At 34.4% G+C, this 118,737-nt stretch overlaps 3 protein-coding genes and 1 non-coding gene across 4 annotated transcripts; 1 reads left to right on the top strand and 3 right to left on the bottom strand.

Moving 5' to 3' along the window:
• Window positions 1-670: 670 nt before the first annotated feature.
• Window positions 671-57,843, bottom strand: LOC128984706 (proton-coupled zinc antiporter SLC30A1). The gene is made up of 11 exons (XM_054404046.1): window positions 57,736-57,843; window positions 44,890-45,079; window positions 36,489-36,581; window positions 35,947-36,030; window positions 35,284-35,782; window positions 32,535-32,675; window positions 28,640-28,765; window positions 27,989-28,167; window positions 26,642-26,728; window positions 22,411-22,566; window positions 671-2,990 (listed from the first exon to the last, which is right to left on the bottom strand). The coding sequence occupies exons 2-11, from the start codon at window positions 45,076-45,078 to the stop codon at window positions 2,658-2,660; spliced, it is 1,887 nt and encodes a 628-aa protein (XP_054260021.1). The 5' UTR covers window position 45,079; window positions 57,736-57,843; the 3' UTR covers window positions 671-2,657.
• On the bottom strand, window positions 56,648-80,243 carry LOC128984705 (uncharacterized). Its single transcript, XM_054404045.1, has 6 exons — window positions 78,989-80,243; window positions 77,872-78,393; window positions 76,299-77,828; window positions 74,391-76,191; window positions 71,611-71,802; window positions 56,648-56,978 (listed from the first exon to the last, which is right to left on the bottom strand). Exons 1-6 carry the CDS (start codon window positions 80,241-80,243, stop codon window positions 56,648-56,650), a joined length of 5,631 nt encoding a protein of 1,876 aa, XP_054260020.1.
• A 14,162-nt stretch (window positions 80,244-94,405) lies between these two features.
• Window positions 94,406-95,749, top strand: LOC128984704 (uncharacterized). Its single transcript, XM_054404044.1, has one exon. The coding sequence runs from the start codon at window positions 94,406-94,408 to the stop codon at window positions 95,747-95,749; it is 1,344 nt and encodes a 447-aa protein (XP_054260019.1).
• Window positions 95,750-104,160: 8,411 nt separating this feature from the next.
• Trnag-ucc (transfer RNA glycine (anticodon UCC)) lies at window positions 104,161-104,232 on the bottom strand. Its single transcript has one exon. It is a non-coding gene; the product is annotated as a tRNA-Gly (tRNA).
• Between the last annotated feature and the right edge of the window lie 14,505 nt (window positions 104,233-118,737).

The following is a 118,737-nucleotide window of genomic DNA, read 5'->3' as shown; positions in this document are numbered from 1 at the left end:
GGCTTGGAAAAGTTTATGTACGTAGGTACTGTAACTTTTAAAATGTTCCCTATATGGAGCAAATGCTACTGTATCAGATGTTGGTAAAATGTTGACACCATAAAGAAATTTAAATTTCTACATCCAACTATTTCACCTTTAGGTGTATTGTTTCACTGATTCCGGAAAAATCTAGTAAATAAATTTTACTTTAGAGTAAAGTTCTAGTTAAGGTTACGGACGAGGCAGTTGACACTTAACAGGACACAATCTTTGGTGAGTTACAAAACTATGCGTTTTGCTGCATTTTGATTATTTTAAATCTGAGAGTGCAGGCCCGCAATTTGCATGTGATTTGGCGAGAGAGATAATTGTGCACTTCTCCACCAATCTTGTGGTGGTTTCTCTTCCTCATGCCCCAAACAAATTTAAAACCTCTTGCGCCTCCAGGCCCATTAATTTATTACAATGCCCCAGTGTGTGCATATCTATCTACCAATCATTTGTTTTAAAATAATATAAATTTTTGTTCAAAAGATGTAGGAAAACATCATAAAACATGCACAAAAATCACTGAATTATGCATGGAGTTCAATGCGTTAGAAACAAATTTACATAATTTTTAAACCTATATATAGAATACTAACACCATATAGAGGAATGAAAGGTACCAATGTGAATATTACTTAAATTATTTTTATTATCAAATGTGCAACTTTACATACGAAGTCACAAAATATCATAACTACAATACAAATATATTTACAAAATATCCTCTAAAATTACAACATACAAAATATACCCTGAATTGAAATTCAGTCACATATTTTTTTCAGACTAATCTTACTAGTAAAATCACAATAAGCTTTATGTTAAAATGCTGATAAAATAACACTGAAACACAGTACTCATATAAAGGAGTCATTTGCCTGTTGTGGCCGATTCAAACTTAGTTCATATATACCTTTTATAATAGATGGTATAAGTCTCTATGATACAGTAGATGGTTACTCTTTAATGCCTCAACATGAAGTATAGGCCAATCACTTAGCCGATTGCCAGGTGCAAGTTTTTTCTCTCTCAAAAGATTGCCATCAATATGTTTATAATTTAAAGCGTATATTTGAACTACGGAATATCAGTATCAATAATTTTGCATAGAAATTCATTTTATTACGATACACCTAAGGTTTAACTGGAAACTAGTATTGATTAGTTGTTTTTTTTTGTCTAAAATCTTTATGAATAAAGGAGTATAATTGGTTTTATCACATTCACTCATTATAGAACCTTGCTAATTCGAGGCTCGGTAATTCGAAAACCTCTAAATTTGTAATGTTTGTCCGTTCCCCTCAGAAAACCTCTAAAATAAAAAAAATAATACATCCATAATTCAAAATGGTTTTTATGCCTCTACAATTCTAATTTGCACATACTCGAGCCTCTACAATTCAAATTTTGTTGCCATAATTCGAACTGTTACCTCCAAAATTCAAAGTCAACCTCCTACAATTCGAACTGTGTACCTGCAAGCCTCTGTCATTTGAATTTAGGAGAAAAAATATGCCTCTTGAAACATGAAATGAGCTCTTATTGATGTTCCTACGATGTGTTCATTAGTATTCGTTCTCTCAAACTCTCTACACTTAAAACTGGGACCTCCATAATTTGAATTTTATTTATTCTGACCTCTATAATTCAGACTCTCTACATTACAAACTTATTATAGTTCTAAATGTATTGTCTTTCCTCTGAAATTCGAATCAGCAAGGTTCTACTGTAATTTTAGTGTCTTTTGTACAGTCCACATATACTTTTAACTCAAATTGATTAAAAGTGTAACTTAACTTAAGCCAAAACATTTACTACGGTATATTTGCATTAGGTTAAAAGCATGTTACTAACATTAATAGTCAAGCACAAAAACTTCAGATAGAAAACATAAAAAAATGTTTCTTGTTCCATGTTAGTTAACAATTTAATCAACACAACTCACATAGAAAATAACAAATGTTTTAATCTAAAAAACCTGAGCTATTGTAATACATAAACTTGAATGCAGTCTTTTCTTCAGTAAACATTACTTGAGTTGATATTTAATTTTAATTAGGGATATTTAATGTGTTACAAAATGCAAGCTGGACGCAAATAAAATATAATAGCCCTAGAGTACCTAATAAATTCAAATTCTGAATGCTAATCTATTTGAGCAATCAAATATTTTACCCTCTGTCTTTTAGGTAGTGAAAACTACTAAATTAAAATAACAGGATTTGAGGAAAATGTAGATTAGTAGAAATTACTAAAATTTATTCTTCAGCACAATTTCTTTCAACTGTTCAAGAAAGATAATTGATAAAATTATACTTTTAGGTTTGATAAATACATATAAAGTCTTAAATATAGCTATATCTTTTTTATATTAAATTAAATATTCTAATAGCATGAAACTGTTTGACTATTTTAATACCTTGCATTTAAATTTTGCATTTAAATTGAGTACCTACAAATTAACTTTTAATAAATAAGCTCAATTTTTTTCAATATACTTTTCATTACTTACTCTATAAATGCACAATTATTTTTTTCAAATACAGATTTCCTTATGCATTAATTTTATTTAACTTACAAAAACTTAACAAATATATTTGGTGAACACAACCACAAGACACTGGTACTTAAACATCACTAGTTTCCCTTTTAGTTTCTTTCTTCTGATCAACATCAGTTGGTTTTGGCGCTGGATGGTTTTCGCAAATGACAGTAGTTTGTCTGCTAGACTCAATGGGTTTTTTATTCGCAGCTATTTTAACATCTCGAGGTTCGGTTTTGACTAGATCTGCTTTCATATCCACTGAGGGTGACTCTTCCCCAGAGCTTTGTGTTTCTGTCTTCGAGGTGGGTTTGGACTGAGAAGAGCAGGGTTTCGCAGTCTCTTGATGTTTGCTGCGAGACGAGTTTGTACATGAACTTTCACACTTAGAGCTGGGACTTCTTGACTTTGTTGACCCCTGGAATACATAATAAAATACAAAGTCATAAATACATCCTTCGCTTTAAATGAGTGAATGTTAATAAAAAGTAAGCAAAAAAGATTTTATCGGACTTCAAAAAAGTCAGGCCTGTTAGTTGTTCGGTGTTATTCAAGATGCTACAGTAATTTGATGAGAAGACAAAACTCAGGACTTAAAGCTTTTAAAGTTGTTGGTATAATCCATAAATAAAATTTAAACACCAATACAAAAGCATTCAAACCAAAACCCAGCACCAAAGCGAAAGCACTTATCCACTTTTTCTTGTAAACAAAACACAAGACATGAATGAAGCAGTACTGTACCTCTATTTATTACATCATTTTGACTTTTTCTTCAATGATGTCTTTAAAATTTCGAGTTTGAAGATGTTGATGTAGCCTATGGTGATGATAATATTTTCCATAAACCAAATTGTCAAGGTATCAAACAAACGGTGTGTGATTCCCCAATATCAACACTGATAGAATCAAAATCATATGTGCTGATAAAACCGTGATTTAAAACGTGAAGTAAAATAAAAAACTTATAATTCTCTCACCTGATTCATTGAAGAATTTGATCATTGGTTAACTTAACAAAGGGCAGTTTTCTGAATCGTTATCCTGTTCATAATCCTAGAAGAGGCAGAAATCTATTTTGAGCTTTTGCAAATTGTTTCTAAGGTTGTTACTTAAGTGGTGTAATTTACAACAATTTATTCTAGACTGGTTTAAAAGAAACAAAGAAAAAGATATTTATATTCATCCTAGTTGTTTTTAAATAAAAGATTACAGGTATTACATTTTTAATTCAACAGTTTCTACTCTACTTATCATTTGTATTTACAAATTGACTTTCAATGTATCGTGTGTATGTACTTTTTAGTGTTCAAAATCTGTCTGTATTTTCGTGCTTAGCTATATTTCTGTATATTAATTCTGTGAATATTATGTAAAATGGTGCATGCTGTGTAAAGAATAAATAAATAAATGCAGTATATGATATATGGCTGAGATTAATTTTAAATTTGCTTGCACTATGAATTTAAATATAGCATAAATTTGTTAGGAGCTTATTTTTTTAAGCAAGTAAAATAAAATACATAAAAAATACAAAGAAAGGAGTCTTTTAACTCCTTTTTTTATATTGGTTCGCATCGTTATAGTAGGACACAACAGTTATAAGATTTTTGGTATATTTTTCTTGACTTTTATTTTTATTTTTTTATTTTAATAAAAATTATTTAATCACAAGGTAGAACGTATTCCTAACATTTATGCAAGTAATCACAGCCTCGTCTAATATACAGGAGGCTATGAAGTAAATGCGTTAGTGCAACCATGCAATCAAGATGCTAGATGCTAGGAAAAGATCATGCTAGACTCAACACAATCTAGCTTACACAGAGACATAACTAAAAATTAAGCTCACTATCTATAATGATCTACCCAGTGGCGGTCACAAGGGGGGAGAGGGGCTATAGGAGCCCCATTGAATCCTGGAAATAAAAGTTTTAACATATATTTTGTCATTGAAACGTAATGGAGGTTTTTGGAAAGTTGAAGACGTTAAAATGGCTTTCATAGTCATCAAACAGTTAAAAAAGCAAATTTTTCAAGGGAGGACCCCCGGACGGATCTTCTGGTGGGGAACATTCTTATCTCAACTTGTCAAGGTCCTAGAACCGCCACTAGTTCTACCCTCCACCAATGTACCGCTAAACTACACCAAAACACATGTCCACCAGAGCCCAAGTCTATTTGAAACTATTTATGGAAGTTCAAAATAATGTAAGCGTTTTGTTTCTGGAATTTGTAGAAGATCTCATATCGTATATCGGTTATGCGATAGGAAATTGCTGTATATGATATAATTTTAAGAATTCACTATGAATAAATCAATTTAATAAATATTGAATCACACACACAGAGCCGAAGAATTTGTTTTGCTGGTCACTTATTCTTTATTTTCAATTAATTATTGGTTAGGGTGAGTCATCTAAAAGACAATTGGAAATTGCAGATTTATATCTATGGTAAAAATATACCATCCATGCCATGTATTTTTTCACTGTCCTATAGTGATTTAAAATGTCCACAATATTTTTTTTAGATTATAGATCAAGAAATACATTAAACTTCACACTACAGGACAGGCAGCTATTAAATTACGTATCTATATCTAGGTACCTAATATAGTATACCTATATAGTATTTACCTACTAATAGTATGTATGTAAATTTAATACCGGTAACATAAACATGTGTGTGACTATAATGAATGAACACGAATGTTTCAGTTACAGAATACAGAAAAATATATTTTTTATCATGCAGCTATTTCACATAACGTAACGGTTATTGGAAAAAAAACATTTACTGCACCAAACTCTTAAATTCCAACTATAGGCCATCGGGTCCCGTTCCCGTATGACCAACATCTCAAATGACCGAAACTGGACTAACCACCTAACCCACCGTCTGTTAGTTAATTTAACCGACATCCTATACAACCGACAGTAACCCAACCCCTCTCCCAACTATCCTTTCATGGCCTTAGAATCCTACTAAATCCCATCTATTATCTGGAAAAAAACAAAAACAAAACCAAAATCAAATTTACCACCAAACTAAAACAATACCCTCAACAATTCCAAGTCAATACTAACAAAAACTCACCAAACTCTAATGAAAACCACAGAATCGTCAAATAAATTAGTGCACAACGAGGCTGCATATAATATAAGCCTGCTTTCAAGCAAATAAGATAAAAAATAAAAAAAAACCGACAGTATCGGCATTATGACATGTCGGTTATATGAGCCAAGAAAGAAATACAAAATGGTTAGGGTTCACTTACTCTACGAATCATTGACACAATGAGCCTCCAAATATGTAATACTTAAAACACATGGCTCACTTACTCTACAAATCATAGTCTATACGAGCTTCGTAAATAATATTGAAGGTTCACTTGCACTACAGGCTCGTATACTATACGAGCCGATCAAAAATATCAAATAAATGAAGAGGGTTCACTTACTCTACAGATCATTGTGCCTATGAGCCAAGCGTATGAATTCTTGAATAATTCAGGAATAAGCTCGTATAGTATACGAGCCAAAATACTGAATTTAAATAAATTACAGGAGTAGGCTCGTATACTATACGAGCCTATTTCATGATAACTATTACACAAATAGAAGACGGCTCACTTACTCTACAGTTCATTGGCACAATGATCTGTAGAGTAAGTGAACCCTCTACAAATATTAGAAGGCTCACTTACTCTACGGTTCATTTAGCTACTCGTCGCGCGGTTTGCAGCGCATCGTTGCAGGCGTGTATGGTAAACCAATACCGCAGTTCTGCCGTTCTGCCTTACTTCTGCCGTTTACTAGTCTTGCAACGTGAAAGAGAGCTTGTTATGTTAATGCATTGTTGAATTTTTAACTTGTGTACTCGTTGCTAGAAATCAAGCAATTATCAAGTACCGGTATTACAGGAGCTATTTTAAGAGTTATTACAGACTTAATTTTCAATTAATTAAAAAGACTCACGTAAAAGCTTGTGCAACTAATGGAATTACTTACTGTGTTATGAACATTTCTATATAATTAAAGTTGTAAATATTTTAAAATTGTTTAGAAGATTGCCTTTTTAGTGTTTTCTACAAACGTGTCTCAACTTAAACACATAGCCGCATTAATGTTAATGTGCATGTGCATTTTCGCCAATGATAATGTACCAATGTCTAAACTTTACTTTCAAATGGATTTGTTGTTAATTTTTTTTATATTTATATACATCATACATAATTTAAATGTTTTTACGTGACAAAATAACGAAATATAACAAGCTACATTACATACAATATAATTTAGGCTTGAGCTAATGGAAAACTGTAGATTTCGCATACTTGTCTTAACTTACATATTCAATTACATCCTTTGTTTACCAAACAAGATATTTACATTTATTGAAAAAATAACACTTAGACAGATCAATAATTGTAAATTACGATGACAACTGCATTTACATAACAATCATTACACAAAGAAGTATGTTTTTGTGACAAAGAGGTCAAATAGAAATTTCTTTTAGAACTATATAATTTATAAAGACCGGCCTTTTACAGTAATATGGTTTACAGTACTTATTAATTGCGCAGTTGTTAAATGCCCTTATAAACATATGGAAATTAAAAATTTAAATTATTAAATCATTTTCTTTACAAACTCATGAACAATACAAAACGTTCGCTGACCCCTCATAGGAATGAAAAGTAAAGATGATCGCAAGATCTCAAGTTCAAGTCACGTTCTCATGGGCAAAGACCTGGCTGAGAACAAGCCAGGCATAGATTGAATTTCGATTTTAATGATTAAAGTGTAAAAAGAATTGGCCTGATCTGTAGTTTTGCAAAGTGTTTTTAAATTTTTAAAATCTTTATTAGTTTGGGCAGGATTATTCATCAAAGTTAGGTTTTCTCCCATAAGATTAACATGGAGGAATCTAAATATTTAATTGGAAACTTTGTCTCCACGTTTACATGTTACAATGCATGTTAACGTCGATATTAACGTAACAGCCAATTTACAGTACTTATTTTTATTTTTGGAAATGTTAAATTGCTATGTTATTTGCATTATTTGTTGCCAATGAAGCTGCGCGACCATTTAAACAAGGAGGTCCCTAAAATTTCAAGAATAAAAGCCAACTCCACTTCAAGTACATTCCACTACACCTAACATTCCGTAGAGAGATTATATTGACAACTTTATGAAAATGATAAGGCTGAGACATCTAACTGCCATCCCCCATGTCACGCAATTCCAGCTTTAACAGTAACCTCACAACCAATTTTTCAAAACTATGCTGGAGGGTTATTTGTCGAACAGAAGTACGATAAGAACTGACGCGTTGTGACGAAGGAAAACTCCCTTTGAAGTTTCAGGTACCTATTTGACATGTCTCACATATCTAAGTTTTCGACCAATCTAGTGTAAACTAACTTTTTTTACTTCATTAATACTATCAATCCTTATTGCCTTGATATTTAAATCGGATATCTTCTAATCTGCAGTACAGCAATCATTTGCAAATTGCATTTCCATCCCGTAATCATTTTCATCTTGATTTGTATTAATTTATGTTATCACTTTAATTGTTATTTTACTGTACTATTGGCCTAACCTACGTGAAAAAGTGTACTTCATTTACATTATTACATTATTTCACTTTTTTGTATATCACGTATTTAAACAAATCGTTATATTACTTTATCACGTGCATTAGTTAAAATGTATTATTGACTTTCCTATTTTTTAGAGTAACTGAGCTCATTGTTAAGAAGCCTAAATTTGCCTTAAAATAAAAAAGTGGGAAATTTAATGTTTGCTATGTCTATTGTCTACATTGAAGGCGGGGGATATTCAATTTTTTTCATTTTTAAGCAATTTTTGGTACCTTTCTTGAGTATTTTCAAAAAAATGCATAATAGTAGATTGTAGGAAATTTTATTCTCTTTCGGAATATTACCCTCCACTTTGGTCGATTTCCTCACCATTTAAAAGTTATTTGCAAAAACGTCAAGTAACCTCCAAATTTCTAGTGCTAAAAAAAGTTGGAGATAACTTTTTAACTTTGTACAATTAAATCTACAGTTCTGCTGGATCGATTTTATTAAATAATGTGTCTTTGGTAGGCATAAACTCTTTGAGTTGCTTATTCGTTTGATGTGTATTTTATAGCGGTAAGTTTAATAGTATAAAAGTTATAAAGCGTTAAAACCGGGTGAGTCATTTTGAAACACCCGGTATATCGGCATTTCCTTACCTAAAAATTTCTTTTTTCTCAGATAGTTAGACTTAGCCGACTCAGATAATTATTAAACTATCGAAATAATTACATTCGAATACTATCAAATTCCCATTCGACTATTTATCAGAGTACAGTATTTGCATTATTTCTTGAAAATACTTTCCTTAACGTATGTAATCAGTATATTTAATAAAATATTTCTCATTTTACATTTCAAATTATTTCATTATTCTCTGGAATTCAGTTCATGATTTTATCTCGAATAGGCCTAGCTAAACAATTTTCTGAAATCTAGTATACGATTTTATATTCAAAATAGCTAAATAGTTCGGAATTTATTCCATAGTGTAGCGATGTAATAGTTGGATAGCAACAATTAATTTCGTCCTTGTTGACTTCCATCTATGTTCGGGACGCAAACATTCTATACATTCCCCATTGAACTTGACGAATACCGTTGACGGCACGCTGCGCCACTGGCTGGCAGTGGCAGAGCGAATATCTGTCCGATAATGAACATAGATTACGATGAATCTCCCTTTGTTATTTGTAAAGAAATTGTTAATCCGAATCACAAATTATTTAATGCGAATTTAGGTATATAATATGGAATAGTAATATACATAGATAACTCATGATCAACTTCCTGTAACCAGCTATTAATTGGCGGTGTCGCTTCCTTGACTTTTACGTGGGCAGGCGTGAATTGTAACTTAACTGCCATATATCGCAGCCCTGCTTCGTCTTTGCAAATTTTTATTGATAGCTTACATGATTATATAACAAATTCTGTAACAATTGATATACTCTATTGCCTCACTAATTATCATTTACTGAAGTTGGCCACTTCAAAAGATGAATTTACACATTTTTTAGTTGATGAGCGCGCAATCAGCTCAAATAAAAATTAGAGGATCATGTCAAACAATTACTCCAAACCCAACCAGACAATAGCCATTGTATCAGTTCACCAGCTCAACTGATAAGGATGTTTCAACTGATAAGAGAGTAGCCTGGAGCAGAGCGGTTCAAACCTTGGACAAGACCAGTTGTAGGGGAAGTTGGGGCACAACGGGATACCGGGGCACAACGGGATACCGGGGTACAACGGGATAGCTGTATTATTTTTGTTGTATGGTGCTGTAACTTACTAGTGAAGCGTTTTACTAACTATTCAACTCAAAAGGCAGCCTCGGAGGCCATCTTAGTTCTATTGGAAAAGTGTTACCATCTGAACTGTTGTGACATGGGTATTTCATCAACTTTTTACAACTTTTAGCAGTTTTCTGCGTAAGGTAAGTTATTTAATATCAAGTTTGTAGCTTTTACTGACATATATCCTTACAGTATGCTTGTTCAGCTCTAGCCTAGTAATATTCTAAGGTGAAATAGACGTCTTTTGAATCCAGCATAATTTGATAACCTAAACTGTGTTGTCGGGGTGGAACGGGATAGGGCAGAATGCATTGGTATCCCGTTCTACCCCAATATGTTTTTTTTTTTGCAAGCATATAAAGTAAGTGTTGTCTTAATATTCCAGAGTGTGAGAAATTATACCAGAAAAACTGATCAACAGAAATGAGATGAAGAATCAATGACAGAAGCAGTTGAAGCGGTTATTTCCGTTGAAGTGGGTCGTGAAAAGATGAAGATATGAATTTTGAATTGCTTTCATGTTGACGAATTTAATATTGTGATTTAAGTTAGTCTGTGGAAAATAATACAACAATGTGAATATTTTATTTATGTATTTAAATTAAATTGAAGAAATAATTATCGTTTGAAATTAGTCTACTGTTTCCTATAATAATTAATTCTTTGAAATTATAATTAACTAGCAGTTTGCCCGTTCTACGTACGGGAATCTTGTAGTAAGTTAAAACCTTCTTATATTCAGAACAGGAGTAGAGTAGGTTTGCATATGAATATTTCCTGATATGCTGGCAAAACTATTAGGTCTAATGTATAGGAATACATATAATCCTTAGCAAATACATGAAATGAAATGAAAGGAAAATGTGCTTTATTGTACAATTTAGAACATGAATACATTTTTACACAGACACATAAAAACAATGGTTAATAACCGTCTGTTTTGTTGGCAATAGAGTTGTTCAATTACGATTAGAATAGTAGGCCTATTGAGCACTAAACAGATTTATTAATAATTCTGAAATAAAGACATAAGAGAAAAGATATAAGAGAGAACGATTACTTTATTACAGAAGTGAAAAAAAACAACAAAAACATACTGACCCTAACTTATCTGTAGACGAGTTTCATATACAATTAATTTAGGTTCAAAAGTTAAATTCTGTCACTATCTCCCATCTATACTTTCAAGCGTTTTTTATATAACTAGCTAAAGCTCGCCAATTATATTATCCCATTTATAAATTGATGATATTCTATTTCATTTAACTCTTTCAATGCGGCCGTCATGTTTACTCTTGAAAATTCCACTTATCTCAATGATAAGGAATAAGTCGCCGGCGACTGACCCGCACGCAATGTGTTAAAAAAAGTTTTCCCAACCAAAAATGTCTTATGTGTTTTAAAATCGGACAAAGTGCAATAAAATGATAGACTGTTTCATTTTCATTTAGGTTACATAAGGAACATCTATAATTTTGATCGAGCCAAGGCTTGTAATTCAGGTTGATAAGCTCTAATCTTGCTTTAAGAATCCACGAAATGGTACGAGTATTGTTGAGTTTGAGGGGACTCTTATCTCCAAGTTCAAGGTCGAGCGTGAGTAACTGGCTGTGATGGACGGAGGTGCGCGCCCGACCAACACACTCCCCCCTCCACCTACAACGTAGCCCCTCCGCTACCGACCTCAACTGCTCGCTAAGCTCCGCTAAATCATCATTTTGAAAATTAATATTTATATTAAATTGTTGTCCCAGAAGCTTCCATTCTTTACTCCAAAATACATTCCTTGAAATAATTTTTTTAGTTAAAATTTTGGGCAATCTCCCCGCTTGTAACGTTAAATATTTCAATAAATAATTTAGGTTTACATTCAAAGTATAAAAGTATAACTTTTCACAGCATGTTTCCAAATATAATGCATATTTTGGTGTGTTAAAAGGTAAAGAAAATAATTTTTTGAGAAATATTTTTTGAACAGATTCTATTTGATCGCTTTCTATACATCCCCACACCTGAGCTCCGTAGCAGATTGTAGCTCGCACTACCGCTTCGAAACAACACATTTTAGAACATAGCGGTACTTTTGGGTTTTTAAATAAAGCACTCCAGACTGAATTAACAGCAAATTTACCTATTCTGGCTTTTTCTTGGAAATTATTACTCCAAGAAAGGGAACTTGTGAACGTGATTCCTAAATATTTGTACTCATTTACCACCTCAATAAGTTTACCCATATACCACCATTTGTCGCTCACCTTCAATTTCCCACCATTTCTAAAAACAATAATCTTTCATTTATTTAAATTTACAGTTAAATTCCATGTCCCACAGTAGGTTTCTAAATTTTTTATCATGTGCTGCAGCCCGGTACTAGTTGGGGACAGGAGAATAATGTCATCAGCGTAAAGCAACATATTATTTATTTTCGATCCACCAAAATCGCATCCTCCTCATACCGCCTCCGGCAGGTCATTGATAAATAAACTGAATAAAGTTGGTGAGAGATTGCAGCCTTGCCTCAGACCTGTGTTAGTTTCGAAACTGTCAGTTTCGAAACTAAGATTTCTAAGATTTTTCAATAAGATTTATGTCTCAAATTAAAGGGGATAGTGTGTAGATTTGCCGAACTTCCTTAGAATTTACGTTTTTTCTAAGGGCTACGACCTACAGCCCTTTAAAGGTCGAGTCAATACAATTCTTATTGAAGAATATAATACACAGTTTATAAATTATTCGTCAGCTGTTTAATGTTTGTAAGACATTTGTTATTATTTTTATAACCTCACTTTCAGAATGCAATTATTAAACTTGGAGTTACTGTTAATAAACACACGATTTTGATCAAGGAAAGTGTATTTGTTAACTTATTTTTGAAATGTTTTCGTTATCCTGCAAATTGATCTGAAGGAAAGTGGTAATTGAGTTTAAGTTTGAGTATGGAATGTGAAATAATACCCATAGTAGGGAACGGAAACTTATTGTTTTGATCAATATAATGTATTCTCTAGGGCCACCAGAATAATCATGGGGAAATCAGCTTGCAAGTTGTACATATAGTTGCTAATGAGTGGGAAACATACACACAAAGTACACAGGGAAGTTGCTTGAGAAACTGTGACTTACCATTCGGTTCTGGCGAAGAAGTATGTGACTTGATGTTTAATGGCAATGTTGACTCGGGTCATTATAGCGTTATAAAACTTTATCATTAACCCCAGGGTGTGAAAAGTACAAAAAGAAAAAGTAAAGGTAATCATTAACCGGGCGTAGAGAGGGGAGCGAGCTGACATAGTGGTTAGAGCGCCCGGGTTCGATCCCCGCCAAGTCACCAATGGATTTTATCTAAGTGATAATGCCGCAACCCCTAGGTCTAGCCTGAAGTAATGTAAAAAACAGTCCCAGGCTCGTGACAAAAAAAAACCGGGCGTAAAGAGACATAGGCTACCGAACGAAAAAAAATGTAGAGAACCATCGAACTAAAATGGTAAAGAGCAGTGTTGGTGTTAAATGTGCTCTGGAAGTCCCTACAAAAAAAATACCAACTCTTTTGAATTGGGGTCGTTAGATTGGATTTGTCACTACTTCAAATCTATGAATTTCGAGTCAGAACAGACTAACTGGGACACACAAATGTTTTAGTTTTCCTGCAAAGTGATCTGAAGGAAAGTGGTAATTGAGTTTAAGTTTGAGTATGGAATGTGAAATAATACCCATAGTAGGGGTGGAAACTTATTGTTTTGATCAATATAATTTATTCTCTATAGCCACCAGAACAATCATAGGGAAATCCGCTTGCAAGTTGTATAGATAATTGCTAATGATTGGTAAAAATACAAACATTTTATCGTAAGTGATTAATCTTACTCAAGATCAGTGTTCGACGGCCAAATTTTACCTTCTCGAGATGGCGAGTACGCTGGGATATTTGGAACTACAATTTATCAGTGAACTATACCCTACTTTTTTTTTAGTTACTATATTTGTTCGAGTAGGCCTACACAGGGAAGTTGCTTGAGAAACTGTGACTTACGATTTCGGTTCTGGCGAAGAAGTCTCTGACTTGATGTTTAATGGCAATGTTGACTCGGGTCATTATAGCGTTATAAAACTTTATCGTTAACCCCATTATGTGAAAAGTACAATTTTAAAGAAAAAGAAAAGGTAATCATTAACCGGGCGTAAAGAGACATACAGAACGAAAAAAACATGTAGAGAACCATTAAACTAAAAAGGTAAAGACCAGTGATGGTGTTAAATGTGCTCTGGAAGTCCCTTCTGAAAAATACCAATTTTTTTGAATTGTCGTCGTTAGATTGGATTTGTCAGTACTGCAAATCTATGAATTTTGAGTCAGAACAGACTAAATGGGACACAAATATTTTTTCCTTATGTTGTCACAAGGGGAAGGTAAAATGAACTCCTTATCAACATTTTGAGTTTATAGAAAATCTTATCAACAGCTACTATAAAAAAAAGTATTAAGGGTAAAAAGAGACCAAAAAAACTATTTGAGTAAAATATCATACAATTCTGCAGTTGAAATGGCCAGTTCTTCTTTCTGGTAGTGGTAGTCTACATAGTTTTAAAATCCACGACTCCTTTTCCATCAAATTGGACCGCTAATAGGGGGTATTAACGGTCCAATTTGATGGAAAAGGAGTCGTGGATTTTAAAACTATGTAGACTACCACTACCAGAAAGAAGAACTGGCCATTTCAAATGCAGATTTGTATTATATCTTACTTAATTTTAACATTGAACAAAGTATGCCCATCTTTATATATACGACGTAAACACAGCTTTTACTCACAGTATGGGTCAAAGATTCGTGAAATGCGACCAACTGCTGATGCGTGATTTACATGTAGGCTAAGTCACTATCTTTATTCCATACAACAAAGGTAATGAAAAAAACGACGAATATAGCAATATACTTGAGCAAATGATCTAATTATCATAAATAGCTGCTTATTAGGTTATCAGCATTGCCCAGTTCGTATACTATTTATTTTTCAAATGAAACTCGAATTAATATAAAACATTCATTTGGTTAAAATAATATATCGGTTTGATTAACATAAAATAGTTTATACAGGCAAACTATCAGTTCTATTTCATGTAAAAAATTAAACAACCCCTAAATAAAATACAAAGATAAACAGTATTTGTTAATTATTATTTCTTTTATTGCTGACAATATTCCCGTGGCGGAGCACGGGCGGTTAACTAGTGAAATTTAAAACAAAAGTTTTGAATAAATTTTCAACATATGTTTTGAAATAAAAACAAAACAGAAGTTTTCTAACTAATCTTGCATCGTTGATAATTTAGTCAATGGGGCTATTTCATGTTAAACATTCCTTCAGCACGCAGCACAACAATAACCTACTAATGTGAAGAAATGTAATCAAAGTAAAATAATTTTGTAAACTTCGTGAACATATGTTTAAAAAACCCAAAGCTTAAATATTTCAGCCATTCTACTTCCATTTACTTTGATTTTAACCATCTCCCACGATTCTACTAAATTTCATGCGCTTGGCTAATTTACATACAAATACACAAATTTGCAAATTGCACAGTAAAATTAATTTCAACATTCTAAGACATAACGACAAAAGTCTCAATTGTATGTAACGTCATCCCTGGTTTAATATAGTATACAGTACATTGCAGAATTTACTGGCAAACGAGTTAAATCCAAATGTAATATTGCTTACTGGCTTAATGATAAATCACGATCAGCTGTATTGAGGTAAACAAAAATCAACAGACAAATGGCTTCTAATGCTATTCTTATGGAGAACATTTTACGTTATATCATTGACTAAGTCAAAGGTTATGTCTAATTTTGTGTTAAAATTTGGGGAATTTCACTATTTTTCCGGGATCGAGACCTTTAATTTGAACCCTCTCCCGTCGTTCTACGACTACCCAGTCGCCCACAATTTTGACGCAAAGAATCGGCTTTCGTAATTAATCTTATCTTACTAATCTTACTAATATTATAAATGTGAAAGTTTGTGTGTTTATTTGTTTGTTTGTTTGTTTGTTTGAAGTTCAATCACGCATTAACTACTGGACGGATTGGGCTGAAATTTGGTATGATGATAGCTCACATTCCCGATTAACATATAGGCATATTCTTATCTCAAAAATACTTCCGGGCACCGCCCCAGTGGCTCTGTAGTTCCCCATGTTAACCTTATGAGTAATTATATTAAAAGGGAATTAAAGACTTTAGTCAGCTGTTTCAAATAAAAAAGCTGGTTCTATGATATGTAAAAGCATTAAAAAGTTATAAAATTTACCAACAGGGCGCAGCACAATATTTTTTTGCATTTATGAAAACAGCTAATTTGAACTAGGCAGCAATAAAAAACTGTGATACGCGATGATAACTGTCAAAGTAGGATTGTTTACGGTGAAGTGGTAGAACATTTATGACTATGGTAGATGTGTAATACTATAGGGTACTGTGAATTTAAAGAAGCAAATTTTATCAAACTGTGTCCTCTCCATTGAAAACTAAAGCTTGATCATAACTGCAATAAGCATTTTATACTTATATGCACACCCCGTACGAAGGACGGGTTCTCTGCTAGTATTATAAATGTGAAAGTTTGTGTGTTTGTTTGTTTGTTTGTTTGTTTGAAGTTCAATCACGCATTAACTACTGGATGGATTGGGCTGAAATTTGGCATGATGATAGCTCACATTCCCGATTAACATATAGGCATATTCTTATCTCAAAAATCCTTTCGGGCTCCGCCCCAGTGGCTCTGAAGTTCCCCATGTTAATCTTATGAGTATTCATATTTAAAGGGAATTAAAGAATTTAGTCAGCTGTTTCAACTGAAAAAGTTGGTTCTATGATTTGCAAAAGCATTAAAAGTTATAAGATTTACCAACAGGGTGCAGCACTATTATTTTTTATCATTTAAAAAACTGTGATACATAATGAGAACTGTCAAAGTAGGATTGTTTACAGTTATGTTTATTTTTTGATTTCATGAATATTTGTGATATTTAGCAATTTTTTTAAATTTGTTTTTCTCTATTGTTTAGGTGAAGTGGTAGAACATTATGACTATTGTAGATGTGTCATACTATAGTATACTGTAAATTTAAAGAAGCAAATTTTATCAAACTTTTTCTTCCCCCATTGCAAACGCAAAGCTTGAGTATAACTGGAATAATCATTTTATACTTATGTGCCAACCCCGTACGAAGGACGGGTATGACTGCTAGTATATAGATAGATATTTAATTTCCACAAAATCAGTTAATGTAACCAATGCGTTTCGTTGAATTGAAAAACAAAGAACACAATTAAATTAAACAGCTGATGTAAACAATATTATGTTCTTCGTAAGGATAACATGGGAACTTAATAAAAAGCAACTGTGGCAGAGGCCAAGGGACTTTTTCAAAAATTTTAGGCCAGTTTGCAAATCTACGCAACACGCTCTTTCCAATGAGACGTCAGTGGATAAAATCGGTTTAGAAATGGTGGAGGATTCAACCGACAAACTTCGTGTTCGCGTATTAATTATATAGATTTCATATGTGCATGAAATGTTGGTGTGAAACCAACTTGTATAACTTTAAGCTAAATGCTTTAAGTTACCTGGCTTAGTCAAGTGATCCTTCTTCAGTATTACACTACTATTGTTTCGGACTTGAAAATAAGTCCATCTTCAGAAAACGTCAATAGGTCATCTAACCAAATTGGTTAGATGACCTATTGACGTTTTTGTTAACTTGAAGATGGACTTCCAGAGGCTACCTCACCATGTATACCTTTGAAGTAGAGGCTATATTTATTCCCAAAAGGTATCAAACGCCAGCTCCTGATCAAATCTTTTCTATCCCTTTAAAGTTTGTTTCGTGTTTTTAGTCTTCACGTACAGAGACTTAAATCTTTGTATTAAATTGTTAGCAATCATAAATCGTGGACAGAATCTTCCACAAAAGATAAATACAATATAGTTTAACACCCTAGAACTCCTTAAAAAAATATATTTTGTTAAGGCTTCGTCATAATGTTAAAAATACTCAATACAACAAATTCATTAATTTTACATATGTAAACGTTGATAGTTGTGTGCGTATTGTATTTTAATATATCTTCTGTATACATCTAGTCCTCTATATTTTCTGTGAACACAAATGCTTCTGTATACACTTTTTTTGCAACTCACAGTAACTGAGAAATATTCTAAACTGGTGAACTGTTTTTATAAATTTTTGCCATTATTTCTCAACCCGTGCTTAAAAAATTAGTGACTCTTGGATGAATCCAGATACAAAATTTAATCTAAATCGGACCACAGGTTTTGTTTGTAGCTCTGTATCTGGATCATACAAGTGTGTATTATATAACATGATCAAATCACATAGTCAAAATATGTTTTATTCTATAACTTTTAATTTAATTAAACATAAAAGTCATGCTCCCTCCATTTTTAAAGTATTCAGTCCAAAAATGTAATAAATTTACTTGTGCATACATATTTATTTCGTTTTAATAAATAATTGAGGTGATGCAATACACTTATGTAGGCAGTCGCAGCAATCGAAGCCGGGCATAGCGCCTAGTTTCACGAACGCAAACCGCGCAACGAGTAGCTAAATGAGCCGTAGAGTAAGTGAACCATCTAATATTTCGAAGAGGGTTCACTTACTCTACGGATCATTGTGCCAATGATCTGTAGTGTAAGTGAGCCATCTAATATTTTTCTGCAGGCTCGTATAGTATACGAGCCTATTCCTATAATTTATATTATGCATTATTTTGGCTCGTATACTATACGAGCCGATTCCTGAATTATCAAATAATTCGTAAGCTTGGCTCATAGTCACTATGATCTGTAGAGTAAGCGAACCTTCCTACTGTAAATTTAAATATAATACACGAGGCTCATAGGCACAATGATTTGTAGAGTAAGTGAACCCTCTTCATTTACTTTTTATTTTCGATAGGCTCGTATAGTATACGAGCCTGTAGTGCAAGTGAACCTTCAATATTATTTAAAAAGCTCGTATAGTCTATGATCTGTAGAGTAAGTGAGCTGTCCCCATACAAAATTACTGACGATCAACCACTAAAAGCTCTCATCGAAGCTACATGAGGAACATTCTATGCCGCCAAAGAATAAAGATGTGGCAAAATAAAAAAATGTGTTCTGTTGATTGTTTTTGTTTGTTTGTTTTTGGGAGGGAGTGAGAGTTGAGAGTGTTCGTTTCGTTGCGTTCTGTTGCCTAGTGCTTCAAACTTTTTACTTTTAATTACTTTAGCTGAATATTATTTCGTGTATAAAAGGATATTTTAGCATTACACTATATCGTGAAGAATATGACTAGCCTTTTTTGGTATTGAAGTTCACGCTGATATGGAACAGATGAAGTTCTGCCCAGAATTCACAGTTTCATTACCTAGGCCTAGCCTACGTTTTTCTTGTTTCTAGATTTCTTAAAGTCTGCAATAGCTCACTATTAGCTCTAGCTGCGTCCATGACGTTTCTGTTTTGTAGTTTACAAGCAAAGTGTCCCACATGCACGGATAATTTCAAAATAGGCCTAAATGTGAAATGTTGTCATTGCCCTAGGCCTATCAGTTGTTGGTGTAAACCATAGGCTAGGCTACACAGACTTCACCCTAAATGCACCTCGTGAATTGTGAAACTGTGTTAAAAGTGTTTAATGAAGTTTTGGAGGATATCAACGGGGGGAAAAGTGTTGTTCCCCCATATATTAGGCCTACATTACTTAGCTGAACACTTTACCGGAACCCCGGTCTGACAGGCATACGGGAATTTTCGCGGCAAATATTTACCGTACCTACACTGGGTTATTATGTAATTTTATATGTCTACTTACAGTATTTTTCACGCTGATTCCTAAAATGCAATCAGTTTTTTTTTGTCGGAGGGATTCCTAAGTAGCCGTAGTGGCTGTAAACGAAGGTTAAGATTACGAACCTAAGGATAATTGAGCGGATAATGTTCGTTGGCAACACTGTTCACTTGGGGGATTCCATTCCCCGAAAACCTTCCCCTCTTTTCCTCCCCTACCTGTTGATATAAGTTTATTGGTTGTTCATTTTGCGTAGGTGCCGTGACCTTATCAGGTTGTCTGTTCATAACATGCCCGACTCAAAAGCCCGGCGTTAGTGTATTTTAAAGCGGGGTCTTACAGGCAAAGGGATTTTGTTTGTGTTTCTAAGGGTGGTGAATTATTTTCAAATAATGTAGTCTCACAGACCATAGGTTACGGTTAGCATCAGCCTGGGTAGGATTTCGGTACCGTAAGCTTATTAGTGTTAAGATCCCCCTTATCTCCAATATAGGCCTAGGCTACACAAATTTTCCCTGTTACACATCCCAGGAATATTGAATTCCTTCAGTTTCAAAATCCTATAAAAACAATAATGGTAAGTAGGACCACACGGTAGCTAAAATAGACCTTTCTGGTTGATAGATAGTTTACTGCGTTCCAAAAATTAATCGAACTAACTTAGCCCACGTTGAGACATTTAAGTTATATGAACTTCCTTGGTCTTCCTTAAGTCTTCCTTAGTTAGCGGTTTGCAACGCAGGGACAATGACGAAACAAAAGATTCCCTTTATCCAGCAAACACATGTTTGCACATTTAACAAACACAATCCCACAACTAAGTTAGGCCTATTGTAAAGCGGTTTTGTTAATTAACACAGACGTCCTAAATACAGTACACGTTAGGCCTAGGCCTATTACCTAAGATAAAACACTGCTTGAAATCATCTAGACCTGTCTTAGTTGACCAGTTCCTTGTAAGCTACTAGGGTCACATAAGCTGGCTGGTGCCAGCAAGATCACATGGACGTGATTTTCCATAAGTCTTGTAACAGTTTCGGATAAGGCATCATTTTAAACCATGTAGGCCTACCGATAGCCAATCTTCTAATCCTGTGTGCAATTTCATTGGCGAATTAAGAGGCCCGAGTACCCTATGTAATGCGCTCTGACCCTGAGAGGTAGTTACGCCCCCCGGCAACATTGATATTAACCTTAAAATGAAAATATGCATTTTACGATTTTCACGCGCATCTACAATATTACAACAAGGCTCTCGATAAATTGTGTTTGCTTTTGATTGTTAATGAAATTAGGCTTCAGCAGGGGTTTGAGGAGCATAGAAAGCCAAAAAATAAATCTGCTATCTTTTAGCAGTCGAGCCAAGGCGCTAGCTTTGATTATTGTTGGTTGCTTGGATGTCAATTGAATCTCTTCTTTGAATTCAATCAATTCCTTTCTATATTCAAAAACTGTGTTTACTGTCCTGCCCTTAAAATTCCATCTTGTAGCGGACGCCCGTGGTATTCCTTTGTCGACAACTTTATCCAGAACAGCCACTCTCTGAGGGGAGGTTGTAAAAACATTTGTGATATCGCTAAAATCTGGAATAGCCTAAAGATTATTACATATTGGTTTTGGCGTCTTGCTTGAGCAACAATCAAGTTAAGCTGATGAGCGTAGCAATGTACAAAAAAGTGTGGTTGTAGTGTTTTTGGACGAGTTTTTTTAACTTTGTGACACCAGTTTTGCGGGACTTTGTACAGCATCTTCTATACTGGCAATGATACATTTGGCTAATGATTCCATGTCGTGCCCCTCAGGATTGTCTAATTTACAAAATCTTTCAACAGACTGACCATTTGACAAAACATACCGAAACACTACTGTAAGACCAATGATATGTCTGAAGTTTGGTCTGCTATTACCGAAAAATACTGTGCAGATTAATCTCTGTTTTCTTGACCCACAGAAAGCATACTTTAATTTAACAGTTCATTTTGAATTTCTTTTGATGTGCCTTTGAAAATATCCCAGGGTTTTGGGATTCTTCATTTTCATGGTGGCCACAAAGTGCCAATTCAAACTCACCACAAAATTTCACCCAGTTATTAAACTCGGAATGTACATACCTGTTCTCAGTAACCTGTCCATTGTGGTTTTTTAAGTTTTCTATGTTAGCACTTTGCTGGTACACATCAACCTTACCCAACAAGTTAAAATAGCAACATAGCATTTATGTGGTTTAAAGATACCTATTTCATGCTTTTTAATTTTTCGGGTTAAAAGAGCCAAATCAGATACGCCAACTTTAACCCAAGCTTGATCAGCCTTTTCACGAGAGAACAACATACAGCGAAAACAAAATAGTTTGTTTCCTCACAACCACTAAGCAAAGCCGTTTTCTTGTAGATATCCTCCTTCAATTCTCTAATTAATGTCCTAGTTTTACGACAATTGAGGTTTGACAAAGCCTAAATTAAGTTTCGAAGTTGGCTTTAAGAACTGCAGAAGACCAGCAGACCCTGAAGGTAGCAACATAAGGGTGACAATTCAACAGTTGTCTCACATGTTACCTATGCAAGGGGTTAGATTTTTGATACCTTGTGCTTGTGACCATGACAGTCAACGTGGACGGACTCCAGGCTAGGTGTTCTACTGGCACAGCAATGTCTATCCATGCACATGTCCTCTGTACATGGGACCAGACAGTCTGAGGTGGAGGATACTTCGCCTCCCTTTGAGAGACCCTTTGGTTCCTGCAAAGAGAACACAATGATTTTTACTATTGTACATCTATTTATGAAAAACAAATTTCCCTTTGATGGTTCTATAATGCACTGCAAATTAAATGTTTCTTCTGGATAAATTCTGGATGTTTCATCCTGAATTGTTGATGAAAATGTTGAAATTGTAAGTTGTGTGAGAGATAAAATTAAATTCACTGTTTTGCTCTAAAACTATGATCAAGCAGGGTGATTAATTATTTGCAGAGGTGATTTGGCTGCCATTAAAAGTCTCCTCAACACTTTTTAGCAACAAAAAGGCTGGGAAATTCTCCCTTTTTGTGAAATGTAACTTCAAACTTATGTTAAGCAAATTATAAGGCACCCCAAAATTATTTTGATAGTTTGAAGTTCTCATGTAATTAGAAATGGGATTGTAGGCTAGTTATTTTTTCCTGATAGGTTTTTTGGACTTGACTGCCTATAAAGCTATGAAGCCTGTCAAATGGAACAATTTTGTAAAATAAATAAATAATATGAAAAAGATAGAAGAGAGATTTGTCAAAGTAAATACTTTTCCTGCCAATAATAGCAAATTTATGTAATAGCCAATGACTTGGTGTTTGGGAAATGATGTGAAAAACTAATATCAAACAAAATCATAATGTACAAATTTCATTTAGGTTTTGATAGCTTCTCTGATATTTAACCAAAATAATCCTTAAATATATGATATGGAATTAATACATTGTCATAATATGTATTGCTGTTTTACACTATGGTCTCTAGCTTTACCTATAGTTCCATGTCTTAATATTATCTGTGTTATGGATTACAGCTCAGCAACAGTCCTGAGGACTTGAGGCACTATGACATTGAAACGACTGGCACCTACTTCACACCATAGAAACCACACCTTATTCTATTTTGACTCAGAAACTCAAATGTCGTCTGTATGCATCTACTTTTCTTAGTAAAGACCTCCACAAAGAAAGTATCTTTTTTGATTCAATCACCACAAGTCAAGCTACAAACTTTATGGGTGGTACCAGATGAAAATCAAACATGAGATTTCAACAAACTGAATCTTGTGTCAAGAATGTGGGAGGTGTTGCATTTAATAGAATGCAGATGCCGAAGATCAAAGTTCATTGGGAGAAGTATGAGGTAAAGTGAAGATCAAAGTAAGAGAAGGGTGACATAAAAGTTTGAAAACAATGTTCTACCAGCAAAGAGGCAGGTCTCGACTCTGAAGAGAATGAAGATGTTGAGAAAAATAATGTCATACCAAAAATATATGGATTCAAATCGTAAAGGTATAGTCCAGTCAGCAGGTAGTTTTAGATGGAAAAAGGTTGGAAGTTAATGAAACTTGGGGATGTTGTTCAGGGATGATAAATCAACATTTTCCCAAGTTTTGGACCTCGAGAGCACTGTGAAAAAAAAGATGGTGGGGGAAAAACTTCAAAATTTTGGACCCTTTTTTGCTTTTTTCTCAATAACTTTTTCCCCTTACTTCCTACCGAAAAAGCATACGTTACACTTTTGTAGAGCGTTAAATTTCCTGCAATTCTACAGTTCAAACATGTTTGTACAATAATTTGTTACCGAGCAATAGTATTTTTATTTTAATGTATTAAAAAAAATCACCAAATCCAAAGAAAAGCAGATTTCCTACATATTTTTTCTGTTGCACGCAAATTATTACTAAATTTTGTAGTAATTATCATTCCAGGTTATAAGCACCATATCCGGATACTCCCATACCTCACCCACCCAGCACTCAGCTGATCAAGGTGGCTTTCTACACTCTGGTTTCACACTACCACAATATTACATTATCTTCTATGTATTATAGGATATTTCACAATTACAATTGATTAATATGTTGTTGAACACATATCATCAAAACATCTATCAGTCTGCAAAGTTGCTTTCCTGTCTTCACTAATCTTTGCTCACTAATTAGTAATTTTGCCTTATATACTCGTGTGTTATATATATCGTCGTGTTGCCGCACTGTGTTGCTTACAGTTTTATATTTGTTTTAGTCTCGTTTGGTTGGTAGTCTACCAGTTATGCTCCTCACACGGGCTATGAAGAGCTATGGAGGACTCACTCGTGGACGCGGAGTAAGTGATTCTGTGCTTTCTAGATGTGCATTAGGCACGCTGTGTCTTCAAAGCATTTGTGAACAAGTAGAATTGTTCGCTGATTTTCGCTCAGAGACATCATCTGAGCAACATTTAGACATGAGACCAACCCGTGTAGTGAGAGACAACATGGCCATTGATAAACTGCTCGCATGGTTCACTGAACATCCCCAATTCCCAGGAGATAGTTTCATTTAGCACAGGAATCATTGGTCATGTTGACGTTAACTGCCACTTCGCACGAGAGATAAGCATATCATGCATGAAGAAAATAATGAATGAAAATGTTGAAGAATTGAAACTCAAACGGATAGACAAGGTGGTGATTCTCACTTCTGTTTCATGCTCGTTGAAAATTTCTGGTAAAAAACTCACTGTCTGTCTATCCTCTCACTCTTTTCTAGTGTGTCTGCATTTCAAAAATATGTGAGTAATATATAAATAAGGTCTTTAAGTTTGAACTCGCCCCCTTACCCATATCAATCTTTATCGAAGAAGGAATGAGCAAGGGAATAAAGTCTGTAATGTACTGACTCTTCACTCCTATAGAGAAAGTAAACCTTGTCAACAGGAAATATAACGTAATTAGAGGTTACATAAAGTGGTGTGAAACAAAACTCCTACAAGCATATGAGGATGCCGACGTGATGATTGTCAACACCGCCATATCCAAGGCTAGCGAATTTGACAGCGTCGTCAATATTGTTCAAGATGTAGACACACTTATTCTCTTGAAATCATTAGGAACTAATACAAATAACGTCTATCTTCATAAAAAGTGGAAGAGGCACATATCCCAGTTTTCTCTACTCCAAGTTTCTGCTCCTTTCCTCCACACAGCAGATGGTTTCGATAACACCTCAGCTGCGAAGAGTAACTAATATCAATACCAACAAGATCTGAATATGGTTGGTTTTCATCGGAGAACAAAATTAGCATTTGAGAATTGGGGTTGGGTTTGGAAATGGTGGGTAGTATGGTGGGGGTAGGGTGTATCCAAATATGGTCCTTATAGCTTGGAACCATAATTACTACAAAATTTAGTGATAATTTGCGTGCAACAGAAAAAATATGTAGGAAATCTGCTTTTCTTTGTATTTGGTGATTTTTTTAATACATTAAAATAAAAATACTATTGCTCGGTAACAAATTAATGTACAAACATGTTTGAACTGTAGAATTGTAGGAAATTTAACGCTCTACAAAAGTGTAATGTATGCTTTTTCGGTAGGAAGTAAGGGGAAAAAATTATTGAGAAAAAAGCAAAAAAGTGCCCAAAATTTTGAAGTTTTCCCCCACCTTTTTTCCACAGGGTCCTCGAGGTCCAAAACTTGGGAAAATGTTGATTTATCATCCCTGAACAACATCCCCAAGTTTCATTAACTTCCGACCTTTTTCCATCTAACGCCTGTTTTTTCTACCTGCCGACTGGACTAGTAACAGAAGGAGTAAAGACGCTGAAGATCAAAGTTTGAAAAAAAATCCACCAGCAATCAGGCAGGTTGAGTCTCAGAAGAAAGAAAATGAAGATATTGAGAAAAGTAATGTCATACCTAATAGATATGGAGGGACAAACAAGCAGCAGGATGAAGATACTGAAAATCATTGTTTGACAAATACAATATCTTTTAAACAATTTTAAGGCACAAAAAAGATACATTGATGCAGAATGGTTGGGCAAAGAGATTCTCTGACACCGATATGACAGCTCCCAGAAGAATTAGAATAAAAATGCAGAAGGGCAAAGAGAATCTCCTACCAATAATATGGGAGGTCCCAAAAGTAATTTAAAAATATAGTCTCCCTTGATTACAATTTTCCATAGGATGATGCAGAAAATAGATGCAGGTTATGTATTATAAGGGTTTTATATATTAAGAAGATACGGATTTTAAGTTAAAGGAGTCCAAAAACATTCCTAGATATCTCTCTTTGCTATACAGAATAAATCTTACCTTGTAGAACTCAGGTTGTATTGTAACATGAGTTATTCCTTGACTGAGAAAGAACCTAGATATGTTGTCTGTGATTTTGGAGTACTCCTGAAAAGAAATATAAATATATAAGAACCAAGAGCGTAGGAAGCAATCAATTAAACACTACCTAAGTTAACTATTTCAATAACATACAGTTTTTAAATAAATACGAGTTCCTATGAGTCCTATGTAAGGGAATCGAGCTGTCAATTAAAACTGAATATAATACAGAACAGCTAGTTTACACGCATAAATACGTATTTTGGCAGTTAATGAGAAAAGTTATCTTGCAAACAAATGTCACGTGGCCATCTATTTCTTTCATTCGATTATAGGGCTATACGATATATGCATTCTAAATCCGATAATTTTACAATAAAACAGCAATTGTGTTGATTTTAAATAGTTATATAATTATGGTATGAATCAATTTTTGTTTTTACTGACACCCTGCAGCTTATTGGACAGTTTTCTAGAGACCCATTACACTGGTTGACATTTTCATTACTATCAAAAATTGTAGTATGCCGACATACACACAAACGAACATCCAGAAAATTAGGTATCATCACGTAAACCGATCTTAAACAATTTAAACGACTAAGTGATAGTTGCTGAAAAAATTTTTCCTAAACATGAGTAAAATTTTCATGGCATAAACTACACAGATTGCATTTTTTGACAAAACTTGATTGAGACGCAAGTGTTTGAGATGTATAGTTCAAAATTGAACATTTCCTGATAATGCAGATACTTTAAAGTAGAGGAAAAAATTAAGTTTTAATGTGAAATAGTATGTAGGCAAATACTGACGATCAATCCTTTTGTATTATGAAAATCCGTCAAGAGGTTGATTCAGAATCGTGGAATAAGAAAATCCCTGTCACGTTAATATATAAGATTACCCACGATTTAGTTTCTTCGTAAACTGGATGTAGGTCACCTTAAACTCTTCCGATAATTGATAACCTTCTTCGCAAGAATAAAATTCTCTATGAAGAAAACTTAATAATTTTCATTTAAGAGGCTCAACTCGTACTTATTTGGTGTTTTATTAGATCTAGTAATAATAGGTAAAGGATTCAGAAAGAGTAAAATTAACACCTCTGTATTTACTACTACAATTATTCATAAAAGTGTAATTTTTAAATAATTTAATTTTTTTACCGAACTTGTTTTTTATGTACCGGTAACACCGATCTTGAGTAAACAGAGTGAAGATTTAATAACTGAACTGAAAATCTTCATTGAGTTTTTACAGAGAGTGTACCAATAAGCAGATTATTATATATATTTAATAAATGACAAGTTGCTGACTTAACGTACTTTTGGATTTAGGAAGATTATGTGAGCTGTGCAGTAGGTCTTGTCTGCTGTCAGGGTCCACACATGGAGCTCGTGTACATTGACTATATCAGGGAACGCTGTGACAAGTTGGCTGCAGAGATTCCCGATGTTAATGTGCTCTGGGATTGTCTGCAGTAGAATTAGACACGAATCCTTCACTGCAAATGATTCCAATACTTGTTAGATATTACTTTACAACACTCTTGAATTTTTTTTACTTTTGTGAACAAAAGTTGAAGATTTTACTCCCATCACACAGCAAGACTATGAAAATAATAATAAAAATGATGAGTATTCTATGTATACCAAGTCCCAGATCTACATATTGGATTTCAACGAGGAAAAATCTGTACTGCAATGCAAATGTTCTTGTGCTTTCACCACTAGACCTCTGAGCTGGAGCAGGTTGAAGTCCTATTATAAGACTAAACGCTAGACTCGCTGTGTGATACCGAATCGTAGAAGTGACTCGTGTTATTGTAAGTGGTAACGCCAAGACTCGAACCTACCTTAGATGTGGGTCAACCTTCAGTTAAGCCTCTCAGGCGAAGAAAACTATCACTGCACTGGATAATTTGTTCTACCAAGAGCCATGCATAATATATGTTACAATCAAAGCTCAAAACTTACTGAAGGGGTAGCTGAGATACATCACCAGGATTGTTGAGAGGATGGAGAATGATGGATCCACAAATTTGGCCACAGATGGATCTGTGCTGTAGACTACAATGGCACAGATGATAACCACCAAGCAGCCTAGAAAAATTACATCACTATCATGGAAGGAAAAGTGTTTTTATAAAGAAACATTTATCTGGAATCTAAAACCTACTTAGGTGACCACACACAGTTTATTTGCCTCTATTTAAGCCTCTCTGGCATAATTTACTTCTTCTCTACTCATTGTTCCTCATGTCTTATCCACCTGGCCTCTCCATCGCAATCTCTGTCTCTTTAAGGTCTCTGCCTATAAAGGTCTTCTTCCTGTTATCACTTTTTTAATTACCAAGTTCTATCATATTTACATGCTTGCCAATTTAACACGTTCGCTACTGCAATAGTACGAAATTTTCCATTCACATGGACCAGCGACGCACATATGCGACGGCCGGTTTCCACCCATAAACTGCTGTCGCATATATGCGACGGCTAGTCACATTAAAATAGACTGCCGACGCATATTTGCGTCGGGGTTCTAATGTTATTAAAATGCTTTTATCTTTGTAGTGGTCTATTTGAAGGCACTGAATTCCCTGCAGTGGTCTACAGAGATGTCTGACGCACAACTGCGTCGCTTGGTCTGTGGATATGATGATTGGTGACGTCATATAATAGTTGGAAAAACTGGTCTTTACTTTTCCGCATCACTGTATGTATGTATGCAGTATGTATGCTGCATTATCCTATGTAGCTTTTATATTTGTTCAGTTATAAACTGTTCTTGAATCATCTGTTTATTTTTTTACTTACTTTCACCATAAAACACAAAAAAATGAACTGTCACATATATGCGACGTTTAGTCTATTTCAAGAAAACTATGATAATTTTCACTATTGTCTTCGCTGTAGACCGGGCGTCGCAAATATGCGACATTACTAAAGGTTATAAAAAATACAAAAAAACAAGAATAATTTATTTACAAACACGATTGTAGCGTATTACAATGTAAATGATCACTGTTTTACAGGTTTTCGCCCGTGGTCTGTGTGTACTGTTATCCAAGTAACAGCCGGTCTATGTGTAAGATTCAAATGTATACCTCGGTCTGTGGCAATGACCGCGGCGTCGCATATATGCGACGCTCAGTAGCGAACGTGTTAAATCGCTTTTATTTTCTCTTCTACCACATCTACTTTCATAAACAGCTCTCTTAGTTTTGGAACACGTTTCTTAAAGGATACAAATCCTTCACATTAAAAACGAACCGTACAAGGTAAACAAAAATTATCTATTGGAACCTTGTAAAGTTGTTGAATTATGAAAATCAAACAGAGAACCCGGTTGGTCCAACGGGGGTTTATGGGGGGTTTTATGGGGTAAAAATAGGTTTTTCCCATTTTTGACCCTAAAAACACAAAATTTCACAATTTCTTGTTAAACCATTTTGTAGAGCTTAAAAAAACAAATAATTTAGTATATTGAAGCGTTATTATGCACCTAATTGTTACGGAGAAAATTCAAAAAAATTGTAATTTTAAAATTCCCATGTTATTCTTATGGAGAATAAGTCAACTGTTGAAGTTTGCTTGTTTATGAACATATTTTGATCAAATTTGGAAAATACAATAATTTCTTACTAAACCACAGCACCTTTTAACATTTTACATAAAAAAAAACTTTTACCCTCCATGTTGTAGCAAACCTAAGTACTCACTAAACTAATTCTGTTTAAATAGGGAATAAATTTAAATTTAATTAAATTTAATTTAATTTTGTTAAGGAGACAATTTAGTTTGAATCCAATCAGGCAAATGGAAATTCGCTAAGTCTGCAGGTTTGCTGCGGCGGGGGTATTTATTTCTGACCTAGGTATTTGTTCTGTGATTTCGCCATGTTATGCATTTATCAAAACTAGTGGTCGTCCAGTGGTCGAAAACATGCAATATGTAATGTAATATATGCATTGAATATTGGATACAATAGTAGACATTCAATTCAGTTGTTGCCATTTTTTATTAAAAACATGTAGTTGTGTGAACCAGTCACATTATGCGTGTCAAAAATTATATATTCTATCTTATTTTTTGTTGCTGACAAAGTTTATGGGTCATAACAGTTAGTTGCTATAGCTCTTAATTAGTCATTCCATAAGTTTGACTTGGTAAAAATCATTATGTATTCGAGAGAAATTAGTCATTTAGATCACCGCAATCAACTACGACGAATTTAATTAAAACAACTGGCGACAACTTTAACATAGGGATGGAATGTCTAGTTGTAAGTCAAAGGTACAGGCTTCTCTATTTTCCCCCCTTGCTGTATAAAATAAAACATGTGATTGTATAATTTCTTCCATTTGTTTTAATTTTCTGTTTATATTTCGTTGTTATTTCGTCACCAGCATGGCAACTCATAAAGCCCATGTTAATTTTTTTAAAATTTAAAATTCATTTTTTGTGCTTATATGTATTTGAGCCTATTTTAATTTTTAAAATTCTGCACATCTACAGGAAAATATCTTTTTAACAGTATGCGTAGATTTTCCCTATGATGCACACAAGCTGAGAAAAAAAGGTTTTAAAGAAACGTGCTTGCCTATTAATATATAGATAAATAAAAGCAATACAAAATAAATTCAATATTCAAATGATAGGCAATGTCAGATATATAAACAATCAATCAAATAAGACTGGATCATTTTTTTTTTTTAAGAAATCAAATGTAAAATTTGAATGAAATATTATGAAAGCTTATTAACATAAGAATTATGAACGTCCAATAACATTAGCTAGAAATTTTATATAAAGAAGTAAATAACTGCTTAATTTATCAATCTGGAAATTAAACTAAGTGTCAACATTAACAACTGGATTTACAGAAAAGTGAAGCAAAGTTGTTCACTTTTAAATCTTTATGTTAAAGAGTAAGGATGACAGTAACAGTTGTAATTAAAATCTTAAGAGGTGGTTTGGGTCTGAAGTTAACGAGGGCAGTGACATGTTTATTGCCTTGAGTTAGTTGAAGATACAACCGGGGGTCATCAGGTAGACCAACAACCACATTGAGACTTTCCCAAGGTAAATCACTGGTGTGGTTACAAACTGAAGATTTATTTGATTCAGGATTCGTTCAGTTTTATAACCAGTGATGTTGGGTCGCAGATTTAAAATCCCCCATCATAGAATTGCCACCATAGAATTATTGTTTAGATAAGCTAAGGACAGTTTTAATGATAGTGTCAATCTGATATGTGGAGGTAGACTTGTTTATTATTTGTTTACTTTAATTTAAGTCAAGAAAATTAACACCAAGTTCTAAAAAAAGATAGTTAAATCTTTAACCAGGAATAGTTAATAATAAAAAAATATGGAATAATTTAACTTTGTTACCTAATATGTTAAGTAGTTTTCAAAATCCGTTTGTTTATTTATCGAGTGATTTAAAACATGTTAACTTATCTTTTTTTCAACTGGAAGAACTTTAAGTAAAGTACAAAAAATGTCACATTTTGCCTCAAATAACACATTATTGTGGGAAAGAAATCCACAACAAAGTAATCTAGTTTTACCATTCTTAAACCAAAAACCTAAACCTACAAGAGTATTCTTTCTTAACAAATTGAATGTGTTTATTTTTTTATAAAATCCACAAAAATAAGTTCAACATTATAGAACAATTCATCTTTACAATGACCATAATTGTTCAACTCCTAAGAAAGAACATTTTCCACTTCATAAAACTTAGATGTAATATACATATTGACCTTCAAAATCAAACATACCTCAGATGATTTTTAAATTCGATATAAATGTGGGTAACAGTTTGTTTTGATATTTTACAGTTCCTTGGTTTCTTTATACCTACCAACAGTATCTCGACAAAGTCCCCACAATCCCTGTCTCTTGGCAGACTTTACTGAAGGGTTCTTCCCCTGGCCATTCTGCAGACTCTCGACACTGGCTGCCTCCATGGCACTTAGGAAGCTTCCTTGATGGAACGTATATCCTAAGAACAACATTTAGTTGAAGCTTCTGATCACTGAGTAGTTTATCTGGCAAAAATCTACGCTTTCGATTTTTCAGTAATCCATCTTTGGGGCAAGTTAAAATTTAATAAGTACAGTGGAATTTTAGCTTGCTCCGAAAATGATTGTATCCGAATTGTCAGTCAGCATTTTTGTAAGTTTAACGATAATTTTTCAAGACCAAGATTCGATTGAGTAGAATTATTGGCTTTTGAATACTTCATACAGGGTACTTATTTACATATTTATTTACTTATTTATATGAGCCCATCACAGAATGCTGCTTTCCAAATTATATGAAAGGTCATATTGCAAAAAGTTATTACAGTTTACAATAAGTTGACCCTTCAATTTTACTTGGGTAAAATGTTTTTGTACACAACAGAAATCAAGAATTTACAGTAGCCCAATCTGATAAAGACTTAACTAAATTAAGTTATTTTTCTCCTGAAACTAATGCCAACGTGAAGACCTAAATAAATGCCTAGTCCTATCTATAGGGTAGGGGCCACGATTGTTGTGAATTTAATGTGAAGTTCCCATTCACCTCCTTTCTCCCCCTACCGTTAACTTAATATTTTTTAATTGCAAGGTACCCCTTTTGACATATCAAATGTGAGGACATGAAAAAGAAAAGGAATGACGCAAACTAGAGATCTCTACGTCAATCCTATCAAAAGTTATGGCAGTTCAAAAGTTGATTTTTCGCCCCTTTTTTTAAGAAATACCCCCCGCCGCAGCAAACCTGCAGACTAAGCGAATTTCCATTAACCTGATTGGATTTACACTAAAATGCCTCCATAAAAATAGCACATTTATTTCCTATTTAAATCAAATTAGTTTAACGAGTACTTAGGTTTGCTGCAAAAGGGAGGCTAAAAAAGATTTTTTTAAAAATTATAATAGTTTAGTAATAAATAAAAGTATTTTCCAAAATCGACCAAAATATGTTCATAAACAAGCAAACTACAACAGTTGACTTATTACTTATAATAACATAGGAATTTTAAAATTACAATTTTTTTGAATTTTCTCCGTAACAATTAGGCGCATAATAACGCTTCAATATACTAAATTATTTGTTTTTTTAAGCTCTACAAAATGGTTAAAAAAGAAATTGTGAAATTTTGTGTTTTTAGGGTCAAAAATGGGAAAAACCTATTTTTACCCCATAAAACCCCCCATAAACCCCCGTTCCCATAGTACGATCATGCTGGTTCGCGAACTCATTCAAGTTTATCGCCCCTTACACCTTCAAACCAAATTTTATCAAAATCGGACAAAAATTACTCAAGTTATTGTGCGGATGGACACATATATATATATATATATATTAAGAAAGAATATATATATATCTATATATATATCTCTATATATAGATATATAAAAATTTGAACGAATGGTGTTTTTGGCCTCTGGGGACATCAAAATGAAAAAATAAATCGGTCCCGGGCTTAGGTCTTACCATGAGACCTACGGTAATAGCTACTTCCCTATAGGGAAATTCGCTAAAACGCGTTTTTTTAATGGCTGTAGCTTGATAACGGTAAGAGCTAGCAAAGATTTGAAAAAATTTTCATGGTCAGGAATTAAACTTTCTACAAAACACTCTTAAGCGTTTTCCGAAAATCGCACTCATTCACCTTCAAAAATCGCCCTACTTTCTCGGATTTTGTATGGTTTTTAAATGAACAAGCATGCCATCAGCTAGTCTTTGACCTTTGAAAAATGCTTATTGTTCAATTAAAAAACCGGAAAAAATCCGAGAAATATTACAAACTTTAGAAAAGAATTTACAAGTTTAATAAAACGTATAGTCAAAGTAATAAACTTTATTATAATGTAAATCAAACTCGTCTTTGTTGTGTAATCCTTAGTTTCAAATTAGACAATTCAATTCTATTTCCTGTAATAAGTTTTGTAAAAAAATTTTGGAACTGTTTTTAATTTCATTAATACAGTAAGGAATTCCAAAAAAAGCATTACAGGTAAAAATATTTGAACAAAAACAAGGCAACGGTAGTGTGATTTAGGATGAAACAGGCTAGCAAAGATAAGTGGATAAAAGGAATCAAGCTTGTTGGAGAAATGTAGTTTCTGTTGTATGAGAGAAAACTCTCTGAGCTTAGGGAAAATGGGATAAAAGGTAAGCAGGACTTATGCTAGCGATGTAGAACACAAGGTAATAGTAGAACATAAATTTACACCTTCCAACCTGTTCTCTTAACTCTTGTAAATCTCTTCATCAGAGAACCCATTTTGTTATGTAAAGAAGGTTTACCTCGCAAAACTCTTTAGTTTTTAAATAGTAAATCTGCGGTAAAATTTGTACAATCTCAAAACTGTTTCCACAACTCATTGCTGTTATATATTTTAAGTTTATTTTCCTGATTTGCCAAATTCAAAAACTTAAATAATCAGTTTATTCCAAATGTATTTTAGAAAACCTTACAAAGAATTTATTGTTGTGGATATAACTTTTGCATTAAAAACGTTATTTCGGAGAACACCTTCAACAACATTCCAAAAGGTTTTAAATTGGTCAAAGGTCAAATGTTTGGTTTTTGTAATAAGAATAGTTAACTTTACCTCCGATCATGAGATAAGCCAACAAGTTGAGGAACATTGACAACACCCCGATGACTAGGACGGTGATGGGCGCATGCATCTCATCATGATGACTGATGTGTATCAGGGTCTGCAACGCTTCCACCAGCACGGAGAAACACAAGGAGGAGAGAAACACGCAGGCTATCAACATGACCAGCACGTCAACACGGGCCCAGCCAAAGGTGTTGCGCAGCTGCCGTTCTGGTCCGGGACTTGAAGCGCAACACTGTACACAACATACAACATGTGAGATGAGAAACACGCAGGCTATCAACATGACCAGCACGTCAACACGGGCCCAGCCAAAGGTGTTGCGCAGCTGCCGTTCTGGTCCGGGACTTGAAGCGCAACACTGTACACAACATACAACATGTGAGATGAGAAACACGCAGGCTATCAACATGACCAGCACGTTGACACGGGCCCAGCCAAAGGTGTTGCGCAGCTGCCGTTCTGGTCCGGGACTTGAAGCGCAACACTGTACACAACATACAACATGTGAGATGAGAAACACATGCTATCAACATGACCAGCATGTCAACACGGGCCCAGCCAAAGGTGGTGCGTAGCTGCCGTTCTGGTCCGGGACTTGAAGCGCAACACTGTACACAACATACAACATGTGAGATGAGAAACACTTGCTATCAACATGACCAGCACGTCAACACGGTCCCAGCCAAAAGTGTTGCACAGCTGCCGTTCTGGTCCGGGACTTGAAGCGCAACACTGTACACAACATACAACATGTAAGATGAGAAACACATGCTATCAACATGACCAGCACGTCAACACAAAGGTGTTTTGTATCTACTGTTCTGGTCCACAACTTGTGGTGCAACAACATACACAGTATAGCCTACATTTTATATGATAAACACAGGCTGTGAACTTGACTAGTACGTCAACACAAGCCCAGCTAAAGTGGTTGCGCAGCTGTTGTTCTTTTTAGTTTTTACTATATTATAAAAAATTTGATTTTTATAGATATAGGTAATTGTACTCTTATTACATATTTGGTATTGTTATCAAATCAAACAATAATATCATTACAATTTGTCATGATTTTACAAATTACACTGTGGAAGAAGGAAAGTGAAAAACGAAACCTACAGAAAACTGAAATGGGACCAGGTTTAATTGAAAATTAATTTGCATCAATGTTGCATAATTAATTCCAGCATTACCATTTGTGCTTTGTTGGGGAGCGACGCCAAAGACTTGAGTTCCTCGTGTGAGTTGGTTGCTACAGAATCATTGTCGGGTCTGCCACTCCCATGCTGAAACATTAACATTATTGTCATTACTTAACAAGTCTTTGTACAGTGTGTCAACATTATAGTTAATTATAGGCTTGTGACTTTTAAATGAGTTGGAGAGAGTAATGCTGCTTTCCCTAATTAAGTACGACTTGCCTCTAGTAATTAAATGAGAATAAAATTTTTGTCTGGAGCTCGTCACTGTCCTTAAAGTGAAGGGAAAGTTCAGGAAATCAAAGTAGTCACTAACAAAATATTTAGTTCTTCTTGTAAATTGAAAAGCATGGTACAAGAATATGCAATTTTTTATTATTATAAAAAGTTACAAAACAACTTATGTTGTGCAAAGAAAGAAAACAATGTAGGAAGAGTTGTAATTAAATTCCGAATTACAATATTTGATCAAAAGAATGAAACTGTGTTCAATAATTTTTATATATTTTCCTATGCGAAGAATAGTGTTAGGCTCTAAATTTAGTAACAACTATATAGTGTGCCAATTCGGAATATCTAAAAATATGATGGGGTGCATAAAGATAGTACACCCTAATTTGTAATAATGTCGCTCACCACAGACCATTTAATGATATTTGTAAAACTCTTAATGCATTGCCAGTGTTATCTCATAGTTGTTTTTATGAGACTCGAACCCTGAACCAACTGAACAAACATCTTCTGATTACAAAGTAAATTTTCGGCTGAAAAACAAGATCATTATAACCTTACTGCGTACAACAGGTTTTTAAGATAATCGATGGTTATACTAATTCATTGTTAGATTGTTTCTTTTCTCCGAACGTCAGTGGACTCTCGTCAGAGAAAAGTGAAACCGTTGAAAATATTTGTGAAACTTAACTTGATTGCTAGATGACATTGGCCCATATTGAATTCCTTAGCTGTACATTGATTATCTGTTGATTTTGGGACATTCTTAGGAGTTACAATTAGCAATTAAGAACCAATATAAAGTAAGATTTACAACTAAATATTCTCATCTGATAATGAAGTTTAATTGCCTAGTTGCAGCTTGCGAATCTTTTGGAAATCAGATGACTCTCGTCAGAAAAGAGTGAAAACCAAGCCGATTACTAGATTGTATGTGTTGGCCGTAACCCAGATAGTGAGAGCGAAAGCTGGACGACCTCCTGGCATTGACACAAACTTGAGTCCGATGCATTTTAATGAAGAATCGGTAGATGGGTGGACACAATAGCACAGTAATTTAATCATATGAATTACATCGAACTTCTAAAAACTATTTTTGGATGACATTTAACGATCAGATTTAATTTGTTTTGTCACTATAAAAGAAAGTAGCTCTGAAGAAATCTTTCAACTGGTTTAATTAGCAGCCAGCACTAGCAGTTTTTACTTTTCCCGTGTACAATGTGCTTCAGAGACATTCTACATCCATAATTAGGATTTTCTCTCATCGGTAGGTACTCTAATTACATCCTTGTACATCCTTATTTTTTGTCATTTGTCTAGTCAAAACTGTATAAAGACGTAAAAAATCAAATCATAAATTTCAAATAACAATCATCAGTTTTAATGCAGCAGAAAAACATGTTCTATAAATTATATTTGCTAAGCTTCTCTTCTTGCATTAATGAGACCTATAATTTTTGACCAATCAAAAACCAAAGTTGGTTTCCCCTCAAATTCTCTTCATCTGTTCAAATTTCTTGTGTTTTTTTCATCTTCTTCGATAGTTTTTTGAAGTTAAGAAAATTAGAAGACTTGAGAGCTATGACAAGGGTTACAAATCTTGATCACCTAACATGTATATTAAAGAAATTTTAGAAACATATTTGGATTTTCCTGCAGTTAAAAAAGAAAGTATAACCATAGACTTCGCAGCAAGTTAAACCAGCAGCTAGCACTCTTGCTGTTTCTACTTTCCCCATTTACAAATACTCACTGCTTCCATGATCTGGATCTTGATATATTGACAGGTTATACGTAAGCTTTAGTTTAAAATTCTTTTCTATTTAGTCTTTCCAGGCAAGAATCTCAAGATTTGTTTTAGCGATGTATGTACCAGTGAAATTTGAAAATCACAACTTGTAGCATCTTTAGGTTTACATTTTATTTTCAATCTTGAATCACTTATAAATGAGAGGTTTTAATTTACCTTGATTTTGTTTAGTGATTCTTATTCCTCCTTCAAAGGTATCTAGAATGATGGTCACCCTTGGAGGAGTTACTAGATAAGAATTACTAGATGAAATCAAGGTCAATTAACCTCATTTTATTTTTATTTTACTAATTTATACATATGAGAATTCATAACATTTATTGCTTTCAATTAGAGCCCATGATGTCCAGCCCTCCGGTCCCCCTGATCTCGAATCCAATGCCTTTCAAGATAAAACGACAACTAGATAGTTTCTTGCTGTTTTATTATCTTACAACGCAAATTAGGAACGATCATTAGGCAGACAGCCAGATGCACCTGACACGGATTTTCTTTGTTTATTTTGTCCTAGAAGAATATTATCTGCTTCATTGCATTTGAATCCTGGCTTCAAAACATATTTTAACTATTGCAATCTTGTGTATGCACAGACAATTTTGTTACCCTTACCACGCTGTATGTTTACCCAATGAGTAAATTTGTTCATCCTTACATAATCTTAATACACATGTATACACGAAAACACATCCAAAATACTCCCTTCACTACGTAGTCAAATTTCCATGTTTTTAACTGTACTATAAATTTTGCAGAAGAAACATTTTTTCAAAGGAAAACGAATTTTATATTCACACAAAATTGGAATCGAATAATTATATAAATAATAATGAATTTTCTTTAATAATGTTTAAAAAAGAAGGTTATCGATTTATAAACACAGTTTAACCCCAATTTCATGCTTAGTTGAGCATGTGAACATTGTCCTTGCGGATGGCCAAACAAGGAGAGTTGATGTAAACATTGGAACTGCTTTAAATGCATAGAACAATCTAGCGGCATGTCTCTGTAGGAATTACAACTTGTTGACAATCTTGCCCCCAGAGGGGAAGTAAATGCTCCGTGTTGGTATCGGCATTTTCAAGTTGGCCACAGACATGGACGACTGGGCATCGGGTCCCAGTGACATTCCTTTATCCAGGATGGAGGGGTGTTTAGCTCTAGGAGAGATGGAAGTACATCATAATCTCTAACCTACCTGTGTCTGTGGTTCTTTGGGCTTCGGCCTGCTTGTTGTGTGCGACCAGCATTCAGTGGGCAAATCCTCGACTTTGGAAGTAACCTTTCCTGGAGGTGAAAACGGGCAAGTACCCGCAGCTCACGGGGACACTCAAGGGCAACGTAACTTTCCGCAGTGTGAGGGCAACGGTTTGTAGGTACTTATGCAAACCAATCCCTGTCTCTGAGCACGGACGGTATGGTTATCTTGAGTGTGGGGGGTTCTTCCCGGAACCTCAATTGAGTCAAGGGTGTCGCCACCTCTGGTGGATAGGTTCATCCGGGTGGGTCCCACTTCTATACCTGCCTCCTTTTGGGAAACCCTGATGGCCTGGCAGTGATGTTGGGTCTGACGGGCAAACGAAGTAGATCGGGTGCTGGGTCCGAGCCCGCCAGGGGTATCTGGGGATCTATCGCTCTGGTTATCTCTGGTTTCCCAGCAATGGGTAAGGCCTCGATCGGGCAGCGGTGTAAATGGGAGGTTGGGGTTCCCCCCGTCAGCGTGCTGATGGTCCCCTTCCTCCTGGCTATCGATGGCGGGTTCTGCCTGTCAGGGATTAGATAGGTCCCGAGTGTTGCTTGCACTAAATGCGTCGGGGCGCTCTACCATGGACCTCTAGGTCCCGACCTAGTGGAACCCAGGTGGAGTGACGCTTAAACAAGCAGCCGGAATCCCTGGTTAGGATTGAGGGGCAACCCTCTTTCCGAAGGGTCTGCTTCGGCAGCCGGCGAGCCTGATGACCTTAAGTCATCCGCCCATGGTGTGCTAAAGGTTGATGCGTAAGCTTCGGCCTACATCATGGGGCCCGGGTATGTCCTAAAGGATAGGTACCGGGTATGCAGTCAGGGGGCTTCAGCTCTCATGACAACAATAAATGTATAATAATGTATAATGTTGACAATCTTAATGTAACTGCAAGACAAATGGTAGTTGAAATTGAAGCTCTGTAATTTGTGTTCTGCTGATTCGTGTTCTCGCACTGTTAAGCAGCATTTAAAACTACGTTAGTCATTCGAGAGTTCTGAAAACCTAGCTCGTCTTCAAATGTGAGACTAGAACGTAGGTTGAGACTGTTGTGTCTACCACCTTAGGGAGGGAGGTGGTCTAATGGTAGAACGTGGAGCTTTGGAGGTCCTGGGCTCAAATCCTGCCAATTGCCAATGGATTTTATCAATGTTATAATGCAGTGACCCTCTGGGACTAGCCTGAAGTAATGTGTCAAACAGTTTCCGGGATTGAACTAGCGTCCTAGGATGTGAGGGTTGGACATAAGAAAAAAGTGTTTACCACCTTGTCCAGATGCACCAGATGCATGTTTACATAGTTTACTAATCTAGTAAAATCACAGATGAATTTAATCATCAAATAAATCAATGAGAAAATGCAGTTTACTACAACGCAATATCAACCCACTTAAAATATAATTTTATTTTTTAAGCAAATATAATATATGGTTATTAATTTAAATACATAATTGCCCAATCAAAGTTATTGCAAAAGGCTTATACCAACTTACTATTCATAGTGCTACGGTTTATTTACCTGTTCAAAATTTTTTTTCTATTTTGTATCCAAGATCTATTTTGAACACTTCTCAACCCGGGCTTCAAGTCATATCCAGGTTTGGTGCTACAATCATCTGCTGCTACTTTATTGGAGCTAGAGTTTGACGAGTTGAATTCATCGACGAGATTAAACAGCTTTTTAAGTTAAATTCCAATATGCAGTGCAAATGCGTTTTATTGTTCTGAACGAAACCAAATTCTACACTGACTCATCTGTGTTTCATTTTCTTCCGCGTGGCCATGGAGAACTCGTGGATCTAAAAATACTTGACAAACGCCTCACAAGTGAATCTGTTATTTTATGTGGCAGAAGTTGTGGGAGGGCCGGGAGGGGACAAGGAACACATTTTACTACAGTCTTTGGCATGGAACCGGTGTTAAATCTAATATTAGCTACATGACACGTCGTCGGCGCCTGCCTACAATATTGTACAACGTAGTAGGCTACATCAGTCTACTTACATGTCTCTGGGGAATTGTGGAGTCTTTGATAGGATATTATTACTGTGATCAATTAAAGATGTTTTTTTTTTGTCACGGCTATGACAAAAATATGGGACACATCACAACTAACTCATCTGTTACTGGGCTACAAGTAGCAAAATCCTGTGGTATCCTGGTGTAGAATCTATATCTATTTATATTCTTTAGTATTTATAAGTATTCTTTGTATCATTTTAGTTCAACGAGAAAAGATACTATTTTGGAACACACAGTACAGTTGATTTACTCTTTTTAAATGGGCAACTTTTTTTGTAATTACGGACCCAACGATAAAATAAATCGTAGCTGTGCAAAACAAATCATCCAATTGTTTTGGATTTAATTTTGGTCTTTATCCTACACCAAAAGTAATATAATCGGTTGAGAATTGTAGTGCAAGATCCCAATACGAATTCATTATGTTATTAAAACCACAAATAACTAAGTAAACTTTGAATTAAAGTGTTAAAGTGGGAAACTCGGAGATTTAATTATAGTTTGCTCTCTAAATTCTGAAACTTCTTTTAAAAAGTGAAGAGTCAAAGTAGAAAATATATAAACAATTTCATTATACAATCCATCGGACGTGTAAAAAGTTTTAATAAATAACCTGCAAAAAGGAATGTAACAGAGGAATCTCTCAAAATAAAATCTATTGGTGTAACTTTAGCAACATGTAAATGTTACACAGATAATACAAAGCTAACAAAAGTCCCAATTTTATTTTCTGATCAAAACCAACTTATACTTTGAATGCTCACGAAATTGAGGAGGAATCTGATAAAGTTAGCAACTGCTAGACACGTGAGCTGGCAACTTGGTTGTTTGTCCCTAGAGCGTTCAAAACACGAGTTGTGGCAACCGATGTGTCTACGGGCACACAACCGTGAACTACATGTATTGGAAAACTATGTATAGAAAATCGTGACATAATTTAACGAATTACAAGGTTACAAGGTTTGTATACTGCACCAGAATTAGGCAAATACTTTTACTAATGATTTTGGTAGTTTATACAACGCCACAGCAATATTTAAATACCAAATGAGTTGGTGTAATAGGAACCTTTAAAGTTGTATTTTTGATTTCTTAATTATTAACACCTTTTTACAAATTATTCGAGTTAGATCAATCGATTCGTTTACTGCACAGTTTAGCTTTTTATTTAGGCTGTCTTATAGGGGATATCTTAAAAATTGATTTAGAAGTTTCAGGATAGGAAGTTATAATCGAAAGAAACAACTTGATTCATAAACCGTAAAATTTTAATGAGTGTGATAATATCAATAAGGGTAAATTGTTGTCTTACTTGTACCCTGAAAATGTAGCTAAAGGCAATGATTTCTCAAAAGTAAAATGACAGTGAGCGTATGATTATTGGACTGGAATTGTTTTATTAGTTGAGTGCACATGACATGATGAACCGGTTAACTAAATTTATAAACCTTTTATTAAGATCATTAATAACATATACGTTGCAAAATCAGATCTTGTGTAGCACTTACAATATTTCTTTCGAAAATCAAATTATGTAGAAAATATAATACTATCTGTTTGAAATTGGACACTGAAATATAAAATACTTTATATTACTCACTAATAAAAACGTACTAAATAAAAATAACTATGGAGAGATTAACATAACTGAAACCTAACCATACATTTCACTTAAATGTATTTACATGTTTAGTTCGACTGAAGGCAATAATGAGACAATTAGCGCCACAGGGTAACCTTGATCAGTCAGTCGCTACAAAGGTAATTAGGGTGACTATTGCTGGAGTCAATTACTTCTCTCAGATCAATTACCTAGATACAACAAACAGAGATACGGATCCGACATCAGTCAGTTAATTGACTGTTGACTCTGAGGTGTTGATATCAGTAGCAAACACTCTGTTAAGATCTAAGCATCGTCAAGGGATGTGGGATTTGAGTTACAGTTCAAAGATGTGGTTGAAGTTATTGATTTGTTTGACGTTGAAATCAGTAATATTTTTGTATGAAAAAAGTGAATGTTTTGACGTGAGGTTGATTTACAGAATCATAGTTGCATACATTAACCGGAGTTATTAGAGTACACATGCACAGAGACAATGGCTAAAGTTTTTTTAAAAATTGCTTGACGTAAAAATAATCAATGTTAAGGCAAAAGTAAAATGTGCTATCTAAATCTGTTCCGAAGAACGAGTTGCATTCCTTGATCATGTTTAGGACGTTAATAGTGCCCATAAAATAAGTAATTGCTTCATTAGGAATGTATTGAAAGCAATTAGTCTGCTTAAAGTAAGTTTTGATTTCACTAAGAATGTTTTGGACTCTATTAGTCTGCACGAAGAAGAAAGACTTTACATAAAGTGTATTGGACGCTAATGATACCAGCGACCAAGATTACAAGGCGGGCACTAAACCTGCAGCCCCATTAGAAATGTGTGAATCGACTAACTCTTTGTAAAATGATGGGAAATGCAATTTGATTATCCAGATTATCTAATAATTGGATAACCGTAATTAAGAATTGCAATAGAAAATATAGTCAAGACAGCCTGATAGTTTTACGATAGACAAATCAAGTACTAATATTAGTCCTGAACTTAAGCCATTTTGTAGACATACTGAATTTGAAAACTCCGAAAAAATATAGTTCCATATAATTATTTCTATGGATATTGTTTAAAATACTTGTTGCAGAAGGATAAAAAGAAAGCACGAGGTTCGATGGAAAACGGAAAAAGGGTCAATTCAGCATAACTTAAAACATATACACTGAGAAAAATACAGATCGTGCAATAACAAATTCTGAAACCCCCGAAAAGTTAACATATTAATTACTCTAAAAGCCAAGTCTGGCAAACAATTATGCTAGCTATACAATAATACAGAACAGAGAATCTATTAAAGAATGATTTCAGTTCAACTTCACTTGGGGCAAAACAAAACGGGAAAATAATACATAAAAAAATTTAGAAAGAATGTTTTGACAATCTTGTAGTAGAAAATGAGGCGTTACAAAATAATCAAGCATGTTTTAAAACATACTAAAAGATATCTTAAACCATAGACAAATTGTCTATTGCTTAAACTTACCTTGATGGAAATAATAGAACCGACGAGAACGATGATGTTGCAGAGAGCGTGGTAGGCGTCTAGCAGTAGAGTGAGGGAATGTGTTGCATGAGCAATAACTAGCTCCAGGAAGCACAAGCACACAGTCAGACCCAGGATGAAGTACACAGGCATTGGTTGTAGACTCTGCGCTAGCTGCTTCATTGCCATCCTGGAACAACACAATTTACCAGTCAAGATTTTAGTAGTGGTTTCAGTTGCTTCTTCTTTATTCTCTTTCTCTTGTGTTTTATCCTCTTTAATAAAGCTAAAGGAACAGGCCTTGCCTTTTTAAACACTGCTGTAGCGCCCTCTTTTAAGTACAAATGAGCTTATGTCTTTGAACATTTATTTTCATTGGGTTGAAAAACGTCAGAAAACTCATCTACAAGTTTAGCAAGTTGTTGATCAGTATTTTCTACTTTTAAGGTTTGTTTATACGGTTCTAAACACATCCTTTGCAAATCGGAAAGTGATATTTTGTGGAGAAATAAAGGTAAAATCCAATCTCTTCCCAAAATATTTTGTTTGACACCCGAAGCGACAAAAGCTCTGAGTTTGGTTTTAACGTTTGCGAAAGCGGTCTCGCCTCATTCTTCGACAGCGTTGAGAAGGTTGGACTTCGAAAAACTTCTCCTGCGCTGCTTGTACAATGTCTGCACTCTATTAAGACGAATAAAAATATTCATCGCCAGTCAAAGTCTATCCTGATTTTTATTTTGCCATTTATTCTTATATTAGCAAATACTTTGTATCCATCAACTAATGACTAACTCCAAATTTGAACTAGGTTTTACAACGATTCCCAAAATATAGTGATACGTAACACAATTCACTCTGACTAGTGAAAAACCTTAATTTTTGTAAACCTAAATTTACCAAGACTAAGATAAATGAAGTTATTTAATTACATTTTTTTCTACATTTTGACGAAATATATAAACATAAGTTGGTTTATTGGAGAGAAAGACACTCGTAATTTAGACGAGGATAAGGTTCTACTTGAGATAACTGGGATCGTTGTACTAGTTCACGGTCAGTAGATTGTGTATAGCTAGAAGGCCACGCATAAGTTAAATTATAAACTAAGATGACGAGTTTGGCTCGCGGATATTTTTACGCACGCCTTCTCAAGTTGCTAAGAATAGCACACATGTTGTTGACGGATATAGTTCGCTTTTATTGTATTCATTCATAAAATTAGTGTTAAACTTAGTTTAATATTGGCAAAATATTATTTTAATTTTATTTTATGTTGAGGAAATGTCTAATCCAAGATCCTAGACACATTTCGGAATCGTCGTGGTTATTAATTTCTTTATCGATTCGTTTATCATATTCCACTTTGGTTCCGCAACTTCTTTTGACTTGATTCTTAAATCGCGATAGAGCTATCAGCTGCTTCAACACCTTCAAGAGAGTAACCTTACACAAAGATAATTTGGAGTTAGACTAAGGTAGAGTAGCGTTTCAAACATAACCTCAGTAAAGCAATAGCATACCACTCTTAGCTTACTGTGACAGTTGGTTTGGTTTCTTACACTGTTGTAAGAGACCTTTCTTTGTAAATAGATACTCTTTGTGGGTAAATTGGATCAAACCCTTATAAATATTGCCTTGTGAATAAAATTCATTGACATTAGAGCGTAGTTCTTGAATTAGTTTTCCTCAGATCAATTAGATGTACAATCAATCGAAAATCTTACTTCATGTGCAAAACTATTTAAATTTGTACATCAAAAAGGAAAGGGCAAATTTATACAGTACTAAAACGAATCCCCCAATATATTTTAAATATATTTAATTCAGTTAACAATAGCAGACAACCAGGCCGTTTTCGAATTTTGTCAAGAATGAACAAAACCACCATGACCAGTTTTACACACTGTTTGCAACAAGAAACAGATAGGCTGTTTTTTTGACGAAATTTTACTTGTATAAAAAATCAACTGACTATATGACGATTCGTGGTCTTATTTAAAAGCACTTGCTTTCTTGGTTATGCAACGATTATGTTATGTGTATAGTATAGTATAGTGTATAGTACTATGTGTATAGTATGCAACGATAGTATATGTGATGCGACGATTATTTTTATATCTACCGTTAGATTCTAATGCAACAAAAATCCCCAGTCTTGCTACATTCATCCATAGTTCCACTAGAAGCTGTTGTCGCCTTGGTACTTAACTCGGTCGAAACCCTAGCAGGAAGTCGCAATCTTTCAATCAGCTTCTTGTCGTCACGGATCTACCCCGTCTGCGTTACGCTGATTTGATTTGGTTCAATTATTGATCTCATTGATCTTGATATCTAATCAACCCAGCAAGAACATAACCAGATTTGATTCAGTTGATCTCGTTGATTATATTACCCAATCAACCCAGTAATAACAGAAGCTAATAATGTTGGATGATTCCTATTGGCCTTAATGTACTCATAGAGAATTTATTTATTTGGCTGAATCAAACTCGTTGATATTGTTGACAAATTAACTCAGTAAGGACAAAAGTTTGTTTATTGTGACCAAACGTCTTTAGTTCTGTTGAACCAATTGATCCGATGGCTAATAAACCCAGTGACTTCAGGAGTTGATTAGGATTTGTTGAACTCTATGGTCTTGTGGCTAATCAACCAATTAAAAAACCCTAGACCAACTAGAGAGAACAGGAACTGAACAGTATCGATTGAATTCGTCATCAATGTGTCAACTGTATAATAAATTGAATGTGTTATAGTATATTTAAACATTATGGCAAGATTTTAAAATTTTTGTTTTTACTAATTAATGTGATTTTCCACAATTAATTCGACCATCAGTGATATTTCCCTCCCTCTCTACTCCAGCTGTGAAGTTATCTAAGTTAAAACACTATCATAACCAACACGGTTGAGTATTCACTCCTGTCTCTTAATCAGTTAATAAACTTTGAGGGGCTGCTATTTTCAAACGAATAGGTCTTTTCAGTCGGGTTTGCGGCAATGTCCACAAAACGAAAAAAAATACTGTTTAAATGACCAAAAAGTCAGTAACTACATTGAGGACGTAATTCTACAGTTACTTTGTTCTGCGTAAATTAATAAGATAAATATTTATGCATTGCCAGACTGTTTGAACACCCGGTCTATATCAATCAGAGGAACTGGACCCGGCTGTTATTTATAATTGGGATTTTAGTAGTATATCTCACCCTACCCACTTTCATAATTTAATCATATTTGCGTAAAAATATGTTAGTAAGTATTAGTATCCCCATTCTAAATAATAATTTATTTTTGCGAATTTTCTATTTCATATCAAATATAACTTTTTTCCTAGGACTCCCTTTTTTTGTGTACAGACTTCCTTATTACTTGTACATTTTCCTTAGCTACAAATCTAAGAAGTTTCGTGTCCAATTTTATTTTTTAGAATAATTTTTAAAATACTACAATTTGATTTCCATTAACTTAAAACGTTGTTAGAAATTAACAACCATGTAACGATTAACATTGCTTGACGTGTTTACAGTAAAGATTAATTTTAGTTACTATGTAAGTCTTATCTACCGTGAAAATAAGTTATTCAGAACTATGAGCTCGTTATCTGCTTTAAGTGTTAATAATGCGTTATCTACTTGTAAATATTTGGCAGATTATGTCTCGTTAAACGGCAGGAAAACATGATATTCTTGGGGATAAGGTATTAATTGGAAATATTTTATCCCTATTTTCATCCACCTTACCCTTGTAAATTGATTAAATAAACAAAAAATATTTGTCAAATTATAAAATAAGTTTTTTAAATGGATTTTTTTTAAATATACTAGTAAAGATAGTGGATTATTATTTAGGACATCTATAATTATAACATCATTCCCGCAATATGGTCAAAATCGTAAAAGCTTCTTAATGAAATAAAAATCTTTACTTTCTATATGTATACACATTATTTAAATACTTATTGTTAACACATAAAACACATTAACACTTTGATTTTTTAGGCGTTCAGTTTAACAATATGGAGTGTTTTAAAGTTAAAACTAAACAGCAAAGTTGAAAATGTGCATGAATAATCTATTTTGCGTGTTACAATCAGTACCTTAAATATGCTTTCAAGGCATTCGTAAAGCCTTTTGTAGACCATAATTGGAATATACTATTAAATTATATTTATTACTACTTGTTACTGATTCCTTATGGTGTAATAATATTTAATATAGGATATTTTGTATGACAACAGTTAATTGCATATACAGGGTGGCTGAAAAGTAACTTGCACCCCACTTAACTTTTCAACCATTTGAGATATTTGAAATCGGTTTGCGGCAACCTTCTTAGATATGAGGGGCTACAATAATTATGGTCAATTTTGAAAATTTTGCCCTTAGGGGTAGCGGGTGTAGCTCAACATTTTCAAATTACAAGTATAGTCGAGTTTGGTATCATTTTACAGGTCTTGACGAAACATGAACATTGACATAAAGAAAACCAAAATCGGCACACTAATAACAAAATGACGCCCTAAAACGTTTCAAATCCAAATAACCATGAGGGTGGCAAAAAAAATAATAACTTGCACCCTCTTTAACTTTTTAACTATTTGAGATATTTGAAATCGGCTTGCAGCAACTTCTTTGGAAATGAAGGGCTACAATAATTATGGTCAGTTTTGAAAATTTTGCCCTTATGGTTATTGGTGGTAGGGGGTAGCTCAAGATTTTCAAATAGCAACTACCATTGAGTTTGGTATCATTTTGTTGGTCTTGACGAACATAACAATTAACATAAAGAAAATAGAAATCGGACCATTAATAACAAAATGGCAGCTAAAAATGATTTGAGACAATGGTTATTTAAAGTAATTTTGAGCTGCCATTTTGTTATTAATGGTCCGATTTCTATGTTCTTTATGTTAATTGTTATGTTCCGTCAAGACCAACAAAATGATACCAAACTCGACTATACTTGTTATTCGAAAATTTTGAGCTACCCTCTACCCCTGCTACCCCTTAGGGCAAAGATTTTCAAAACTGACCATAATTATTGTAGCCCTTCATTTCCAAATTAGTTTCTGCAAACCGATTTCAAATATCTCAAATAGTTAAAAAGTTAAAGAGGGTGCAAGTTAATCTTTTGCCACCCTCATGGTTATTTGGATTTGAAACGTTTTAGGGAGCCATTTTTTATTAGTGTGCCGATTTTGGGTTTCTTTATGTCAATGTTCATGTTTCGTCAAGACCTGTAAAATGATACCAAACTTGACTATACTTGTCATTTGAAAATTTTGAGCCACCCCCTACCCCCGCTACCCCTAAGGGCAAAATTTTCAAAATTGACCATAATTATTGTAGCCCTTCATTTCCAAATTAGTTTCTGCAAACCGATTTCAAATATCTCAAATAGTTAAAAAGTTAAAGAGGGTGCAAGTTAATCTTTTGCCACCCTCATGGTTATTTGGATTTGAAACGTTTTAGGGAGCCATTTTTTTATTAGTGTGCCGATTTTGAGTTTCTTTATGTCAATGTTCATGTTTCGTCAAGACCTGTAAAATGATACCAAACTTGACTATACTTGTCATTTGAAAATTTTGAGCTACCCCCTACCCCCGCTACCCCTAAGGGCAAAATTTTCAAAATTGACCATAAATATTATGGCCCCTCATATTTAAGAAGTTTGCCGCAAACCGATTTCAAATATCTCAAATGGTTGAAAAGTAAATGAGGGGTGCAAGTTACTTTTCAGCCACCCTGTATACATGTGTGTTTCAGTCCACAAATATAAGTATTCCACGTATTCTTTATTTTAGCTAATCTGGCTGCAAATGTCAAGTAATGTACTTTTAGTAGATTAAAGTAAGGTGGGTCACCCCACCTAGATTACAATGTTAATGACAGAAACGTTCCAGCAGAGATTTCGCTGATGACAGCGTTTCCTTATCTTGACGACTAGTGATAATGATACATCCACTTGCAAATTCATAACGAGATTCATTTAAAATTCTCATGCACCATTTGTTTACTGTATGGTTCCAGACTACCTTAACGTGTATTAATTATAGAACGAATGAATGAAGTGGAAGAATATTTCTTTCCATAAAATTCCAGCAAACAAATATGTCATTAAACTTATTATCAAATTTTCCACTCAAAATGTTCATAGACTTTATTTCTACATGAACCTATAAAATAAACATTTGGTCAGACTTTATGAACTGTGTTTCATCATTTTGTCTAAAATGGGTGTAATTGTGTATTTTATTCGTATATGCTAAGAAATAATTGTAATTTGTTTTATTTCTATTATAGAATTGTGTTCTATGTTAACATTCAGGTGTACCAACGAAACAGATGGTCGTAGACAAATGTGTAATTAATTGTATTTATATTGTTCTGAGTTAATTCATTCATTTATTTATTGACTACTTCTTTGTACTCAAATCAAAATTTTTGCAAATTAAATTAAATCATTATCATGACGATTGTATAAAATGTATGACGATTGTATATATTATTAAAAGAATTTGTTGTATTTTCGTGTGCAGCAAATCGACTCCTAGATATTTATTTTTATAGGCATATTGGATATAAATTTAAAGCTCTTATTCTCCAGATTTGCCTTTTGCTTGGTTTGGATGACATCCCGTGAAAGCCCTTCGTCCTATAGGCTTTTAAAATTTCAAAGTTTGTGTTGAATTCTGTTTTCAATCATCTGCACTTTTCAAGTTTACATTTTGTTTACATCAAACAGATGAACATGAAACAATTTTGTTGACATCCATACGAAAATGGTATTATCTTACAGCTGGTGAGTGAATTAAAGTAAACTATTGTAATGTTAAGAAAAGAATCGTTGTCACAAGCCATTTTGAAACTACAGTAATACGATTTTGTTTACATCATATTTCTATCTGATGTCATTGGTGAGCGTAAAAGTCGAACCACGGGTTCAATGACTAGAGGGGAGAAAAGTTCTGTGCAAGTAGCACTTAAACTTAAAATCATAAAAGTGTATGGGTCTATTTTTGTTTACTTGCATACTTTAACATTACTGAGTTGTTATTATTTCAGTGACCAAATGTCTATGGTTTGTATTATAAATGTTTTTGTAAATTATAAAATGCCTGTTTACGATATTGTTTTAACGATTAAACCCAATCAAATGCAACCGAGCAAGGCTCGGTCCCCCGCTACTTTGTATAAAATGTAACGTTAGATTTTATGTTGTGATGTGATTTTGAGTATTCATAGTAGTTTTGTTAATGTTTTAATGAATTCAAGTAAAATGTTGTAATAATATGTGTTTAAAATGTAAATAAGAACATGTACGTTAGATTTTGTGTTTTTATATAATAATTTTTCTAAGATGCATCGAAGAGATCATGCACGCAATGAAAAAAATAATGCACGCAATGCAAATAATAGAGATATGATGAGAAAAAATCGTTTTCACGCTTTTCAACTATATGTCAAATATATTCATGATTTTGAAGCCACGAAGTGTCGCTAATTGCTAGTATTTAATAATAATTTTTATCAATACAATGGAAAAAAGCTGGTTTAGTCGTAGATTGAGACTTCGGTTCCCGAGGTTTCGGGTTGATATCCTACCAATCGGTAACGACCTAAACCAAATATGATAATGCTGCACTTTATATGTAGCCTGAAGCAATTATTTAAACGGTTCCGAGCTATAGCTGAATATATAAACGTAGTACGTTAAAAAGCTCTAACAGTAAATTTCAAGTCATTGTAATCAGGACATATTGCTGATTATTTCAACCTGTAAGTAAGTAATGGATGAATGTATACACGCGTGAATTGTCTTTTTTAGTTTTGTTAAATACTAAGGCAACATGATCATAAGCCCAGACCATTTATCAAAGGCCAAGAAATGAAGGGGCCCATGATTCAGTTTCGTATTTCGAAATGTCTAACCCAATTATTATCAAATTAAATTAAGAACATAAATCCTAACAATAAGTTTTTTTTTTTTACGGAAACGTGTTTTTCCAAAACAACGAATTACACTTTTTTAAAACGCATAAATCTTCGTCAATTAAAGAAATGATATAAAAACTACAATGCATGTTCCTTTAAACTAAACTGGTAAAGGTTTGAATTGAATTACAAAAAAGCCAATTCGCCTGATATAAATGCATTTTACAAAAACGTGAAAGCCACGTTTAGCCTAAAAGGTATCATTACAGTCGGTTTTCAAAGATTCGTTGTAAAGAAACAGCCAGAGCTTTCAAGCGAGGCGAAACTGTCAGCGTCCTTTAAATTAAATTCTTTCTTCCGAGAAAACCACTCTTTTCTGTCTGTTTATGGTAGACTTCGTTCTTATTTAATTGGATAAATTGGAAAGAAAGTGAATCCCAATAATTGGTTTAAGTAGATTTTCCGTGACGTTATTACCTTAAGATTGAGTTTTATCAACTTAAATATAAATATGGATCGGCAAGCAAAGTTTAATGTTTTGGTTCGCCAGTAAATAAATTTACATTTTTAATTTACAATAAAATTTTAACCGATTAGCAAATCCGCATTTTCCAAATACTTTGATTGTTGGATTTGAATTAAATATACTCAAGCTTTTATATTTACATGTTTTAATTTGTTTTATAACCGCTATGTTAAGTTGATTTAAAATGGTGTATACACATTATTTTACAAGTAAAATACATTATACTCCGTCATAATATTTCTATATATTTTTGTTTTAATTATTACTATTAAAATAGTTGTTTTATACCAAACTCAAACTTAATGGCGAGAGTTATTTACAAAGAATTAAATAAAGATAAGCTTCAATCATTCGGTGTACTTTATTAACCTTTTGTGTTAAAATATTAACCTTAAAAACTCACCAATTTCAATGAGTCCTGTAAAACCCAGAAAGTGAAATCAACTAATGACAAATCCAATATTTTTGGAGATTTCCTTGAAATAACCACTTTCGTAACACAAGACACTAACACTGAACACACGACTTAAGGAACTCTGGCGGTTTACTCCTGACCACTACAACACAAATGATCAACTGAAAACTATCGTTGGTCGAAGAGTCGTACCACTGATAGGACAACACTATCAGTTACACTCACTAACTAATGTGTATTTTACTAATATAAACATTCAACTCTTTTGCTGTCGTGACTCACCCCAAGAATGTTTTTAGGATTCGGGCAAAGGTCAAAAATAGTGAGTCAGGTCCAGAGATTTGAGAAATAGTTGAAAACAATCAAAGGTGAAGATTTATTAGATCTTTTCTTTTATAAATAATTTTTTTCTCAAGCTGTTCATTCATCAATAATGATTTTTTACAATTCCATCTTTGCCTCTGTAAAAAAAATACTCTAGAAGGGTGCTTATGCTTAGTCTAAGCTAAGAAACATAATAAAGCTATAAGGAAATACTAATAACTCAAGTGAAGTTTTCCTCATTTTTTTTTTAATCTTTTACTTTGTTTCCGAAAGAACAGAAGCTAGTAGCTTGACGACATGAGTGTTATACTCTATAGTTTAGAAATTAATTCACATTGTCAATTTACTTAACGAAATATAACTGTAAAGGGTTGTATTGAACTGTTTATCCAAGATGTATTAAACCTTAACTATAGAACAATAACCATCCTGGTTTTGCTGCTTTCAAGGAAAGTATTTACCTACATAAACAATGATAAGATAAGCTCCGATAATTAAGCCCATGTTTGAATGTCAAAGATATTAAGCAAGCTAATTAGTGGGAGTATATCACTTCATCAGGTTCTAACTAATAACACCATGCTTTGTTTATAAGTAGATAAGACACGAAACATGTTTTCTTTGTTCTACTCCTTTACGAGATTAGTTAATTCCACCTTTTAAACGGAAGGAAAGCCGCAAAGGAATGTTGGTTGGTTAAAGTAAAAATACACTGTCATACTGATAGGAACACTACAAAACGGAAAAATCAATTTCTTTCAATTAGTTTTGTATAATACATATCTGCCGATTAATAATAGAGCACAAAACTACCCTTAAGTGTTATGGGTCAATTGTTATTTCAACCAAGGAATAAAGGATAACCAATAGTTAATTTTTTTTTTAGCATAAAAGTTATTTAACGGACGGTTTTTTTCTGAGGTAAATAGTTTTATTACTGCTTCAGTATATAAAGTTTAACCACAAACAAATAAATCTTTTGTTAGTGTCGATTGTATGATCTATTTTCTTAATTAGACATATTCTGCAATGCAAGATATGAGGTGTTTATCGCAAAAACAGTGTATATAGGCTTTTATTAGCCATATCAAGCTGACCTTAGTTCTTATTAATTTAAGATATGGTATAATATTTCTTACAAGATTAATATTCGTGTGTGAGTAATCATTCAGCACAGTTCAGTGCTTTGTTAAGTTTCCCTTGGTAACTAAGCTTTGAAATGAAATAGAAACAGATTTTAAGGTTTGCTAATAATAACTTGCATCACGTGAAATTGCAAAACAAAGAAGATATTAAGTGAAGACACTTTCTAACTTACTGTAGCTGGTTATCTGAAGGGATATAACATAAATGTGGTACTTGCCTATTTACTTTAAGGTCGCTAGTCTAATCCTGAGAAAATTAAGAAGCTATAAGGTTTCGAAATGAGTCAGCTGCCCTTGAATATGGTCGTAACAAAAACGGCATATCATCGGCAGTAAAAATGGTAAATAGATAATCAATTTCATTTTACATTCACCCTGAATTTATATTCGGCTTACCCTTGCCCAATGGACGTCATAGAATTGATTAAGCTATGTCAAACGCATCACTTGCAACGGAGTACGTCACCTAAAGTGATGTGGGTTTCCAGAAACGTCCGAGAACCTAAAGTGGCTTTCAAACAAAAACCGAAATTCCAACCTAATTGCTCACCTCAAGAAAAAAGAAGTGTGACCCACCCACTCTGTGGGGGACGAAAACATCTTTGAGAGGCAAAAAAATCCAAAAGTCCCGAAACCGGGCAGTGTCACCGGTAGCGGCATAGCACTGACTACACTACCAAACACATTGTGGTAGTGTAACACATATTCGCGGTCCACTGAACCTCACCAAGGTTCTAGAGGTCCATACAATACGGTGTTGAGCTGTAACAGTTGCATAATGTAGTGAAAGTACGGTGTTACACTGTGGTCCTAATGTGCAGTGCTCTAATGCCTACAGTTATGTTCCGGCAACATGACCTAGAAATAGGCATCATCAAGCACTGCCACGTCATAGAAGATGACTTTCGACTCTTCCCGTTACCTGTAGTTTATCTCGTAGTTATTTTAAGAGGTTTAAATTAGGAATTATTACAAACGATCAGTAGTTGTGGAGTGTACACAATTTTTTCTTGGGACCGTTTTCAATTCAATTTTTAAAATTGAAAAGTATAACTTTACCGCATTGTTTACTACACCTTAGTGTGGTAAAGTGACGGACCAATGGGGTTAAGGATTGAGAGAAAAGAGGTCAAATTGTAACGCTTCAAACGCCACCTTATCAGCTAATAGTGACCAATTAAATTGTTGATTTTCCAACTTCCGCCGAAAACTAAAACTTTCTTTTCATAACCTAAGGAGAAACTAAAAGATTTGTCAACTAAAGCCCCGCGCGCACTGCGCCGTCACGGCCGGCCTTTTCCAAAAGTCGTTCCCATGTAATGTAATGGAGGTGCGCGCACTAGGACGGCACGGCCGTCACGGACGCCACCGCCGCCACCGACGTCTGTCAGAAAGTTCGGAGGAGCGAATCTCAGGACAATTCCGTGACGTCCGTGCTGTCCCAGTGCGCGCACCCCACGGCACGGAAATTTGTATCATGTCTAGAAAGACTTTCATCTAGGTTTCGAAGTAGACATTCGAACTTTTCATGGGTCATCCTAAAGTACTGGAAACATTTGTCATCGTCCTCTACAAGATCGGGGAATAATGTGTGAAATTCACCAAAACCTAGTCGTTTTCTATTTATATTATGTATCCAAAATCTCGCTTTCCTCTTCCTCTTCCTCTCCTCTTCCTCTTCTCCTAAAATTAATCCAACTACCACCACGTCTTCGTCGATATCCATAGCTCCCACACTCTCACTGCTCACAGCAAAACAACTCAATTGCAAAATACATCAGTCCAAAATGCTGTCACGGCCGGCCGTGCCGTCGCAGTGCGCGCACCCCCCCTGAAAAAGGCGGTGACGGCGGTGACGGCCGTGACGGCCGTGACGGCCGTGACGGCCGTGACGGCGCAGTGCGCGCGTACCTTAACAGTTGCAGGAAAGCTTATGAAACATATTTTAAATGTCAGACAGTTCTAGTGAAATAGACGACGTGGAAGTAAGGGTTAAATGGTTTGTGATAATCTTTTACTACCTAAATAAAAGAATTATTTGATTTTTAATGTGTAATAATATGTAAGAGAAAGATATAGTTAGCCTAATGACGTTTTGCATACAAAATAAAAAACTGGCCTAATTAAGGTAGTGTAAGCAACTCGCGTAATAAGTCTTTATGACACTCGTAGAAGTTTTAAAGACACGAGCGTAAGGCTGTTCCTTAAATCTCTACTCGTATATTCACGTGATCGTTCAGTAAACTACATTTTAAAAGACATTAGCCTAGTTTCCATTGTTTTGAACGATTCAGAATGTCAATGACCGTTAGAGTAGAGCTTTGGTTGATTGTCCTGCGAAATGGTAGAACATATTAAGCAATCTCTGGCTTAGCTGATAAAGTTGTTAATAAAATGCCACTAAATTGAAAGATGGTTAGGATTAAAATATGTAAAAGATCAAACAAATACCTATTTACATCTACTGAAAATATAATCACTGAAAAAATGTGTGAATACCTTTCAATGGCAATCCTTTTAATTCCTTTATCAACTTGTTTGTGCACATAATCGGGGGTTCCAGGCCGTGCATGGATATATTGTAGTCACATTCTTCCGAAGACCGCCCCATTTTGAAACAAAAGGTAAATTTTTTTACACACACAAACTACACGAAATGTAAACATAAAAACTCAGCTGATTTTGTGAGACAAAAATCCGTCATTTGTTGATTATAGAATGTAATGCAGCCATGAAAAATAATTAGCATTTATATATTTGTACCGAGTCCTTGTAATGTAGTGATCCTGAAAAACAAAGTCTGTTACGTAGGCAAATAATTTCCTTATTCTTTTAAGTCCTTGGATTTCAAAATTGCTGTAAGGTACTTAATTTGATTTTGAAAATCATACAACAAAACACCCTGCTCTGTGTTCTTTGATAAACAACCCCGTGTTCTAATTTATAACAAGGGTAATGCACTATTGAATTCATTCAACTCAATGGTTTCAGAGAAAAAAATCTTACCTAAATGTTATTAGAGGAACGAGACTGAAAATGCCACGAGAAACAATATTGTCTAATGCAAACACTTCCTAACTGATAACTGGCACACGCTTCTAATCTACTCCAAACTAGCTTGTAACATTGTAATGTTGATAAAATATTACACGCTAAATAAAGTACAACTCTAGGTGTTCGTTTTCGTAATAAAGCATTGAATAGAAATGCAATTATTATTTTACGATGTACCTATACTGATATGATCTAATATGCCTTCATACAAGTTTCGAAATGTTCGTACCTATACTGCAAACCACGATTACTAGAAAAAAGGTTTTTTCTAGTAATCGTGCTGCAAACTATTGCAACATAGAAAACAATATGTTTGACAGATGTTCGATTAGTGGACGATTTCTAGAAGTCACTCCCGTCCTCATCAGGCCCAATTGAGACTGTCACAGTAGCGATCAGTTTCCGATTGGGTTTGATGATGACCGGAGTGACTGGTCGAAATAAAAGTTATTGTTACATCTTCCGGACATTTACGTAATCTATATTTTGTAATTGTTCACGCTATAATTGTGCGTAAATGAAATAATGTACTATTATTTTTACATAGCCTCCTCTAATGCAAGGCTGCAGCGAGAGAAAAGTGGCAACGTCGCAGATCCGGCCTAAAACAGCTGTTGCACTGGAGCGTCTGCGCATTGTTTATGTTTGCATCGTTACTGTTATCACCATGGCAACAGGCCGGTGCGACGTTGCCACACACCAACGCCACGGCCTTGTATCAAATGAGGCTATTATTTCATTCAATATTCACCACACCCTACAATGTTATTTTATTATGTAGTTATTAAGAAATGTAAAAAAAAAATTTTAATCAAACTACACCTTCAACATTAACAATGATACATATCAAACAAATACTAAACAAGGCACTACAATAAAGAATGAAAAAAATTATCAAATAAATTCTTTAAAACTCAATGGTCAATATACTGCCACAAACCAGTCAGTTACTGTTAGATTTACGAACGATTCTTTTGATTACAAAAGTCCAACAACGGTAAAAGTTTTATCGGCTATTGTTGTACGATTGTATGTTCCATTAAAATAAAACGTTTACAATGAAATCGAACAATCAGGCTGGAACTGGTTACTGCGTCACATTTACTGTTTCGGAGAAATAACGTATCGGGAAAATAAATGTTTTAATGCTTTTCAAATGTCCTATTAGAACTGTTTTGATAAGTTATTGGACATTATTTAACGTATATTCTTAACTAAGTTTCTTATTCATTCAAGATATTAATTTTAAAAAAAGTTACAAAAGCAAAGCTGTAAAATTAACCGTATAGACAGTGTTTTTTTTTTATCTATTTAGTTTATTGGTTTTGCTTTGCGTTAAGTAAAACTAGTAATACGGTAATACTAAAAAGATCAGTATACACCTATACATTTTGCAATTGAATTGTTAGAAAGAACTATGATTTAGTTGCAAAAATTCCTTGGCTTTCAGGTTAAAACACACTACATTTTACTTTGTACCATCCGGATATTGGATAATATGAGTTAAGATCTATTTTGTCGAACAAATTATTGGTTCAAACAAAAACTACGTTCCTAAAAAGGTAATTTTTAACATACATTTTTTGACATACGACTAATATTTTTGTCGAATTTGTAGCATTATAACAGTTCTGAAAAGTAACGGTTGTGATGGTTGGTTGAAAAAAATGTTTGTAACAGACACTTGTAAAGTGATATTCATTTGTCAGTTAATCAGGAATAACTGTAAATATATGTCTAAAAATGTTAATATAATAACATATTAACACTTTTTAGAGTTTTAATACATTTGCATCTACCATGTCAACCAAGCTTTTATATTTATGTTGAGTTGGCTTGTCGGACAGAAGTGCGGTGGATTTAACTAGGGTGGTCTGCCATTTCACTTTAGACGCATAAATGAGCGAAGCATTATTTAAAGATTGTCAATGGCTAAAGCAGCTGTTCCCTTTCAACAGATTCACCGTTTGTTTGCCCGATATTATTTAAGTTCTAAAGAATGACAAATTTATCTGATAGTTCATACTGTACCTTTGTAGTGAAACTGGCCATCCTGACCATTTGCTTGTACAGTACTTTGTAAATGGGCATAGCAGGATATACTCGTGCAATCAACATTTGTTCTACAATCGTCAGGTCAGTTAATTCGTTCGGAACACTTGACACATCCATATTATTTAACGCCGTGAATTAAGTTGCATTTGAACGACAACGCGAACAAATCGGTGATTGGTTTGAAGCTGTTAGTTGTTGGCAATGACAGTTAGTGCAAGTGTAAAATTTTAGTGCATCTAATTCATGTCGGAATTGATTAGCTAACTGCCTATCATTATCAGCTTTTTCCGCCACTGCTTCATCTGGTTCTTCTTGTTCACGATGCCACTCTCTTACAATATTTGCATTATTGGTGCGACGACCAATATTACGACGTGGCCTTTGAGGCATGCTCAAAACAAATATAGCAAAACTGTTACTTCCATTGATAAACTGTTACATTCCAACTTTAACCTAGGATGAAAGTAAACATTGAAATGTAAACAAAACAGTTACAAACAATTAACATATGTTTATCTTATTTAAATAAAACTAGATAAACCCATATGCCATAAACCCATTATAATTGTTCTTTCAACTTACATTAAAATGACAAGCGAAATTGCGTGACCCGTAAAATAAAATCCAAAAGGAAATTCGCAAATATATTTTACCAAAACATTGTGCTCAGTATTCCTTAGCTGTTGGCCAAATTTCATATCGATTGGTCAAGCCATTACATTCTGATGCTCTTACAAAGAAGTTACAAAGTGAGGGAAAGTGAGCTTCGCTCAATAAAGGCATTGGCGTCATAGGTTCGTGCCTTGGTGTAGCATCTTTGAACAATTATCAGTACAGTTTCCTGTACTATAGCGGCTCACCCATCCGTTGATATGTTCCACGCACAAAACTGAAGCCCATGTGGACGAGGAAAACGTTAAAGGCTGTGTAATTTTATTTGGATTGAGATTTTGTGAATAATAAGACACACGGCTAGGAGAGAACATTATCTCTTGCTAAATATAAATAGTAATCTAAAATTATCAAGATAGTAAAGTCTAATATAATTCTACTTGTTAAGCGAGCTGGTCTAGTGTGGGACTTCGGTCTCTGAGGTCCCGGGCTCAAATCCCGCAAAAGCACCAATGGATTTTATCAAAGTGATAAAACCACAACCCCTAGCCTGATGTAATGTAAAAAACAATCCCGGGCTCGAGCCCAGTGAACTTGTCAAATAATCTAATTGTCCTAATTGATCAAATTATTATTTACTAGCGAAATTTGATAATCAATTTTAAATAATTGTATAACTGACTCGTCAAATATGGTTTCACAAATACTCATGAATATACTGAGAATTTCCATTGCATTCTTAAAATCCTCCACTCTATTACGTATGAAAAAAATCATGACATTTTTCAATAAAGAATGTCCATTGCAGGAAAAATGTCAGATACATATTTATTTACAAATCTTTATCGTAAAAATTGTGTTATATTTAAATTGAGATTCTCGCTCAAAATAAAAGTGAATATGAAAAAGTTTATTTTCAAGAGAGTAAAGTCGTGTATGAAATCTCTGTGCTTTATTTTAATCTTCTCCCAGTCCCTCAACAATTTGCAGACTTTCAACCTCTTTGCTGACATAGGACGACAGATAACATAGCAGATTCAACCACGTACTACTTTAAATTGTTCTACACAATTCGTTTTCAAACGAAAATAGTAACAAATATATTAGTAAAATGTATAGTTTAGACGGAATTCAATCACATCAAAATATTAATTAACACTTCCCTGATGTTTTACGACTTAGATCTTAAAAGAGCTCTTAAAGCTCTCAGACTAAGACTAAGACGAATATTTAAAAGATAAAAACTCCTTTCAACACTTTATATTTATCTACACTTATACTGTAAAGCTTATATCCATGGACGATATTATAAAGTTGATTGATTTTTACCAGTTATGCCGGTCGTAATCAGGCCTACATGGATATTAAGCTGATATTCATACAGCTGCCTGATTTTTGTTTGGCAACAATTTGACGTTTGGCTGAATTGTACACATTTTGATATTTAACATCACATTGGTATCTATTATCTACATACACGGTATGTAATGAATGTTTACATACCTAGGCTTCGAATATACAATGCCGTCTGGTTTTCAAACAACTGGTAGTCGATTGTAATTTATCATATTTTTTAAATCTATATCCACAGTCTTATTAGACACATTATTACCCATAAATATTTGTTCGATAACGCCAGCCAGTTTTGACTTTTTTTGCAAAAGAACTTTTTTTTTTAGATTATGTCATTAATTTACAGTCCAATGGCAGTAAAGCCCAAACAGATCTCGATTTGGAATCGAACCAGCGACCATCAGCCTAGAAGGCAAGCACCCGGTTACCCATATCATTCGGCACATTTTATTATTTTCATTTGATATCGCTTTCACATGAAAGATTTGTGTATCCCCAACAACATTAACAAAAAGTTTAAAACTACCACTTGTTTAAAAAAAAGCTAATAAGCAACTCAAGTTGAACGTTGAACAAATTTCCTTAGTTGTCATTAGTTGTTCCTTTTAGCTGACGATCACGGTTAAGTTCCGCGAAGTCTGACAAACCTCCTAAAAAGTTCCGGGTGTTGACTAGACGTCTTCTTATCAGTAAACAGTCTGGCCTTGCAGTAATAATAACGCGTTTGTTTTGGACAATGCCTTGTAATTCGAGTATTACTTCCAATGTGTAAAATACGATTGTATGACTTAATCCGGGCATCTGTTCTTTTCTTAACCTGTGATATTAGAACAGAAAACATAATGGATTATGAACTGAAATAAATTATGTCACGAGCCCGAATATACTAACCGTAACCGCTAGTTTGGATGCTTTTTGACAGTTGCATTTAATATTATTATTACAAACACATTTGCTTTCGGACCAGTGACGTTTATATTTTCATGATCCTTGACGGTTTCTGTTTTAATGTACATGAATAAAACTGTGTAGCTGTGCAATGTAAACCATAATAAGTAAAATAACTAGTGCTGTCGACCGAATCTGCTCAATACCCGAAAAAATATATTATACTTAGTATTTTATCGTCTGAATTGTTCGGTTAGTAAAAAATGAAGATATATAAATAACGTAGTCACAGTGTATCTTGAAGTTAATAATTATTTTAATCAATTTTTAAACTTTTGAAAAGACACCATGCCACTCGTCTTGGAAAATTAATAAAAAAAAATATTATGCTATATTGAAGAGAAACAAACTGATTTATGGTCAAATTAAAAATGCCTAGACTTCCAAAAGGAGTTAAACCACGTTTTTTACTTTGTGTTATCGACTGGGAAAAAACTTGAAAACATTTTGTCTTAAATGCGATACAATTACTTTTGTTTGGTAAGAGGGACATGCTCTATCTTGTCTCCCAAAACTAATAAATGTAGATAAGTTGTATCAATTCATCTGAATTGTAACGGTTTATCTGATCCATTTGTCCTGACTGCCACTTAATCAAGCTATAAAGCTTAGTGACTTCCATTTCAATCAAAATATGATATTTTAACATTCTTGTGTGATCTAGGTTTTTTTAGTGTAAAAGAGAATTTTTATTTTATGGTTAATTTAACGTGTATGTATTTATTATTTGGTGAAGTAAAGGAGTTTGTTAGTTTAAAATTAGGGTTTTAAGTTACATTTGGGTTCTAATAGATTGATGCTAGAAATCATAAAATTTAAAGGAATAAAAACGACTATGTGCAGATAAAAATGTGATTAATTAATTTAAGTCACATATGTCATTCTATGAATATCTTTTGGGTTTCAGAAAATGTTAGTGAATCATTCCAAGTAGTATTTACTCTTAGTTGGTGCTGTAAGATGATTTCACAAGGAGACAATTGCATCCTGATGAAGATTAAGAAGATTCACTAATGGAATAATAAGTTAAATCTGTTGTGTTCGTAAAATCAAAAATAAAATCTTGTGGGGAATAACTCGAGTGAGTATCAGTCATTGGAAATCCGAGAGTAAAAAACAACCAGACTTTGACATAAAAACTACACATGTTACTACAACCGTCCTTTGGATACAGAACTAGACATGCGATGGAATGCCACTTGATAAAAATTAATCAAATCTCCTTTTAAATATTACTAGTTAACCGCCCGTGCTCCGCCACGGGAATATTGTCGGCAATATAATAAATAATAATTAACAAATACTGTTTATGTTTGTATTTTATTTAGGGGTTGTTTAATTTTTTACATGAAATAGAACTGATAGTTTGCCTGTCTAAAATATTTTATGTTAATCAAACCGATATATTATTTTAACCAAATGAATGTTTTATATTAATTCGAGTTTCATTTGAAAAATAAATAGTATACGAACTGGGCAATGCTGATAACCTAATAAGCAGCTATTTATGATATTTAGATAATTTGCTCAAGTATATTCCTATATTCGTCGTTTTTTTTTTCATTACATTTGTTGTATGGAATAAAGATAGTCACTTAGCCTACATGTAAATCACGCATCAGCAGTTGGTCGCATTTCACGAATCTTCTACCTATACTGTGAGTAAAAGCTGTGTTTACGTCGTATATATAAAGTTGGGCTTACTTTGTTCAATGTTAGAGGGTATTAACGGTCCAATTTGATGGAAAAGGAGTCGTGGATTTTAAAACTATGTAGACTACCACTACCAGAAATATGTTGATTCAAGTGAGACTTAGAACTGGCCATTTCAAATGCAGATTTGTATTATATTTTACTCTTAACTCTTAACTCTCTTGTTTTTTGTCTCTTGACCCTTAATACTTTTTTTATAGTCGCTGTTGATAAGATTTTCCATAAACTCAAAATGTTGATAAGGAGTTCATTTTACCTTCCCCTTGTGACAACATAGGGAAAAAATAATTGTGTCCCAGTTAGTCTGTTCTGACTCAAAATTCATAGATTTGCAGTACTGACAAATCCAATCTAACGACCCCAATTCAAAAGAGTTGGTATTTTTTTTTATTTTTTTTTTTTTTTGGACTTCCAGAGCACATTTAACACAATCACTGCTCTTTACCTTTTTAGTTCGATGGTTCTCTACATGTTTTTTTTCGTTCTGTATGTCTCTTTACGCCCGGTTAATGATTACCTTTTCTTTTTCTTTTTGTACTTTTCACATCATGGGGTTAATGATAAAGTTTTATAACGCTATAATGACCCGAGTCAACATGGCCATTAAACATCAAGTCAGATACTTCTTCGCCAGAACCGAAATCGTAAGTCACAGTTTCTCAAGCAACTTCCCTGTGTAGGCCTACTCGAACAGATATAGTTAGGGTATAGTTCACTGATAAATTGTAGTTCCAAATCCCAGCGTACTCGCCATCTCGAGAAGGTAAAATTTGGATGTCGAACACTGATCTTGAGTAAGATTAATCACTTACGATCAAATGTTTGTATGTTTACCAATCTTAGCAATTATCTATACAACTTGCAAGCGGATTTCCCTCTGATTGTTCTGGTGGCTATAGAGAATAAATTATATTGATCAAAACAATAAGTTTCCGTCCCCTACTATGGGTATTATTTCACATTCAATACTCAAACTTAAACTCAATTACCACTTTCCTTCAGATCACTTTGCAGGAAAACTTAAACATTTTTGTGTCCCAGTTAGTCTGTTCTGACTCGAAATTCATAGATTTGAAGTACTGACAAATCCAATCTAACGACCCCAATTCAAAAGAGTTGGTATTTTTTTTTTGGACTTCCAGAGCACATTTAACACCATCACTGCTCTTTACCTTTTTAGTTCGATGGTTCTCTACATGTTTTTTTTTCGTTCTGTATGTCTCTTTACGCCCGGTTAATGATTACCTTTTATTTTTATTTTTGTACTTCTCTCACCCTGGGGTTAATTATAAAGTTTTATAACGCTATAATGACCCGAGTCAACATTGCCATTAAACATCAAGTCACATACTTCTTCCCCAGAACCAAATGGTAAGTCACAGTTTCTCAAGCAACTTCCCTGTGTACTTGAAAAAAAAAATCACTGATATATTGTAGCTCCACGTATCCCAGCGTACTGGCCATCTCGAGAAGGTATAGTTTGGTACCACTGAACGTCTAACACTGATCTTGAGTAAGATTCGTCACCTACTATAAAATGTTTGTATGTTTCCCACTCATTAGCAATTATATGTACAACTTGCAAGCGGATTTCCCCATGATTATTCTGGTGGCCGTAGAGAATAATTTATATTGATCAAAACAATAAGTTTCCGTTCCCTACTATGGGTATTATTTCACATTCCATACTTAAACTTAAACTCAATTACCACTTTCCTTCAGATCACTTTGTAGGACAACTAAAACATTTCAAAAATAAGTTAACAAATACACTTTCCTTGATCAAAATCGTGTGTTTATAAAAAGAAACTCCAAGTTTAATAATTGCATACCACGATTACTTTGCATACTGAAAGTGAGGTTATAAAAATAATAACAAATGTCTGACAAACATTAAACAGCTGACGAATAATTTATAAACTGTGTATTATATTCTTCAATAAGAATTGTATTGACTCGACCTTTAAAGGGCTGTAGGTCGTAGCCCTTAGAAAAAACGTAAATTCTAAGGAAGTTCGGCAAATCTACACACTATCCCCTTTAATTTGAGACATAAATCTTGTAGATCGGTCCAGTAATTACTGAGAAAACAGTGTTACAACTGTGTATTAAATATATAGATAAAACAATTGGTTCGTAGACTGTGATGTTTTAAAGTTGTAACTTGCCAAAAAGTACAACCATTGACTTTCGGATAGATATCTATATGGATCAGTTCTCGACAATGTTTTCATATAAAAAGGACATAGTAATGAGCCTGTCACAGATTGAACTAGTGCTTTACATTTTATTTTATATCTTACTTTTTGTTACTGGAATAGTTGATGTGGAATTAAATAAAGCTATATTTTTCAAAAATCGTTCTATCAGCCTGACTAGGTTAGAATGTATTCAGAGAGGTAATTTACATCATAGCTATCTGTCTATGACTCTCTTCATTTCGTCCATTTTGATTAAAACTCTAGAACAAATCATTTTAACATGGGAATCAAATGCCTAGTTGTATCAATAGTCAAAGGTTATACCAAACATGTGCTGACACCTATGAGTTAAGTTTTGAACTAAAACTGTTTAACTTTTCGTTGAACAGTGTCGTTAGTACGGTTAGGTCTAATAAATTGCCGAGCAGTGTAAGGTTATTATTTTCGGCCAGGAGGCATTTAAATTAATTTCCTTAAATAAATATAAAAAATTTGAACTGTTCGTAGTTATAAATAAACGATTTAGGACCGTTTCAACTCACAACATTTTGACATACTATAGAAATTTATGATTTTTTTAAGGAAGGTAATTAGGATAGTTAGTTTTAAATATATTCCCAATTTTACTAACTACCAAATATGTAACATAACTAGGTGTACAATGCAGTTGTCTGCTTGCAATATTGAGTGGAGTCAGCATATTCAATGTCAATGATATATTTGGTTCGCATTTTAAATAGAATGCCTATTTGCAGTATGTATCCAAAGTCAATCATAAGTCAGGATTAAGTGAATGAATTGTCTACTTGCAGGAACCGTATATGTATACAATGTTTCATCCGGTTCTCATAAATTAATTGCTTCTGATTTTGTTAGAATATAATTTTATCTTAACTTCACTAATTAGTTTTTTTATCTGAGCCATTCATAATTTAATTTTGTAATAAGAATGCATTTTTTATAAATACATTAACTTTTTGTTTGTAATCATTTCCTACCAGCGAATAATTGAGATAGGCTAATCGATTCTTAAAATTATCAATTCGTTTAAGTATAGGCCTATAACTTAGGTCTAGTTTTATTTTAGCAGTTAAAAGTAAGAAATATATCGTCAACGACTTTCAAAATATCCCTTTTGTGCAATAAAATTTATAAATATGACTATTTTATTGTCTAAGTTACACCGTTTAGTCTTAAACCTTACCTGCAAACCAAGTGGTTGTGATTTCATTTCGTAAAATGATTTTGTATTTTTAGCTACAAGTACATTTTTTACAAATTTACTTGCAAATCAGGGGCGGTGCGATTTTTGTTGGTATGATTATGTTTTAGTGTTTTTTAATGACCCCGTTTATCTCCTCCTTCTCCAAGCAACATAGGCCTAATTAGTTGACTATTCATTGTTGTTAAAAAGAACAGAACTATTTTACAATTAAATATTAACGGCATGATTTTTATCACTCAATATAGAACTGATTGTTAATCAATTCGTATTACATACAATAGACTAAAATATGCTCTTTAGTATTCATCCGATTTTTGTCTTTTGTACTGTATTTATAATGTAGTAGATTTGTTGACTAACATATGTCGAGGCTCTTGTTTACTTTTTAGTGTTTACTCGCAAATAATGTCATGGCGACCAATTAATTCATAAGGCCCAAGTTAAATTTCTAAAAGTTTGCATTCAAGTAGGGAAAAATCCTATGGTCCGATTTGTACCATTTCAGATTTATACCTTCCCATGGTTGGGTACTATGACTGTGTTAAATTTCGTGCAGATCGCTTCAGCCGTTCAGGAGGAGTATTTGTAAAACAAAAGCTGGAGAGTAGTATAAGAGCTTCGCTCGCTCCGCTCAATAATTATTCTAGGCCTAAGCAATATTCGTAACAATGTAATCAGCATGAACGTTTAAACACTATTTCTTCTTTATAAATAGTTCTTATTTTCTTTATCGTTGATTGCAGTTGACGTAACCTGAATCAACAACGGCGGGTGATTGGGCGTTATCTAATTGTTGTTTACATCAGCAACAGAACAACAATTACATTGTTTTCTTCGAATACAATGCGAGACATTGAGTCATCTCTAGGTGGTTAGTATTGTTGCTTCTGTAAATCTGGAGGTAATTTTGACTTTTGACTTTTATAAAATCGATTTGAGGAAGTTGATATTACTTTTTAGACACTAGTGCATTCTGTGTCTGACTGGCAACTACATACTTTTTTAATAAAAGAAAAAAATAGTGACAGCTGGTCCATATAGAGGGGATGTCTACTACAGTATCCAATAGTCAAAGCAATGAACCTGTTTGGTACTGTTCAGTATTAATAATTTATCTCTATGTGTGTTTGTAAAAACGGTAAATTTCGTTGAAATCATCAGATCGAAAAAAATCCTAAACCTATATTGGTTTGTATTAGTTGTCAATTTAACCCAATTAAACCAATATGGAAGGAAATGTTTATGGTGGGTCTTTCACTCAAAAATGTGTTATGAATTTATAAATACATAGTTATAGGAAATGTAAAGACTGAAAAGGCCAAACATAATTGGACCAGTAATTTAGTGTTGCCTTATTACTATTATTCTCTTATTGGTTTGAAAGGAGATTGTCGTTTGACACAGATATTTTAATTGATAAACACAGTATCTCCAATTTGTTACCTCCTCTTGTATACTGTAAATAAATTTACAAAGAAGCATTGTTCTGTTTAAGAACCATATAAAAAATAAATCGTCGTTTAATGGCAGGTAGGAATTTTGTACTTAAAAACGCGAATATTCGAACTTTGTCAGTCAGTACCTCAATAGCTTAAAACCATTCTCGGTATTTTCCTGTTAAAGGGAACATTCATTATTATCGATGATTTTCAATCGATATATCGATATTAACGAATTTAAACCTATCAGCTGACAACTACGATAAACAAATATTGTTCAATGTTGTGTTGTAAAAATTGTTCAGTATAAAAAAAATATTGAAATGAAACCGTTCCAAACCAACCTAACAAAACTAACCAAACTTGTTTTAACATTTAAAAATTCCGTTTAATATTCCCCACATGCCTTTTCTGTAATCAAACGGAATTTTTAAAATAGTACAGCAAGTTTGGTTGGTAATGTTAGGTTAGCTTAGAACAGTTTTAATCCATAATAGACTTGATTTTAGCCTAAACAAGATAGTAGTCAATTTGTAATGGATCGTAAAGGGAAAGAAAAATACCGATATATCGATTAAAAATCATCGATAATAATGAATGTTCCCTTTAACAGTAAAGTATCCAATTCTCAAATGCCAGGAACATTAGTCACTATGCATAGTCAGCCACAACAGAAGATAAGTAGAGAGGGGAGTGTTTATTTGGGGGGGGGGGGGGGGTTATCCGGTAGTGATAACCAGGCCGATCTGATAACAATGCGATGACCTTGCTTTTAAACAAGCTTCCCGCCAATGTAGCAGCCGCGGTGGCGTATTGTTCTGTTGAATTTTGTGTTACTGTGACTGAGGGTTAAAGCAAATCACCCGATCCATAGGTAGCAAGTAACAAAGCTAAACAACTAATTCGTGTCCACAGGTTTGCCTTACTCTAAGACCATTGGATATAATTACATATTCAATGCTAAGGGGGGAAGAGTAGCATAAATGTACACAGATTTGAAGAAACAATATGCAACACTCTCGAAAGAACAGTCAAGTACAGGTTCTCAATTAGACACGATTCCATGGTAATAGTTCGCCCTCAAGGTGGATAGGACAATCAAGACGGTACTGTAGCACAATGGAGAATTTGTTAACCACTTAAGATTGTTTTACTATCATAAATACCAACTGTATGATTAACTGTACCTAAGGAGGTTAAAGGCTTTGTGTCTAGAAGCAAGAGTCCAATTCGTTTAAAGATCTTTCACAAACATTCTATAAACACGATTCCTATATGTTTACAGAGGTTCGCATGCTGTACTTCTAGAAGCAGCGTCGTATTAATTTTTTTTTCGTAAAACAACGGAATCATTCAGTGTATAAAGTTCACTGGCTGGACTTCTACAAGTCCTTCTATTTGTTTAAACATTTTATTTTTCGAGTAATTCCTGTAATATACGAATGTTAGACATATGGCTAAAGAAATTCGAGGGCTATTCGTCTTGATTCTAGAAGCGCGTGTTAATTTATTACTATGTTTCAGTAAAACAACTTCATCATTCGGTGTATCAGATTCACAGGATGAGTATCTACAAACAGCAGTTTCAATGAGTTCAATTTGTTAAAAATTAAAAATTTTCACAAAGTTTCGATAAAACCCTATTTAAATAGCTGTAGTAGATTCCAACGATTACATAAAACCAACCACATTGGTCTTATGTGATTGTTGGTAGATACAGAGATCTTTACTTCTAGAAGCATTGTATTAATTACAACGTTTTGGTAAAGCCAACGCTATGATTCTGTGTGTGGGGTCCACAGACTGGATGCCTACAGGCGGCAGTTTCAATTTCAGGTTTGAGGTCACTCCTGCCACGGCCTTGACTACATCCTCTCCTCCACTGACCCACATTGACTCTACCTTCACCGTCGCGTCCATTTCTTTCTCTCCTCCTCGCTTCCGTCTCGTCACGTAGAGGTCATTCCTCCCGAAGTTGTTTTTGTGTCAATAGAGACAGTAAAATTACAAATCTTAGAAGCCTTAACTTTACATTCCAGTTAACATCACATTCCAATGTTACAGCAGTATTCGGTTTTAGAGAAGAGATGTATTTGGACGTACTTTATAAAATGATAGTATACAAAACAAACTTAGGAGACAATTTTTACAGTTGGTACATCTGAGAATTTCTCATTCCCTATTCGAATAAAAAATCAGCAAGAACTAGTTCATTCAGATGATATTTCTTCCCTGGATTTTAATATTCAATGCTTTAAGTAACTGTGTTAGCTTTATGCATTCAAACTATCATTTTTTTTTAGTTAGAGGTATGTGGCATTTTACTTAACTCCTATGTTGTTAACTTTAATTTCCAGCATTGAAAACGCAATACTTTTATAAACTTTGTTCATTAAAGATACAAATGGTTTTATCGAATCGTTTACTATCGCTCGTTTGATTGTAACGGCACATAACATTATTTGAGTTTATGATCTGATTTCAAGCATTTTTGAGTAATACCATTTCGCCTCAATTGTTGAGGACCTTTACACAATATTTAGAACATTACATAATCATTCATTATTCTCAATTTCTGGTCATGATAAAGATTTGGTTAGAATTAACAACAAATCCTTAGGTGCATGTCACTAATTTTCTTTAACACATACGGGGAGCTAAGTGAGTATATTTCTGAGTATACACAACTGTGAATATTTGACTTCAATATGTATACTTTTGATCTAGATATTTAATTTTCAAATTATGGTAAACCTTATTTTTTATAAACTCTGGGTTGTCCGCTAATGAATTAGATAAGATGATTTTAGTTATCAACATTATTTACAAATGAAAACGATGAATTTAAGTAATACTTAGGCAAAATACCAAAGTAAATGCAATTTAAAGCTTTAAAAAAGCTTGGACGAAATTCACAAAGGTACAACATAAAGTGTTGTGGTACACCTGTGTTTGAACACACAACATCTGCGGTTTACGATTAATGGCAACACTGAGAAACGCTACTAGCACATGCATAACACATGAGTCTATCAATAGTGTCTATGTAGAGTTGTACAATTGTGTGCGCGTCATGACCTTCTGAACTATGTTCAGGATTTTGTCCATCGGCTTTTATATCATAGAATAATTTAAAGTCGATCACTTGAAATTCTAAATGTTGAATTTAAATTGACGTAACAAGGTTTTAATTTTGTATTGTTTTTACCAAGGAATGAACATTCTCCCTTAAAATATTAATAGGATCAGTTTAAAAAATGTAAGGGTGGTTGATTTCCGTTACGGGGGTAAGTTTTGTAACTAAAACGAAATCCATGACAAAAGATTAACTTTAATCCGTTCATATTGTACATACACTTGAACTCACTGAAAACACAGAACAGTAATAACTGAAGATTAGCAAACAGGCTCTGATGCAGATCAAGAAGATATTTAATAAAAGTGTACGAAGCATCCTCTCAAAACTGTTTGTTCTTGTATATAAAATACAATATAATCACATAGGTTCTTCCTCTGTATGATAAGATCCATCACTGGCTGTTTAACTATTACAATTTCCAGTATACAGACTGTGTAAAGATATATGTACAAGTCAACACAATATTATCAATGGTTTGACAATGTGTAATTCACTGTACTCGGTTTATGAGGCTATCACCGAAATATTGGTAGAAAAGGCATTGTTTTTTTCTTAACTCAGGAAATTGGAAACTAGATATAAAATTGCACAAATAATAATGTAGCTGTACATTGTACTTTAATGTTTAAAATTCAAAGTTACGATTTTCCTTGAGCACAAAAGTAACACCTGTTACCAACTGACCATAAAATCCTTGACCCTCTTAAAAGAAGACGTGCCTGACCTTCAGATGACCCATTACGATGGAGTCAAGTTCGACAACACAATTTAAATTTAAAGAAATAATCGTCGTACAGTAACGAATGATATAATAAACGAATGCTAAACACAATAGTAAATCGATTTAGCATAGAATGTGACAAGATTATTTCAGTTTAGAACATTAATTAAACCCTTAGGAGACCAACTTCCGATTTTTCAGATGTTGGTATTTTTTGCTAAAAAGACGCACTTCAGATTTATCGGGAGTTAAAACAAACTATCATTTTAAAAAAATCAAGAACAGCATGCAACAAGAGGAGCGTGCTTTTCAAAATTGATAGCATTTTTCTATAACATTGCAGAAAATGTTAACTCGTTGAATGATGGTGATGGGGATTCACTCTGCTGATTTGGGATTGGTCGCTGATTTGGCGATATTGAAATAAACTTACACGTTTAAACAAGTCGACCGCACTAATAATACTTAAAGTACTTTACATTACCCTAGTACGTGTATCAAAGCTCGTTTTAAATATATGCAGTCGTTAAAAAATTATACAGTGGAGACCATTATTGGACACTCAGTATTAGTTTTTTTGTCATTTTGTATGTATTTTTCGTGATAAAAAGTATCGATTATAACCCGTACCGAAAAAGATTTTCCACTTCTTCCATCACAGTAAAACCTTTCAAAAAGCACGCGAAATCTTTACACATATTGTTGTAGCACAAAGACGCTTATTACGTTTGCCTGTGGTTTGGTTTTGTTGGATAACAACACCGAAATCTGTACAATCCCCTGCGGTTTCTGAGCCTGTGCTTTGTTTTTGTTGGGTAGCATCGCCGTAATCGGTATACTCCCCATCCGTTTCTGAGCCTGTGGTTTTTTTTTGTTGAGTAGCATCACCGTAATCGGTATACTCCTCTTCGGTTTCTGGGCATGTGGTTTGTTTTTGTTGCGTAGCATCACCGTAATCAATATACTCCCCTTTGGTTTCTGGGCATGTGGTTTGTTTTTGTTGCGTAGCATCGCCGTAATCGGTATACTCCTCTTCGGTTTCTGAGCCTGTGGTTTGTTTTTGTTGCGTAGCATCACCATAATCGGTATACTCCTCTTCGGTTTCTGAGCCTGTGATTTGTTTTTGTTGCGTAGCATCGCTGTAATCGGTATACTCCTCTTCGGTTTCTGGGCATGTGGTTTGTTTTTGTTGCGTAGCATCACCGTAATCGGTATACTCCTCTTCGGTTTCTGGGCATGTGGTTTGTTTTTGTTGCGTAGCATCACCGTAATCGGTATACTCCTCTTCGGTTTCTGGGCATGTGGTTTGTTTTTGTTGCGTAGCATCACCGCAATCGGTATACTCCTCTTCGGTTTCTGAGCCTGTGGTTTGCTTTTGTTGCGTAGCATCACCGTAATCTGTGTACTCCTCTTCAGTTTCTGAGCCTGTGGTCTGTTTTTGTTGCGTAGCATCACCGTAATCGGTATACTCCTCTTCGGTTTCTGGGCATGTGGTTTGTTTTTGTTGCGTAGCATCACCGTAATCGGTATACTCCCCTGCGGTTTTTGAGCCTGTGGTTTGTTTTGTTGGATGATAACACCGAACCCGGTATACTCCCCTGCGGTTTCTGAGCCTGTGGTTTGTTTTTGTTGCGTAGCATCACCGTAATCGGTATACTCCTCTTCGGTTTCTGAGCCTGTGGTCTGTTTTTGTTGCGTAGCATCACCGTAATCGGTATACTCCTCTTCGGTTTCTGAGCCTGTGGTTTGTTTTTGTTGCGTAGCATCACCATAATCGGTATACTCCTCTTCAGTTTCTGAGCCTGTGGTCTGTTTTTGTTGCGTAGCATCGCCGTAATCGGTATACTCCTCTTCGGTTTTTGAGTCTGTGGTCTGTTTTTGTTGCGTAGCATCGCTGTAATCGGTATACTCCTCTTCGGTTTCTGAGCCTGTGGTTTGTATTTGTTGCGTAGCATCACCGTAATCGGTATACTCCTCTTCAGTTTCTGAGCCTGTGGTCTGTATTTGTTGCGTAGCATCACCGTAATCGGTATACTCCTCTTCAGTTTCTGAGCCTGTGGTCTGTTTTTGTTGCGTAGCATCGCCGTAATCGGTATACTCCTCTTTGGTTTCTGAGCCTGTGGTCTGTTTTTGTTGCGTAGCATCACCGTAATCGGTATACTCCTCTTCAGTTTCTGAGCCTGTGGTCTGTTTTTGTTGCGTAGCATCGCCGTAATCGGTATACTCCTCTTCGGTTTCTGAGTCTGTGGTCTGTTTTTGTTGCGTAGCATCGCCGTAATCGGTATACTCCTCTTCGGTTTCTGAGCCTGTGGTTTGTTTTTGTTGCGTAGCATCACCGTAATCGGTATACTCCTCTTCGGTTTCTGAGCCTGTGGTCTGCTTTTGTTGCGTAGCATCACCGTAATCGCTATACTCCTCTTCAGTTTCTGAGCCTGTGGTCTGTTTTTGTTGCGTAGCATCGCCGTAATCGGTATACTCCACTTCGGTTTCTGAGCCTGTGGTCTGTTTTTGTTGCGTAGCATCACCGTAATCGGTATACTCCTCTTCGGTTTATGGGCATGTGGTTTGTTTTTGTTGCGTAGCATCGCCGTAATCGGTATACTCCTCTTCGGTTTCTGAGCCTGTGGTTTGTTTTTGTTGCGTAGCATCACCATAATCGGTATACTCCTCTTCGGTTTCTGAGCCTGTGGTTTGTTTTTGTTGCGTAGCATCGCCGTAATCGGTATACTCCTCTTCGGTTTCTGGACATGTGGTTTGTTTTTGTTGCGTAGCATCACCGTAATCGGTATACTCCTCTTCGGTTTCTGGGCATGTGGTTTGTTTTTGTTGCGTAGCATCACCGTAATCGGTATACTCCTCTTCGGTTTCTGGGCATGTGGTTTGTTTTTGTTGCGTAGCATCACCGTAATCGGTATACTCCTCTTCGGTTTCTGGGCATGTGGTTTGTTTTTGTTGCGTAGCATCACCGCAATCGGTACACTCCTCTTCGGTTTCCGAGCCTGTGGTTTGCTTTTGTTGCGTAGCATCACAGTAATCGGTGTACTCCTCTTCGGTTTCTGAGCCTGTGGTTTGTTTTTGTTGCGTAGCATCACCGTAATCGGTATACTCCTCTTCGGTTTCTGGGCATGTGGTTTGTTTTTGTTGCGTAGAATCACCGTAATCGGTATACTCCCCTGCTGTTTTTGAGCCTGTGGTTTCTTTTGTTGGATAATAACACCGAACCCGGTATACTCCCCTGCGGTTTCTGAGCCTGTGGTTTGTTTTTGTTGCGTAGCATCACCGTAATCGGTATACCCCTCTTCGGTTTCTGAGCCTGTGGTCTGTTTTTGTTGCGTAGCATCACCGTAATCGGTATACTCCTCTTCGGTTATTGAGCCTGTGGTTTGTTTTTGTTGCGTAGCATTACCATAATCGGTATACTCCTCTTCAGTTTCTAAGCCTGTGGTCTGTTTTTGTTGCGTACCATCGCCGTAATCGGTATACTCCTCTTCGGTTTTTGAGCCTGTGGTCTGTTTTTGTTGCGTAGCATCGCCGTAATCGGTATACTCCTCTTCGGTTTCTGAGCCTGTGGTTTGTTTTTGTTGCGTAGCATCACCGTAATCGGTATACTCCTCTTCAGTTTCTGAGCCTGTGGTCTGTTTTTGTTGCGTAGCATCACCGTAATCGGTATACTCCTGTTCAGTTTCTGAGCCTGTGGTCTGTTTTTGTTGCGTAGCATCACCGTAATCGGTATACTCCTCTTCGGTTTCTGAGCCTGTGGTTTGTTTTTGTTGCGTAGCATCGCCGTAATCGGTATAATCCTCTTCGGTTTCTGAGCCTGTGGTCTGTTTTTGTTGCGTAGCATCGCCGTAATCGGTATACTCCTCTTCGGTTTCTGAGCCTGTGGTCTGTTTTTGTTGCGTAGCATCGCCGTAATCGTTATACTCTTCTTCGGTTTCTGAGCCTGTGGTTTGTTTTTGTTGCGTAGCATCACCGTAATCGGTATACTCCTCTTCAGTTTCTGAGCCTGTGGTTTTTTTTTGTTGCGTAGCATCACCGTAATCGGTATACTCCTCTTCGGTTTCTGAGCCTGTGGTTTGTTTTTGTTGCGTAGCATCACCGTAATCGGTATACTCCTCTTCGGTTTCTGAGCCTGTGGTTTGTTTTGTTGCGTAGCATCACCGTAATCGGTATACTCCTCTTCGGTTTCTGAGCCTGTGGTTTGTTTTTGTTGCGTAGCATCACCGTAATCGGTATACTCCTCTTCGGTTTCTGAGCCTGTGGTTTGTTTTTTTGGGTAGCATCACCGTAATCGGTATACTCCCCTTCGGTTTCTGAGCCTGTGCTTTGTTTTTGTTGGGTAGCATCACCGTATTCGGTATACTCCCCTTCGGTTTCTGAGCCCGTGGTTTGTTTTTGTTGGATAACATCACCGATATCGGGATACTTCCCTGCGGTTTCTGAGCCTGTGGATTGTTTTTGTTGGAAAACAAAACCGAAATCGGTATACTCCCCTGCGCTTTCTGGGCCTGTGATTTGTTTTAGTTCGATAAAAACACCGAAATCGGTACACTCCGCTTTCATTTCTGAGCCTGTGATTTGTTTTTGTTGGATAACAACACCGAAATCGGTATACTCCCCTGCGTTTTCTGAGCCTGCGGTTTGTTTTTGTCCAATAACATCGCCGAAGTTGGTACACTCCGCTCTGGTTTCTGAGCCTGTGGTTTGTTTTTGTTGGATAACAAAACGAAATCTGTACACTCCCTTGCGGTTTCTGAGTCTGTGCTTTGTTTTTGTTGGGTCTCAACACCGAAATCGGTATACTCCCCTGTGGTTTCTGAGTCTGTGGCTTGTTTTTGTTGGATAACAACACTGAAATCTGTACACTCCCTTGCGGTTTCTGAGCCTGGGTTTTTTGTTTTATAACAACACCGAAATCGGTATACTCCCTGCGGCTTCTGAGCCTGTGGGTTGTTTTTGTTGGATAACCAAACCAGAATCGGTATCACCCCTGTGATTTCTGAGCCTGTGGTTTGTTTTTTTTTTTTTTTAACATCACCGATATCGGGATACTTCCCTTGGGGTTTCTGAGTCTGTGCTTTGTTTTTGTTGGGTCTCAATACCGAAATCTGTACACTCCCCTGTGGTTTCTGAGTCTGTGGCTTGTTTTTGTTGGATAACAACACCGAAATCGGTATATTCCCCTGCAGTTTCTAAGCCTGTGGTTTGTTTTTGTTGGATTTCAACACCGAAATCTGTACACTTCCCTGCGGTTTCTGAGCCTGTGGTTTGTTTTTATTTGGATAACAACACCGAAATCGTAATACTCCCCTGTGGTTTCTGAGCCTGTGGTTTTTTTTGTCATAACAACACAGAAATCGTAAAACTCCCCTGCAGATTCTGAGCCTGTAGCTTGTTTTTGTTGGATTTCAACACCGAAATCTCTACACTTCCCTGCGGTTTCTGAGCCTGTGGTCTGTTTTTGTTGCGTAGCATCACCGTAATCCGTATACTCCTTTTCAGTTTCTGAGCCTGTGGTCTGTTTTTGTTGCGTAGCATCGCCGTAATCGGTATACTCCTCTTCGGTTTCTGAGTCTGTGGTCTGTTTTTGTTGCGTAGCATCGCCGTAATCGGTATACTCCTCTTCGGTTTCTGAGCCTGTGGTTTGTTTTTGTTGCATAGCATCACCGTAATCGGTATACTCCTCTTCGGTTTCTGAGCCTGTGGTCTGCTTTTGTTGCGTAGCATCACCGTAATCGGTATACTCCTCTTCAGTTTCTGAGCCTGTGGTCTGTTTTTGTTGCGTAGCATCATCGTAATCGGTATACTCCTCTTCGGTTATTGAGCCTGTGGTTTGTTTTTGTTGCGTAGCATCACCGTAATCGGTATACTCCTCTTCGGTTTCTGGGCATGTGGTTTGTTTTTGTTGCGTAGCATCACCGCAATCGGTATACTTCTCTTCGGTTTCTGAGCCTGTGGTTTGCTTTTGTTGCGTAGCATCACCGTAATCGGTGTACTCCTCTTCGGTTTCTGAGCCTGTGGTTTGTTTTTGTTGCGTAGCATCACCGTAATCGGTATACTCCTCTTCGGTTTCTGGGCATGTGGTTTTTTTTTGTTGCGTAGCATCACCGTATTCGGTATACTCCCCTTCGGTTTCTGAGCCCGTGGTTTGTTTTTGTTGGATAACATCACCGATATCGGGATACTTCCCTGCGGTTTCTGAGCCTGTGGATTGTTTTTGTTGGAAAACAAAACCGAAATCGGTATACTCCCCTGCGCTTTCTGGGCCTGTGATTTGTTTTAGTTCGATAAAAACACCGAAATCGGTACACTCCGCTTTCGTTTCTGAGCCTGTGATTTGTTTTTGTTGGATAACAACACCGAAATCGGTATACTCCCCTGCGTTTTCTGAGCCTGCGGTTTGTTTTTGTCCAATAACATTGCCGAAGTTGGTACACTCCGCTCTGGTTTCTGAGCCTATGGTTTGTTTTTGTTGGATAACCAAACCAGAATCGGTATCACCCCTGTGATTTCTGAGCCTGTGGTTTGTTTTTTTTTTTTTTAACATCACCGATATCGGGATACTTCCCTTGGGGTTTCTGAGTCTGTGCTTTGTTTTTGATGGGTCTCAATACCGAAATCTGTACACTCCCCTGTGGTTTCTGAGTCTGTGGCTTTGTTGGATAACAACACCGAAATCGGTATATTCCCCTGCAGTTTCTAAGCCTGTGGTTTGTTTTTGTTGGATTTCAACACCGAAATCTGTACACTTCCCTGCGGTTTCTGAGCTTGTGGTTTGTTTTTATTTGGATAACAACACCGAAATCGTAATACTCCCCTGTGGTTTCTGAGCCTGTGGTTTTTTTTTGTCATAACAACACAGAAATCGTAAAACTCCCCTGCAGATTCTGAGCCTGTAGCTTGTTTTTGTTGGATTTCAACACCGAAATCTCTACACTTCCCTGCGGTTTCTGAGCCTGTTGTTTGTTTTTTTTTTTTTTTTATAACAACACCGAAATCGTAATACTCCCCTTCGGTTTCTGAGCCTGTGGTTTGTTTTAGTTGAATAACAACACCGACATGAATCGGTATAGTCCCCTGCGGTTTGTGAGCCTGTGATCTGTTTTGGTTGGTAACAACACTCAAAATCGGTACACTCCGCTGTCATTTCTAAACCTGTGGTTTAGATTAACTTAAATTATAAATATAATGCATCATCAAGTGATGATCGTTACCAGACTCAGATATCATTTGTCGTTAGACTACCAAATAATCAATTAATGCTTTATAACAGCAGGTGTTAGATATTGACAAGACCCGGGATTGGACCGTTCGCTTACAAAAATAACGTCGACAAATGCCACTAGATTGACAAAACAAAATAAAAATTGCGAATAAAAATAACAATAACTTATATTAAACTTACCACCGAAAGTGACCTTTTCACTTATATTTTCCTCGTTTAAGTTCATTCACTATATCTCAGAGAATGAGTTATGTTACTTTCATGTACATGTTTAATATAATCGTTTATGTGCTAATTGTTCACGTGACATTATTATACAGGGTCTCTTCGCCCCATATGATAGCTTATCATTGGACAAAGACATTTCCTGCTTGGTAAACCGTGGATGTGCTTTAGCGGCACACTTGTTTTGATAACGTTTGCTAACGTTGATAACTTTATACAACATATTGATTTCTGAAGATTAAATAATTATAAAACTTTATGAAAAAGATGTTATTGCACAATGATATATGGTTTTGTGCTAAAAACTAGACGGCCCTCACAACCAGACCAAGTAGCGAAATCAGTGATAAAATACATACGTCCTACTTGGAGCTTACCCTTGGGATCGACGCCAAAGTGTGTAAAGATTTGCATAAGACCGTCATAGTTCTACATACTTGCTTTGAATTTGTTATTTTTGATTATAAATGTTACGGCATCAACTGTTTGTTAATTTAATTTGAAGCTGCAGTGTTTAAATTTGATGTTCTAATTCCATCAAGACAGCAACACGACGTTTTTTCTATTAAATGCAGCCAAAACGGTTGTTTGATACATGCCTAGTGGGACTTATTTTTATCTTTGTTTTAAGAATATGGTTCGGGTGTACATTTTTCTAACTCTCCTACTGATTTTTACGAAGATAACAGGCATAATTTATAATGTATATTATAATATAGTTTTTTAGAAATTACATTTAGTTAATCGTAGTATATTGTATATTGAATTTTACAACGGTTACTACCCCATTATCTGTTGTTGACTAATTGAGATGTAAAAACATTTAAAGAATTCAAACTTGAATGTAATGTTGTTTGGCGGATGAACATCTAATTAACGGAATATAGTTTTATTCTGAATAATCATATTAGCTGATTTTATTAGACTGTATAGAAAAAGTAGATGAAATCTTTTTGGGTACCAATTAATGGCGTTAAAAAAATTAAGAGTGTAAGTGATTTAGGGTGTAGTATTTCCAAGAATTGTGTATAATGAGGAGCGTTTTAGTTCTTCACGCGTGCCAAAATGTGAGTTTTGATCATCACTAATTTCTCGAGTCACTTGGAATATACTACCAAGCCGAATATGAAGGAAACATTAAAAAATTATATGTGCACCTCTTAGATCAAGTAAGACTAATACAAAGCAGAACATTTACAAATTAGATCAGTTGTAGATCGAAAGCGGTCTGCTAAAATCCTGAATGATTTGGCTCAAATTTTTTTTAGTTGTTTTTACACCACTCCCAAGATGTGATTTTGTGCAAAGCAGCTCAATTTCAAGTCTTTAGAAATAGAACTACTCCTATTCAAAAACTGAGAATAAAAAATATAACATAGGCTTCTTATTTTTCAAATCACCTGTTCCAATTTAATTACTAAACAGATTACGCCCATCGATCTCTTAAAGATAACTGAATACGCCATACATTACAGGTGTTGTATATTTATTTTGTAAATACCGGTTTAACTTGTAATAGAGATTCTTTAAGAATGGGTTCGTTGAAAAAAAGACAGTATTAAATAATTATGAACACACTTAAGTGGAGCTTCTATTCTATTTCAGATTAAGTAACTTGGATTGGTTCCAGTTGGCTTATGATCAACTATTACACAGTTTGTTCCGAAACTTATCGTTACACACGAGGTATTGAAACTGACCTGTGTTTGGGGAGTTTAGTCATTGTTCTTTTTTAATTAGTATAGAAAAATAAGTTAATATTTTCATTAAAATTCTATAATATGTAGGTATTATCTAATTCAGAATTCAGCCTACTCAATTGTAATCAAGATGAATAACAACCTTCTGATCCTTCTATAGGGTGTCTTCCTGATTTATTCAATATTATTAATAATACTTATTATAATTATAACCTTATTGATTATTATCGTTCATGGGACCTAATATAGATTCCTACTGTAGATTCATGGGAAAGGTAACTTTTCCCATTGTCTTTTAATATTGCAAGGAAGCTCTTGATCCTATTGGAAAATATGAAGTCTTTGTGTGTTATATGTTCGTGGCGATCGTTCTAGCTTAAAAGTTTGTAAAAAATCGAGAAGCAAATTATTGTAAACAACAAACGACCTTTACACAAACTTGACTAAACTAACCTCAAAATTGTCTCACATGTATTATAAATATGCCAAATGTATGAGGGATTACATTTAATTTATGAGTTTACCCACAAAAATGAGAGTAATAATCAGTAAACTTACTTTAAAGCGAGAAGAGATGGCCTATAACAAACACAAAGTCTCACATCACAACACAGAACGCACTCTTCGCTGTTACCGGTGCGGCGACTACCAGCTGACTGAAGCAACAGCTGATGTTTCCCGCGTTCCCACCATGTACCCAGCTGTTCACATTAATCAGCTGACATCCATCACAGCCTTTCTCACTAGTCACGTGAATATGTGAGTGTTTTAAGCTAATTGACGCTAATAATTCCCAAACTGTCATAGTGAGTAGCATAATATGATTGTTGTTACGTTTCCAATCTAGGATAAAACCAAAACGATTAAGGGATCGGAAATTTGTAGGTGAATTCTCTTGTAAGCTCTTCAAACATCGTGAAATTTGTTAGGTTATTGTCCCCTTACAAAATCGAACTCATAGTAATAATTCCTTTAGTAGTATACGAGCTTTTTTGTTTTTGTTGTGTCAATAGTGATTGCTTGTGTTCGATATTTATTGGATTTACAGATGCACCATAACTTCATTGAATATATTAACGTACAAAAGACAAATTAATATTGTAATCACATAACACTTCAAACTAGAAAATGTTAATAAATTAAAATAATCTAATTCTCGTCACTGTTTAGATCCTCGTTACTGATTCAGCCCTCGTCAATGTTCCAGTTCAAGTCCTCCTAATTGTTCAAGTCCTCCTAATTGTTCAAGTCCTCTTAATTGTTCAAGTTCTCCTAATTGTTCAAGTCCTCTTAATTGTTCAAGTCCCCCTAATTGTTCAAGTCCTCTTAATTGTTCAAGTCCTCCTAATTGTTCAAGTCCTCTTAATTGTTCAAGTCTCCCTAATAGTTCAAGTCCCCCTAATTGTTCAAGTCCTCCAATTTGTTCGAGTCCTCTTAATTGTTCAAGTCCCCCTAATTGTTCAAGTCCTCTTAATTGTTCAAGTCCTCTTAATTGTTCAAGCCCTCTTAATTCTCTATCATTGCAGCCTCTGGATTGCTTATATAATCAAATAAATAGTAAAGTCTTACCTTAGAAATCCTTATTATGGTGGTCCGATATTAATTTCAAACCCGTAGGTTCATCATCAGTCGGAAGTTTAGGTAGACCAAATTTATGTTATAAAATCCACCCGATGGGTTTCGTAGAAATGTTGACATTTAACACGAAGACACACATTACAGTTATTATGTCAATATTATTTATGTCAACTTTAATGTGTGTCTTCGTGTTAAATGTCAACATTTCTACGAAACCCATCGGGTGGATTTTATAACATAAATTTGGTCTACGTAAACTTCCGACTGATGATGAACCTACGGGTTTGAAATTAATATCGGACCACCATAATAAGGATTGCTAAGGTCCCTCTTAATTGTTCAAGTCCCCTTAATTGTACAAGTCCTCTTTATTGTTCAAGTCCACCTAATTGTTCAAGTCCCCTTAATTGTTTAAGCCCTCTTAATTGTTTAAAGTCCTCGTGATCGTCCAAGTCCTCCTAATTGTTCAAGTAGGCCTACTCATAATTGTTCCTTTCCTGGTTACTGTCCCAGACCTAGGATGCTGTTTAATTTCTCGTTATTGTGTAATCTCTTCACTTCACCAAATCTTGTTAATTTTCCAACTCGCGTCACTTTTCCAGTTCTCTTCCAGTTCCAGTTATCAAATTCTCTTCACTGTTCAAGTTATCGTAACTGTTCCAGTTCTTATATCTGTTCCAGTCCTCGATACTGTTTAGTTCTCATATCTGTTCCAGTCCTAACTAGATTCTATTCGACAACCGTTATTAGTAGATCAGTTCTGTGTATTTTATTGTGCTGGTTCTTTCATCATTTCCGCATTTCTTCAATCATCTAGCTTTCATCTAAAAGAATATTGCTTCAAATCTTACGTTTCACTATTTGTCCAATTACAAAATTTGACCCTTTTAACACTTCATAATCAACATTTGTCTCCTTGTTATATTTTTTAAATATAAAAATCTTGTACTTTTACCTTCGCGTATGAGTCTAAAGTTTCATGAAATCCAAGAAACTGTTACCACGTTCCCGTCACCACGTTTACATATTTTTAATACATAAATTGATACAAATTATCAGAAAGTAAGTTGATCATATGTCACCTTTGGGGGCGGCAAATGGGGAGTTAGCTTAAAATCTTATAGGTAAGCATAGGTTGAGATGTACATACAATTAATGGTCTTGTTGAACTAAAAACAATGCCGCAAACCAGACCTCTAACGGTTGATGCTTTTAAAAATCTACTTCCGAGAGAGTACTACTCTAAGTATTACCTTCATCACCATAGTGGTTACCGCTTTTCCCTACTTTAAGCAATACAACTTTAAATTTGCATTGGTTAAATAAAATAAAATATTCTTTTTAGAGATTTATTAAATAAAAACTTCTACAAGAATTGAAAAATACTTATTTTAATACTTACTGTTTAATACTTCATTTCGAATACATTAATTCATACCAAAACCATGAAAACAAATAATTTGATTTTATACTTTAATGTTCTCTAATTATTTAATTTCAAAGTTTCTATTTAAAATTCTTTAAAGACAAATTTATTTACAATACAGTGTTACACTTTTATGTTGAGGCAAGTTCTAATGCTTTACAATTTTTGTACAGAAAGTATTAGTTTTTTAAAGATCGAATTAGTTGGCGAGGCAAGATTATTTAGGTCTAATTATAATAAAAAGTAAATTTACTCACCCGATTCGGGGTTAAAGCACCACTGAAAGGTTTAAAAACAGGCCGAGACACGTGGTCACCGGGCTTATGCGGAAGATCAGCTTCTAGAACTCTTTGATGAATGCTGAATTCTGTCTGGCTGATGCCTTCCTTACCTTGCCATTACATGTTTTAACGGACTGGCTTTACCTGTTACTTGTTGAAATATTGTACTATATAGTACAGGAGTCGGGCGTAAAAGCGACTCATAACACATCCAATCATCATGTCCGCATCTGTTAACTTTTTAAGATAATAATAATTATAAAGACTTCAGCAAAAACTAATATGTATTGACTTTTAGAATGATTCACAACATAGCAACCACAAACATAAACAATAGTAATAATCAGCTGCTACAAATTACACTAATATTAAATTCAACATATACAACAGCCTCATCAAGAACAAACTTTTCCAGTCGTACCAATGATGACGTGGTCTGTTAGTTGTGCTGCTCTTTCCAATGCAAAAAACAAGATAACAAATTAGGTATTTAATTACAACCTAAATAAAAGCTACCAGCAAATTTAGGTGCTCCGTCTTGTTGAAAATTGAATACTTGGAAGTCAGCGTCAAAACCATTTTGTAGAGCAAGTACTATCTCATTAATTTGGAGTATAGTTTTATACTTGATGGGACTTAATATTCATCAATGAAAATGGTCCAATAATTTAATTACATACTATACCTGCCCACACGTTATCTTTTTTACAATGCTGTGCTATCCTGTGCTATCCTGTGCAGATCAACATAATTCCAATGCCGACAGTTATGTATGTTATGTTAACAGCCAATTCGAACACAATACTATTCAAAATAAAGTCGTTGGTCAATTTTATTCATAATAATGTCGCAAACTCCCATCCGACGATATACATCGTTTTCGCTCAGTTCCCCTAATAGGGACACATGGTATGCATTGAAATCAGAGTTCTTTCAAACTTTTTAGACGAATAGAATAGAAAAATTCTTTATTGCTCAATGTACATAATATATAGTTGTAAACAATCATAATAATATTGAACACAATTCTGGTTACAGTATTTATACAAATATGCCTATGAACTTACAAAAAGTTTTTAAACCTTAACTGTTTACAAAATATGGAAATAATAAAAGGCTTCATATAGCAATAAAGCCCTGAGGTTATGAACCTGTGCGGGATCTATATTGAATCTTAGACAAACTCAGTATAGTAGGGTAGATAGTACCTGGCCGGAATCGGTACCACAGTTATACTACACGATATTAACTTCCTTAATTCTTACGTCTTATTAAAGTAGTAGGCATTGTTTAACAAACTATAACTATAGACTATCAAAGGAAAACACTATGCTCTTCATATTTGAGAAGTAAAAAATTGATTAATGTCATTATGGTTAAGTAAGTAGTTACGTATCATTTTATTGAATTGGTTCTTGTTTTTACACTCTTTAATATAGTTTGGAAGTAGATTATAAAACTATAGTGCTAAGTACAAAAAAAAATTGTTTTGAAAAGGGATAAATTGGGTCGCGGAACATACATTTTACCCACGTTCCTTAATGTGATATTGCCCTGGTTCATTCTGTTTGTATCACATCTATTAAAAAAAATTCTTAAAACCTTAAAAACGTAAGTTTCTAAAGGGCAAAATATTTAAATTTTGGAAAAGAAGTAGAGAAGATTTGGTTTTTGTTTCGTTTAGTATTATTCTGACGAAGTCTTTTTGTAGTATGATTATTAGTTTTAATGTGGTAAAATACACATCAAGACTTAACGAGCTGATTCGCGAGAAATTCTATGAGTTTATGATATAGGTCAACTGGTAAACTTAGATAATCAGTAATTTAAGATTGCAAAATGTCTAATGAGATCTTCGTAAGTCTCAACAGTTGGTCGTCTAGGTCTTGTTTGATCCTTAACACTACGAGTTTCTATAAAGTGGATTGTGCTGTGTGTTTTTAAATATGATTTTTGTCAGGGAAGGTAACTTATTATTGAATAAATGTGTTACTTCTGCATGGTCTTAATATTTTTACCCCACCCGCGCATCATTAAAAGTGTAATTTATTGAATAAAGAACCTAAAAATTAATTGTTAAAACGTGTATACTTGTACAGTAGCAGAAGATGCGAAACAATTACTGTTGAGTAAATCTGATAAAGTGTTGATAGCCATCGTGGGGAATCCAGTGTACCCCAATAGCCCCACTACTTTCACTTAACATGGTTCGTGTTTAACAATACTTTTCACAGCAATTACTTCCAACTTAATTAAATTTTGAGTTCTGGTTTGCGGCATCTTTTTAGTTCAATACGACATTTAACTTTATGTACATATCAACCTATGCTTACCTTTAAGACTTTCAACGTACTCCCCATGGGCCTTCACGTATAGGTGTTATTCGTTCACCATTAATACAGAATAGTAGCTTATACTATCTAGTTATGAAATGATAAATTTTGGTGTGATATATATATTTTAGTAATAAAGTTGTAATAAGACTTAAGTACCACCCGTACATTTAGACTTATACTGTCGACTCACAAGACTGTAAATCCATATAAAATATGGTGGAAGGTAATCGATATCGAACATCGAACATTCTTAACTATATTTATGTCTGTGCCCTCCGCCTTGCCTCATTCCTCAAATTGCTCATTCACTAATTTAGCCTCAGAATAGTTTTACAATTATATTAAATTATTTGTTTTTTAAGATTTTCTGAATATTTATGAATATTTTTGTTTTCCATCAAATACGTAAGTCACTGATAGCGACTGAGCCTACGCACAGGCTTCCAGCCCATGTAGGCTTATTTCCTTAATGTATATGTCAACATAGCTTCTCTGAGACCTTACATCCTTTGTTGTTATTATTAAGTTTACATGTATTTTTATATTTAATTATTTTTATCTATGCAATAGCAATCTGTTTCACTGGAAGTTATGTTATAATTTATATTCTGCAATATTTTTGGAAATAAAGTATATTTTGATTTGATTTGATTTGATATTAATTGAACACTCCAGTCGTCATCAGACGCAATACGCAATAAATTTCTATAAATTTAACATAAACAATGGTGATGAAGAAGCTATTTAAATATTACCAACAAAAAGGCTTTTTTGTATTTTTAAAATTTCAAATATCCTTAACGGGTGTAGATATATCCGTAGTGATCGGTAAGGTATGCATCATCACACTATATTCTGATGTTTTATTTCCTCATTGGCCTCGACGAGGTACGATATCGACCTTAGTTCCGAGTCTCATAATTGACTAAACGTGACGAGATCTCAAGACCGTGACATTAACAAGTTTCATGGCCTCTGCTTGAAATTGGAGAGTTAATTTATTTACTGGTCTAGCTTTCAACCTAATTACTATTAATGATATGTGATAGATCACTCCTAGGCTACGAAATAGTTTATTAATTAATGGTTGGCAAAGTTTATAAACCACAATGGTGTCAATAACTACTCCTAGGGCAAATCAATTAAGATTAATCAAACAAGGTGTTATTAATCAAAACAAATAAATTGTTAAAAAACGTGACATATTTTTACAGAGAAGTGAACTTTTAATATTATAATTAACAGTACAACATCTGACCAGCTGATTTACAGCCAGTGCTGCCAACGTATTTCGCGCGCATACGACCTTGTCTGCATGTTACGCGCTCAATATTTCGTGCCTTCACGTTGCAAATCTGGAGTGAGTGAGACAATGTTAAAATTGTCTCACTGATGAGTGAATTGGCCTCTTTGCTTTCTCAAATCAGTGGGAGAACAAGTACATTGTTAGGTAACTGTAGGACAATTTAATTTATTCAACCATTTCGTTTGCAAGTACTCTTGTTATCAAGGAACGTTATTATTTCCATATGCTCTCCGGTAAAATGAAGACACATACATACAGTACACGAAAACACGATCGCAGTTACGTCGTTTGCTCCTTCCAACTTGTTCCTTCGTCAGTTTCGACGATGTTACAAAAATGTTCGTATTACTAAGATAAATTTCGTGTTGATCGTTGTTAATAGAGGAAAGAACCGGCGTTATTTCAGTCACTCGTTTTAACAGTTTACACGTAATTAAAAGATAGTATTACTAAGGCACTAAATTATTTAGTGGTCCTCTCCGTTACAAAAATAATTGTATTCTCAGTAATATATTGTCATCTATTACAGGAAGACGCTATTATTGGGATAATTATTTGTTTTGTACATTTAAATAGAATGTTACTCAAATAATAGGACATCCAGAAGTAATCTTTTACCGGGGCAATATGTTAAATTTCAGTATTCACGTGACTGTTAAGTTAAATAACGCCAACCTCTACAAGTCTACAAGATAGTGCAGGCCGGTCTTACCAGCCCGACAACACAACTTCGCTACCGTGATTGGAAACATCGATTGTTGATTTCATTACAAAATAAATACTTCAAACTAGGTTTAATTTTGTGTGGTAAAATCTAATATTGCATGCAATTTATTTACTGTCGTAAAGTTCCTATGACATCACTTCTGATTTTTATGTCACTTTTTTACAGTTATGTTTAAAGAATCTCACTGTCTAAAATAATGTTAGTAAAGAGTTAGACTTCAATAAAAAATCATAATAATATAAAACAATTGATAAAAATACCTTTTGTGAATCTGTTTGATCAAATAAATTAAATTAAATCTTAATTTTGTTTTCTAAACGAACTAATTTGTACTAATATATTCATTGTTTGCACTTCAATCCATTAAATTTACTTACAATTTATTTTGTTTTTTACTTTATAAGCCTAATTCCAATACCATTTTGTATAAATAAAATGGAGAATCTATAGTTTGAACAAATTTTCTATCTGAAAACCACTGTAACCACATGTATGTATAGTTTAACCAGGTTTAGAGAACTTAACATTGTCCAAACACTATAAATGCTATTTATACAATAAGTTTGAGAATTATTTGGTTTTAAACTAGCTGCATTTGAAATGTAGACTTACCAAGTGTGGAAAGGTTGTATCAATTAGGAAGTAAACACTCGACTTGGATCACACGTCTGTATGCACACGGCACGATCAGCTGTTTATCTCTGTGACAATTCATCATTTAGGTCGCTCTTGTAGATAACAAACAGCCTCTTGGTACAATTATTTATTTATTTAAATTGTGAATGAATACCTAATTTTTATTTAGTTTATTTTTCAGTTCCCGTAAGTAAAAAGTTTATTGGATTGGTTTGTTTTGGAGACCGATAGCTTTTATTTCTTGAATATACAATATTATAACAAGGTATTATATTTAAATAATATTTATATAATTCTTTACGATTCAAAAAGTAAAACTAGAAAGTATTCTTAAAATTGTCAGCCTATTGTGATATATATTTGGTGTTGTTATATAATGGTTTGCATCTTTGCTGAAACACTATTTTTCGAAGAAACATTTAAATAACATATATATTTTTTTTTTATTTATACATAATACTTACCTAGAAAAAAGAGCGAGGAAAAAAGAAAGAAGTGATTAGAACAAAGAGAAGTTTCATCAAAATCTCTAGTTTGGTATCGCGAAGTTTAAAATAACGAGTAAGCGCAGTAATACATCCCTTAAGGCGAGAAGCTTCCTTTCTAATCGATACTTCAACTTTACCGGCGAAATATTTAAGACTAAATGCATTTTTTTCATTTATCTCAAGTAAAACTTCTTTTGGGAAATAAGATTTAAAAAGAAAAACGTTGGGCGCATGAAAGAGCTAATTTACGATTACCCCCTATCTATATCTATAAAAGAGGAACTATGTGTTATAAAATGTAATATTGTTATATATAATTCAATATTATCCTCTTTGTAAAGATATGACATATTAACAGATGTTTAATTATAATAGTAGAAACATGAATGTAAACAGTGTGTGTTGAAAAAGAAATAGTAAATTTGTTCCAACTAACTTGAGACTGATTTTATTTAACTTTATTGAGAATTGGTTCATATTTGAAGTTAGTTTACATTTTTGGCGACCCTGCCAGGATTATTAAAAGAATAAATTATTTTGAAGTATTAATTATTGTATAAAACCTGAAGGTCAACTAATAAAAAATGGCAGATGACCTAATACGTTTAAACAGGAAGAGAAGACAGCTTCGGCGACAATTTTTGAAAGCACATAATCATTTTGAAAATGTTTTAAAAGAAGATTTGCCAAAAGAAGAACTCCTGGTAGCCATTGAAACACAATATTTAAGTATGGAGGCGACATGTGACAATCTCTTCACTATGGATGAACAGATACAAGACGTGATGCTAGGCGAGAACACTTCTGACGCTGACCTGGACGCAGAGTACGACGCTTCGTTAGAGTTTCGAGACAAGTGGTTCAACATGAAGGCCCAATACAAAAACCTGGTAAAAACCTCACCCTGCAGCGACCGAGGTGAGTTGAACCCCTCTAAACATGAAACCAAAATTCGTTTACCAAAAATTGAACTAAAGAAATTTGACGGGCAGTTCAAAAATTGGATTGGATTTTGGTCACAGTTTTCGAAAATCCATAATGATCAGAGTCTACGTGATGAGGATAAATTCGAATATTTAATTCAATCAATGACACCAGGTTCCGCGGCTCTAAAACTGATCGAGGGTTTTCCTTTGTCTCAGGAAAACTATTATAAAGTAATCGAGCTCTTGAAATCTCGATTTGGCAAAGACGAATTACTAATCGAGTATTATGTAAGGGAGCTGTTGACCTTAGTGTTAAGTAAAAGTAGCCAGGTGTCTGTCACTAACCTCTATGATAGACTTGAAGTGCAGCTGCGGGCTCTTGAAACTTTGGGCGTCACTAAGGAAAAATATGCCGCTATGTTATTCCCTCTTGTCGAAACTTCAATACCAGAGAATGTTTTTAAAGTTTGGGAAAGGTATCGAGTAGGCAAAAATGTGACCACAATGGAACCTGGTATTGCTTACGAGAGCTATTGTTGTTCCCAAAGACGGAAGTCGAGGCAGAGGAGAGATTTAAGTTGAGAGAAGGATGTTTTGGGGTAGTTAGTAGTGAAAATAACAAAGTAAATAAAGATTCACAGAAACAACAACGAACTGGTAAGCCTAAGACACCTTCAGCAGCAGTTCTGGTATCGTCTGATGGACATCAGGATCCTAAAATGAGCACAGATATGTACCCTAATAAGAATCTTTGCGCATTTTGTGGAAAATCAACTCACAATTCATCTGATTGTTTTTCCATCTTTGATAAGACAACCTCAGAAAGAACCGAGATTGCAAAGAAAAAGGGGTTGTGTCTTAAATGTTTGAAGAAGGGACACTTAGCAAGTAAGTGCAGGATTCAGGTAAAATGTCACATCTGTATGGGTAAACATCTGGCAATCTTATGTCAAAAGATCCCTACCACTAATGAATCCAAGCCGAGTGGTGAGGACAAGTCAAAACAAACTCCGGTTCAAAGTACTAGTTCATTTTCGACTTTGAACAACAAAAGTAAAACTACCTATTTACAAACTTTGTATACCTTTGTTAATGTAAATGGGGAACCGAAAAGGGTTAGAATCTTATGTGACTCAGGTTCACAGAAAAGCTTCATTTCTAGTCTCTGTGTATCTAAATTAAGTCTCTCAAGCAATGGTAAAGTTCTGATCCAGCAAGAAGTCTTTGGAGGTAAACAAACCGGTCCTAAATATCATAACACCTATGAATTAAATTTGAGCTCAATAAATGAGAACTTTCGGATAAGTGTCAACGTTGTAGAACAACATGTTATATGTAATCATGTTCCTAAGTTTTGTGATTACAGCTTGATCACTCGTTTAGAGAAAGAAAACATATTTCTGACTGATGTTTCTTCTTGTGACGGCGATGACTTCACTGGTATTGATGTCTTATTAGGAGCTGACGTTTGGACACAGATCATCACTCCAGAGTTTCATAAGGTAAACGAGCAACTTGTAGCTGTAAAAACTCGATTGGGCTGGACAATTGTTGGCACGTCTGATGAGGAATCTTCTTTTGTCTCCTCCATGTTTGTGGCTTTTCAATCTTCACAAGATATTAGGCAATTTTGGGAACTAGAGACAATGAGTATAATGGATCCGAGTGTCAAGCAACAGAAAGAGGAGAGAGATAGAGATGTTTAGCGTTCTTCAAAGACACTGTCGCCAGAGATGTGGATGGACGCTACGAGGTAAAACTACCTTGGATTGAAGACCACCCCCCTCTGGATAGGAACCGTGAAGTAGCCAAAAAACGTCTGTTGTCAACAACACGTAAGTTGAAACAGTGCAATATGTATCTTGATTATGATTTAGTATTGAAGGATTGGTTGACCAAAGGCATCATTGAGCGAGTGACAGATGAAAACATTTTACAGCCATTGAAAAGTCACTATTTACCACACCGGGCTGTTGTCAAGGAGGGAAGCACCACGAGGATCAGACCTGTCTTTGACGCTTCCGCTAAAGACATAAATGGATATTCTGTTAATGGATGTCTTGAGTCTGGACCTAACTTGATAGAGTTAATACCTAAGGTACTGACTAATTTTAGGTTACATGCATTTGCTTTAACGGCAGATATTGAAAAGGCTTTTCTACAAATTAGAATTGACCATGATGATCGAGACATGTTACGATTTTTGTGGTGGGAAGACAATCATGTGATCGTTTACCGCCATGCTAGAGTTGTCTTCGGTTTGTCGTGTAGTCCTTTTCTTTTGGGAGCAGTATTAAATAATCTTCTGGAAAACGCTCCTACCAATCTTAGGCATGTAGCCAAGGCTTTGCTAAAAACTTTTTATGTTGACAATTGCCTTACGGGAGTGAACAGTATTTCTGAGCAAGAGAATTTTATAAATGATGCTCAAACACTTTTAAAGCTAGAAGGCTTTAACCTAAGGGGTTGGGTTGGTAACGGTTACTTTAAAACTCCTGACCAAGTTGAGAACGTCTTGGGACTTAGATGGTTATGCTCTAAAGATGAACTGTACTGTAATATTCAACCTTTGAATATCAAAGACTCAGTACTTACCAGAAGGACATTCCTATCATGTGCTCAAAAGGTTTTCGATCCTATTGGTTTTACTGCTCCGGTTGGACTGATTCCCAAAATTATTTTGAAAACGACTTGGACGTTGAAGGTAGGTTGGGATGAAGAACTACCTCAAAACCTACAGGTACAGTTTCAAAAATGGGTCGAGGAACTTGGCTGTCTGAAAATGTGCGTACTGAGTAGGAGAATATTTTTGAATGCTTCAAGTACAGTACATGTTTTTTGTGATGCCAGTAAAGCTGCTTTTGGATGTTGTATATTCTTAAGATCCGAAGTAGATGGTATCATTGACATAAATCTTATATTAGCCAAATCACGAGTTGCACCAATCAAACCAATTACTTTACCTCGTCTTGAGTTAATGGGTGCAATTACTGGTGTGAGACTCTCATGTCTAGCTTTACAGTGTCTCAACAACCCCAAAGTCCCAGTTTATTATTGGCTGGACTCCACCGTAGTTCTAGCATGGATTGCAAAGCAAGGGAAGTGGTCTGTTTTTGTTGAAAACCGAGTGAAAGAAATTAACAGATTGACCCATACAACGACTGTACCCACTGGAAGTTACCGGAGAAGGACTGAATAAAGACTTCTTATTTTGCGAACTCGCAAAAAAAAGGGGGAGTGTGTTATAAAATGTAATATTGTTATATATAATTCAATATTATCCTCTTTGTAAAGATATGACATATTAACAGATGTTTAATTATAATAGTAGAAACATGAATGTAAACAGTGTGTGTTGAAAAAGAAATAGTAAATTTGTTCCAACTAACTTGAGACTGATTTTATTTAACTTTATTGAGAATCGGTTCATATTTGAAGTTAGTTTACATGTATGTATGTACCTTACGGACTCCGAAACCGCTCGACAGATTGTAATGAAACTTTCAGGCATTAATAAGCATTACTCAAGGATGGTGGTTTGTGTGAAGTTTGTTGCAGATCTGTCAAAAGGGCTCTGCCCCAGAGGGTTTAAGGGTCCAATGTCAGATTTTTGTAACTACAATGTTTACAAATAAATATAATTTAAAATCAGATGTTTACATTCACCAACTGTTTTGTAGGTTTGAATCATTACAACATTCTGTATTAGTCATGATTTGAAATAGTGTCACACTGTTTCCACAGAATGCAGCACAGAAAACTATTTTACTTTTGGATATGTTTAAAGATATTAAGCCCCAATCGCAGCACACCTGTGCACTTAACAACGCTTAAATTCTCCACTATTTAATATGTAAACATAAAAGAGTAACTTACGCCTAAAAAGTTATATAGTTATACACCTTATCAAAAAACAAAAACATTGTTTATCCACTGACAATTAAGTAAAATAATTTTTTTATTTTCGTTTTCTAATACATTTTTATTATTTATCAATTAAAAAATTTTGTTAGATTTAGGTACTTCTTAATAATGTTATCTTCCAAGTGTATTGGCTCTGGTTCCTGAAAAAGATCTTAGAAGAGCTATCTTTAGATTCATCGATATTGTTGATAGGCTCATTTTTGCCTCTACCATCAGAACTCTGCAGTGGACATTTGTATAGTCGCCCTTGCTAACCTTTATGGCGAAGAGGAAAATATTGCATACTATTATGTCCTACTTACCAGTTTGAATCAATCACTGAAATACAGTGGATCTTGGAGTACACTTTTGTCCCTGGGTAGATTTCTCAAAGACACTTTTTACTGAATACTTCACCTATATTAATGCAGTACTTACAATATTAACATGGAATGTGCATATCTTGTAGTAATAGTCAATCAGGATTCTTGGTAAAATATGGACGGTTGTAGTTAGTCGCATTGTATAAATGAGTCAGTACACTGACGAAAAATATTTATTTGTTACTCAATCTCTATAAAAAGAAAGAAAACAAATATTGATCTTGAGTGATGATCAATAAAAACAATGTAAACAATTGAAAGAATTGGCAAGTTTAAAATTCATTGCTTTGACGAATACACATTGCTTCGCGTCACAAAAAAATTATTTCTTGAAATTAAACCAAAAGTAATTACGAGGTAACGTAAGTTTCTTGCTAGATAAACAACTACTAATAATCAACTTAAATTAAGTACCACGGTCTTAACAAAAAAAGAAATACAAAAAACTTTTAACGTCTGCTTGTTTATAGATTTATATAATTTAAAAATGGAACCTAAAAAACGTAATTTATAAAAAAAAACGTTTTATATAATAAAAAAGCGAAAAAAAGTTACCACATCAAATATGGCAAATGTATTTATTCCATACCTAGCTATGATTATAATTTTAATAAAATCCATTCTTTATTATCTTACCTATATTAGCAAAAGTACGAACGCATTAAACTTCGTGTGGTTTTAAGGGAATCAAATAACAGATTTTATTAAGGATATATTTTTGTGAAAAACCAATCAGGGAAATGAAAATTCGCTTACACTGTAGGTTTGCTGTGGCGGAGGTATTTTTCATTAGTTTCATAAACTAAAACTAAGAGTGGCTACACTCGTGACTAGCCCCATAACATAAAATCAATATTTATATCGATTGGAAAATGTTGATCGATTTTTATGTCAGTTTAATATTTCATCCGGTAGTATATTGTAGGTTTTAGTTCCCTACGAAGTGCAGGCGGACCATCCTGATGATTAGACTAATTCGTAAATTAGTAGGAAAAAATGTGATTGGGATTCCACTATAAACTTTAGGTCCCATAGTTACCATTGGCTGTTTAGGCTTTTAATTAACAGTCCTCTCTAAGGAACATGTCGGCCTTAGAAACAAAACTACTAGATCACGCCACTCAACCTACTCATCTTCATAAATACTTGGCTTCAAATATCTTTTTATGGTCGACATTCCAGATAAATTTATAAAAGTATAATAGTTCAAATATACCAGTGGAGTATTTTAGATGCAATAAATTACATACTCTCGTGAACTAACAAAAAACAAAACGAGACAATTAATGCCTAAAATAATTTTTTTACAATTAAATGTATATATATATATATATATATATATACATTATTAATATATACAGTTTGTTTCATGTATAGATTCTTTTAACTCTGTAGCATACTTTGCGAATTATTTGGTTGGTTATTAACTAATTCTTGATAAAGATAAGCTCAAAACCCAGTAATTTATCAAAGCCCATTACTGAAATGATGCTCAACCAAATTAGGAATCTAATTCAGAGACTAATAGACAAATTTATTGAAACTGACATTGAAAACTCAATCTTGAGAGAGTGTTTGCTCTGAAATACAGTTCGTTGAGCGTGAATAATGTTTATCTTCTTAGAAGGACTCTGTCCTCGGCAAACTCATTAAATTACAATTCTGTTTACTGTTGTCTGAAAAGCTTCTCAAATACATTTTAAATTGTGTAAATGATAGTTTGGTGAAGGGTTTTAATTTTACATTTATTTCTTAAAAAAGAATTTGTTTTGTATGCATCTATTCAAAGAAAATTGTTCACTAAGTTATTTTAACTATATTTTCAAAAGGTTCAAATCTCAATGAACTCTTTCAAATTCATTTAACTTCTCTTATAACTACTCTTATAATTTAAAGATTTAAATTTTTGTTTGACTTGGTGTAATTATTGGTGTTTAAAAAGGTGTAACTGCTGAACACTATTTTACCATGCAAACTTTGTGTAAAAAATACCTTTATATTTTATGAATTAAAAATACTCTTAATGAAATCATCATCACTACATCTTATATTTTTTACTAAAGTACTTATTTGAAGATGTAACAGTAGCACCTAGTAATGTCATAAAATGAAACGCATCGTTGTTTCGTATACAAATTACACCTAGGAAATAACACTAAATATTGTAAAAGCACAGTGGTCAATAGGTGGTTATATTAACCTTATTAATAAAATATAGAAATCTCTGACAACCCTTCTACATTGTATACTAGCTGTTGTACCCGTGCTTCGCAACGGAAAGGACACCGAAGCGAAAAAAATTGATCTTAAATTATGTTGTATAAAATAGTTACACATTCCCCTTTGGTTTCAGGAACATAACTCAATTGAAACTCTTAGCTTGACAAATATCTTTCTTTAAGGCTAGGCTAACTTATAAGGCTACCTAGTACGAATTATATGAGGTGCTGATGCATTTATGGAAATAATGTACCCATACGATTCAATTTTCAAATGATAAGCTTTCTTAAACATTTATTTAGTTCATAAACGTACATATAAAGTAAATAAGGAAAAATAATCGCACAACATAAAGCACTGTAGTACAGCGAAAAGATAGTTTATATTGATTTCACATATAATTGATATGTTTTACCGTAGCTAATGATATTTTTTCAAAGTTCAATCTTTACCTCCAGATCAGTGTTTATATATCACAATAATAAGCAAAAATAAATGAATGGAAAACTTGTATTACCTTTTGTTAGAAAGCCTACCACTGTTATTGTTAATCAGGGCACAAATTTCACCAATTTAAATATAAACCAACAACGAAATACATAACAGTAATTATTTTAACTCGTTCCATAGTTCAAAACGTGTATGTATTTGCATTAAATTACATCATTATTTAAACATCAAGTAAAGAAACATAGTTACGTTACAGGTTTTAGATACAAAAGTGAAAGTTATAGTTTTGTGATACCATCCAAATTAAAGCAGTGTTGTAAATATACAACTACTAAGGAGATTTCTGTAAATAAAAAAAAAGAATGCTAAGTAGATGATAGAAGAAAATATAATTAGTAGCTACCTCTGGACAGAATAAAAGTAGGTATAGTTGAAATTTAGTTTGTAAATTGCATTAAAACACAAGTAAAAGTGTAAAAGTGCAACAGTAGCACCTAGTGATGTCATAAAATGAAATGCATCGTTATTTCGTATACAAATTACACTAAGGAAATAACACTAAATATTGCAAAAGCACAGTGGTCAATAGGTTATATTAACCTTCTTAATTAAATAAAGAAATCTCTAAAGACCCTTGTTTTTTTTATTATTTATATAATTAGGGCCCGGTTTCCCCAAAATGGTGTAAACTACGTTTATAATAAACTAGTTTATTTTTAAACTCCGTTTAAAATGTGTGTTCGGTTTCTCCAACATTTTACTGGCTTCGTTTAAGATAAACGGCAATTCAAGCGGTTGGCAATCCTGAATGTGTATTTGTAAGGAATCTTCGGTGGCCTTTGGGCTAGTGTTTCCTACAACCACCACAACGCTACGCTACTAATCTATATTTTAATGCAACTAAAGTAGAGCAGACAGCAAAGTGCGAATGCAGCTATAGAATAACATCACTGTTTTAGGTTATGTTATCAAGTTATTATAAGTTGTTGTCAAATTCAGATTCATTCCATTTATTAAAATGGTCAATTCTGTCCCTTATTTTAATAGGCCCTCTTGTTCTAGGTACTAAAGTATCATAATCTTCATCTTCTACTTCTTCGGAAATGTCTATTAACTCTTCCGTTTGAGGGGGTATATAAGTTACTGCAATTAAAGTAGCCTAACTTGAAATAAAATCAAATGTACTAAAAAAAGACCTTAATAAAAACAATAAATTAAAATATAAATAAAACCTAACTTAAAGCTATCCCTAAACCAAGCCTATTTTCGTCCAAATGAATTTGTAGTTGTTTCAATTATTATTGATTTAACACCTACTTTTTGTTTTGATTTGAGGTTATGTTACCGTTATGGATTGTTTGAGAATTAAATTAGTTACGTAATTTAATTAGTGGACTGTATTGTATTATGGCGTTTGAATAAATTGAGCAGTAAAATGACCCATCTGAAACTTGAAAGAAAATAATTAATGAAGTCTTATCTAATAGTAAAATTGAAGTATCACTCACGACCGATCCTTTCTTCTCTGTACGAAGCGTGGTCGGCGGCCTGGAGTGTGGAGGGTAGAATTCTCAGGGTCCCCTTGGTCTAGCGAAGATCATCCTGCCGTAGTGGATAACGTCTTTCACGGACACAAAAAGAATCCCGGAGGCGAGACACGATAATTATTGAATTTAAAACCGATCACGGTATAAAGAAAGTTCAAGGCACAAACTGGTGCGTGATAAGCGGTAGCGGGCGGGGAGTGTAGGAGTTTTGCCAACGGGTATCAGGTAGAAAGGGTCCCCATCCATGAATTCCACATACTGCGGAGTTTTGCCAACGGTTGTGGGTTGAGCGAGAGCGATTACACGTGACCGTGAGAGTGGCTTCCGCTAGGGGTGGACACACCAGGCAGGATGCTGACTGTATTCAAAGTAATGGAGTTATGCACCTCTGACTGTGAAAGGAAATGTATTGAATTTTTAACCTAACCTAACCTAACCTAACCTAACCTAACCTAACCTAACCTAACCTAACCTAACCCACTGCGACAAGCGCATAACTGCCAAGCGTAGACAACCCTGACAATCGCTCTCCCTCCCTCCGGAGGTCACACTCTTTCTCCCACCACCACCGTTGGCAAATCTCCGCACCAAGAGGTGGCCGAAGGCATCCCCCCATCTACCTGACACCCGTTGGCAAAACTCCGGTTCCCGCGGGCGGGAATGTAAGATTGACATTGACATGAAGAAGAGATAAGAGGAAAAAGGAGTAGGTAATGCTACGTCACTGGCAGGATTGCCAACTAGGAAAAGAGGAATAACTAGCAATGAGTCTGTGTTTATGCATGTATGCCAAAATGGGCTGAACTTTAATTAAACTTGATTTTGTCCTTTTTATTTATTATTATTTACACAACAGTTACTGTTGTAATTTACTAATTTGAACTCAGTTTATTTTATCCCTAGTAGTTAAACCAAGACGAGAGGTGGTTTAGTTTGAACTTAGATTAATACCTAGTTTAAAATTGGGGAAACACAAATCAAAGTTAAACTAAGTTTAAATCGCCGTTTAACTTAAAACTAAGTTTAAATGAGTTGGGGAAACCGGGCCTAGGTAGAAGATTAAACCGTTCAAAAAATTAATCCCCCTCATAAATTGTGTTTTAAAACAGTTAGTTTCAATTTCAATTATGCTTAGCAAACCCCTAGTTTATATATTTTATATATGAACGTAAATTATCGCTATCATACGAATAATGTTATTGAGCATTGTTTCTTGACAAAGTAATTGAGACTCATTATAACAGCTCCCAATATTTAGAAAATCGAACGCACCATTAAAATAAAGCTAGGGACTTCTTACTGTTTATTTTAGGATCTATTTCATCTGGGCTCCATTACGCTTAAAACTTTGTCCATACAATAACGAACCGAGAGTAGACAATGGTTAACAATACCCCTCCCACCCCTTCCCCTCCCACCCCCTACCCCTCCTCTCTACTCCCCCAGGGTGGCAATAATTAAAACTGGGCGATGGCGCTGACGTTCCCTGAATTGGAAGGACAAAAAGTCCTGTAAATCTGTAATTTTGTTTCGACAATTCACGTAATTTGAGTTAATCCGGTTATGTGGACATCGAAATATTATTTCGTCCTGATAAATGTTTTTGTTTCCGTTTTGTTTGACAGTTTAATCTTCAATTTGTAATTAACATTCGAAAAAATAATGCTATGACGTGTATTGTAATGATATAAATAAAGTTAAAGTATTTTTTAATTGGTAAAAAATTACATTGGGTACGTATACAGTATATTATAATTAAAAAAATATGTTGAGAAACACAGTAATTGGTATGGATGAGTGTAAATAAATTTATAAGAACGTTGTCGCGTACTTGTTCAAAATTGATTTCAATATATTTATCATTTAATTTCATTTTTTTCTAATTACAATATTTCCTATCTTACTTTCCCATCCCATAAAATTTATTCGACAGCTGAAAAGTTATTAATTATTTATATCATACTTTTGATTATTATAAAAAAAAAACATTGTGTTTCTCTCTTCAATACAATCACACACATAATTTGTTCCCAATTTTATTTCTTTTAAACCACAATCGCTTTTCATGGGATTCAAGCTAAATATTATTCATCTTACTTGTAAAATCTTATAGTTTGTTTTATCTTATACAATTCTTATTATGAACATTACTAAATTCTGCATGAACGAGAAGACATTTTTTTAAAGTTATACACGTATTATCAACCAGTAAGACATTAAATAAACTTGGACCTAATCACTCAAGAAGCCAGTTAAGCCAGTCAGTTATTACTGTATCAAGGCTATTAGTTACATCAGTAAAATTGTGAATAATGATTGACATTTTGAGGTGCCTCGGTGAGTTTCAGTATTAAATTCGACTAATATGCAATTTCACTAATTTACTCTCAGAAACTGAACATTGTACATAAAATTAAAACTTATTTTGTTACTAACTTTTTTTATATAATTGTTTTGATGTCAAATATTTAGCTAAAACAAATCCCAGCAATATTGATTTTGTATTACTTCACTTAACATTTTTCTTGGCCTAATTAATTAGGCTTGTCCTTCGAACTATTTCTCTTGTTTTTTCTTATTCCCAACTACTTTTCCCCAACAAACATTTTATCGTATTTTTGTTTATAAAACGGATCCTAGCAATATTATAATTAATTTGTTGCAGTTGTTTATATTTTTTTTACCTAAGACTAAAAAGATTCACCAAAAAGACCTATTATAATATACCCAAGAAATTACTTAACATTCAAACAACGGAGGAAAAATAAATCTAACCAACGATTCAAGCTTTAATATTTATTTTAGTCATTGAAAATTTAATTGTCTTCGAATACCCAAATGATATTATCATGACATATAATCATATAGTCATTTGTCGACTTATAAATTTTTATTTATTGTTTTTTTTGCTTACACAAGAAAGCCTAACTAAATAAAATATTTTTAAATCACATTAAGTCAGTATAATTACAGAAAGGGTACTAAGAAATCTTACTTCCAAACCAAAATTCTGAAAGATAGTAACTAATATTACCAATAAAAATTACAAAATACTTTTAAACCTACAAACATTTTATCAGTTAAACATTTCGAAATCAAAAATTTAGTGCGATGGCCGGGAATCGAACCCGGATCAACTGCTTGGAAGGCAACTATGCTGACCATTACACCACCATCGCACGGTGATAGCAGACGTGCGTTGTAGGGAGATAAGAGAAAGGGAGTCTCTAGCCTGAGGCGGCAGATGTACCGTAGCGTTGGTAAACCCAGTCGCTGCCTTTGAAACCTGATATAACCTTGTTCAAACTTCTGTGGTTGCTAAAAAGTTGTTTATTAGTTCAACAATCAACGTTGCAAGTCCCACTGTGGCATAGTGACTGGGTAAATGAAACTGCGTCTTGTGTAGAACAGAACAATGCCCACTACGACCACCTCAAACCACAACACTCTCAGTACACCCGCAGATGAAAACCGGTCGTCTCCCGTGTGTCACCTTATGACAGTAGGACTATCGATATAAGTTATCTATGGAACGTTAGTTGGTCTAGTGAAGGAACGCAGGGCTTCTGCCCACAAGGTATCAATTTAAATCTCGCCAAACACCACTGGATTAACGATTTGATGCTGTTAACTCTTACGCTGAAGTAATGTGTAAAACACTCAGAAATAGAACCGGACGCCTTTAAATTTGAAGGGATTATACAGGGTGTCCCGTAACTCTCTGGACACTTGTATATAGCGTTATTCCTTAGGTCAAGACAAACACATTTCACCATAGGAACATGGGTCTGTGGTGTCTAGTTTACTGACTGTCGGCATTCATGTGTTTTTTACATAAACATTAATAACTCCTAAACGGTTTGAGATACAGCTTTGATATTTTGCAAAAATGTTAACCTTATTAATACCTACTATCGTTAGAAATTATAATAAAAAATCATTATCCGTTTCAAGATGGCGGCCATTTAAAATATTTGATGCCAAATTTCACGAAAACCGTTAACTTAAAAAAAAAAATTGCAAGAGACCAAAAAGTTTGTAAATTTTATGTAGTTTTCAATGATACCTTATTTGTTAAGATTGGATAAATAATAACAGAGAAGCAAGTTGTTTTCGTATTGTATGACCACCTTTTTCCATAAAAACAATGCTAAACAACGTAAAAGGAGTAGCCTATTAGCATTGCTTAAATGGAGAAAAGTGGTCATACATTACGAAAACAACATGGTTCCTATGGTGAAATGTGTTTGTCTTGACCTAAGGAATAACGCTATGTACAAGTGTCCAGAGAGTTACGGGACACCCTGTATACTAAATTATATAAGTGTACTAACTCTTAGTATATAACATAAATTTTTTCGAAATTTGAGGTAGAAATAAACAATACAATTAGTAGTGTAACAGAGTAACGAATGATACCGTTCCATTGTTAATTGATCCTGCAAGTCCAATTCTAATAGTCAGACCAACAACTCGCAAGTTGCATAGCTATTTTATGAATAGTAATCAATTTTCAGAAGTTTCTACAAGTTGTATTTGTGTGCCTGGTGACTCACTCTTGTAGAATTTGTGTACATGGTTTCTCAACCTCATAGTATTCTTGTACATAGTGTCTATGTAGTGTGTATTGAAGGGTTGGGTCCAAGGCGCGCTAATTCCACTAATTCTTTCAAATTATTACAGGTAATTGGATTAGCAATGATGCTATACAGCAGCCATAATTCAACAATATTGGCTTTTACGTTAATTTATTTTACGACATGATATGCAGTGCGTGTAATTCAAATTCATATCTGAAATATAAGCCGAAAACTGATAGAATAGGCCTACAGTAAATTGAAATCTGAATATAACTCGCAAACAAATCAGGCAAATGGAAATTTGATCAGGCTGCAGGTTTGCTGTGGCAGGGGGATTTTTGTTTAGTTTTTTTTCCCCACAAACTCTTTCAAATGATTACAGGTAATTGGATTAGCAATGACGATATAAAGCAACCATAATTCAACACTATTGGCTTTTACGTTAATTTATATAACGGCATTATATGCATTGCGTGAAATTCAAATTCGTATCTGAAATATAAACCGAAGACTTAATAGAATAGGCCTACAGTAAATTAAAATCTGAATATGCTAACTCGCAAACCTTTTGAAATGCTTAATAGGACAGTGACTGGTCAAATAGTTGAGCCTTTTGCCTTGGGTACTCGGGTTCATAACCCACGAATGAACAATATATCAGTGTTACGTGAAATAAATACCACATGTTGTTCTTGTGCCCACCTTTTGCTGATTGTTTAGCTATCTAAAACAATTAATTATCTATTCATCTATACTATAATATTATTATGAAGTCTGTCTTTCTGTCTGCGTGGCTGTCACGACTAAAATACTAAATCGATAAAGCCATAATTATGCTGAAAATGGTCCATATAGGAATGTCCTAAGCCTATTCACATCCCTAGGCTCCCCTTGGTCTTCGCCCCATGGATGTCCAAAGTTTTGAGTTGAGATTTTCAAAAGTAAATATTAATTGGTCTCCATGGCTAGATGAGACAACTCATTATGTTTATCTTTGCTTTGACAATTTAATGTAAACAAAAAGGAACTCCGAAATTGCTTCTTTCAGACAGCTGATCCAAAGAAATGAAATATTATATTGTACTCAACACTATGTGGTAGGTTTATTAAATATAAAATTTTATCATAGATTATTTATTCTAAAACTATGTCAATGATTATAGGAACAAAACGATTCAATAACCATTGCAGTATCAGCCCTTGTTCTGCATTCGATTGTTCAAGTTATGAAAATATGTTATTGATTGATATATTTTCATGGAAACGGTACGAAAATTACAATGTATCAACGTTTTGTGTAAATTTGGTGGCTTTTTGTTTATAAATTCGAACTGCTTAAATGCATTGGATTAACTTAACATAACTTGCACTTCACATAGACTTTTTAAATTTACGTTAAATTAGTGATAGCGTTTTCTCAACTATGTTACACCCGTTTCCAAGTACTTTACAGTCATTGAAAGAGTCTTGGTACTTTTGGGTGTTGATTGTGGCCGACATTATGATAAGCTTGAGTTGGCTGAATCTGACGAGGGCGTCTCTCAATATGATTAATGTAAAATCTGTCAGCTTGTCTCTCTCGTGGATCTCGTCAATAATGATGTTTTACATCTTGTTTAGCCACTGGTCTCCACACAGTAGATCGTTTCGTAAGACGTTCTTGTTTCAAGATGGATATGGTAGCCGACAGTGTCGCCAATACGTTCACCTCTCTCAAACGCCACTCTCTCGCTGATGGTTACAGCCGCTACTCTCCGTGGCATGCTGCATAATATCTGGCAGGTCTTGTTTTGAAACTCAGCAAACCCCATGATCAATTGTGTGGCGACACCTTAACCATTCTATACATATGTGGTCTACTAACTTTGAAAGGAGTTCATCCCTTTTTTGGTGCTCTCCTATGTCAGTGCTGCTGGATACTCACTTAAGTTACATTATTAATGCTGGATTCCTTATTTATTACACACCTGACATTGTTCACCAACTTATTTATCTTATTATCTGACATGGTCTGACTTATCATCTTATCATCTGAGTTGGTAAAGAAGTAAATAGATCAGATACAGAATGGTGTAAAGGTGTCGCCGTACACAATTGATCATGGGGTTTGCTGAGTTTCAAAACAAGACCTGCCAGATATTATGCAGCATGCCACGGAGAGTAGCGGCTGTAACCATGAGCGAGAGAGAGTGGCGTTTGAGAGAGGTGAACGTATTGGCGACACTGTCGGCTACCATATCCATCTTGAATCAAGAACGTCTTCCGAAACGATCTACTGTGTGGAGACCAGTGGCTAAACAACATGTAAAACATCATTATTGACGAGATCCACGAGAGAGACAAGCTGACAGATTTTACATTAATCATATTGAGAGACGCCCTCGTCAGATTCAGCCAACTCAAGCTTATCATAATGTCGGCCACAATCAACACCCAAAAGTACCAAGACTCTTTCAATGACTGTAAAGTACTTGGAAACGGGTGTAACATAGTTGAGAAAAACGCTATCACTAATTTAACGTAAATTTAAAAAGTCTATGTGAAGTGCAAGTTATGTTAAGTTAATCCAATTCATTTAAGCAGTTCGAATTTATAAACAAAAAGCCACCAAATTAACACAAAACATTGATACATTGTAATTTTCGTACCGTTTCCATGAAAATATATCAATCAATAACATATTTTTCGTAACTTGAACAATCGAATGCAGAACAAGGGCTGATACTGCAATGGTTATTGAATCGTTTTGTTCCTATAATCATTGACATAGTTTTAGAATAAATAATCTATGATAACGTTTTATATTTAATAAACCTACCACATAGTGTTGAGTACAATATAATATTTCATTTCTTTGGATCAGCTGCCTGAAATTGTGAAATAAGCAATTTGGCAGTTCCTTTTTGTTTACATCGAAATGTCAAAGCAAAGATAAACATAATTAGTTTTCTCATCCTGCCATTGAGGCCAATTAATAATTACTTTAGAAAATCTTGCTATAAAACTTTGGACATCTATGGGGTGAAGACCAAGGGAGCCTAGGGATGTCAATAGTCTAAGGACATTCCTATATGGATAATATATTTTAGCTTAATTTTAGCTTTATCGATTTAGTATTTTAGTCGTGACAGCCGCACAGACAAAAGTACAGACATAATCTTAATTTCGTTATAATATTATAATAGTATAGATAGATAATCAGCAAGCAGCTTATTCAGTATTAGGTTTTATTCATAGATCTTGCAGCTTTTTAAGAAATTTAAACTCAGTAAAATTATTATTTTGTTCATTGGTACGCTCACGATTAGAATATGCATCAGTTGTATGGTATCGTCATCAGCTTTATCTTGTAGACATGATTGAGGCGATTCAAAAAAGATTTTTAAGATTTATGTATTTTAATACATTTGGTCACTATACATTCAACATTTCATACCACCAGCTCTTGACCATGTTTGATATGACTAGTCTCAGTGACAGAAGGAAGTTGGCCGCCTTATCTTATCTCCATAAACTGGTGAGCGATGTTCTGGACGATAGTGACTTGCTGGGACAAATCAATTTTCAAGTTCCACAACACAATTCACGCAGCACTCTTGTATTTACCCCTCGTTAACTCTCGTACTAATCTTGGATTCAATTCTCCAATAAAAACAGGGTGTTTTAAAAAGAATGCCGGGATTTTAAACGATCGTTGCTCGGGGACTATTCAAGATAATTAAACGATTTAAACGTCAAATTGAAGGGAAATTAACAACGTTTTTGTCTCATTCTTTGATTCAATTCTGAATGATTTAATAAAATGCAAATTTTCATTTCTCTGATATGAGCGTAAAACTGGCAAAGTCTGTACGATTAGGGCGATCGGCGGGTTTATATGATGTCTTAACTGAATCCTTTTAGGCACAAAGACTCAATCTTTTACCAAAATTTTGTTGTTTTAACTTCAATTTGACGTATAAAACGTTTAGTTACCTTGAATAGTACCCTAGCAATCATCATTTAAAATTCCGGCATTCTTTTAAAAACACCTTGTTTAATGTCTCGCACTTGTAATGCCCATCAGATTGATATATTTTAATTATCACTAAAAATGTTAAATGTCTGATTATCAAATGAATTCAAACTTTCTTATCAACGTTAATTATTTTTTTTTATAGTACCTATTTATTTACATTTATAATATTTATTCCATATTAGTATTAGTATATTTGATTCATGACCATCAGTATAATTTTAGTTAGTATAAATTATCTTGTTAATGTATATTTAAATATTATATTGTCATTATTTATATATTACTTAAATTTTATATTCTTATATTTATATTTATATTTTGATTGAAACTGTCATCATTGAAGATGGACATTTTTTCCCTAGTTGTGTTTATTTATATTGTATAGTATGTTTTATCTATGGTAATATCTTGTTAACATTCTTGTTATATGATTAATGCTACAACGTAATTGGCATGTGCTGTTTTGTAGAATTGAATATAAAATAAAAAAATAAATAAATAATTGTTTTAGATAGGTTAATAATCAGCATAAGGTGGGCACAAGAAAAACGTGTGGTGTTTATTTCTCGTAACACTGATATATTGATCATTCGCGGGTTTTGAACCCGAGTACCTCAAACAAAAGGCTCAACTATTCTATCAGTCACTGTCCTATTAAGCATTTCGAAAGGTTTGCGAGTTGGCATATTCAGATTTCAATTTACTGTAGGCTTATTCTATCAGTCTTCGGTTTATATTTCAGATATGAATTTGAATTTCACGCAATGCATTTAATGCTGTTATATAAATTAACGTAAAAGCCAATATTGTTGAGTCATGGTTACTGTATATCATCATTGCTAATCCAATTACCTGTAATCATTTGAAAGAATTAGTGCAATTAGCTTGCCTTGGACCCAACCCTATAATACGAGACACTATGTACACGAATACTATGAACATGAGAACCATGTACACAAAAAGGGTTTAGGTCCTTGAAAATACTTTTACTAAAGACTTTTTTACACTATTATTACTAACTGCTCTTACATTTTATATTTTTTAGTCTACAATTAATTTATATTTTCAGTAAACCTAATTGTGATCTTCTAATAAATCCTAACTTTTAAAATTAACATACTTTTATCATCGAAATAAAATTATTGTTGCTAACTATTAGATAATATTAGAAAAAGTTATAATTTACACAAATAAATAAGGTATTTATTCATGAGCGAATTTCAATAAAAATACTATTTTACAAAGTGACTGAAGTTCACGTTAAGACTTAAACTAAACAAATTTCAACGACTTTGTCTTCCCCTGGCCATAGAGACAGGACGTTGTTCGCACCCAGTGACTGCATGCAGAGATAAAATGTTTTGGGAGATCCTCTTCGTAAGACAGTTTCTTTGGGTAACTAGATTGACGGTGATTTTCGACGAACTTAAGAAAAAAACACAATCTGGTCTACATCTTCCCCAACAACAGTCACTGTCTGGTAGGCTGGTGATATGTCAATGGCTGCGGTGACAATGAGATCTTCTTCAGCTTGTTTGGCCGGTAATTGGGAATTAGTCAATGTTTCCATGAGGATTGTGATAAAAAGGCTCTTTTTTCATTCCCCAGAAAATGTTTTTGGGAGGCGTTGGTTGTCATCTCCTAATCATCACCACTTCCAGAGAATGCTTGCTAGTAGCCCTCCTCCCTCGCTCTACATGCTTCGTGCTACTTGGGCTTACTGGATACCCGACAAAGATAACACTTGGCTGGTTATAGTGATGCCTTAGGTAGTCAACGTACGAGTCACAGATTTCTTCAAAAGTTCGGTTTTTTAGCAAATCAACTCTGTGTAGAAGGAAGCCCACTTCTACCACCTGCCCCTGACACACTACTAAGCAAAATTGCATGCAAATGTTCAGTAGTAAGGCATGTGGGTGTAAGAAGGCGGTTTTATTTTGCTCCAGGCTCTATTTTAATTTCGAAGACAATTTGCAGTAACATTGAATTGGATAATCCTCACGATGATTTCGACATTGATGATGCGTTGGAGCCACAGTCATCACAAACAGCTAAAAGTATTAACCAAAATGTATACTATTTATATTTCCTTTTGTAATGCATATCTTCTATTTATTGAACAAAGAATCCTGAACCGTATATTGCAACTAAGGAAGAACACCAACCGCATTTGGAGAAATTATTTTATCGGTAGTTCAAGCAAATAAGTCCAAAATGGGAGAAATAGAGGAACAAATCTATGTATACCCAATTTTTTCAGGATGTGACGGGGAAGTTCCCCTAATGAACATATAGTAAGTGAGAATAAAATAACCCTGCCGCTCTGGGTGATGGCGAGGGAGGTGGATTAAACACCCCAATTTGCAGTTTTTCGCTCAAAACTTAAAATCGGTGCGTTCTAACTTACAATATTTAAGATAACTTTGGTTTAGTACATTGTCAGTGAAAACTCATAGTTCTAGAGATATGCGCGCTCGGAAAAATCACCTCATATTTTTTCTCCTTATTATTTTCTCAGAAATGTTACTTAGAGAAAGTTTTACAGAATTTAATTTTCTTCAATAATATATACACATAAGTAAATATACATACTGTATGATATAAGTCAATAGTTGCAGCGTTTTTAGGATCAAAGAAGAAATCTTGATTTACACAAATAATTTCTAAAGTCTTGTTTTATTATCATTGCACGATTTGTAGGGTCAAACATAAGTATTTTAAGTTCTAAAATGGTAATAGAAGATAAGTAAATAACAATGCGACGAAGACGAAGTAACAAGGTTGTGTATTTATTATGATGATCTATCTAAACAGATTTAAAACTTACAAAATACATTCATATGATGATCAAGTTTGATCTTATTCTTTTTGACTGTCTTCTTCTTCTACATCTTCACATTGTAGAGAGATTGTTATATGGTTCAGGCAAGCTCCCTCGCAGATGCATACCTGGGAACAGTGGATGCCGTTTTTCCTGCATTCATAACACCTGGATCCACATGCAGTAGAGCAGTGACAGAAGATAGATTCCAGGATTTTAGCAGGAGCAGGAGGGTCCACGGTTTTGATAGGGTTGAGAACTCCACTTTCATCTCGAACCCAATCCCATTGTTGTGGCTTAAGCGACACATTACAAGCCACTGTTGAGTTTGTAAATAAACTCGTATTGAGTGCTGCTGATCTGCACCTTTTGTTGGAGGAAAGGTTGACAAATTACTAATGGCTTTAGCAGAATATTTAATGAATGAAGTGTAGCGATGTATTTCTAGGTCCCATTTAAGTAATGGGGTGCGGTTCAAAATGTGAAACATGTCTTCTCCAGCTTTGGTTAAATCGGCTTGGGTTGAAAATGAGTCATAAAAAGCTCGGACAATTGTGTCTAATCTGTCCGTTTGGGTTTGGAAAGCATTAAGAATTTATAGCTTACCCTTGCCAACTATGGCACTTGTGATGTCACACCCTAAGAATCCATGCAGAAAAATATTTATTTTATGAAGGAGCCAAGCTCCTGCAGTTGTTTGGGGAAGAACAATTTCGTTCCACAGTTACTCCTTCCAGGCTTGGGGAAATAGACGTTTTTGTCAAGTGGTTTGAGTGCGGCTAACAGGACAAGAAGATCCACATCCTCCCCAACAACAACTACAGAGGAAGGAGATTTTGCCTTGTTCAGTCCACACATGATGATGGAAATATCTGCTTATTAAATTTGCAACACTTTGGTTCAGTACATTATCAGTGAAAACGCGTAGTTTCAGAGATATCCGCGCTCAAAAAGATACAATGTTCGGAATGAAAATTTTCACCTCACATTTGTTGGTAAAATCTTATTTTTCTCCTACTTATTATTTCCTCAGAAATCTAGAAAATCCAGAAAATAGAGAAAGTTGTAGAGAATTAAATTTACTTCAATAATATATACACATATGAAAGTATATATGATGTAGGTCAAAGTGATATGATTTTGTATGGCGCCCCACAACTTAAATGGGACCTAGAACAACATTGCTACACTTAGTTAAATATTCTGCTAAAGGCAGAAGTAGTTTTATCAACCTTTCCTCCAACAAAAGATGCAGATCAGCAGCACTCAATGCGAGTATATTTTCAGACTCAACAGTGGGTTGTGATGTGTCGCTTAATCCATAAGAATGGGATTGGGTTAAAGATGAAAGTGGAGTTCGCAACCTTATCAAAGCCGTGGACCCTCCTGCTCCTGCCAAAATCCTGGAATCTATCTTGTGTCACTGCTCTAATGCATGTGGATCCAGGTGTGGATGCAGGAAAAACGGCATCCACTGTTCCCAGGTATGCATCTGCGAGGGAGCTTGCCTGAACCATATAACAATCTCTCTACAATGTGAAGATGTTCAAGAAGAAGAAGACAGTCAAAAAGAATAAGATCAATCTTGATCATCATTTGAATGCATTTTGTAAGTTTTAAATGTTTTAACATGGATCATCGTACTAAATACATAGCCTTGTTACTTGGTCTTCGTCGCATTGTTATTTACTTAACTATTACCAATTTAGACCTTAAATATACTTTATGTTTGGCCTAAACAATTATAAGAAACCATACAAATCATGCAATGATAGCAAAACAAGACTTTGCTATTATTTGTGTAAATCACGATGTTTTTCTTACAAATTTAATCTTAAAACATTTTGACTTCATCATATGCAGTACGTATATTTACTTATGTGTATTATATTATTAAAGTAAATTTAATTCTGTACAACTTTCTCTAAGTAAGATTTCTGAGAAAATTATAACTAAGGAGAAAAACAAGATTTTAACTAAAATATGAGGTTAAAGATTTTTCCCGAACATTATATCTTTTTGAGCGCAGATATCTCTAGAACTATGCGTTTTCACTGATAATGTACTGAACCAAAGTTGTTTTGCAGATTTAATAAGCTTTAAATTTTATCACAAAACATTATCGATTAACTGCCTTTTCCTCGCTTATCATATATTCATTAGGGGACCTTCCCCGACATATTTCTGAAAAAATGGGATTACATATATTTGTTCCTCTATTACTCCTATCTTGCTGGGGCTATTGCTTCTATTTGTCCTGAAATATATGTCGTTATTTTTTAACTGTACACTAATTGGGACATATATGTATACCGTTTAAACTAAATTTACTTTCATATTATACCATAAATAGAAACTCGTACTTTAAATAATAAATGTGAAAATCTGGCAAAAAACTGTTTTTTGTTTACAAAAATGTGGTACTTTTGTATTTTTTTATCGCTAATTGTGCGTTTGAGGAAGAATGATATGTATGTATTTTGTAGGCAATTTCTTGATCTTTCATTTTAATATTCAGTTCAATTTAGTAGTTCCGAGTTATAAGCAAGACACTAAAAAAGGAGAGATTTTCATATTTTTTTTACGTGTACCTCAAAACACACGAGGAATTTGGTTGGATCTCTTCGGATTTGGGTTCAGCGCCCCAAAAAACATAAGAGTTAAAAAAAAAGAGTCGTTGCAGTTATTTATGTAACGTTCAAGTAACGTTTGACTGGACGTCAGGAATTAAGATAAAACTTGTTCTACTTTCTTAGGCTTATGAACGTGAAAATAAGTAAAGACTTCATGATCCGGCGCTATGTTGGTAGAAGCAGTTTTGTAATAGGCCTATGTATGAAAATGACTTTGTTGTAAATTTTCAGTGATACAAATTATTTATTCAGATTGTATAAGTGAAGTGAGTGGACAAGTCAAAACAAGTTCCTATCACTGTGAGCTCAGTACAGGTTTACAAGTCAGCTGGATCAACCTGGCCATGTTAGACATGTAATCCTCTTGTCCAAGTCAGTTGGCTTTGCGATGTTTATTGAGCCCGCACCTTTGTGGAAACTAAATAAAATTTTTTTAAATCTTCAATGAGATTATGATACATTTTTGGAAGGGGTACATTCTCCAATTACATAGAGGGTGATTTATATAAGTGGGCCAGCTATTTTATTAGATAGTTATAAGAAGTAACAAAATGTTAAACTGTAACTGTCTTGGATTTTTTATTTAACATTTTTCGTAAAATTCAAAAAATAATTTTAGCCGCCATTTTTTCAATATTGCCGCCAACTTTGATTTCGCTTATGGAAGAAGATGGAAGTGTTTGTGAACTCTCTCGAAAAAATTCACAGGATAATTCCTTGGGTTAATACATGAAAATTTTACATTATATACATGGGTCGCCGGAGCCTCGTTTTCCGTCTGTCTGTCTGTATGTGTTTTTTTATAAATAACCTTATAACTCGAGTTTGAATCGAGGTTCAAAATTTAAATTTGACACACTTGTGTATTTAAACGTGGTACACAAACATGCAAAATTTCATTTCGTTGACTATAGCCGTTTCAAAATGGTGGCCATCTAAAATCTTTGACCTCAAATTACATGAAAACCACTAGAGTTACAAGAAAAAAAAACACAAGAATAACAAAATGTAGGAAATTTTATGCCAAATCAAATGACACCTAGATTTTAAAGATCGGACAACAAACAGCTGAGTTATTAATTTTTTTTTTAAATAACTAATCATTTCTTTTACTTTGTCGCACACTAGCATTATGCACGCAATTCGTGTACATTTGGAAATAGGTTGGCAACAAGATACTACAACTACGATCAGCTGTTGCAATGTTTCCCATTTCGTTGAACGCTTGGATTTAACCTAACCTAACATGTGTTTTTTTGTGTTTGAAAGACTAATTATTTCTATGCTTTATAACAACTGTAGGAAAAACATATTTGTGTAACACGAGGGCAAATTTACTTTGCTGCACTCTCAACTTTCCACTAGTTACACAAATAACTATTGGATATACAGCTACAACAACTTTTGCACCAACACACTACCCGTACATACCTTTCTTTCTTTAAAATCTTTCAATTCGACATTTACTCAAGTTTTATTGACGTCAGCAACAGACCTGCTGTCGTTTAGTGATAACCACGAATACTAGAAAAATACCGGTATGGATCATAAACATAAACAAATGACGTTGTTGGCCCGAATCATATACTAATAGCATTGAACATATGTTTTGGCAGTTCCATTTAAGCAATGTTAAATAATGTTTATGTCGGGCCAAAAACGTCTTTTGTTTATGCTTATGATCCATCCGGGGTATTTTCTAGTATTCGTGGTGATAACTCAACATATATTTTCATAGATTATTGCATTCTTCAGTTATTTTAGGAATTTAGAGAAGGAGAACTACGAAATGAAGTCTGAAATAAACACTTTCCATGAACAATATTACTCAAACTCTGCACATCAAAAGATAACGGAAAATCATGCTGCTTTGAGAAATCAACAATCGAGATGAAGTCTTGTTTCAAAGAGAATTCTCCTTGTCACGTTCATCTCGGAATTCTCATGCAAATCGCGTTTACTTGATTTTACGCTGAAGCCTACTGACTTCCTTTCGACTTGTGAAGAAATTGTATGAAGCATTAAAATAAGGTTTCGTTTGAGGATGATTTTGTATAACCGTGGTTGTTTTTTCCCCTAATCATATTGTAGTAAATACAATTTATTTAATTTCGTAAAATCTGCATTATATTAGTTCTTAAGCGTCAAAAAGACTTTTTATCAAAAAATGTTTCTGTATATCGAACAGTTCTTAAATAGTCTAATCAACTGAGTGACTTTTAATTTTTTTCTTCTCATTTTGTTATTTAAGTTAGAAGCTGATTAAAATGTATTGCTTCCATTACAAATCGGATATTTCCGTATTCAATTAGTATTCTACCTATTTTCATTTTATATCACGTGCATGATGTACCGTTACTCCCTAGTATCATTTATGGGGACTTCGTCCTTGTGTCTAATAGTATATTTCAGCACAAGGGTCGTAAAGTGACTCTTTTCGACCCAAGCTTAAGTTTCAGCTAAAGCAGATTTGGAAAATGAGTGAGGGTTAAAATACAGTTTTCGCCCGTGTGATGAATTATATTTTTCATCATATTGCAACAGTATTTAACTAAGTTAGAAAATTAAATGGAAAAAAAAAAACTTTTCTCGTAAGGGTAACCTCTCAAAACAACTGTTGTATTCAAAGCAGCTGTTTATTGCGTGAGTCAATCATTTCGTCTATTACGATTGTGTAAATTATGCCATCAATATGTTGAACTATTGGCCAGAATACAACACTAAGCCACAACCTATGCAATAAATCGTTACGAAATTCTGACACATTCGATTACTTAAAATCGAAGTTTACAACTGAGTTTAAAACAGCCATAGAGTAAAAGAGCTACTTTAGACCCTCTACGCGCAAATTAAAAACGGTTGTTTACATTTCATGAGATGCGTCGATTTAAATATTACTACTTACTTAACAAAATATTATGCAATAATTCAATTCTTTAGGAACAAACATAGAAAACCCAGCGTTTTAAACACAACTAAAGTTAAAGTAGAACTTCATTTCCCATGCTAACTTAGTATTTATTTGGTGAATAGACAATTTTATGACTTGTGTATTTAAAAAAATGCAATTAGTTTTTGTTACTTTTAAGCACTGTTAGTTTACAACAAAGGTGCGGTCTCAATAAACTTCGCAAAGCCAACTAACTGACTTGGACAAGTGGATTACATGTCTAACATGGCCAGGTTGATCCAGCTGACTTGTAAACCTGTACTGAGCTCACAGCGATAGGACGGGGTTGGACTTGTTTTGACTTGATATTGCTTTTACATGTCCACCGCGTACCTCATTTGTTCGTAAACACGGTTGTAAACATTTTTTAACCACACTATGATCTATTTAGCCGTTTTACAAACGTTAATTGGAGGCTGTAAGCTACGTATTGCTGATCATGCCAGCTGTCATCGTGCTGGATTTGTGAACAAACAATGTTAAATTTGAGGCATTTTCTGACCTGAGGGTGGGGTCATCATTTTAAAGGGTTAGTCAAGTGGAGTTCATTGCCGAAACCGCGTCTCAAAAGGTTCATCCGTTACAAAATGGCAGCTGTCCAAAGTTCTTGTGGAATATACCTGCACAGGCCTTAGTATTGGTGAATACTCGTATTAAACATTAGCTTGAGAGCTGAAACTGT

The sequence above is a fragment of the Macrosteles quadrilineatus genome, unplaced genomic scaffold (assembly GCF_028750875.1).
Source record: "Macrosteles quadrilineatus isolate MER2022 unplaced genomic scaffold, UCM_ALF_1.0 Scaffold_2__2_contigs__length_208266976, whole genome shotgun sequence".
NCBI lineage: Eukaryota > Metazoa > Arthropoda > Insecta > Hemiptera > Cicadellidae > Macrosteles > Macrosteles quadrilineatus.
The sequence above is the reverse complement of the archived record's forward strand: the minus strand, read 5'-3'. Positions and strand labels throughout refer to the sequence as shown.

Bases quoted from the DNA above. Each gene is read 5' to 3' on its own strand.
- LOC128984705 (XM_054404045.1), bottom strand. From the start codon at position 80,243: ATGTTAAAAAAAAAAAAAACAAACCACAGGCTCAGAAATCACAGGGGT. The intron at 78,394-78,988 runs GTGTTGTTATCC...AACAAACCACAG, and splicing joins AGGGGAGTATTACGATTTCG to GCTCAGAAACCAGAGCGGAG. The intron at 56,979-71,610 runs GTTGGCTTTACC...TGCTGTGAGCAG, and splicing joins CCCACACACAGAATCATAGC to TGAGAGTGTGGGAGCTATGG.
- LOC128984706 (XM_054404046.1), bottom strand. From the start codon at position 45,078: ATGGCAATGAAGCAGCTAGCGCAGAGTCTACAACCAATGCCTGTGTAC. The intron at 32,676-35,283 runs GTAAAGTTAACT...TGTTGTTCTTAG, and splicing joins GGCTTATCTCATGATCGGAG to GATATACGTTCCATCAAGGA. The intron at 26,729-27,988 runs GTACGTTAAGTC...ATTTCTTTTCAG, and splicing joins TAATCTTCCTAAATCCAAAA to GAGTACTCCAAAATCACAGA.
- LOC128984704 (XM_054404044.1), top strand. From the start codon at position 94,406: ATGTATCTTGATTATGATTTAGTATTGAAGGATTGGTTGACCAAAGGC.